General features: G+C 32.3%; 8 protein-coding genes across 8 annotated transcripts in view; 4 read left to right on the top strand and 4 right to left on the bottom strand.

The window, feature by feature from the left end:
• Positions 1 to 1,984, bottom strand: part of LOC134710225 (actin-related protein 2-B) — a 15,646-nt gene extending 13,662 nt beyond the window's left edge. Inside the window, exon 1 of the mRNA XM_063570478.1 lies at positions 1,840 to 1,984. Coding sequence (XP_063426548.1) covers positions 1,840 to 1,887 — 48 coding nt within the window. The 5' untranslated portion in view covers positions 1,888 to 1,984. The remainder of the gene's footprint in view (positions 1 to 1,839) is intronic.
• A 78-nt stretch (positions 1,985 to 2,062) lies between these two features.
• Positions 2,063 to 8,578, top strand: LOC134710224 (neudesin-like). Its single transcript, XM_063570477.1, has 4 exons — positions 2,063 to 2,239; positions 5,617 to 5,677; positions 6,905 to 7,008; positions 8,280 to 8,578. The coding sequence occupies exons 1-4, from the start codon at positions 2,075 to 2,077 to the stop codon at positions 8,424 to 8,426; spliced, it is 477 nt and encodes a 158-aa protein (XP_063426547.1). The 5' UTR covers positions 2,063 to 2,074; the 3' UTR covers positions 8,427 to 8,578.
• A 9,305-nt stretch (positions 8,579 to 17,883) lies between these two features.
• On the bottom strand, positions 17,884 to 58,655 carry LOC134710429 (hapless 2-like). Its single transcript, XM_063570787.1, has 20 exons — positions 58,588 to 58,655; positions 52,201 to 52,358; positions 50,295 to 50,435; positions 46,808 to 46,915; positions 44,920 to 45,035; positions 43,472 to 43,610; positions 42,474 to 42,685; positions 41,705 to 41,747; positions 40,145 to 40,320; positions 39,186 to 39,421; positions 38,467 to 38,603; positions 37,829 to 37,943; positions 36,755 to 36,917; positions 35,508 to 35,652; positions 34,124 to 34,309; positions 33,470 to 33,500; positions 25,241 to 25,282; positions 19,281 to 19,378; positions 18,949 to 19,035; positions 17,884 to 18,057 (listed from the first exon to the last, which is right to left on the bottom strand). The coding sequence occupies exons 2-20, from the start codon at positions 52,333 to 52,335 to the stop codon at positions 17,884 to 17,886; spliced, it is 2,484 nt and encodes an 827-aa protein (XP_063426857.1). The 5' UTR covers positions 52,336 to 52,358; positions 58,588 to 58,655.
• Positions 29,574 to 32,774, top strand: LOC134709360 (uncharacterized). The gene is made up of 2 exons (XM_063569529.1): positions 29,574 to 29,622; positions 31,062 to 32,774. Exon 2 carries the CDS (start codon positions 31,080 to 31,082, stop codon positions 32,772 to 32,774), a length of 1,695 nt encoding a protein of 564 aa, XP_063425599.1. The 5' UTR covers positions 29,574 to 29,622; positions 31,062 to 31,079.
• A 6,396-nt stretch (positions 58,656 to 65,051) lies between the features above and the next one.
• Positions 65,052 to 92,835, top strand: LOC134709253 (uncharacterized). Its single transcript, XM_063569421.1, has 4 exons — positions 65,052 to 66,232; positions 91,172 to 91,240; positions 92,131 to 92,220; positions 92,679 to 92,835. Exons 1-4 carry the CDS (start codon positions 65,177 to 65,179, stop codon positions 92,727 to 92,729), a joined length of 1,266 nt encoding a protein of 421 aa, XP_063425491.1. The 5' UTR covers positions 65,052 to 65,176; the 3' UTR covers positions 92,730 to 92,835.
• Positions 92,836 to 95,307: 2,472 nt separating this feature from the next.
• LOC134710229 (protein amnionless-like) lies at positions 95,308 to 115,200 on the top strand. Its single transcript, XM_063570495.1, has 12 exons — positions 95,308 to 95,376; positions 98,166 to 98,326; positions 98,810 to 98,912; positions 100,479 to 100,696; positions 101,330 to 101,485; positions 101,963 to 102,059; positions 102,415 to 102,633; positions 106,221 to 106,316; positions 112,568 to 112,673; positions 113,846 to 114,029; positions 114,580 to 114,690; positions 114,930 to 115,200. The coding sequence occupies exons 1-12, from the start codon at positions 95,337 to 95,339 to the stop codon at positions 115,005 to 115,007; spliced, it is 1,569 nt and encodes a 522-aa protein (XP_063426565.1). The 5' UTR covers positions 95,308 to 95,336; the 3' UTR covers positions 115,008 to 115,200.
• Positions 115,201 to 115,284: 84 nt separating this feature from the next.
• On the bottom strand, positions 115,285 to 132,857 carry LOC134710230 (uncharacterized). Its single transcript, XM_063570497.1, has 2 exons — positions 132,677 to 132,857; positions 115,285 to 115,842 (listed from the first exon to the last, which is right to left on the bottom strand). Exons 1-2 carry the CDS (start codon positions 132,809 to 132,811, stop codon positions 115,285 to 115,287), a joined length of 693 nt encoding a protein of 230 aa, XP_063426567.1. The 5' UTR covers positions 132,812 to 132,857.
• A 7,543-nt stretch (positions 132,858 to 140,400) lies between these two features.
• LOC134710428 (uncharacterized) lies at positions 140,401 to 143,045 on the bottom strand. The gene is made up of 2 exons (XM_063570786.1): positions 141,972 to 143,045; positions 140,401 to 141,396 (listed from the first exon to the last, which is right to left on the bottom strand). The coding sequence occupies exons 1-2, from the start codon at positions 143,043 to 143,045 to the stop codon at positions 140,401 to 140,403; spliced, it is 2,070 nt and encodes a 689-aa protein (XP_063426856.1).
• Positions 143,046 to 144,179: the final 1,134 nt, after the last annotated feature.

The following is a 144,179-nucleotide window of genomic DNA, read 5'->3' as shown; positions in this document are numbered from 1 at the left end:
GAGTGTAATTATCTAAATTATCAATCCTTCTGCTTTCAAGCACTTTTCAAAAATGGAAACAAATTATTTTAGGGAATATAAATAATTTAATTTTTTTTTGTGGAAAATATTTTTTTTATCAGGGAGCTTATTTTTTACCCAGGTATGAGGAGGGAAAACAAACAAATCTTTTATTTTGGCCTCAGCTGAAATAAGATTCATAGTGTACATTTACATGTAAACATGATTAACTAACACAAAGTTTGGTTTCTTATACATTTTACGCAATCTAAAATGTAGTTTGGCGAGCAGTAAACAGACATGTATGTACATTTTTACTAAAAGACAATGTACAATGTACATGTATTTAAATTTACAGATAGATGTTGATAACTTAGGCATTTGACTGAAAATAGTTGGCCTAAAAGAAATTTTGAAGAACATGGAGAACCCTTTACATAGATGTGGCAACCAGCTTCAGGCACATGTACAACTTGGAAAACACTTCTCAAGTACATTTGTACAACATACATGTAACCTGCTAGAACTAATAAATTTAAGGCATAAAGTATTATCATTAACTGCTTCTGATAATTTGAATTAAAGTCAGAATAAGTTCAAATGAAAAAACCAAGACTTAAAATTGGTATTTAGATTGGGAATAATAACAAGCAGGATATGAAATCAAATCTTCCTGATAACTGACAATCATGACAATGTCAGAGAGAAAACAATTTTCAAAATAACTTTTAGCATGTCGTCTAGAAATTAGTAGAATCTTATTTACATTTTATAACCTAGAAAATACATGCAATCTTTTCTACCACATATCAATGAAACTGAATTCAAAGAAGAGCAATTCATTGTCAAATTTTATTTCAGGCTTTGCTAGTTTTGGACTCCTTGTAATCATGTTTCGACAGTCTGCACCAAAAACTTTTTAACTACTAGTCTAAAGACCCAATATTAAGAGGTTTTTGTTATGTGTCTAAACAAAGTTTTTAATAAAGTTACTAATTAGTCTTGGGCACCAGACTAGTGGCTAAAGCCAGTAGCACTGTTAGTAACAGCGCAGAGGGGCGGAAAAGTAACAGTGCACAGGGGCGGATTAGAAACGGTGCACACAGGGTATGAAATTAACAGAGGCCCACTCGCCAATGGCCCCTAAAATTTGGTGTGGGCTACTGAAATTTCTTCTTCCCTAGTATAAAACTATATATATTGTCTACAAATTTAAAATGTGGGCAACCGTGCCAAAATCTTAACTTCAATTCCTGGCACAGGGGCGGATACAGCCATTTAAAAAAAAGGGGGGTGGTGGTGTTCCGAACCCAGGATAGACAGGGGGAGGGGGAGGAGGTCCAACCATATGTCCCCATTCAAATGCATTGATTGTCCAAAAAAAAGGTAGGGTCCAACCCCCCCTCCCCCTGGATCCGCCATTTGCGCAGACTGGATCCTGTTTTTTAAAAAACAATACCCCGAGCAAATTAACTGGTACTCAAGATGCAAGTAAAGTTTGCAATGCCTTTCCAAGATTAGAAAAGTTCATTGCTCTAAAACTACAAAATTGTCAACACTACAACAGGGGTAGTTGGCAAATAATAGTATTGGGTAATAGACATTTGTGGATCATTTTGATAGAATGCAGATTCATAAAGTAATATGTGCAAAGTTAAAATAAATTACATATGTTTGTGTTCATTTATTGTAGTTTGTGTATTTTTATTCGTATAGTTTTAAGCATTAAAAATATAAAGATAAATAGTAAGGAACTCTATATTGACACTTCCGGGTTTGTTTACATATTTAAAAACATTAGAACGGTAAAGTATGAAATATTTTTTTCAAAGTGCTTACTCCTGTGCCATTATCACAGACAACAACTTTCCTTCCATCTTTATCCATGGCAGATGGTGATGGATTCAGCAGTAATATGCAAACTTTGGTCTTTTCCTTCTAGCAGACAAACCGGAAGTTAACACCCCGGCATTTGACTCACAACGGGAAATACGTTACAAGGGCCGTGATTGGTTATTGTAAAATCTATAGCCAATCAAATGTTCTGTTTTATCAAACCATTTAAACAACAACAATGGCAGCCACCAGCCAAGTTTTGACAGCTGTTTTACTTTTCCTTATTTTCACAAATATAAAAGGGAAATACAAACAGATTGAAATTGAAATAGCAGGAAAGAACGAAAATGAGCCTGCAAAGATTTTCTCAGAATCTGAACTCAGACAATTCGATGGATCTGATGTACGACTAACAAATATGTTATTTTCTGAAAAAGGGGTAGCAGATTGCTTAAGTTTTCCGTGAACAGGACCTACATTTGCTTCAAAAAATTATATTCCTTCCATCAAAACTTATATTAAAAATCTCTTTGTAAAAATGCAGTGTGAGGAAGCAGGATAAATCGCCCCACTGGCAAACCGCCCCACTTTTAGAAAATTCACCCCTAACTAGTTTACCAACTTGCCCCAATTTTTCAAAAATTGACCACTTGTGAAAATGGTTAAATCCCGTTAATTTTTTATCCTGTCAACTGACCCTGATTAATGGAAAAAGGTAAAATGTAGAAGAATATATAATTTTAGGTTTGCCAACTCGCCCCTCTTTAATGAAAACAAATCTACAAAGAATCCAAAAAATTAATAAAAAATATTAAATAAAAAGCTGCTTTTGAAGTGGACAAAACTCTCACAAATAAAGAAAATTCATGGTCTTATAAACTATCTGAATTAATGAAATATATTGGAATATCCTTTAACAAGCATTGTAATATTAATTTCAAACAGAAACTAGAAGATTTCTACAAAAATACAATTATTTTTGAACTTTCTAAGATAAAAGATGGAAACTGTGGTAAACTTTCATTTTTTAGTAAAATTTATACTAAATTTAAACAACAAGAATATTTAAATTTTAATATTCCTAAATACCTTAGAAAAAAACTCACTAAATTAAGAATAAGTGCACACTCATTAGCAATAGAAACTGGGAGGTATGCAAGACCAAAAATACCATCTAATGAGAGATTTTGTAAATTTTGCACAGAAAAAATTGAAAATGAGATTCATTTCTTGATTGAATGTCGGCAATATAAAAACATTAGATCTAAATATAAAATAAATGATATTAATTCAAATAATTTGGATGAAAATTTTACCAAAATGTTAAATCCTATGTCTGAAAAGGAATTAAAATCTATTTGTATGTATATTGAAGAAGCTCTTGATTTGAGAGACCACCATACCGTTTCATCAGATAATAATCTTTTACAGTAGTTTGTGCATATACATATATATATATATATAAATATCTTGTATTGTGTGTTTTAAGTAAATATACGAAAATCTATAATAATACTGAAATATAAGTCTATGGTATCAATATCAGTCTATAATGTATTTGTATACATAGAATTGGCTCATGACTTGTTACATGAATCTTTATTTCATTTATATGTTGTTTTAATATTATAATTGTCTGTATTTGGATCACGCCTCTATTGTGCTCTTTCCAATAAAATATTGAATTGAATTGAATTGAAATAATTTATCTTGAATTTAAATGATGTTTCACTTTCTTAAAATATAATTTAACCATTGTGTAGAAAAATCAATTTAGATTTACAACAAAACAAGTTTTAGTTGGGTTGGCAACTGAAAAATCGGCATATTACTGAATTTCAAGACTAGGTGACATTTTTCTAAATTCTTAGTTACATTTGTAAGTTCAATGTACCTTGTGTTATATTGTGTATATAGGATTTTTATGCCCCACCTACGATAGACGAGGGGCATTATGTTTTCTGGTCTGTGCGTCCCTTCGTCTGTTCGTCCGTCTGTCCCGCTTCAGGTTAAAGTTTTTGGTCAAGGTAGTTTTTGATGAAGTTGAAGTCCAATCGACTTCAAACTTAGTACACATGTTCCCTATGATATGATCTTTCTAATTTTAATGCCAAATTAGAGTTTTTACCCCAATTTCACGGTCCACTAAACATGGAAAATGATAGTGCGAGTGGGGCATTCGTGTACTGAGGACAAATTCTTGTTTGTTTCTGAGACAAGTGCCTGTGTAACATGTGTATATTCATTGTGGTTTAACAATTTTTCATAAGTTGGGGGAGTTTGAGACCTTTATTCAGCTGCATTTTAACTATTTTTCTTAAGTGGGATGAATTTTAAGAATATGGGGAGAGTAAGTGAAATTCTAAAAACTTCATTTACACATGTTACAGGAACATGCATATGTACATGTACATAATGTATACCGGTATACACAAGGTATTCTAGTAAAATTGGCATCTTCAATGCAGTCATATAGGCACCTGATTAAATCTGCACTGATGTACATTTGTACATGTACAAAAACGTAGGTAGTCATTTAGGCACCCATGACCCTGTTGAAATATATCTTTTTTCATTATTTTATTTTTAAGCCAAAAAAATAATAAATAAATGGGGGGGGGGGGGGGTCCAGAAATATTAACCTATGAGTATCTAATATTTGGAGGGAGGGGTACTGAAATACTTCCTAAAATCGATTTTAATTTTCTCATGATAAAACATATACAACAGATTGGGTTACAGGTTCATTGTTTTTTATTTAAGTTTTAGAAAGAAAAACATCAAAGAACAAACATGTATATGGTAACATTGTTAATTATTTAATTGATAAATGTTATTTATAAATTAATTCATTGAAAAGAAAACTAATTAAAGCATCAGTCAGAAAATGTTTTGATTTTTTCTATAGGTGCTGATTTATATTTGACTTGAACCCCCCACAAAATATGATTTCTAGGGCTGGTCAATAGTACCAATACTCCTTGAAATGGGTTAGCTCTGCAATATGATATTTAGCGTATATTTATAAAACCCATGCCATTGAAACACAAGTGAGATGGGGAAAAAATTATCAAACTGACACTACAACGCTTATATATTGTATATATTTTATGTAGTAATGCAAAATTAAGAGGGCCATGACTCAGTTATTTAAAACCTGATAAAAAAGAAATTGTTTAATATTGGTACAATGTTCATGTACATGTATCACAACCATTTGTAGGTGAAATTTATAGATTTTTTGGCAGTTTAGAAAAAAAACCATTAAAATCTTTAAACAAAATTTAACCTTTTGTTTGTGAGCTTCAAACTGAATTAGTACACAATTTTATTTAGGGGCCAGCTGAGGACCACCTCAGGTTGCAGGATTTTCTAACTGTGTTGAAGACCCATTGGTGGCCTTTAGCTGTTATCTGCTCTTTGTTCAAGCTGTTGTCTCTTTGAAATATTCCCCATTTCCATTCTCAATTTTATTCAAACATTTCATAAATGTAACAAGCTGAATTGAACATGTATACGTACATGTATGCTTTTCTTCAATAACATCTATGTTTAAAATATTCAGTAAGCATATACATGTATGGTAAGTGATGTTATTCATTCTTATTTTACTACATTTTGTATATACAATGTATGGTTTCATTTAAATATATGTTTTTTTTTCTATATTTGATATGAGTAATATACACTATGTCAATCAAAACACAACAAAATTTTAATATTATCTGGATACATATTTCTTTATGATATAAATCATAACTGATGTGCTTTCTTTTTCAGCCTGATAAGCCTGTTTATATGGCAGTACGTGGTGTTGTTTTTGATGTAACAGAAGGCAAAGGTAGATAACTCCTATTATTTAATGTTCTTCAAGGTATTTTTTTATTAGGGTAAAAATTGCATTCACTCTTATGTTACTGGCTTGATAGTCAACTTAACTAGACATAATCACTTATTTTGAGAGAAAAAATGTAGTGCATTCATGGAATTGAACACAATATTTTATATAATCCTGTCCACGAAATCATGTGCTCAAATATTTAAGTTACAAAAAATGTATGCTTATGTGTATAACCATACTTTTGAATAAAGTTACATGAACATTAATTGTGTATGTTGTACAGAATAAACCAAGTATCTGTTCTAAAAATATAAATTTCATTGTTTAAGTAATTATTAAAAAATTGGGTTATCTTCCTTTGTCAATACATGTATAATTCAAGCAACCACCATTAATAATATAGGAAGAGTATTGACTAACAATGCTTTACCTTACACAACAGGGAGATAACTCTGTAAAATCATCTAAACGTTTTAATTGCGTTGTGTTGTAAAATGAATATTCAGCTTCTCAATGATAAAAATTGGTGTTTGTCAAACTGCTATATAACCAGTGTAATTTTTCTGATAAATCGGTTGGTTCAAATATTTTGAAATTTTTATATTTTTCTAAAAGGGTCAAAGAAAATTAAACGAGCCAAATTAATTTTAGTGAAAGTGTTGGGTACCACCTTATTACAATGCAATGTTTAATTTTTAGTTTGAAATGCAAACTGAATGCAATCTTCACCCTTCAACCCTTTCACTATATTCTACAAATGATATTGGGATCAGTTTGCTTATCAATGGTTGTACTGTATACTATAGGTGGTAATGTCCTCGCCCTTTAGTCTCTGGGGAAAGTTGTCTCATTGGCAATCAAATTATCATCGATGTGTCTGTACATCTTTAAATTTTAAGATGACCTTAAAAAACATTAAGAAATGACATGTCTTTGGTAGTCTCTTTGGTACAGGATTTTCTCTTTGTGTTGAAGACCAATTGGTAGCCATCAGCTGTTTTCTGTTATTTAGTTGGGTTGTTGTCTCTTTTCCATTTCCTTTCTCAATTTTATCTAAGAACAGTTGTCTATCATTGAAGAAAATGTTGACCTCTATATGAAACCTGCTTTTAAAGGTCTCTTGTTCTTAAATATTTTTGAATGTACAACAAACAATACAGAAAACTGACAATATTCATCTTGTACTTTTGTGACCAAATTTTATTATGTTATTTTCAAAATTTACAGATTTTTATGGAAAGGGATCAGGTTATAACCAGCTAGCAGGAAAAGATGCTTCCTATGCCATAGCTGTGTGGTCATTAGAAGATAAAGATATGCATCATGATATAGTGAGTAATAAGAATGTGTCCACAATACACAGATGGCACACTCACACTATCATTTTCTATGTTCAGTGAACTGTAAAATTTTGGTCAAAACTCTAATTTGACAGTAAATAAGAAAGATCAAATGATAGAGGACATCTATACTAAGTTTTAAAGTTGATTGGACTTCAATTTCATCAAAACTACCTTGACCAAAAACTTTTACCTGAAGTGGATGGATGAACAAAAGTAATGAAGAACAAAAACAGACAAAAACATTATGACAATAAATGGGACATAAAAATGTTTTTTGAACACATGTAAAATTAAAAAAGAACTACATTGTTTACAAGACAGGTTAAAAACATTGTTGAATACAGAATTTATACATTTAAAATTTTAATGTTTTTGTTCGTCCATGGCCTTGCTGTGTGGAACCAATACTTAAAGATTGGTATTGTCTGCAAAGTGTGGGACATTTACGATTCCTGGAATATAAAAAATAGATTGGTGGGCTCTTAGTTGGAAAAATATGTTCATGTCAGATCATATATGGGACTGTTGCATTATGAGCTTACACATTAATTTTTCCAGTTATTACATAGAAAAAAAAAGATGTGGTATGATTGCCAATGAGACAACTCTACAACAGACCAAATCACACAAAAATTAACAGCTGTACTACCTTCAACAATAAGCAAACACCATACCACATAGTCAGTTATTAAAGGCCCCGAAATAAATTGTGTTGCACAATATAACACACCTTGCATAAAATTGAGAATGGAAATGGAGAATGTGTCAAAGAGACAACAACCCGACCATAGAAAAGACAACAGCAGAAGATCACCAACAGGTCTTCAATGTAGTGAGAAATTCCCACACCCGAGGCGTCCTTCAGCTGGCCCCTAAACCAATATACACTTCATTTGTAGTTCAGTGTCTGTGATAATGAATGCCTAACTAAACTCCAAATTGTACACAAGGAACTAAAATTAATACAAGATTAACAAAGGCCAGAGGCTCCTGACTTGAGACAGGCGCAAAAATGCAGCGGGGTTAAACCTGTTTATGAGATCTCAACCCTCCCCCTATACCTCTAGCCAATGTAGAAAAGTAAAGGCATAACAATATGCACATGTATACTATAGAGTACTTAGTATCTTGCAGTCATTTGTTGTCCTTAAAATTTTACAATATGTATGGGATTAATTAGTGTCCTGAAATATCAATGCATACTGAGCATCACATAATGATATACGATAATGCATTTAATTTCTTTTTTTTATTTTCAGAGTTCATTGTCAGATAATGAGTTAAAAGGATTAGATGATGTATTCTTAGGAACATACAAGAAGAAATATCCTATTGTTGGGTATTTACAATATCTGATGGATAAACATGCTGACAAGGTTTCTGAGAGATTGAGTGGTGAATTGTAATGTCGGTTGTGATTGGTTATAAACATGCTTACAAGGTTTCTGAGGGATTAAGTTGTGAATTGTAACATTGATTGTGATTGGTTATAAACATGTGATAAAACTGTTCATAGCTTTATGAAATATCTGGGATTCTTTATTTTCTTTTGAATTTTTGGGCAAGTTTCTGCTGTCACAGAAATTTTGCAATTCTTCACAAGTGGGTATTTCATTAACTATAGAATTTGATCATGTTTTATTTTATAGTATACATTCCATTTTCTGATATTTTAGAATCTCATTCATTATAGTCTGTAACTTGTTTTAAAATCAAACCTGTTGATATTTTAGTTGTATTTATGTATTCTTGGTAGGACAAAAGAAAACAACAAAAATTGTGAAAATATGAAAAAACATGAACACAGCTATTTTTTGAAGTATCTTATTAGCTTTAGTCTTATATATTTTTTACAAAACAATTCGATGTATCAGAATTTAATGCATTCTGGGTAATTTTTCCAAAAACATACACCAAAACGATGTCATTGGTTTTAAATGTGATAAACAATAGAAATTCCACCAATGATATAAATTTTCATTTTGGTGTATAAACAACGAAATTACTCATAGTCCTTAAAAGATTCTGAAAAGGCTAATTGAATAGCATAGTAAAGTTTGGTGAATCCTTGAATCAAGTGTTGTAGATTTGGAGTTTGAAGACAGTAAATATATAAAATTTTTAACATAATCTTATCATCTTCATACCCCTAACCAGGGGGGGGGGGGGGGGGGGTTGGGGGGTTCGGACAAACCCCCCTTGAAAACAAATAAGCACTGTTAAAGTCAGTTGTTTTTTTATTTGGTCGGGTTGTTGTCTCTTTGACGCATTCCCCATTTCCATTCACAATTTTAATGTTCTGTTTTTATTGTGACTGTTAAAGTCGAGTTTGTGAGTCCAACGAACCTCCCTTTGGAAATTCCTGGCTACGGGCCTGATCTTGTCAAGGTCACACATGTTTTTACATTTTTAATTGTTGTATACTTTACATGTAGTTTTTTTTCAGTTGTTTGACTTGACTTATTGTGATGATACATTTATATTATTATATTATTATTAGAATCATGTTTTTGTATGTATTTACAGTTACATTCCATTTTCTAGTCTTTGTGTGTGTAAATTTTTAATCCATTCTACCATACAGTATTCATGAAAAAATAAATTATAACAATTTAGGTGACATCATATATTCATATAGATTCTACCACTGCATCGAATGTGATACCATATTTATCCACTCGAGCCAGTTAAATTTAACTGTTGAGAGTGGATAAATATCGTATTACATGTGATTTGTTGTTGGAATCAATACGCAAGCAAACTTATTCCTTCTTTGCAACTGATCTGCAATAAGATGTGTTCTTTCTATGTGACGTCATCAGACATGGTTGCCTTTTTTCATGCAGTATAATTGGAAATTCAGAGGAAACTTTGTTGTTTATACAATGGGTGCAGAAAAGGATAAATTGACGAAGAATAAGAGAAATAATTTTAACAAAAAAATTAGTACAGTTATATCAGCTCTTTCCACATAAGTCAATTATCAGCTGTTGTTTTTTTTTCATCAGTTTTCAGTCACAAGGTTTTTTTTTAATTTGATTAATTATTCTTTTTATTACATTTACTTTTAAATGGATATGAATTTGAAAAGGGAAAGAACAATATAATCTTTTTTATGCATTTGCAATTTTGTTTAAGGGGTGAACTTGATGTCACCCCCCAATGTCTAGACTTTGTATGACATATCAGAAGAGGGAAATTATTGGGATCCAGGTAATAATGGCATTTAACAGTAACCATTGTTATTTGTAATAATTATTCATGTTCATTAACATGTTCTGTTGATTTGATGTGTTTTATTTGTATACTATGCAATTTATGTAATTTGTGCTCATTCTATAAAGTGGCATACATGTAGTTTTAATTCAATCATTTTTTTTGTGTGTACATAGTTAATATCACTGGTATTTGGGTTTATTGTAAATACTGCTAAAACAGTTAAAACAATTGGGAAACTTTCATAACATTAACATAATCATGCTTTTAAACGATTTTAATGTCAATACAAAAATGAAAAGATAAGGAAGCTGAAGAAGTATTGTAAATTCCATCATTTGGCCTTTGGAATTGCAAAAATATTTCGTTTTTTTTTTAAGCCTTTCTAAATACAGTAAATTTTGTTGATATATTTTAAATAAATTGAATGATTTAATCAAGACATGTTTGTGCAGAGATGTCATTTATTATGCTATAAATATAATGAAATTGACAATCATAAATTGAGCCAAAGCTTAATGTTAGAAAAGTATTTGAATCACATTAAAATCTTAGTAACAGAAATTACAGAATACCTTTTTGGGTAAAGCCTAATCATTACTTCTTCTTTAAATAAACCTTTTGAAAAAAAATAGCATTTGTCATGCAGAGGCAACATTTTATTTTATCAAATTTTAATATCAGTAGAAAGAGATAAATCATTTTCTATTGGTGTAGGCATATAATGAGTTTGTTTTGTGTTTTTTTTGTGTTTCTATTATCAGTTATTAAAGGCCATCTAGAAAGTTTCTGAATTCAAGAATTGAATGCCTCTGGTGCTTTTTTATAAGTTCAGCCTTGTTCATGGCTTTATACATATCAAAAGATATCATGCCATAATTAATTCAAGATATTATACCTCTTCATATTCTTAATTGGGAATGATACATATATTTCTATTTTTTTAGTAACACACTATCTATGTCTTTCCTAATTGTAAGGACTTGGAATTAGTTCTTAATATTTTCAATCATTTTTACTGCAAGAATTATTGGGATATTAGATCTGCTAACCTGTAAACAAGACTCTCTGTTGGTGCTTCCTGTTATTAAAATGGTGCAGATTATATTTCATTGAACAGGTGCTCATTGCTATTTTTTCTAGAAGTATATATACATATCAAAAGAAGGTTGTTTTATTTTTGAATTTTATAGATTATTAAATAAACAGAATAAAAAATATGCTTGTTATTTTCTTGTAACAAATTATGCATGTAACTATAAGTTTTTATGTTCAGATATGAAACCTTTTGTATTGATTGACGGCTGCTTGCTTAAGGTCAAACATGTGTTTTCAAAATACTGTGGATTCATTAATATTCGTGGGATACCAATTTTCGTGGGTACCACGAATTCATATGTTCAACGAATTACCAATTTGCTATAGGCTTTGTACAAAGAAATCAACAACCCTTGAATTCAAATATCTACGAAAATGTAAGTTTTCCTCAATCCACAAAAATTGATACCCACGAACATTAATGAATTTACAGTATCTTAAGACTCAAATTGATTCTATTACCTTATTATTTTGTTAGGATAATCTAGACAACTCTTTTATTGTTCTTCTTCATCTTGTCAATTGTCAGTTTAGTTTTCTATGTTGTGTCATGTGTACTATTGTTTGTCTGTTTGTCTTTTTCATTTTTAGCCATGGTGTTGTCAGTTTGTTTTAGATTTATGAGTTTGACTGTCCCTTTGGTATCTTTCGTCCCTCTTTTTTCCTCTTCTTTGTTAAAAATCTTCAACCATCAGCCAAGAGGCACACACTGATTAGCAAAATCAATGGATCCCTAGGGTTCACCTAAATGGTACTTTTGACACTCTTTGTAGGATAATTATCTCATTGGCAAACATATCACATCTTATTGTAATATACATAGTGAGGCCTTCCCACAAATTGAGTGCAGAAGGTTGTGATTTCAAACCACAGCCTGGTCAAACCAAAGATTTTAACATTGATAGATTATGCTTCTTTATTAAGCATACCACATTTAAGAGTTAGAGCAAAGAATGGTCCCCTTAGAGTATAAATAATGTGTCTCAGTAGAGTAGCATGTTTTTCTGTTGACTGATATATTGTGAAATTCCACATTTTAAATCTGACTAGTACAAAGCAGTTTAAATATTCCATTACCAAACTTATGTGTGGTTTCAGAGGGGTTGTAATGACAATCTAATGCAGCAGTATATTTCGGCCAATATTCTGGCTCCAAAGAGGTAAATGCCCAGAAAAGAAATGAATAATAATTTCCTCCTTTATATTATCTACAAATTTGCAATGACAAGAACAGGACTGATAGGTAGCTAGGTCAAAAACATTTTAAAAACAATGCTTAACTTTGTTACATGGAGTATAATAAGCAAACACATATTTCCAAAATCATTAAACAATCAACACAAGTAACAAAATTTATTATAGCAATAAAAATTTTACAATTATGAACAATAAGGTGCTAAAAACATAGAACTGAAACAAAGAGACTTGTGTCGTGTCTATATGGCACTTTGATATATATGCTTTAAGATCTCACAATTATAACAACAGTTTATCATATCTTATATATACATTACACAGTGCTTAAAAATACTATTGAAGGGTCTATATATAGCATAACACAACTATATTGTCCTCTAGGCTTTTATAAAAATTGAATGATTTGGATGTCCAAAACAGCTCAACATTCTTGATAGAAAATTTTAACATCAATTATGAATAGAATTTAATTAAATCCATAATAAGGACTTCTTGTCATGAGTATTGTTATAATATCCAGAATTTTCAATGGTAATTCAAACTTGATGTATTAGCATAAAATCAGACTTATAACTGACCAAAATCAAATTGTCATGATGTATCTAAAAACCACAACATTTTAATTTAAGTAGAACTTTGAAAAATAAAGATCTAAGTGAGTCTTTGTCTCTTGTATAACACCATGCTTCCATTATTTCAGTTTATAAACAAATCCATTTCCTAACTTGACATGTTTTGAATTAATTTTGGTTATTGTAAATATATTGATACCAAAATTTGATATACTGTTATCATCATAATGTAGTGATTAAATAAGTTTAGCTGAAATACAGTATGCAATTTGAAAAATGTAGATAAGGAAATTTTCCTTACAATTGCATTTTCTTTATAATTGCTCTACTAAGGCAGTCATATCTGAAAATAAAAATGTTGCAGAAGTTAAGAGTAAAAGTGTGTAGAATTTCTTGTTTACAAACTTTAAAATTTTAGTGGAACAGTTTAAATAATTCTGTCAAAATAAGAATGACTGAAAATTTTATTGTATATGTTAGCGGCAATAAGTGAAATTAGGCATTAAGCTTAAATCCTAGGCAATAAGCTAACGCCTAGGCATTACGTTATTGCCTGAAATTTTCAGGCTTTAAGCTTATTTCCTGAAATCTGATGATGATTATTCATCCTATTGCCGAACATAATTTTAGGCAATAAGTAAACTGGAATTTATGCATATTTGGTGATTTATTCTTGATTTAAAGTCGTTTCTTCATCTAATATTACATGTATAAATATACATTCATTTGATAGATCTTCAAATTTAGTAAGTTTAGTAATTTTAGCAGTTAAAATACAGAATTAACTCATTACAAATACATTCATGGTTTCGTGGTATTACAAAATATTAAAAAGATTTAAAAAAGTGATTGTATCCAAAAAAAAGGGGGAGATTCTTTGAAGTAATTATAATATTTATTTGAAAATGTGTACACTTCACGAATCGAGCTGGTTTGAACTGGTCAAAAGATGACAAAATTAAGATAAGATATTTGCTCACATCATTTTTCATTTTTATACGACCGCAAATTTTGAAAAAAAATTCGTCGTATATTGCTATCACGTTGGCGTCGTCGTCTGCGTCGTCGTCGTTGTCCGAATACTTTTAGTTTTCGCATTCTAACTTTAGTAAAAGTGAATAGAACTCTATGAAATTTTAACACAAGGTTTATGACCATAAAAGGAAGGTTGGTATTGATTTTGGGAGTTTTGGTCCCAACATTTTAGGAATTAGGGGCCAAAAAGGGCCCAAATAAGCATTTTCTTGGTTTTCACACTATAACTTTAGTTTAAGTTAATAGAAATCTATGAAATTTTGACACAAGGTTTATGACCACAAAAGAGAGGTTGGGATTGATTTTGGGAGTTTTGGTTTCAACAGTTTAGGAATTAGGGGCCAAAAAAGGGCCCAAATAAGCATTATTCTTGGTTTTCGCACAATTACTTTAGTTTAAGTTAATAGAAATCAATGAAATTTAAACACAATGTTTATGACCACAAAAGGAAGATTGGTATTGATTTTGGGAGTTTAGGTCCCAACAGTTTAGGAATTAGGGGCCAAAAAGGGACCCAAATAAGCATTTTTCTTGGTTTTCGCACCATAATGTTAGTATAAGTAAATAGAAATCAATGAAATTTAAACACAATGTTAATGACCATAAAAGGAAGGTTGGTAGTGATTTTGGGAGTTTTGGTCCCAACAGTTTAGGAAAAAGGGGCCCAAAGAGTCCAAAATTAAACTTTGTTTGATTTCATCAAAATTGAATAATTGGGGTTCTTTGATATGCCGAATCTAACTGTGTATGTAGATTCTTAACTTTTAGTCCCTTTTTCAAATTGGTCTACATTAAGGTCCAAAGGGTCCAAAATTAAACTTAGTTTGATTTTGACAAAAAATGAATCGGTTGGGTTCTTTGATATGTTGAATCTAAAAATGTGCTTAGATTCTTGATTATTGGTCCAGTTTTCAAGTTGGTCCAAATCTGGGTCCAAAATTAAACTTTATTTGATTTCATCAAAAATTGAATAAATGGGGTTCTTTGATATGCCAAATCTAACTGTGTATGTAGATTCTTCCATTTGTGGTCCCGTTTTCAAATTGGCCTACATTAAGGTCCAAAGGGTCCAAAATTAAACTAAGTTTGATTTTAACAAAAATTAAATTCTTGGGCCTCTTTGATATGCTGAATCTAGACATGTACTTAGTTTTTTGATTATGGGCCCAGTTTTCAAGTTGGTCCAAATCAGGATCTAAAATTATTATATTAAGTATTGTGCAATAGCAAGTCTTTTCAATTGCACAGTATTGTGCAATTACAAGAAATATCTAATTTCACAATATTGTGAAATAGCAATTTTTTTTTTAATTAGAGTTATCTTTCTTTGTTCAGAATAGTAAGCAAGAAATATCTTATTGCAATAATTTTTTTTAATTGGAGTTATCTTTCTTTGACCAGAATCAACTTAAATCTTTGTTATATACAATATACAATGTATATTCAATTTTTACTACCACTCTGTGGTTAAAGTTTTTAGAATTTAATAACTTTCTTAAACTATTCTAGGTTTGTACCAAACTTGGACAGAAGCTTGTTTATGATGATAAGATAGTATCCAGAAGTAAATTTTGTAAAAATAAAATTCCATTTTTTCCGTATTTTTCTTATAAATGGACTTAGTTTTTCTGCGGGGAAACATTACATTCACTCTGTGGTTACAGTTTTTAAAATTTTAATAACTTTCTTTTACTATCCTGGGTTTGTACCATACTTGGACAGAAGCTTATTTATGATCATAAGATAGTTTCCAGAAGTAAATTTTGTAAAAAGATAACTCCATTTTTTCTGTATTTTACTTTTAAATGGACTTAGATTTTCTTCCAGTTAACATTACATACAGTCTGCAGTTAAAGTTTTCAAAACATTTATTAGATTCAATAACTATCCTAGATTTTTGCCAAATTTGGACAGAAGCTTCTTACAATCAAAAGATAGTATCAAGAGGAATATTTTTATTGATTTTTTTCCTCATTTTTGTTGAGCCTGCGATTTACAGCAATATTAGGCGAGACACTGGGTTCCGCGGAACCCTTACACATTTTTTATATATAGGATGAAACTGGGTCCTGTAGTTTTGCCTTTGTAAAATTAAGATTTTTTTCTTTGGCTTATATTCAAACGTAGAAATAAAGTAAAATAGTTGAAGTACTCAATATTTATATGAAAGATGAGCAAGATTTGCCTTTGAACTTTTAAGTAAGTCTTCGAATTCAGTTCCCTCAAAGCAAAAAATGATTTTACCGATTATATATTTAATTTCAACTATACTTGCAGTTAGTTTTTTCAATTCTTATATAAAACATTGTTATATTTTTTTACCTATGTTTTGTTTCAAGAGTTTAAATGTACAATTATAATATCAAAATTATTTATTACCCTTTAATTCAAGGATGTTTACCTCTGAGGAGCCAAAAATTTCTAGAATAAAACTGTTTATCTTAACCTGATGACTGTAAAAAAATCATTGGTGTAGAAAAAAATCATATGGTGGTGCCCTTCTATTTTTGCTATGACCTTTTGATAGTACCAAATTTTGATAATTTTCCCATTTTTCTTCCTTTTTTACCTATTTTGGGGCTATTTTGGTGAGAAAAAAATTACAGTTCCACAATTTAACTTTTTCTAACTGAAAGGTCAGAAGAATATATCCTTAAATCTAATTATTATTTTTTAATAATTTATCGGTTTTTTTTTAAATTAAAACTACTGATACAATATTTCATTTTTTTTTCATTTGCTATTTTCTTTACGCCAATATCTTGGACATTCCAGTAAAGATAATCATATAAAGAGGGGCGAAAGATACCAGAGGAACAGTCACACTCATAAATCGAAAATAAACTGACAACAGTATGGCTAAAAAAGTCTAAACAGACAAATAATAGTTCACAAGAAACAACATAGAAAACATTACGAAATCCACCAAAAAAGAATATCTTATAGGACCGTTTCGAGTAACAGGCCCCAGTTCTCAAAATGTTATCATGTAACAAATATATTTTTATTTAAATGAATAAATGTCTTTTATTTACACTCATTTATATTTTAGGCATTAAGCTTAATGCCTGCACACATTTTTCAGGATTTAAGCTTAAATCCTAGGATTTAAGACTAATGCCTAACATCATTTAGGCAATGACTTACTGCCTAGGCGTTAGCTTATTGCCTAGGATTTAAGCTTAATGCCTAAATTCACTTATTGCCGCTAACATATACATGTAATGCATCAAAACATATTAAACATATTAATCCTCCCTAAAGCAACACCTGTCTAGTCTGAATCTTCACATGAATAAAGGTATATATCATTTTGATATCTGATTTACATATAAATGCTGTGGCGTATTTATATGTTGATACAAAAAAAAAGGTACAAATGCAACTCTTGAGGTTTTTCTGAACATGAACATATATAATTTTATCAAATTTCAACAATTCAATACAATAACATACAAATGGTATTACTAAGGATCCATTTATTTTAGTGTGTACTAATTTTAATTGCTTGGGGAAAAATCTGCATACAAGCCTTTAGAAAATTGGTAATTCGTTGAATATTTAGCTCATATGATCAATGAAAATTGGTATCCAATGGAAAACCAATGATCCACAGTATAACAAAGAAATGAAACAGACTGATCACGTGGTAAACAGATCCATACTATAAAATTATGCTAAAACTTTTCATAGTCCCTTATCAATGTAATACATAACTGATTAAGACAAAAGAATGACATTTAAATCAATGTTTGTTATACTTGAATGTAATAAGTGTATTTAGACAAGGATAGAGTGGCCCTGTGGTAATGTATTGGTGTACGGCTGTGGCATTCATTTCGGTTACGAACTGTAACGGATGAACAATTTGTTGAGGATTCACTAGCTTCCTTGCTTTACCTTGTATATTTTCACACATCTGAAATAAAAATCGTAAAATATGTGGTGACTAAACATATAGTTCAATCTATGATTTCATCTAATCAATGTGACAATCTTATAAAATCAAATGCAAGAAAAAAGGATTTTGCAAGGATTTATTGTGAAGCAGTAGAAATATAGATTATTGCTGGTTTTTCAAATGATGGTGTTTTAATGGTATCCAAAGGTGATAATCCCTAAGATAGGTTGTAGAAACATCCTACAGTTTGAAAGACAATCGATAGTCTGGACAGTATACACCTTGACTCATGACAAGTATTGTTATATTTGAAATTAAGAGAAATTCTTTACAAAGTTTTGAAAAATGCTGATATAACAGAGATCAATATTGGTTTTATCATTGCTGAAGTCTCCTATGGTTATTTTTTTCAAAATCATCTGATGGAGAGTTGATTTATTGGCAAGGTTACCATATGATCATATCTATTTAATTTCTTGAAATAATAATGGTGTTATTACACCTGTACATAGCGACTCTTCTGACTCAAATTACCTTTATGGTGGACATTTCGTCCATCCAGTCCATCCAGGGTATCACCAGTGCAGTAGTCAACATTTCGGTGTTGACATAAATATCAATAATGTGGTCATTTTTATAAACATCCTGTCTACAAAACTTTGAATTTTTCGAAAACTAAGGATTTTCTTATCCCAGGCATAAATTAACTTAGCCTTATTTGGCACAAGTTATTGGAATTTTGGATCCTCGATGCTCTTTAAACTTTGTATGTGTTTGGCTTTTATATATTTTGATATGAGCGTCACTGATGAGTCTTATGTGAACGAAATGCGCATCTGGCCTACTAAATTATAATCCTGGTACTTTTTATAATTATTATATTGTAGAGCCTATATTTATCAAACTTACCTGTACATTGTATGGTCCTAACTCAAACTTATATCTTCTACCATTTCTAGACAATAATCCACATAAACTATAACATTGCCCGGAGTTCTGAAAGAAAAGCCAATAATCATTATCAATTACTTTGTCCAAAAAAGCTTGAAATTTGTTTCATCATTCTTTTTTAAAAAAATTTGACAATTGCTATGCCATTAATGACATAATTTCTGCATCCCTATAAATATGGTTGAATACTTCAGACATCTTCAAAGCAATACCTTGATATATGAGGATATAGTTATAAAAAAGTAGAAAAACAGTTTGTTCAAATCTTCTTCAATCATCATCCTTCTTACCTTCAAAATAGTTGATTGTCTTTGGTAGTTAAAGAAAACATGGTCAAGATCTAGAAGTGCCTGTATTGGTATTTTTCTGTTCAAAGTTCTTCGAAGACCTAAAATAAAATGAAAATTCTATGCCATATGCAGTATGATATAATAGTAAAACATAGGGTGTCATGGTATTATAATGTTTGGTGTCGTGTTATTACATGTATAATGTAGGGTGCCATGGTATCATAATGTAGGGTGTCATGGTATTACATGTATAATATAGGGTAATATGGTATTATAATGTTGGGTGTCATGGTATTATAATGTAGGTTGTCATGGTAGTATAATGTAGGGTATTTCAATGTAGTTTAATAATGTAGAATGTTTCCGAACAATCATGACATTCTACATTGAACTTCTGTATAGGGTGTCATGATAGTTCTATGTAAGGTGTCATGATAGTTCTATGTAGATGTCATGGTAGTACAATGTAGATTGTCATGATAGTTCTAGGTAGGGTGTCATGATAGTTCAATGTAGATTGTCATGATAGTTCTAGGTAGGGTGTCATGATAGTTCAATGTAGATTGTCATGATAGTTCTAGGTAGGGTGTCATGACAGTTCTAGGTAGGATGTCATGATAGTTCTAGGTAGGGTGTCATGATAGTTCTAGGTAGGGTGTCATGATAGTTCTAGGTAGGGTGTCATGATAGTTCTATGTAGGTTGTCATGATATTTCTATGTTAGGTGTCATGATAGTTCTATGTAGATGTCATGGTAGTACAATGTTGATTGATATGGTAGTACAATGCAGATTGTCATGGTAGTACAATGTAGGATGGCATGGTAGTACAATGTAGATTGTAATGGTAGTACAATGCAGATTGTCATGGTAGTACAATGTAGATTGTAATGGTAGTACAATGTAGATTGTAATGGTAGTACAATGTAGATTGTAATGGTAGTACAATGTAGATTGTCATGGTAGTACAATGTAGATTGTAATGGTAGTACAGTGTAGATTGTAATGGTAGTACAATGTAGATTGTAATGGTAGTACAATGCAGATTGTCATGGTAGTACAATGTAGATTGTAATGGTAGTACAATGTAGATTGTAATGGTAGTACAATGTAGATTGTAATGGTAGTACAATGTAGATTGTAATGGTAGTACAATGTAGATTGTAATGGTAGTACAATGCAGATTGTCATGGTAGTACAATGTAGGATGGCATGGTAGTACAATGTAGATTGTAATGGTAGTACAATGCAGATTGTCATGGTAGTACAATGTAGATTGTAATGGTAGTACAATGTAGATTGTAATGGTAGTACAATGTAGATTGTAATGGTAGTACAATGCAGATTGTAATGGTAGTACAATGTAGATTGTAATGGTAGTACAATGCAGATTGTCATGGTAGTACAATGTAGGATGGCATGGTAGTACAATGTAGATTGTAATGGTAGTACAATGTAGATTGTAATGGTAGTACAATGTAGATTGTAATGGTAGTACAATGTAGATTGTAATGGTAGTACAATGTAGATTGTCATGGTAGTACAATGTAGATTGTCATGGTAGTACAATGTAGATTGTCATGGTAGTACAATGTAGATTGTCATGGTAGTACAATGTAGATTGTCATGGTAGTACAATGTAGATTGTAATGGTAGTACAGTGTAGATTGTAATGGTAGTACAATGTAGATTGTAATGGTAGTACAATGCAGATTGTCATGGTAGTACAATGTAGATTGTCATGGTAGTACAATGTAGATTGTAATGGTAGTACAGTGTAGATTGTAATGGTAGTACAATGTAGATTGTAATGGTAGTACAATGCAGATTGTCATGGTAGTACAATGTAGGATGGCATGGTAGTACAATGTAGATTGTAATGGTAGTACAATGCAGATTGTCATGGTAGTACAATGTAGATTGTAATGGTAGTACAATGTAGATTGTAATGGTAGTACAATGTAGATTGTAATGGTAGTACAATGTAGATTGTAATGGTAGTACAATGCAGATTGTCATGGTAGTACAATGTAGGATGGCATGGTAGTACAATGTAGATTGTAATGGTAGTACAATGCAGATTGTCATGGTAGTACAATGTAGATTGTAATGGTAGTACAATGTAGATTGTAATGGTAGTACAATGTAGATTGTAATGGTAGTACAGTGTAGATTGTAATGGTAGTACAATGTAGATTGTAATGGTAGTACAATGCAGATTGTCATGGTAGTACAATGTAGATTGTAATGGTAGTACAATGTAGATTGTAATGGTAGTACAATGTAGATTGTCATGGTAGTACAATGTAGATTGTAATGGTAGTACAATGCAGATTGTAATGGTAGTACAATGTAGATTGTCATGGTAGTACAATGTAGATTGTCATGGTAGTACAATGCAGATTGTCATGGTAGTACAATGTAGATTGTAATGGTAGTACAATGTAGATTGTAATGGTAGTACAATGTAGATTGTAATGGTAGTACAATGCAGATTGTCATGGTAGTACAATGTAGATTGTAATGGTAGTACAATGTAGATTGTAATGGTAGTACAATGTAGATTGTAATGGTAGTACAATGTAGATTGTAATGGTAGTACAATGTAGATTGTAATGGTAGTACAATGTAGATTGTAATGGTAGTACAATGTAGATTGTCATGGTAGTACAATGTAGATTGTAATGGTAGTACAATGTAGATTGTCATGGTAGTACAATGTAGATTGTAATGGTAGTACAGTGTAGATTGTAATGGTAGTACAATGTAGATTGTAATGGTAGTACAATGCAGATTGTCATGGTAGTACAATGTAGGATGGCATGGTAGTACAATGTAGATTGTAATGGTAGTACAATGCAGATTGTCATGGTAGTACAATGTAGATTGTAATGGTAGTACAATGTAGATTGTAATGGTAGTACAATGCAGATTGTCATGGTAGTACAATGTAGGATGGCATGGTAGTACAATGTAGATTGTAATGGTAGTACAATGCAGATTGTCATGGTAGTACAATGTAGATTGTAATGGTAGTACAATGTAGATTGTAATGGTAGTACAATGTAGATTGTAATGGTAGTACAATGTAGATTGTCATGGTAGTACAATGTAGATTGTCATGGTAGTACAATGTAGATTGTAATGGTAGTACAGTGTAGATTGTAATGGTAGTACAATGTAGATTGTAATGGTAGTACAATGCAGATTGTCATGGTAGTACAATGTAGATTGTAATGGTAGTACAATGTAGATTGTCATGGTAGTACAATGTAGATTGTCATGGTAGTACAATGTAGATTGTAATGGTAGTACAATGTAGATTGTCATGGTAGTACAATGTAGATTGTCATGGTAGTACAATGCAGATTGTCATGGTAGTACAATGTAGATTGTAATGGTAGTACAATGTAGATTGTAATGGTAGTACAATGTAGATTGTAATGGTAGTACAATGTAGATTGTCATGGTAGTACAATGTAGATTGTAATGGTAGTACAATGTAGATTGTCATGGTAGTACAATGTAGATTGTAATGGTAGTACAGTGTAGATTGTAATGGTAGTACAGTGTAGATTGTAATGGTAGTACAATGTAGATTGTAATGGAAGTACAATGCAGATTGTCATGGTAGTACAATGTAGATTGTAATGGTAGTACAATGTAGATTGTAATGGTAGTACAATGTAGATTGTAATGGTAGTACAATGTAGATTGTAATGGTAGTACAATGTAGATTGTAATGGTAGTACAATGTAGATTGTCATGGTAGTACAATGTAGATTGTAATGGTAGTACAATGCAGATTGTCATGGTAGTACAATGTAGATTGTCATGGTAGTACAATGTAGATTGTCATGGTAGTACAATGCAGATTGTCATGGTAGTACAATGTAGATTGTAATGGTAGTACAATGCAGATTGTCATGGTAGTACAATGTAGATTGTAATGGTAGTACAATGCAGATTGTAATGGTAGTACAATGTAGATTGTAATGGTAGTACAATGCAGATTGTAATGGTAGTACAATGTAGATTGTCATGGTAGTACAATGTAGATTGTAATGGTAGTACAATGTAGATTGTAATGGTACAATGTAGATTGTAATGGTAGTACAATGCAGATTGTAATGGTAGTACAATGTAGATTGTAATGGTAGTACAATGTAGATTGTAATGGTAGTACAATGCAGATTGTAATGGTAGTACAATGTAGATTGTAATGGTAGTACAATGCAGATTGTAATGGTAGTACAATGCAGATTGTCATGGTAGTACAATGTAGATTGTAATGGTAGTACAATGCAGATTGTAATGGTAGTACAATGTAGATTGTAATGGTAGTACAATGCAGATTGTCATGGTAGTACAATGTAGATTGTAATGGTAGTACAATGCAGATTGTAATGGTAGTACAATGTAGATTGTAATGGTAGTACAATGTAGATTGTAATGGTAGTACAATGTAGATTGTAATGGTAGTACAATGCAGATTGTAATGGTAGTACAATGCAGATTGTCATGGTAGTACAATGTAGATTGTAATGGTAGTACAATGCAGATTGTCATGGTAGTACAATGTAGATTGTAATGGTAGTACAATGCAGATTGTAATGGTAGTACAATGTAGATTGTAATGGTAGTACAATGCAGATTGTAATGGTAGTACAATGTAGATTGTAATGGTAGTACAATGCAGATTGTAATGGTAGTACAATGTAGATTGTAATGGTAGTACAATGCAGATTGTAATGGTAGTACAATGTAGATTGTCATGGTAGTACAATGTAGATTGTAATGGTAGTACAATGTAGATTGTAATGGTAGTACAATGTAGATTGTAATGGTAGTACAATGTAGATTGTAATGGTAGTACAATGTAGATTGTCATGGTAGTACAATGTAGATTGTAATGGTAGTACAATGTAGGATGGCATGGTTGTTCAATGTACCATGTCCACAAGAAGCATCTGGAAACTATATACCAATATCAGAGAAAAAACTTAACAAATCAATTTTTAGGACAAACTTATGCAGTGGTTTTGCAGATAATATGGTTTTAAGATTTTTGTAATCAAAATGAGTTGAACAATTAGGCATGCTTTCTATGTACATCATTTATGTGTACATAAATCAGGTCATCAGTTATCTCGTTTAAATTGTTTTACATTTGTTATTTCAGGGCTTTATATAGCTGACTATATGTGGTATAGGTTTTGCTCTTTGTTAAAGGTTTTACAGTGATGTTTAATTGTGTCATTTGGTCTAGTGTGAAGAGTTGTCTCCTTGGGAAGCATAACACCTTCTTATTTTTATACTCCACCTACAATAGAAGAGGGCCATTATATTTTTCGGTTCATTCCTTCATTTGTCCTACTTTAGGTTAAAGTCATTGGTAAAGGTAGTTTTTGATGAAGATGAAGTCTAATCAAGTTGAAAATAAAAACACATCTTACCTATGAAATAATCCATCTAATTTAATGAGTTTTGACCACAAGTTTTGAAAAAGACAAACAAATTAATGAAAGGTGAAAAATACCAAAGGGACATTCAAACACATAAGTCAAAATTAAACCTACAAATTGGCATGGCTAAAAAGGTAAAAGACCAACAATCAAACAACAGTACACAAAAAACCAACATAGATACTCAACACTGAGTAATATACCAATGCTAGCTATATATACAGTGGACAATAATTATGTTTGGACATAAATCTGAGTTTTTCTTGGTCTTATATCAATTTACACATACAAATCATGTAGTTATGTGAAAGAAGAGACTCTAATGAGTGCTCACCTAAGTCAATATGCATCTTCGACAGACTAGCATTCATGTCAATAATCACTTTATTGTAAATCTTTATATAGTTAATTTTTTTCATTCCATTAACTTTACAAAAAAAAGGTTTTTTTCATATACCTAAGGAAGTTAAAAAGAATTTTAAAGAAAAAATCTTACCTTTAACAGCAGATCTTCTGGCTTTTCTTAAATCATCTTTTTCTAAGGAAAAATAATAGAATGAAAATCCTCACAAAACAATTGAATACATTGATACAATAAATAAAACCTTGGATGATCACCTAGGCAAATCAAAACCATTTATTCACTAAATATCATGCATTATAGTTCCTTGCATTTTTCTCCTTTGATTTCATTAAATGCCAGGAGTATATTATGAACATTCTCAATTTTATTGTGGATTGCTTAATTTTTAGTTGGTGATGGATAATAACTGAACATATATATTCATAGAGTTAAAAAGATAATTACCAATGAGACATTATCAATTACAATACTAAACATAAAATCAGCTATAGAAGCCAAGAAAAGCTTGACAATTTTTTTTCTTTTACATTGAGTGTTGTAAAATTTCAAACAATTGCAAACAGGAAGTACAACGTAGCTGCACAGCTGACATTGAAAATATCTCCGATAAGGTGATGAATAACAATTTTGTCCATGTTTGAAATATATCTTTAAAAGCTGATAACATATTCTCTATATGTACCCTAGTTTACACAACAAAATAAAACACAAAAATGGGTGAATTTTGTCATTGAAGGGCAAAACTTCTACAAAAGGTTAATTTAAGCCAAGTTCACATATGTATAATATTTTTGACTTTTGAATTTTCCATTCTAGTACTAGTGCCATCAAAGATAAAAAGATGTGTAATAATTGTAATTAAAGGACAATCATTACAATAATGAGTCGACTTGATTATGCGTCCCTGTTGACCTATTAGTAGAACTTGTGATTTTTACTTTTTAAAGTCACTTTCTTTTTGGGCAGGGGCTGTCCTTGAAAATATTGATGTATTTACATTCATCCTGAGAGAGAGTAGACAGATTCTACTGTACCATTGCAGCTCGAGGGGTGCTCCGAATAAGGGAGGAATGTACCAGTACATATTTTTCACCTGCAGACAGAACCATGCATCTTTCCAACAGGATATATTAAGGTAATAGTCCTTTTTATACGACCGCAATTTTTGGTGTGACCTATAATGCTATCATGTCGTTGTCGTCTGTGTCGTCAAAAGACGCATTTAGTTTTTTCGGACAATAACTTTAGTTTTAGTGAATGGATCTCTGTAAGTTTTTACCAGAAGGTTCAATACCACTAAATAAAGGTTGAGATTGATTTTGGGAGTTGTGGTCCCAACAGTTTAGGAATTAGGGGCCAACAAGGGGGCCCAAAATAAGCATTTTTGTAGTTTTCAAACAATAACTTGTGTTTATCTGTATGAATCGCTCTGAAATTGTACAAGTTTCGATACCATAAAGGGATTGTTAGTATTGACTTTGGGGGGTTATGACTCAAAATGCTTTGGAATTAGGGGCAAAAATAGGGATAAACTAGGTTTTTCTGGTCAATGGGCAATTAAGACAATCTAAAAGCAGTAAGGGAGGTTATTCAGAAACATTTAACATACAATGTTAGGTATGTTCTGATTAACCTTCTTTACACTTCTTATAAATTATGTATAATAAAATGTCAGGTTTTGAACTAATTGCCAAAAAAAGGGGATGATAGTAGTTTTCAAGTTTTTTTCTCTCCAAATTTCTCAATTTTGAAGAAGAAATCTTTAATTGCACAACATTGCGCAACAGATTTGTAAGATCTTGACATTTGTTTTGTGTCAGAAACCCATATTATGTCAAAATTTGATCACAATCCAAATTCAGAGCTGTAAAAATCTTGAATGTTGTGTCCATACTTGCCCCAACTGTTCAGGTTTCGACCTCTGCAGTTGTATAAAGCTGCGCCTTGCAGAGCACCTGGTTCATACTATTAATAAGGATCAATTACAAGTAATTTTTGAGTCAGTTATATATCCCCATGCGTCTTCAGTTTTCTATCAAATTTTCCCAGTTACCTTCAGTTTTTACACTAATAAACACCCACATGCATGAGGATAATTTAGTTTTAAGGTTCATTTGGACCCTTTGCCTAAAATGGCTGTATTTTCACCTCAAAATTTACTCTGAGTACAGACAAACCTGTACATCAGTGTACGTTTTAAGGCATAGCATGCCCTATATAAATAAATTTCAAATATTTTTTATAGTTTAGAAAAATAATAAACTGTTATCACAGAGATATGTCTCGCCTTTTTTGTAATTTTGATTATGCAAATGTTGAAATCAAAATAGCAATACTTTAACATCTTACACAAGTTATGCAAATATTCAAAGTCAATGAACCATGACTGAGTAACATGGCTAAACAATATTCATGTAAACGAGATTTTCCAATGCTTATACAACTGCATACCAAATACCATTGACTTATTATAAGTCGTTCCCACACCTAAATACAAAAATTAATTTGTAAGCTAAGTAAAAGTTTCAAAGTCAATGAAGCATGAAGAGGGGTAGGGTTATATTATCTCTATGGAAACAAATGTAAATAAATTTGCATACCAAATATCATTGATTTGACATTAGCAGTTCATCTTAAACTGATATAATCACAAACTAAGACATGTAAACTAAGATAAGTTTCAAAGTCTGACATTAGACTGTGACTGAGGGGCAGGGCCAAATATTCTCCATGGAAATGAGATGTGCCAATGCTTATACAACTGAATACCAATTATCATTGGCCTACCACTAATGGTTCCCCTTGAACTGACCTAATCACAAACTAATACATGATAACTTACAAAAAAATTCAAAGTCAATAAACCATGACTAAGGGGGCGGAGCCAAATTATCTCCATGGAAATAAGATATGTCAATGCTTATACAACTGCATACCAAATATCATTGACCTACCACTTGTGGTTCCCCATAAACTGACCTAATCACAAACTAATGCATGTAAAATAAGCAAAAGTTTTGAAATCAATAGATCATGACTGAGAGGGCAGGGCCAAATAATCTCCATGGAAATGAGATGTGCCAATGCTTATACAACTGCATACCAAATATGATTGACCTACCACTTGTGGTTCACCATAAACTAGACCTAATCACAAACTAATAAATTGTTGACGCCATCGCCGTCGCCGACGCCTGAAACAGCCTACCTATGTCTCGCTTTTTGACTCTATCAAGGCGAGACAAAAACTTAACAGGATATTGCAGTGCACTTTTTTCAATCCTCCAGAAGGTGTCAAAATCCACTAAGTTGGGAAAGAGGTTTGAGAACTTCCCAACAGGTAATGATTGAAGTGAGATGTTTGATTGACACGGACAATAGATGGACAATAGATATCTAACAATAATTGGTGATTTAAACTGTGTACCCTGAGTGGATTATAATCAAGGGAATCTCAACTGTTTGTTAATTTTACCATCTTCTGCAGGGACGAAAAAAAAGTGCACTGAAAAATCCAGTTAAGTTATGAAATTTCTAAATCGTAACAATGCATTTGAATTCTATTTATCTACTAAGGGAATGCTATGTCTTAAAACATTTCCAGATCACAGGTTTGTCTGTACTCTGAGTAAATTTTGAGGTGAAAATGCAGCCATTAATAGCCGAAGGGTCCACATGAACCTTAACTTTGTCGTACAGATAAAATCAGTTTGTATGCTGACATAATGTACAAGGAATCCTTGTATTTGGAACCTTTGTCAAAATCCAATGTTTTCTCTCCTGACTATATCTAGTACCAACATGTATTCCTTTTAATTAGTAACTGAACTTTAAACAAGGAATTATTTGATTCTGGAAAAATTAAGTATTCTGGAAAACTGAAGAGAAATGTATGTTGAAAACTAACCAAATTTATAGGGTACCATAGCCATGGTTGCATTATAGCTAAGGTTCAAGTTTCTTTTGTTTTTATTTCAGTGTAAACTAACTGACCCCTACCTTACCCCTCCCCTTTTTGACATGCATGCTAACACTCCTTAATTTGATTTATTTAAAGATAAATTTTTTTATCAATTTTCAAGATTTCAAATTCATTCTAGGTTCATATATAAAAAAAAATTAAATTTCTGAGAATGATAATTCCACATATGTCTTGAGCAAATCAAGGAATTACATTGTCATTAAAGTCTCACATAATTATACTAAAACTAATTAAACTTTAATATGTTTTTAAAGATTTTAAATAAATAAGAAAAATGTGAAAGTTGTCTTTATTAAACGTACAATGTCATCTAGTTTATTTTTTACACACTTTTTTTAAAAGATTTAAAAGAATTATTGTTCAGTGCATTTAAATTCAAACATATTTAGTCCTATCAAATTTCTATTTATACACAAACATTTAACTGTTCAGACAAGTATTCAAATTTAAATCAATAATATACGTATAGATTGTCCCAGATATTGGACATTTTACTTCCCTGTGCAAATTCCCTCCTATCAAAACGTTCATGGTAAGAATTTTCAAATAATTCAATTGCTCATTTATTCAATTAGTTAAAATTTTAAAATTTATAAAATTCTGGAACACGGTCCATGTATATAACAGCATAAAATAAGAAATCATTAATTGTTTTATACAGAAGGCAGAGTCATAATAATATACAAACTGGTTGAACAATAGAGGATCCATATAACTGTTTGATCAATTATTCTGAAACAGTCAAAATTTTTGATGTACAAAGCAAGAAAAAAAACTCTCCTTTTTTCTACATGTTTTTTTTATTCTATATATAAATATCTATAATGTAGAGAAAAAACTAAATGAGCCTGCATGTCGGTGCATCTTCATTTATGGACATTCACAAATGTTATAGACTTTTGTTGATTTTTTTCTCTCTGTTAAATTTTTAGTAGAAATGGGTAAATATGCTCATCATAGATACTTGGATTAAATTTTGTATTAAAGCTAGACACCTGTTTCGTCTCATCAGTGATGCTCAAATCCCAAAAAAGTTTAACAGGCCAAATAAAGTACAAAGTTAAAATATCATCATTTTTAAAGGACAATAACACCTAGATATTTTACTATCTATGTTTGTAAATCTTTTAAAATTGATCCTTTTGCCCAACCTACGATAGAAGAGGGGAATTATGTTCTCTGATCTTTGCAACCGTTCCTTTGTCAGTTGGTCCATCTATCCGTTTGTTTATCTGTCTGTCCTGTTTCAGGTTTAAGATTTTGGTCAAGGTAGTTTTAATTAAGTTGAGCCTGTAATTCAGTGGTTGTCATTTGTTTAAGTGTTACATATTTGCTTTTCGTTCATTTTTTTAGATAAATAAGGCCGTTAGTTTTCTTGCTTGAATTGTTTTACATTGTCTTATCGGGGCCTTTAATAGCTGACTATATGCAGTATGGGCTTTGCTAATTGTTGAATGCCGTACGGTGACCTATAATTGTAAGTGTTTGTGTCATTTTGGTCTTTTGTGGATAGTTGTCTCATTGGCAATCATACCACATCTTCTTTTTTATATTAAAATGGTGTACACATATTCTCTATGATATGATTGTTCTAATGTTTTGAAAAATTCGAGTTTTGACCAAATTTCACGCTCCAGTGAAGAGAGAAAATGATAGTGCAAGTGGGACATCCTTGTACTATATGGACACATTCTTGTTTTTCTCTAATTAAATTCTCTCTAATGTGTCCCAAATACTATCTTATTTTTAGTAAATATCTATATCTAGCTGTAGTATACTATATATTTTATGAGATATCAAGACATGAAGCATATATTTATAATATATTCAATGGAAGTATAAATATGATACTTCCATAATGAAACTTATTAAATATACTTAATTCAGTACCGGTAATATTTTGAGGCAAATCATTTTTTATATAACTTATTCATTCCCAACAAATTCATATTTTCCCCATATATATTTCAGATGTAAAAAAAACCCATAATGGCCTCATCAGTCCAAAAACTTTGTACAATTTGCCATGATGATGGAATCTCCAACTCAGCAATCACGTGGTGTACAGATTGCGAGTTTTTCTTTTGTGGAGAGTGTGACAAAACTCACAGCAAGTCTCATCTATCAAAACACCATAAAACAATGTCATCTGAAGATTACCTAAAGTTACCTACATTCATGCAAGAAATAAGTAGTCAATGCAGAGACCACAAGAAGAAGTTTGAACTGTATTGTTCTTTTCATGCCTGTCCATGTTGTGTCCAGTGCATCACTGATAAACACAAGAAATGTCAAGACATGAAACCCTTGTCAGATATCCTTCAACAAGTCAAATCATCTGCCTCAGTGCAACTTTTTGAAAAAGATTTGAAGAATGTTAAGGAAAACTTAGATACAGCCATAAAGTATATGAAAACCAGAACCAGTACCATCAATACTCAGAAAACAAGAGCCGTTAAGGAAATTAAACATTTGAAAAATTCAATAAATGATTACTTAAACAAATTAGAGCAAGACATACTTAATGATTTAGAGTCTAAACATTCAAAGCTACAATCAAACATGGCCACTCTCGTGCAACAAATGGAACAGCGAGCCAGTCAAATAGACCGAATGCAGAGCCAGTTCACCAAAATGACCCAATATGCAACAGAGCTACAGATGTATATTGGTCTAAGAGAAATTGAGAAAACTACATCAGAAACCGCAAAATACATAGACGATTTAGAAAGTGGGGACCACTTTATTGAAAAGCATCTAAAGGTTGAAATTTCATCTGCTCTTCAATCAATTTTACAGGATGTCAAATCATTTGGAGATATTCATGTTAATACCGCCCCTTCTTCTCTAAAAATAAAGGCTGGAAGAAAAGATCAAGCTCAGCATTTGGTTCCAAATGTTCCTGGGATTGAACAAATAAAGCCATCCTTGTTGACAAAACTGACAATTCCAAAAGATGTGAAGTCTGTACGTATAACTGCCTGTTTCATATTACCTGATAGTAAATTTATAATACTGGATCAGAGGGAAAATCAACTTCTGCTGTTCAGTAATGATGGCATCTTCATCAGAAAAGTTGTTACATTCACAGATACTCCATATGATGCATGCATTGTCAGAAATAATACAGTGGTCGTCACATTAGGATCAGCAATGCAAACAACACTAGTGGATATAGAAAAGAATGAAATTATTCAAACAATTCAACTATCTCATGTTTGTCATGGAGTAGCAAGTGATGGTAAAACTTTGGTAATCAGTGATGGAGACGGCCAATGTACTACAGTGAATCTGAATGACATGTCTCATACAATCTTAAAAGGAATGGAAGGAGTGTTTCGTATTTCATTATACAAAGGAAATATCTGTGGTATCAATAACTATGACAATAAAGTCTGCTGCTATAAAAGTACTGGAGAACCTGTCTGGACATTTCAGTACCAAGACGTTAACAATCCAAAAGGAATTGCACTTGACAAGAATGGCTTTGTTTATATAGCTTCTTTTGTAAACGACAGTATCGTGGTAGTATCACCAGATGGTAAAACCTGTAAGACAATACTATCAGAGGCTGATGGAATCAAACATCCTTGGGCAATAGACATAAACAGAGAAACCCAAACGATGATAGTGTCAAGTGAAATAAGTGCTGACAATGATACAGCTTTTGTATATAAAATTTAAGATTGTTTTGTTTCATTTTATTTTTTAATCTGTGCATTGTGATGATTGCTATCAAGGGCATTAAATCTTCCTCATTAAGGCATCTACATCAATTTGAGGCTGGGTGGCAGAGTGGTCTAAGTAGTAAGACTACTGTAACACTAGCCTGTCAACTCTGAGGACATGAGTACCAATCCAATATATGGCAAGTGCATTCAACTACAATCTTAATTGACTAAGATTATCAGTTTTCCAAAGAAGGTCAATGGTGCTAAAACTGACTGTGGTGAAATAGCACAAAAATATACAAAAATTGCTTAAAGTGGAGTTTATCACCAATTAATCAATCTATTGTAGTTTTAAAGATAATAGTAACTAAACATTTTGGCAAAAATCAGCAGAGCCAAAATAAACTTACACTTTATCTGTAACTCATCACTGTTAGCTCACATATCAAATATCAGCCAAATCAGTAGGGGTTTAGAAAAACATTTGTGTGTAATGGTTTGATGTGGAATGGCGGAATGAAAAAATGATAGGGCTGTAAAAATCAAGCTTTAAATTTTTCCTGCATCATGGTACTTAAAATCATGTCATGCAAACTGCATAAAAAAATATCACACCACTAATAACACATGGTGTGGACATTTCTGCATTGGAAGCGTATACATAACTAAATACAAGAATGATATAAATAGCAGTTTTAAAAGACAAACCTTTCTCATCAACAGAATTCTTCAAAAATTTCTACAAAAAAAATAAATCAAACATTAGACATTACACAGATGGCCTAGTTTTGACACATGCATATGATTCTGAATCTAAAATATAAATTAAATTCCTTTCAATTTTTTTTTCCAGCAATAGTCCTAGACCTTGTAAAAATTCATTTTTTTTGTCTTCTCTGCATACTTTAAATTGATATAATAATCAAAGGCTACTGTGGATTCCATATTATTCATGCTATACCAATTTTATAGATTTTGTAAGTAAAAATAATTATTTTTTAAATGTGACTGCTATTTTGTTAACTGTTGATTCAAAACCCATCCCAGCCTGTTGTTTTAGTACAAAGCAGGATTCATATAAAATTATATTAACATGTTCTTGTTCTGATATATGCATGTATTATTTGCCACTGGACGTTAAAATCAGACACCAATCTATCTATCTACCTATCAAAATATTGTGAAACAATATAATTAACAAGAATGTGTCTATATTACAAAGATGCCCCACATGCACAATCATTTTTCATGTTCAGTGGACTGTGAGGGACAGACAGATGGACAAACAAACAAACAGACAAACAGATGCATTGACAGAAAAATATAGTACCCCTAGGTGGGGCATAAAATTCAGCGTCCTACCTGTAATTCTTTCTTCTGTTTTTTATACTGTTCATAAACAAGTTGTTTGTCAGTGGAGCAAAACAATTTCCTCTTAACGTCGTCTGCTCTTCCACTCAGGTCTACATTGTAATGTATTCCCATATCAGCAGGAGAATCGTCTATAGGGGAGGTCACAGGAGTGATCAGCTTCTGATGCCAAGATTTCTATCAAATAGTTAGACATTTGAATAAAATAAACTTTTCTCAATTTCTAAATATCAAAGCTTATATACGAAATTGTTAACTAGATGTGTCAAAGCAACACGAATGGCCCTGTCCGATAAAAAGTTGAAAAATTTGCAATTTTAAAAACACATGTGGATACATATCAAAAATCAGCTAAAAATTTGGAGGCGTCTAGGAAAGAAATCAGTATAACTGTGATTTTCAACAATTTATCCTGTAATTTCTGCAAAAATTAGTGGAGCAAAACAAAACTTTTAAATTGATCTGTAATTCATAAGGGTTAACTCACATACCAAAAATTAGCCCAATATCTGAAGGTGTTACGAAAAAAACTCTGTTTAATGGTTTGTTGCGGAATGACATAAAGACGGAATTACAGAATTTTGGAATTTTCGGAATTACTGAATTATGGAATTATGGAATTACAGAACTTTCGACCAGGGTAAAACTATATGGCACTGACAACTTCATTGTGGGGCCATAAAAAACATTTTTTTATTTCACGAAATATTGTTAAAATTGGATCTTTTTTCATGGTACTAAAGATTTTTTTGCCATAGCACATAAGATATAAAGATATTCCATGGAACTTTGCACTTTTGACTATCCCAAAAAATTAAGTCTGGGAACTCTTCAATCCCTTTCATGAATGTGACCTACCGAATTAGACTATTTACCAGATTTGTTATCACATAAGCAACACGACAGGTGCCACATGTGGAGCAGGATCTGCTTACCCTTCCGGAGTACCTGAGATCACCCCTAGTTTTTGGTGGGGTTCGTTTTGTTTATTCTTTAGTTTTCTATGTTGTGTCATGTGTACTATTGTTTTTCTGTTTGTCTTTTTCATTTTTAGCCATGGCGTTGTCAGTTTGTTTTAGATGTATGAGTCAAATCAAATTAAATTTTTCCAAAAAGTATGGGGTTCAAGTTTTTGAATTTTTCATATTTTTTTGTCAAAGGGTCAAAGCAAATATTCTGTCAAATATGTATGAAAATTTATTATAGTCATGGTGTTTGGCTCTACTTAAATTGTGATTTTGTATTCCTAGCTATCATCAATATACAAGTATGGTACTCACTGCCTCTCTCTTGTACTGGTATCTAGTATCCAGCCCTAAAATCCTCAACATCAACCAATGTAAACCAATCACCTATATACTACACACATACTTACAGCCTCTCTCTTGTACTGGTATCTAGTATCCAGCCCTAAAATCCTCAACATCAACCAATGTAAACCAATCACCAAGAGGTAGTAACCAAAACACAGGTTCAACAAAAATATTTCAGAGGTAGGGAGAATCTGCACAGGGTTCTTCCTGTTAATTAGAAAGTAAAAAAGAGTCAATAAAATACTACAATAGTACCATGTTTTTGGATAATCTGAACCTTTCTGTGTGAGCCAAGGTCCCATATTGAAGGTCGTACTTTACCTATAAGGGTTTACTTTTACACAAATTGTGACTTAGATGGAGAATTGTCTCATTGGCACGCAAAATAAAATGGAAAATGGAGATTGCTTATAAACCTTTCTTATTAACATTAACTTTTAACAAATGTGTGGTTCATTGACTGGTACTGTTTCAAACAGAAATGAAAACTGTCGTGCTTTTTCTGTCTATTGAACATTCATTTTAATTTGTGTGGTACCAATTTTTTGTTGATTTTGTGATTATCAGAGAACACTAATTGAATTGTTCAACAAAGCAAAAACTTCCTAAAATCTTCTTTGCTTCAAAAACCACAAAATAATGTATTTATAAATAACTTGTTTTAATCAATCCCAAACATTGGTACATTTAGAGTGGGTGGCGCATATTCACCTTGGACACATTTTTCGCCGTTTTGCTATTTTTTCTGTAAAATTTGTGTGCCTTTACCCAATACTTTCCAAAATAGATAGTAAAGACTGCTTAATTGTAATGTTCTAGCTGATGATATTCCTCTTTACCCAATTTTCAAAGTTATTTTCACATATAAAGAATACGCAGTTGTTTTTCAATGATTTTGGCAATAATGCAAGATTTATATGGCAATCATGAGCAGTCTTAAAGTAAATATTTGTGAGAAATAATTGTACTGGAATGATCTCTCAAGCTAATTCATGTAATTGCAAATATTCATTTTTATAATAAAGCAGGGTAATGAGGATGGTCATTTCATACATTGTGGCAAAAATGTGTCCCCCATGGTACACTTCCTCTGGAGTTTGTGTTCGTTTTTAGAACAATTAACCAATGTTTTGAAGATAATTCCTTATCAAACATTTTTTTCATATAGTTAAATTTCTGAAACCTACAAAAAAAGTTCCAAATTTTTGAATGTAGGTCGGATGTAAGTGAAAATGAATGAGTTATGCAGCGAATATGGGTCCCTCACTCTACTCAGGAAAAAATAAATCTACAGTAAGAGAAAACTTACGTGAGAGGATCGACTGGTATGCCTCTCTCATTGTATATAACCTCATACTTCATCAGTGATGGCTCATGGTAAGTTGTCAGTACCCTGGTCTTGGTAAAAAGACAAAGTCCAGACTCTCCAATAGATATTGGTGACCACAAAGACAGCACTGCTTTAACCAAACCTATCATTATAAAGACAGCAAAGTTTTATGACAATAATCATTGATTGATTGGTGTTTGAGGTCATTCAACACTATTGTGCTTGTCAGTTTTCTTTGTTGTTGGAGGACGCTAGAGAAGCCAAAGAAAATCACTGACATTTCGGTTGGAAAACTTACAATAAGGATTGGAGTCTACTCTGTGTGGAAATCAAACTCCTTACCTCAGTGTTGACATGCTAGATTTATAGAAGTAAGACTACTTAGACCACTCGGACACCTTAGCCCCATAATGAAGAACTACTCACTCACAGTACAATTAAAGAATATTTATTGAATAAAGTTTCACTTGTGGGATCTGTAGCTCCATGATATAACTGAATTATACAAATGTTTTAATACAAAACAATGCAATAAATTCTGAGTGTGTTTCCAAATAATTTAATTTTGGATGGAACACGTCTTCTGATTGGCTGACTTTATTTTGTTATGAGCCCATAGACATAATTTAGTCATGTGACGTCATCAACGTTTTTTAATGGTTTTCTACGGTCTAAAATGGAATTTAGAATTAAATTATAAGAAATGACTGTAATTTTTTGTCTGTCTATTCAAAATAACATAAAAAATGTGGTGCACACTATCAAATAACCTGCGTTATTCAGTGTGCACCAAATTTTTTATGTTATTTCTTAATAGACAGAAAAAATATTACAGTCATTCCTTAAGTAATTTGTAATGTCAGCTTCCTGTTTCAATGAGGATAATAATGATAGTGTATAACAACCTTCACTGGCTATACAGGCCTTTTCGTATCATTGATGTGTTTTCTCATCTTAGTTATTCTAGATGAATGTGGCATAAGCAAAACCAAAAACCCATCAACCAATAAAATTTCTAATCATTTGACCAATCAAATTTGAACTTCAAATTACCTATGATGAACAGCAATATAATCAACACACATAACAGGAACAATGGGTCAAATGGTCCCGGGAAGATTCCTAGACTGGCCATTACTGTATGTCTGTAGTAACCATGGACACCACACTGAAATATAAAAAAACATTTAACATTTTATAAAAAACAAGAATATGTCCATAGTACACAGATGCCCCATCCACACTAATTTTTTATATTCAGCAGACCTTGAAATGGGGAAAAAACTATAATTTGGCATTAAAATTAGAAAGATCATATCATAGGGAACACGTTTCAAGTTGATTGGACTTCAACTGCATCAAAAATGACCAAAATCTTTAATCTAAAGCGGAACAGATGGACGAACAAACAAACGAACAAATGGAAACGCAGACCAGAAAACATAATGCCCGTATATGGGGCATAAAAACCAGAAATGTTTTATGAAAAACAATAGAGCATAATTCCACAGTTAACACACAAAAACAAAGTTATTTAATTGAAAGATTTTTTTTTTTTTTTAAAATGACTAGATTTTTGTTTTTAAGTTATCTCCTCTATACTTATATTACACTTAAAGTAGTGATAACAAATGCACTGGCAATGGTTCTGTGGAGTTATCTCCTCTATACTTAAATTACACTCCCCATACATTTTTTTTGAAACCGCCTAACATTGATGATGTTTTTATACTCACATTACACTTTCTGTAGGGATAACAAATACATTGCCGATACTTATGAAGAGTTATCTCCCATTTGTCTACATCGTTTTCACCAGCAACTTGTACTGTAAATAAAACATTAACATTGATTTGCATATTGTCTTAACCTTGCCTGATAGGTAATTTATTTTTCCTATATTCTATACTTGAATTATTTTTATGAGAGTAAAAATAAGTACATTTTGAACAAGTATTCCTTGAACTCTAAAATTCATGTTATAACTGGCAAAAACTCGTCAATTATGCACGCCTTTATGACGTCATTTACCAGATAGAGGGGCTCGCCTGTATCCCTGCACTATTTACGTTCATCAAGCGTCTTAGTGATCATCTTTGTGCAGGATAAACTAGAAAAAATGGTTGCTCTGTAGGTACTTACTGACAATTCCCTAATGACAGCAGTGTTGATTGTCTATTTTCAGAATTCAATTTGCCGAATAATTCGTACAAAATAGAATTATAATTTTCCAACCACTCGCTCAACATTGTAGGGAAGTGACGACGCCCCTAAACGCACAGATGACGGTGATAAAGGCGCGTATAATTGACGAGTTTTTTCCGGTGACGGATGAACTCGAAAGTGGTCTATTAAGTAATCATGATCAACAAAGAATCCACAGTATCTCCTTGTGAGATGATAACCTTACATGTACAAGAAAATACTCCATCTGTAATCCCAGTCTTGAAGGGTAGTTCTGCGTGTTGTGTCTTGTGTGGTGGTAACTGTATTGATTTAGAGACCTCACCCATAATAGTGACATTACAATTCTGTAGCTGTACAGAAACATCCTTCATTACATAGCCCTGGTTATATAACATGATATATAATGTCTCTGTCTGACTGTTGTCTGTGTATTCTATCTCTCGTATTACCTGTGTGAACCTAGAAAATAGGAGATGTACATTATAAGAAGCCAATTATCTAAGAGTAAATATATATATTGATATGTCAATTTGTTTTATAGACATGTTTTTTATCATGATAAAACCAACGATTGAGCAACAGTCACAAGTGAGTGAGTTCCCTTTTTATAACAACTAAGATGCAAAGTTGATGTGCAAGTGAAGGACATTGAAAATTGTGCTGAATGGAAGTCTTGTTTCACAATATTAGTAAATGCATGTTTTGCTTTGATTTTATTGTGTTTGAAAATTTAACACCTTTGTTGAAGGCTTATAAAATTCACCATAGACTGGTGAAAATTGCTGCATGGTGACAGTTACCAATCTCATAGATTTTTATCGGACCACAGATGAATTATCACGTTGTGATTGGTTAAATGATGTCAGGTGGTGACCCCCTATCAGACTGTATGGTGTTAGTAAGTTTCATATGGGGTTCATGTCTCCTTAATGGCGACGTCATCTATTAATGTTGTTGTGTTTCATTGTTTATTTTTCAGCAAAACGCCACAGAAAAAGTCAAGGGTCAGATAAATTCGTTGTACGGTTAACTACTGACCCCCTACGGATCCATAGAGGGTGAATAAAATACATAGGGGATTCGGACTCCGGCTTCCCCCCTATGGATTTTACTAACCCTCTATGGATTTGTAGGGGGTCAGTAGCGAACTGCATAATGTATGCAGTCAAAACCTTGACTTACTGTTTGAGTACTATAAGAAGGTCATCAGCTGGTATTGAAATTGACAGTATAGACTGGACATTAGATATTGGTACAACCAAAGACCATTGAAATCTATCTGACTTTATTATCTTTGGAACACCTCTGATCCTATCCTGTAAAAAGTACTCTCTGGGTGTCTTTTTCATCTTTCTTTCCTGGAAAATATTATTAATAAGTATATCATAAATGTAATTGCAATTCATATATCATGCAATGGTTCATTTTTCAATGTACAATTATAGGAACATTTGGTTTTATATTTGCCATTATATATTGAAACTATTTCTCTGTAATCATGGCAACATGATGAATAATCATGATATGAACAATCTAGTGGCTCTGCTTAAATGAGTCTTGCATGTTTAACTGGTGATTTGTGAGCCAAGGCTCTGTGTTGAAGGCTGTACATTGAATTATAATGGTTTACTTTTATGAAATTGTTATTTGGATGTAGAGATGTCTCATTGGCACTCATACCACATCTTCCTATATCTATATTTGACCATATTTTTCTTTACGCTGAAAAACTACAGAATGAAATAATCTCATTAAAATCACAGAACAGGTAACTTAATACTGAACATTAAAAAAAAAGAGTGAATATATTTTGACTAATATAAGTCAAGAACAATTTAATATGAAACAATTCAATAAAAAAAGGACAATATTGCAATGTTAGAAAAACAATCAAAATGTACAGATAACCGGCCTATTTCTGACATTTTTAAAAGTCTACTAATTAAATGCCTTTCAAAATTCAATGATTTAAGAAAAAAATTAAGGTGTGTATAGTTTTGTGTGATGTTTGTAAATGTCGCCCTCCATCACCCCAAAATTTCTATTAATTCAGATTATGGTATAAATTAAATCATCATTAAAATTCAGATAAGAAATGACAAAATCATTGAGATAAGAAAATGATCCCTTATGTCTTTTTAGATAGATGATCATTTCAAAAATCATTATAAAGAAATCAACCATATATATATGCAATTACATGTACATGTATAAGACTTTGATTAATTTCAGGAAACATACAAACACGAAAAGAAAAATGAATTTGAGTCTGCTATGTAAGGCTCTTATACCAACTCAATTTTCAAACAGTAACAGAATACTGTAAATTCAGAAACTATTGCGTGCATTTATTATTGTGATTTTGTCATTTTACACTTGAAAGCGATTTTAATTTTTTACGATTTGAGAAAAGTCATGCTTAACTCAGTTAAAATATTACAAAATGTGAGTTTTAATTATTGCGTTTACAACTCAGTTGCATTATTCGCAATAACAAAAACCTCACAATAATTTCTGAATTTACAGTACAGAAAAACTTTTTTCAACCCCCAAAAAAATAATATATATATTGTTTATCATTTCCATAAGGTTGGTTTCTATTCGACGCATGTGATATTATATCCATCGCAACTTTGTTCAGGTATTATCAAACAAAAGAATAAGATATGATCAACTGCAAAAAGAACCACAAGAACAAAACATGTATAACTGCAAAAGAATAACATAAAACTTGAATCCTACCATATCCTCTAACCAGAACTGCATTGGTTGGTTTTCTAAACAGCTACAACATTTTGAGGTAAAAGTTATAGAAACTGTGCGAGTTGTCCAATAAAGACATGTGTCTAGTGGCAAATCCGAATTATATATGGGTAAGGGGGAATTGAAATATCAGGATTTGGAACCGTCGACCCAAAAAGGGATCTGATTAATTATTAAGAGTGGCCCAGTCACAGCTTCAAATTCTGTAGAATCTGTCCAGTTGTTCAAAAAATGAGGATGGAGTAAAGTGTCAGTAGAACATTTTCTTTGTGTGTTGCTATAGCTTGACTGTCAGGTAACACAATAATATTGATTGACTGATTGATGTTTAACATTGCTTTACACACTAATATGCTATTTTGAGGCAATACAATAATATTGAAGTATCATGGTCAACTTCAACAGACTTTAAAAAAGGATTTTTTATCTTCCTAAAAAAAAATTGTGGAAAAGATTACGTTATTTTTGTCTATGAATATCTTGTTAATTATTTGTTTTTTTCCTCACAGGTAAGCAAATTATGCTACTAGCTTTAGATGCCTTGTTTTATTGTTTTGTATGAAATTTTACTCTTTAAGGAAATAATGTGATTCAAAAGCAATTCATATTAAAATAGGGAAAAAGACTTGCAGAAAACTTTTTCACCAAAACATGTAAATTCTGTAAATTTATGTTTTTTAGTGTTGCTGGGTTGTTGCCATTATAATGTATAACCAAATCTTCTTTTATTCATTCCAGAAGTACTTACCTTTGTGCTGATTTATGACATTTATCTGATTGGTTATTGAATGCTTCTAGTGATACACCAATCTCATTACACTCCTCCCCTATCCATGTTTTATTTATCAACATGAACTGAGACTTTTCTTCACTAGCTGTTTGTGGAATCAGTAGAACATTCCTTTTGTATTTCAGTAAATCACTGTCAGTATAATTGACTAATGAGTAGGTGACTGAAATCTGAAACAAACAGAGTGTTGCATTACATACATATTCTCTAATTCTTCGTCAATTTATCCCTTTCTGCACCCATTGTATAAAAAAAATTTAATCAACCTGTGGTTCGTTTGATCTCAGTACTTCATTGGTTAAAATCCAATTATGACATCAATTTTCTTGCTTTCCTCTGAAATTCCTATTGTGATGGCATGAAAAAAGACGACCATGCCTGATGACGTCACATAGAAAGAACACATCTTTTTGCAGATAATTCGAAAAGGAATAAGCTTGCCTGCATTATGTTAGAAAATCATTAGAGAAACAGATTCCACCTCCAAATCTCGTGTAATACGATATGTATCCTCTCTCGACAGTTAAATTTCAAATACACTAGATGCAGTGGTAGAATCTATATTTGTGCAGAGTATATACATAGACATATTTGGCATCTCAAATTATGAGATAGAACACATATATTTGTATAACGTATGTTATTTGTGTCATTACCCTGACAACAATGGGGTTTTGAGTTGGAACTCTGTACATGTCAGAAGTGCTCCATTCTAATCTCATGCTGGTTAATTTATGTTATAATTAAAAATCATTCCGAGTTTCCTTCATTTTGGTCCCATGGTTTTAGAGAATTATTTCATTTTAATAAATGGACGCTGGAATCATCAGAAACTTATTTCCTACACAAGGTTTTAAGAAGCGACAGTCCCCAGTTTCTTGATGCTCTGTCCTTTTGTTAACATGGATTGGCACCATGATCCTTTTCCACAAATTCTCATATCAACGTTAATTTACCTTTGACTCTTTGATAGCATGGCCACTTGGATTAGTACTTCCTACTTGTGTACTCGCTACCTGATGGTTCCCTGTTTCAGTCATACTTATAACAACATCATGGTATAGGGTTGGTTTCTCTAATTCATTCAAACTGTACCTAAAAATTATTATTTTCCCCATGAGTGTTATGCAAAAAAATCTTTAACGTAATTACAACTAAATGAAGAATATGTCCATGGGACACAGATGATGCCGACTGATTGCATATAATATTATAAAAGGACATAACTCAAGAATGGTAAATATGATACCACCTAAACTTAAACTTTATCTAAGTTTTGATATAAGCGTTATGTTTTAATTTCAGAACATTTGAGGCAAACTGAATTTAGAGAGAACAGAAACAAAATATTTTCAATCTGTAAAGGGGCATATCTTAAAATCTAGCACAATGCATTCCAATATCAAATTACATTTCGCAATTCAAATAATCCTGGCAGTACGACAATGTTTCTTATAACAACATGACAACAAAGCATAGGTAAACAAACAAAAAGTTGCTGTAACTCGTAATTTCATGGTTGCAGCATAAAAATGTAACTATACGAATTGAATGCTTTGTTTTCGTAAATTTATCTGGTTGTGAATGCTTTAACACCTCAATAAAATTACAAAAAAGAAGCATTCAATCTTTATTTTTTTTTTTCTATTTTGGAACTTTTATAGAGCTTAATGTAAATCACAATGTTTGTTTCATTCAATCTACCTTTGTCGTAAAAAGTATTATGCCATTTATTGTACATGTATTCTGCTTGCCTCTGTCAGTGTCTATAACGTTGGTGGAGATTAAAACTATATGTTATCAAATGGTTGATTTGAACGGCTGTATTACTATAAATTTCTATTGCCACTACAATCTTTTATATGTACTAGTATAGCCTATAGGTGTAATACCACCAAATCATGATACGCCACATCCGGTTGCATACGAAAGTAGGTCTAAAAAAATATTCCCTTGAATTTGACAGTTGTAGAAAATTTACCCTGCATTTCAATGCACTTAATTTTTTCTGAGTCATAAACATGTATGTTGGGTGTCTGAAAGCATCATTCTTTTTTTATTTGATGGTCTAATGAAATATTTTGGAAAGTTAAGGTTACATAGTTGCCAAAGCAGGTAACCAGTAAATAACCTGGTAAAAATGTGATTGTTTACTTCCGGTGCAGGTTACTTTCTTATATGCAATGAAATGTAGTGTGAAATTTTCACTGTAGCACTGGAAAGGATTAAACTTTATTCATGCAAAGTATTTCTTTGGTTGAAATAAAGGTAAATTCTGTACATTTTTTTTTAAAAGTACCAATTTAACAAAGACTAATAGGGAAAAATCAATGGTGGTATTACACCTATATGTGTTACATGTACTAAAATCTACTAATGCTCCAAACACCTAATTAATACTGACCATAATGGATCATACTGAATACAATGTGTACTAGAAACATTTGTACTACACTCCTGCCCTCCTCTCATGTGATAAGGGTTATTCTCCTTTCTGTTGTCACAATTGCAGCAAAATCCCTAAAATATATGTCAAAATAATCAAGTTGTTGGTATATTTTTTGGCATTAGTCGAAATTTCCTTGTTTTGTGGAATTTCAAAAAGCATCCTAAAGATTACCCTTATAACAAATTGATACTTAAGTGAAGGCCATCCTATTTTTATGGATACCTTATTTCATGTAAAGCAGATTTCAGTGCAATTATTCTTTTTTTACTGTTTTCAAACTTTGTTAAGTGGATTCACCTAAGAGAGCATACAAAAAAAAACCATCTATTTTGCAGTATTTTTCAAGTTACATATGTCACGTATGTATATCAAGTAAATTAATCACATTTCGGCAGAAAACTGTCAGAAAATAAAAATCTATATAGGTTTAACATCACGGAGAAAGAAGAGCAGGAATTAGAAAAAAATACTTGAAATGGATTGGCCCCATTTTCCTGAAAACCAAAAAATGAGTTAGTAAAAACAGCTCTTAGATTGGACACCAGATGGAACGAGACTGTGTCCATTATGTACACTATCTTTTTCTGTGTTCAGTGGATCATGAAATTGGGGTCAAAATACTAATTTGGCATTAAAATTAAAAAGATCATATCATAGGGGATATTAATTCTAAGTTTCAAATTGATTGGACTTCAACTCAATCAAAAGGACAGATGAATGGATGGACAAATGAACAAACAGATGGACACACAGAGAAAACAAAATCCCCCTAGATGGGGCATAAAAGAAAGAGAAGAAAACCAATTCTAATATGACCTGCTTCTTTTGCTTTGTAAACAACACTGTGATTAAATTCTCGATATATCTATAGCGCAGACTAAGAGATATACATAAAAATCGCTGTTAATATACTTCCCACGTAAATCTACATGTATTGGAACCTATTTGCAGACTGTTTACCGATTTTATTGATTAAAAAATAAAATTTAAAATAGACAAAATAACTGTTATTCTTATTCAGATGAATAATAAAAAGCAGTACAAGAGCTCTGAGAAATCAACAAAATAAAAATAAAATAAAATTCCACGAAAGTGTAATAATTTTTTTTGCACTTTTAAGTCATTTCAAAACATGACGTCATACAAATGAAACCGCTAAAGTTGAAAGTATTCTTTTACGTGAACCATCAAAATTCGAATAATATTGTATTAAAACTGATTTCTGAGGTAGGTTTTGTTTTATTTTCTATTCTATTGCATTATTTGCATATTTACTAATTTCAGCAAGTCAACAAAATGCTGTAACAAAATGTCAACTTCGGATTTGACGGAAGCTTACGAGAAAATCATGTAAATTAAAAATGGCAAATGTTGGGTTTGAGAATAAGAAGAATTTAACAAGTTTTTTTCTAGCGGTTATTCACAAAATAACCAATGCAAGCTACGGGTTTATTAAGATATTTGATATCTAACAAGGAGTGAAAAAGATCAGCCACACATACCAAATTGACCCTAGTATTTTAATGACCATGTTTGTCCTATTAGAATCGAAATAATTCATGGAAGCCATAGATTGTTGCAGTAAGAAAGGAACAAGACAGAGATTGCCTTATGTGCAAGTATACAGGAAGAGGACTAAGTAAGGGCTGTTCCATTAAAATGTATTTGGGAGGGTAGGGAGGGTTTTTCAAAATATCCCTACAACCAAGAACCATTTTTAGACAATTTAGCATGATGGTAACAGATGCATTTAAAAAAGCCAATGACCCAAATTCAATAATTAAACTCCCCTCCAACATACATTTTGATGGATTAGCCCGAATCAGATATGAACTAAAAATACCTTGAATCCTTGTCCACACTGTTGATCCAATAAATTAGCATTGCATCCTGGGTAATAATCTGTATTGTCTTTGTGGTAAAATACTTCATAGGGTTTACTGTTAACTATCTGCAATTAGATAAACTTGATAAATACATAAAATTGACAAGAGAGTCAAATGAACTGAGCTGTGAGCTATTGCCCACTGAAAAATATCAAAGTTAAAATTATACAGATAACAAGAATTAAGTTGATGAGTGATGAAAAGTGTACATTGGAATTAAATGCTGAAATTGGTCTTTTCTCTAATATACCAAGAGAACACATTTAATGTATATGTTGAAAATCGAATTCATTTTGTTTTAGTACTGTGGATTCATTATCATGCACTGGATACCATTTTTTGCGGGTGCAGGTGAACCAGGAAATTAAGTGTTCAACAAATTACACAATTTTTTATAAGGTAATTTGCACACTTTGGCAAAACCAAGAAATCTCATATCCACGACAATCCATGTTTTTTACAATCCACTGTGTGTACAAATGTATTGGCAATACATAGTCCCCATCCAGATCAAAAATTTGTTGTATTTGAACAAAATTTTAACTTGATCCAAACTTGTCATGGTATAAACTATTTACCAATAATCAAATCTTCAAGAATGACAAAAAAAGTGTGAAAAACTGATTATTTCAGTGAATTTTCTAAATCTAAGGACCATAACTGGTCCGAGACCACAATTGTCGTCCCTTGATTTTCGTTGTTCACGAATATAGTCCCTATTGTTAACAGTGGGTTACTTGCCAATAATTTTTAAACCCCTTCCAAATTTATTTCTCCATGTTTAATGCCTCAAATTGTAAGTAGTGGGGTGAAATTACACTGTAAAAAAATTTGGGTCCAGAATTTTACAGGAAAGTAGTGATTTGGTCCAGCTGAAAAAGGTTAAAAATTAGCACTTCGGAAGCTGTCAAAAGATTTCAAGACACCCTAAACACAAAATTGTCCATATTTTGAGTTAGAGGCGATGAAGTTTTCTATAATTTTGATATAACTTGTCCCAAAAGTAGTACAACACACTGTAAAAATTTCATTGAGAAAGCGCAGGTGGGATTTTTTTAATTTTCATTTATGTTCTAAAAGAAATGCACTACGAATTAATTGTGTTCTCGGACCTAAGAGGTGAAGTCTGTAAATATAGAATCTGTACTTTGGCAACTTCCCTAAATGATTTGGTGGTGTCAATTTGTCAAATAGCATGAAACTAAAGGATTTAAACTTTTATTTTATAGAATTTCTGCAAAAATGACCAATTTTAGCATTTTATGGTCAAAATAGGCATTTTAAGGCTTTTTCAATATTGATGCAAACATGGCATCCTGACTTTCTATCTGAAAGGTTTTCATATGTCAATACTTGTGTTTCTATGCCTTTATCTAGTTCTTTTACTTGTTTATGAACTCAGAATCTACAGAAAAGAAGATTATCTCAGACAATATGTACAAAATGTGTTGTATAAATGACCCTTGTCTAACGCCCTGTTTGGATGAAGTCAAAAGTGGGGTTCTTGGTACATAAAATTTGAAGTCCACAATCAAGATCTCACTAAATTTGTATCAAAAGCACTTTACAATGTCTATTGTACCTGTTCCATCTCACATAATATCTTTCTTTTCTTCTGTAGGATAGCAAGTGGTTTAAATATAAGCCTGTTGAGACTAAAATTGCATTCAAGTTTTTCATTAAAAAGGCAAAATTCTTTGTATCAGACCATACTGTCTGTAAGAAAAGTTAATTGCAAGAGTCTTTCTGTGCTCAGATTTGTTGTATCATGTCACATGAGTATAGAAATGATAAAAAAGACACAATTTTTTATTTCTTATAGCCTCAATATGCATTTTTTAATGTAAATATGTGGCACGGCCTAAATTGACCCTTATTTTTTTCCAGTCTTACTTGGCTTAAGACCCTTTTAAACTAATATGATGTGTTATTTGTGACTTTTCTTTCCATTTAAAGTACATTCAATACATATGTAAGGATTATTTATAACCAAAAAGCTTCACAAATTTAAAATTGCTGGAAAAAATTACATCTTCATGTAAGGCCCCCTTTCATTGAAAAACCTCAATTTTTAGGCCCAGGCTAATATAAATTTGACTTTTGTATAATTATGCTAAGTCTGATAAATCAAATGAGTACTCTATTGCTTTAAGTACATAATAAATGATATATTAGAGCATTTAAAAAGTATTTTTTGGCAATATTTTAATTTTCAAAGCCCAAAATGTTGATAGTTGAAATTATTCAATTTTAACGTCAAAATTTAACACGCAAAGATGAGTATAGAATTTAACATATTGTCTATAATATATATCCTATTGTTATGAAACTTTGCAAGCAGTGTTATAATTTATTAAGCTTTGGTCATACCAAGTTTTTTTAAGATTTGTCAACTCTTTCTATCCTATTAGGTCCGAGACCACAATTGTCGTCCCTTGATTTTCGTTGTTCACGAATATAGTTCCTATTGTTAACAGTGGGTTACTTGCCAATAATTTTAAAACCCCTTCCAAATTTATTTCTCCATGTTTAATGCCTCAAATTGTAAGTAGTGGGGTGAAATTACACTGTAAAAAAATTTGGGTCCAGAATTTTAAAGGAAAGTAGTGATTTGGTCCAGCTGAAAAAGGTTAAAAATTAGCACTTCGGAAGCTGTCAAAAGATTTCAAGACACCCTAAACACAAAATTGTCCATATTTTGAGTTAGAGGCGATGAAGTTTTCTATAATTTTGATATAACTTGTCCCAAAAGTAGTACAACACACTGTAAAAATTTCATTGAGAAAGCGCAGGTGGGATTTTTTTAATTTTCATTTATGTTCTAAAAGAAATGCACTACGAATTAATTGTGTTCTCGGACCAACTATGCACACAATCATCACTTTGTCGGTAGGGGACTAATAAAATCCACAGTATATCCACTTTACAGAACAAGCAGAAATTATTTTTTCTTGGCTGACTACTTTTTTTAATTATTATGTTTGACAAAAGCTACATCTAGATCTGGTTCTATTTGAAAAATGCTAGATTTTTAAAATTGGTTAGTTATAATCTTGTTGTGTTGTTCTCTGATATAAGTCTTCTTATTTTCAAGACATTTTTTTGTTGTTACCGTAGACATGATATATACATGTCCTATTTAAACACACTGGATTAAAAAAAAATAAAAAAGAAATAACTAAATAAATGTGCAACGATCAAATCATTTACAGACACCAAGATTTTAGACTATGGTCAGTACATTGCATATGATTTTGTCGGATCTGTTTAACTGGTGCTGTATCTACCGTTTCAGAATCTAATGCATTTTGCATAATATTGTTGAAAGTGTACATCAAAACATAAAAATTAGTTTAAAACCAACATTACTAATGAAAATTTCATTTTTGTGTCCCAACAATGAAATTACCCATAGTCCATTAGGTTCTGAAAAGGCACGTGTACCTGTACTAGTTTGAGTGGATATATTAGTTTTGGTGGATAGCTCTTGATCTTGAGTATAACTGGGTTTATTAGGGTGAAATTTTTTCCATTTCCTTTTTCTGTTATCCTAAGTATCTTTAAATAGTCTGGTTTCATCTTAAGCTGAAAAAGAAAAAAAAACAAGTAAATCTTCAAAGAAAAAGTTATTCAAGTTACAAAACTTTAACCTCAGACTGTATCTTAATGTTAACTGCAAAACAATTAAGTCAACTCATCAATTAATAACAAACAAATGTTTCAATTTTTTTTTCTCTTTATAGTTAAATCAGCAAAAAGATCTGTTAATCAAATTCTGTGAGTTTATGACAAAGTATGGTGCAGTCCGGTCACTCCTGTGTATTCATTATGAATTCACTTTATTTAACTGACAAAACTATTAATCGGATAATATTGTGGGAACAAATTCATTACATACTTTTTTTTTTATATAAAATCTTCTGTATGAACATGATGTATGGTTTCACCCTAAAGATTTTGTGTAACATGTGTCAAAAATTAGGAAAATCCTTAAAATGTTTTGAGAGTTCTTCAAATGTTAGATGACTTCGCCCCGCCTTCTAAAAATAGATTATTTTGAATAAATGAAATTTTTTTTATTTTTATAGAACAAAATATAGTTGAATTTGAACCAAATAAAGACCGATTTTGGCCTTAAATTTCAGTTTCATCTAACGAAAGATTTTGACCACTTTTTAAACACTCAAGTGTCTATTTCATATGATTCAATTAATTTATGTGAAAGATTTTAACTTAATATTTAGTCATTAAAAATGATCTGATTCAAGCTCAAATATGACAAATCTACCAAATATGTGAAAAAATGTCACTTTTCAGATGGTTTTTGTTAAAAAAAAAAGTGGCCACATCCGTGTTCATCCTCAATCTTTATATATGTTATGTATTATAATCAAATACAACTTCCATTTCAATATTTTGGATGAACACAAATGCGGCCACTTTCGTTTTACCCGGAAACCATCTAAAATTTAACTAAAATGCTGGAATTGTGAAGATTTCAGTAATTTAGCATGACTTCATAGTGCTTGTACCCAATATATGTGAATTGTATTGTCAAAAACAGCCCATATTTATGTAGCAGAACCATTCTTCTATCCAATGAATAACTAAAAGTTTACATTTTAACAATTTTATAAAACTGCTATATTTTGGGGCCAAAAAGGGTACTGAACCTACTCCTTTTCTGATGTTATATTTTAATGGAAGTGGGCTAAGCATGGTTAATCATTGGATTTTAGTTACAAATTTACTCTTAAACTTGTTAATTTTATTTTCTACCCCTCGAAATACTAAAACAATTACAAGAACAGTTCTATTTGTGTAACATTGAGGATATGAGGAAATCAGGTATTACACAATATCACCTGCCACACAGAAACCTGAGAGACTACACTGTAATTGATGACTTTGAAAAACTTAAAACACAAACTGCACCAAAATGTTGAAGTAAATGATTGAATGTATGTTCACTATGTTTTTTGGCTCGAAGACCATGACCTTGGTTGTAGGCAAGACAATAACACTAAAACAATAAAATGTCTTCAGTAATAAAAAAAAATTACAGGTTCATATGAAGGGGGGGTCCGATCTTTATCTGACAGGACTCTGAGATCAGGTTTTTTTTAAATTTTTGGGAATGATCCTTTTATGATCTGGGAATTCTTTTTTTCGAATTTCACATAAATAAAATATGTATTGCTGAAATTTCTTTCTAATCAACTAAAACAGTTCTGTAAGTTTTCTTTTTTATTTATTAAAGATACATGTATGTCCTTTGACAACAACCTAATCAAATTTGTTGATAAAAGCATTGTAAGTTTTTGTTTATAATCTGATAATCGAAACAAACCTGTGTATTAACAGTAACATTAAAGATAATTTTCTCCTTGCATTTCTTGTTGCCATGACACCGGTTAACAAACACATCTTGCCCCAAACAAATGTTACACCATATCAACAGTACAAAAATCTGTTTCAAGGTCATTGCAAATATGGCAAAGTCAGCATCTAAAAATATAAATTTCAAAATAATATTTACTAGATATTTGTGACTAGATTATACAATCAGGTAATTCATATTATTGTTATACTTCACAATAAAATGCTGGTTTTTGATTGGAAAATAAGATGGTGACCTAAATTAAGTAAATTGTAACATGACCCTATTTTTTTCTACATTTAAATAATCCAATGCTTAAGCATGGCTAGTGATTAATCATACTAAAATCAAAATCAAGTTTGCAATAACTGGATTTGTAAAACTGAATTTACAGGCTCCTGACTTGGGACAGACACATACATGTATACATAATGTGGCGGGGTAAAACATGTTACTGGGATCCCAACACTCCCCTTACCTGGGACAGTGGTAAATGTATAACAGTACAACATAAGAACGAACTGTAAAAATCAGTTGAAAAAGGCTTAGCTCATCAGATGGAAAAAATTAGCTTTCAAAGTCGGGTAATTGCGCAAATCATATGAGATAACAACACTATAAAATTTCTGTGGGAATTCTGGTCCCATTATCCAAAGTGCTAGTCCACTTACCTATTTTACTGATAAACAAATCAACAATATTGGTTTTAAAACATAACAAATTACATTGTATAACTTCAAATTTTTTCAATTATTTCAAATGCGTTGAAATTATAACTGTTGATTTTATAATTTAGGATGTTGATTTAGAAAATACTGTAAACCTCTGACTTTATATATAATTGCCAGTTTTGTTGTTTAAATTTCATGACATTAAAACTAATGTTCAGGTAAATGTTAATTTTGTATTTGATCAAATAAATATGGTCTAATGTCATGTTTGTCTATTTACTTTGATTTAAAATACGGGCCTTTAAATAATGAAATACTTCAAAACAAAAGCAACATTTTTAAAAAATTGTTAGAGCTATTAGAATAAATTGTAGTTAAACAAAGAATAATGATTTTAGCAGGCATTTATAGCTCACGGATTTGACTCAAATTTACATAAAATTGAGAATGGAAATGGGGAATGACAACCCGATCATAGAGCAGACAACAGCTGAAGGCCACCAATGGGTCTTCAATGCAGCGAGAATCTCCTGCACCCAGAGGAGTCCTTCAGCTGGCCCCTAAACAAATATGTATACTAGTTCAGTGATAATGAACGTCATACTATGATACTAAACTCCAAATTATACACAAGAAACTAAAATTAAAAATCATACAAGACTAACAAAGGCCAAAGGCTCCTGACTTGGGACAGGTGGAAAAATGCAGCAAGGTTAAACATGTAAGTGATTTTTCTGACTTTATTTTGGGTCTGAATATAGGCCCATTTCCCAATTAGAAAAACCCTATTCTTTTCCCAAATGAACACTGAAAATTCTGAATTTAATCAAGTTTGATCATTTAAAATGAACCAAGAAAAAAATTATATGTTAAAAATTGGTCATACTAGAAAATTGGATTTTTTAAAATTAATAACCTCATTAAAAATAGCTAAATTTGGTGCAGGAATGCAGATAACTTATGTGAATTTTCATTTAAAAGAACAAATGAGATGATTTTTTTACATGATTTTTTTATTTTTTGAAATTGGCATTTTAAGGGGAGGTAACTGTGAAATAGTGCATATTCTGAAGGAACCAACATGGAATTTTGCTATTTGCATGCTAGCCAGAAAAAAAAGTATGGTGACCCTATCTTTTCTTTTGATATTTTCACAGCATTATATTCAAATAACTATCTGCTCGTATTTTAATTTACAATTCTATCATTCAGTTTAAGCGAACTACATAAGGTATCATTTTTATTATATTTTTGAACATATATATATATAAAACAAAAAAAACAAAAAAACATTTTGGCAAAGTATGATTGAACAAATTATTCTATCATTTTGAATTTAGACACCCATCATGCCCCTACCACTTTAAACTATGATGAAAAATATACATGATATATTTTTTCCCCAATTCACACTTTATTCAACACATTGTCAATTGCCCAAGGCCGCACTTTAAAAAAATTTGGTTTGCCCAAACCCTACCCATGGGTAGGTAGGTAGGCATTTTTTTTTTTTTTTTTTTTTTTAAACGAAATTGAAGTATCAGATGTTTATAAGTCTTCATGCCTATTTGATTAAAAAAAACTTCTTCAAATCAGGACAATAAAAGAATTTGAGTAGGCAGCTTTTTTCTGTGTAGTGTAATAGATGTGCCTTGATTTGCCTAGGTTAATTCCCCTTAATTTGGACAGATTAATTATTTAGTATTTAAATGTTTATTTTAAGTTTAATTTGATTTAAACATAGTAAGATAAAAGTAAGGATTGTTAATTTAACTGTTTTAGTATTTAACTTTCTATGTTTTTATAATGTTTTATGAATATTTATTTATTCAACTTTTCTTCAGTACCGTTTCAGTTAAAGTTACCCTGTTTAATGACAAGTTTAGAATATCATTTGATATTCAGTCGGAGTCGGCCTTGCACAGGCCTCCTAATACTCGCCGGACTGTATCAGTTCACTTGAGTTTAGAGTTAGCCACCACTTCGGTGCAGTTCGCCAGAGTTAGTCACCCCTTTATGGTGCAAATTTCACTACTTTAAAACACAACGCGAAGCAAACTTACTTTACTTTTAGGACTAACTCTGGGAACAATTCATTTTTCATTTTACCTTTGAAATTACTCTATTTTTGAACTTCAGTTTAGAAAGTTTTCTGACTCCTGTTTATTTCCGACTTTGTTTAATATTCATGCAATTATTGTACATTTGTGAATAAAATTATAGTTTCATTTGATTCATTGTCTGTTGTTCAGCCATAATCTGATATCAGGTATCCCAATGGTCGAATAGGGGCGAAGTACTGGCCACTACACGTCCCGGAAGGTGTCGTCACTGACCCCCTCCGTTACAAATGGTGCCGTGACCAGGATACCTGATCTCTCAGTTTTGATTTGAATATTTTTATTACATTTATTTTCGATTTTGTTCATTTTTTGATTTTAAAAATGATAAAGTTTGAACAGAAACCTTGTTCTTTTGACGGTGTTAGTGCCGATGTACAAGATTATTTTATTCAATTTGAAGCAGTTAGTTTTTGGAATAACTGGAATTTTTCTGAAATGGCTCTTCAGTTAGTAATAAATTTAAGAGAAGAAGCACGAACTATTTTACGTCTTCTTACTCCTGTTCAGTTGCAAAGCTACAGTTTTTTGAAAAGGTTGTTAATGCAACGTTTTAATCCTAAGGAAAGGATACTTTTTAATAAATTTCAACTGAAAAATTGTACAATTTTGCCAGATGAATCTGTGTTTGATTTTGGACATAGATTAAAACTTTTATGCCATCGTGCATATCCAGATAATTTCCATAGTATGGAACCTTTTGGTATGGACATTTTCATTGACAAATTAGAGAAGGAAATGGGAGAGTTTGTTCGTTTTAAGCATCCTGCAACTTTTGATGATGCTATATTTTTGGCTACAGAGTTTGAGTCTTTTAAGTTGACAGTTGAACCTGTTGAATGTGAAATTAAGGAAAGTGAAGAAAGTTTAGATTTAAGTTGTTTGAAGTCTGGTTTTGATCAAATTGTCAAAGTTCTTAAGAAGCTTGTTTGTAGGAAGTTTAAAGTTAGAAAATGTTTTAATTGTTCGGTAGTTGGACATATCAGAGCTAAGTGTCCAAATAAAGTTTGTAAAAGTGTCCATTCTGTTCATGTTGTTGAACCAGAAAAACCAGTTTCTACTTCAGTTAATACATGTAATAAGAATGTGAAAAAATCATGTAGAGTTGTCAAAAGAGTTCAAAGTTTATTTCCAACTGATTTGCATAGTTCTTTATCTGATTATTTGATTTCTAGCATGGATGATTTTTCTTGTTGGAAGGATAAGCCAGTTAAAGTTTTCATATAATATGTTTTATTTGTTTTAATTTGTATATATTTAGTCTTTTACTTATTTTGTCAGTTTATATAATGGTTTAGTAGGTATGGTTTCAAAGTTTTTGGATTTGTTGTTTTTCTTGGTCACGTTAATGAGCCGGTTTTGTTATCGAAACCACCCTCAAAAACGTTGTTTGATTAGATTGTGTTTTCTTTAGATGTTGGTTTGTTTAGATTGTAGAGTAGTTTCTTGTTGGAATAGTTTTATTTATGAGTTTGCTCATTTATTTGGATTTTTAACCTCTCTGAACAAGTTTTATTGTTTTGAATTTGTTTCATTGGGTTATGGTATTCCTTTTGTGACTTTTTAAAGTCATGGCAGAAATCTATTGAGTGGCAGTTAGTTTATGTGTGAAGACAACCAGCTGATATAGTAAGCCGTTCTTGTATCGAGAACACCTTTCTTACTTTTGGTACAACGTTTGATCATCTTGAACCTGGAATCACATGTTTAACGTGATTCTGTGAGATCTACAATGGTGGACTAAACCTGGTACAACGATGGACTTAAAGAACCCGAAAACACATGTTAAGAGTGTTTTTTGTGAGATCAACAATTGGTGGACTATACCTGGTACAACTTGAACCATGCAGATTAGCCATATTTACATTCCGTTTCCATTTGAAGGACTATTTGTGGAATGCTGTACATATGCTGTGTTTATTTACCGTTGGATATATATGCTATGGATTATTGTACTTTATAAACTGTGTTTACCGCCTATTCCTGGACGTTTATACCGTGTGGAACTTTCCAGATGGTTGGGCCGTGTGTTAATTTGACATTTTTGTGACATTAATTGACATTTTGTTTGCATTGTTTTATATTGTTTATTGTTTTAACACATCTATTTTAAATATTTTTTTCCCAAATATTAATTTCTTTAATATTTGTCCTAAGGGGGGAGGAATGTAATAGATGTGCCTTGATTTGCCTAGGTTAATTCCCCTTAATTTGGACAGATTAATTATTTAGTATTTAAATGTTTATTTTAAGTTTAATTTGATTTAAACATAGTAAGATAAAAGTAAGGATTGTTAATTTAACTGTTTTAGTATTTAACTTTCTATGTTTTTATAATGTTTTATGAATATTTATTTATTCAACTTTTCTTCAGTACCGTTTCAGTTAAAGTTACCCTGTTTAATGACAAGTTTAGAATATCATTTGATATTCAGTCGGAGTCGGCCTTGCACAGGCCTCCTAATACTCGCCGGACTGTATCAGTTCACTTGAGTTTAGAGTTAGCCACCACTTCGGTGCAGTTTGCCAGAGTTAGTCACCCCTTTATGGTGCAAATTTCACTACTTTAAAACACAACGCGAAGCAAACTTACTTTACTTTTAGGACTAACTCTGGGAACAATTCATTTTTCATTTTACCTTTGAAATTACTCTATTTTTGAACTTCAGTTTAGAAAGTTTTCTGACTCCTGTTTATTTCCGACTTTGTTTAATATTCATGCAATTATTGTACATTTGTGAATAAAATTATAGTTTCATTTGATTCATTGTCTGTTGTTCAGCCATAATCTGATATCAGGTATCCCAATGGTCGAATAGGGGCGAAGTACTGGCCGCTACACGTCCCGGAAGGTGTCGTCACTGACCCCCTCCGTTACAGTAGGTAGCGTTTGGACAAACAAACCTATTATGTATTATGGCCTAAAGCATAGGGCCCAGGCCCCATTCGAAAAAAAGGTAGGAAAATCACTGCATGTTTTTTTAGATCTCAACCCTCCACCATACCTCTGCCTCTGGCAAATGTAGAAAAAACAAAACCACAATAGCACAGTGACACTCAGTTCAAGAGTCTGATGTCAGAATACAGGAAAAAAATGTAGGTCAATAAGAGAGGGGGGATAGGACCTGTATCAGGACTACGGGATCATGTATTTTTAAGCTCAGGATTTTGGGATCAGGTGTTTTTTAGCCCGTGATTTCGGGATCAGGACCCCTAGCTCCTACCCCCTCTCATAAAAGAAACCAGAGACATATATACATATGTGTATATATGTCTCTGAAGAAACTAAATAAAATGACAATATGAATACACTAACAAAGGACTACTTTGGTTTTTAACATCTATATCAGATTATCCTAATTACAGTTAGCAATGCATTGACAATATAATAAACATGCATTATTATTTAATGCAAATTTCCCCTCACAAATTTGTCGTTGGACTGTGACAGAATCCAAAATGGCACTAAATTGAACTTAATCATGTTAATATGGAAGCGAGACCCGCGTGATATTTAAGGACTTCCTTCATGACAATAAAACTCAAACCAACTGGCATCGTCTTACATTAAACTTTTAAAAACTTTTCATGAGTTTACACATCGATTGTTGGCGGTTTTCTAACTTTGAATTTCGGTACGGTAAGGGGAAAGAAACTTGTTGTCGTCTTCAAATATCTCTGAATCAAATTCAAGCATTAGCTTTCAAAAAAGCTAATTCTAGACCCCCTTCACTGCTCGACACTCATAAATTGATAAGGATCGCAGACTATGTGACACAAGTGGGTGGATCAGATAAAGATCTCCAAGAGAACGAATATTTGATATTCTGAAAAAATATGGGTGGTATGAAAGAAAATTAATTTAACTTTGCACATTTATAGATAATTAATGATACCTTATCGTTAATCCCGGCTGACCCGGCCGCTTGAACTTTTGACGCATACAACAATCACTTTTCCATTGTGGCGTCAGATATTTTGTTTTATGACGTCAAAATTTTACGGGAACTTTTGTGATATACAGTAATGGCGGGCAAATAGCGATAAGGTGTACCCCACGCATAGATGTTCTTATATATAATTAGTTGTCACATTTCAAAAACTTTCGGAATTTATAATTTGATCATCAAGTAAACTGACTTATTTCCGTGAATCAATCTTTCCAATTGCCATAGGGTGTAGTGTTAAGAGCAAGACATTGCCTACAAGTGTAAAAAGCTGAATTTATATCGAATGAAAATATATTCGTAATTCCATACTGCAATCGTGGTTTTACCTTCAAATAATGTGGCCATACTTATACTTGTATAAATGTAAAAAAAAAAAAAAAAGAAGATAAAAAGCATTTTTAAAGTAAACAATCTACAATTTCAGACCAGTAATCATTTGTAATTTTTGTTTATTTTGGTATCTATACTATTAAACGAGAAGACCTCATTTTTGGTGTCGCTTCTCCTCCTTCCACAATAAATTGATCATTGTAACTGTATGTCCTATAGGTACCATGCATAGTCGCATTTGTCATCCATTCTTATGATTATTCAGTTTCGGTTATTTTGGGAGAAAAACGGAAAAAAAGAAGTCCGGATATGTGTCCGTCATCACCCCGGCTTTTATTCATAGACAACTTCCTCTTCCGTTTATTTTTCCAGAAGTTTTGTAACTTTACATTACATACCCTATATTATCATGTTTTATTTAAGATTCATTGACTGAATCGTTATATAAGAATATTGTCCCAAGTGTAAACAACAACACAGGCCGTGTGAAAATAAACACAATCATTTTTTTCATTCACTTACGTTTATTTTTCCAGAAGTTTTGTAAATTTACATTACATACCCTATATTAGTCCAAATAATTATGACGTCTGGCAAGGCTATTGTGGGATAAAAAAAAGTCAAAATAGAAAAATACCCACAGCAGACTGCATGATTATCTGGACTAACCCTATATTATCATGTTTTATTTAATATTTATTGACTGAATCGTTATATAAGAATATTGTATCAAGTGTAAACAACAACACAGGCCGCGTGAAAATAAACACAATCATTTGTGTAATTCACTTATCGTCACGTAAATAACGACACATGCATAGCCTATATTATCATGTTTTATTTAAGATTCATGCAAGCCATTTTCACATTGCCTGAATGGTTATATGTTGTCCCAAGTGTAAGCAACGACCCAGGCCGTGTGAAAATAAACTCAATCATTTTTGCCATTCACTTATCGTCACGTAAATAACGAAACAGGCATAGCCTATATTATCATGTTTTGTTTAAGATTTAAGGACACAGGCCCATGAAAAACAAGAATGTGTCCATAGTAAACAGATGCCACATCCGATCGGCACTATCATTTGCTTTGTTTTGACCGTGAAATGGGGTAAAATCTAATTTAGCATCAAAATTAGAAAGATCTTATCATAGAGAACATATTTACTAAGTTTCGAGTTGGTTGAACTTCAACTTCATCAAAAACTACCTCGACAAAAACTTTAACCTGAAGCGGGACAGACGGACGGAAGAACAAACTAGAAAATATAATTCCAATAAATGGGGCATGAAAATTTATTGTTGAAAGTAAAACTTTAACCTGAAGCCGGACAGAAGGACGGACTAACAAACGAACGGAGGAATGGGGCATACAAATTTATTGTTGAAAGTGAAAGTAGTGATTTGGTCAAAATGAAAGTAGGGTAGAGATTAGCGGGAGGCAAGACTTATTAGGAACGTCGGGATCTGGTGCTATTAAGCTCGGAATTCGGAACTGATTTTTACGGGATGCAGGAATATTTTTTTTTTATTTCGGGATGTCGGGATATGAATTTCGTTAAAATACGCATCTCGGGATTTCACCCATGTTTTTTTAAAGCCCGGGATTTCATAATCAGGGCCCCTCAAACCACCCCTCAAATGAGCGTTAGTCATTTATACGAGATTCAAATCCTACCATTGGCATGTTAATAGGGCTTTCAAATGGAAAATCACTGATGGAATGTTCTACAAGCACATTTTATTATCTAATAATAATGGTATATAAGCAGTTTCATTTGTTTCATGATTGAAGCGGTGCAAATTTTTAATTTAATTTGACTTTTATCAAAAATGCATTGTACCAAAGAGGAAGAAAAATTGTGGCATAAGGCCAGAAACACAAAAAAAAATCGAATTTAACAGAAAGGAAACACATAACGGAGGGCATTTTTATAACTTATATGAAATTCCCCAGTCAAAATATATTTTACCAAAAATCATCCTACAACAGTTTACAAGCTGTATATGCCCGCGATTTCGCGGGTGTGTTCTAGTCAAATAATAAAAAGAATATCAATGCAGACTGGGTTCTACTAAAACCAGATGATTAAGATACCAGGATGACCATTAACTTTAATGATTTGATCCATGAGTTCTTTTAAAGTTGTCACGTTATAAGTGTCAGTTAGTGTGACTTTTAAAACTTCTTATAAAGCTGAAGCCTGTGAACTTATTACAACTCACAGTAACTGTATTTGAAATCTTTTAAACAGTCTTGCTACATAGGAAGATTTTTAACTGACGAAGCCATGATAACATTGACAAAAAAGAAAGAAATATCCGAAAAGTCGTCTGCTAAAATTGTATGGACAAACTAAGACATTCGGAACACACACGACACTGTGCATAAGTTGCACTGGTATATTATGGTAATGTCATGGCTATGCGTTTTTTATCCGATTCACATTTTTAAAGAAACAAAACCAACATTTAAGAAGACGCTGATACGGTTTGGCTGCTGCTTAACTCTTGCTTTTCTACTGACTAAGAACGAACTGTGTCCGAATAACGATTGCTCTTTTTGTTGGGGACTTCCTATATATATATAGCTAGAGGAAACTAGAAACTTTAAACTTTCAGCTATTCCGTGGATGATTCTCTGTTTTGTCAACATGACATATCTTTTAAATGTTTCTTATAAACCAGACGGAATAAGAGTTTTCTTTGATCAGTGGGACAAAAGCCAAGAATTATGCCCGCGTCACACTGTCCCGATTTTTACGCCCATGGCAACGCGATTATGGAAATTTTCAAAATCGGGACTGATCGTATCCAGATCGGGCTATTCCTAGTCCCGTCTTTGACCATCGTAGAACCAGCGACCACTTTTTCTAGCCTTCGGTGACAACTTCGGGAAGGGTTCTAAATTGTTTAACATGTTAAAAAATCCCCGAATGTGCGTCCGATGTTGAGGGATCGTATTGAGTTCGTATCACCATTCTCACCATCGTAATGTCACCGGGAATGCATCTTTGAACAACGTATTGCATTCGTGTTTCCATCGTTTCCATCTGGCAGTTTTGACATTACGATGTCTCCGCGATTGAATCACGAAGCTACCCGAAGGTCTTACGATGGCAACACGACTTCGGAAGACCTCGTAATCCAGTCGTGTTGCCATCGAATAAAAGTACGAAGACGACAAGATGGAACTACGATGGCAATGAATCCAGCTAAATGTAAGTTAATTTTCGCCCTTAAATACATTTAAAGTGCCATGCGCGATATGCACTGGTCAGTCTAATACGACAGTTAAGAAAGACGTTCACAAAAAATGGAGCTCATATCATATGATTCTATGTGAACAAGAAAGGCGACAGCATTGTTTCTATTAATTCAAATGGAACAGGAAGAGCAGCCATTACAGGCTCAGAATTTACTTTTACAAGTAAAATATTATTTTTTGTCAATTTTTCATATCAAGTAACATAATGAAAATCATAGATGCGCCTCGTACACCAACACTGCAGGTACACGTATATAGGGAAACCATTATATTATTCTGATTGTTTATGTATCGCCATTTTGTTTTTATATGTCATATTTTGCCGCATTTGTTGCTTTCCCCACATCCTTCCTTTTGTCTATATTATTATGATATTCTCCTAGGAAAAGCTCTTTTTGAATAAAACGGACCAACGAACCCATTACCTTACAATACCTTTAAGATAGATCAGTAAACATGGGCATAATTATGGGTGATTATTCAGACTAGTGCACACATTTTAATATTGTCTTTAGAACCAGCAGGTAAAAAAATGAGCAACCAATTTCCTGTGTATCATGCTTTTTCAAGGAGAAAAAAACAAGTCCATCTGCATGACCTTTACCTTTGTCCTTGATGCATCGTAAGCTATACACGACGTCTTTTAAACATCGTATGACCATCGCGCCATCATCGTAATCCATCGTGTAGCCTTCGTATTCCGTCGTGAAGCCTTCGTGATCCATCGTGTAAGCTTCGACTGAAATATGAAGCTTAAATACCCGTCTTCGGTTAACCTTCGTACGTCCATCTTTTGCTATCTTATATAATTTCGGCACCACCGTATAGACTTCGTTATTCATCGTACTTGCTTCGGTCACTTTTTGGTATTTTAACGAGATCGGGACAAACTTCGTACGAACTTACAATTTTTGCATTTGGGTATCCATCTTTAAAAAATCGGGACAGTGTGATGCGGGCATTAGCATTTACTTATTTCAAAATAAAAACTTTGAGACATACAATAGCTTTCTCACCAAGCAAATTATTGAAAGTAATAGTAAGATTGGAAAAGACATAACTCAGCTTCGCTTAATGCACTTAGAACTGTGTAAGACTATCAGCAGTATGGATAGCTCATTCAGTTGGCTTTTGTTTTCTTGGTTTATAATTGTACTGAACATTGGAAATGGGTATTTTACAGCCTTTGTACTTTTCAACAGTTCGTATGACGTATTTTGTAACATATTACTGCTGTTTTGGATGATTGCCAGTTGTGTTTACATAGGTGCAACCTCAATCACAGCAGCTATCCTCCATGAAAAGTCAATGGAACTGAGGACAGGGGACCCTTTAATATTTACCTGAATTTTTATATATATATATATTGAGTTACTTAGTCATTATCTTTATTTGTTTTTGTTGTTGTTATATATCACAAACTGTAAAGTTTATATGGCAATAAAACTGTGCATTGAATTGAATTGATATAATTAAAACTTCTTTTTAAAATCCGATTCGTTTGCAGGAACTCATAAAAACGAACAATATAACCCAGTTTTTGATCCGTCAAAAGACGGTTATTAATGTTTGAAATGAAATTGGGGACATTGCAGCAATTGTGGTCGTTAATTTCCACACCCTAGATAGAAAAAGTGATGAGACAAAACGTGTTTAATATGTTGACACTACATGGAACTCCACCAACAGTAGCAAAAGGACTTACAGATGTAGGATAGACGTACGTCTATGACACATCAACCAAACGACACAAAAATAGCAAGCAGAAAAAACTCCTTTTATTAAAATTGTGTCCCTTCTTCTAATGTCAATTTGTTTATAAGTTACGCGTGTGGTTATATATATATACATCAATCAGTCTTATCACTGCCTTCGAATTTGAATGTTAAACTTTAGGCTTCTATATGATTCACACCTGATTGATCATTCATGGTACTAGTATTTGATTTCCTATAAATAGTTTATTAGATCTACAACAAAGATGGGATAAAACGTGCTTGTTTCACACACACACACATCAAGTTTCTTATAACGTTTATTAGTTTATATATTGGATTGATTGCATGTCACTGCAATCCAAAAATAACTGTTTAACTAAACAGTAATATTTTAGTTTTTTTCTATCTTTTTGTTTTTAATCTGTGCCATGGTATTCCATCCTAAATCACATAACGTTATTTTAATTTTGGTGTACGAACAAAGGAATTACCCATAGTTCTTTAGATTATGAAAAGGCGAATTTACTATACGCAAATAATATAAAATTGTAAATTGTATAAAGTAAACATTCATCAATTTGAGATAAGTAGAAATGATGAAGTCATTTATCTCAGTAAATTAAAGTAACTATAGGTAAATATCTATCCCATTTACTAATGACACAATGCTCCATTAATGGAAGTTACAACAATTAACTTTGACGTTAGGCTATTGACGTATAAATCCATTAATGCTTTTATCTAATTCTTTAACTGTCAATTTTCAAGCATTAGCGTATACATAAGCATTTGAAATTCTTTTCAACAAACTGAAACCATTTAGTGAAACCAAATGCTCTGACGCCAGTGCTTCTATTCCGTACAAACTAAAAGTGAACCTGAAGTAACAATGTCTTCATTGACAAAAAGAAAAGCTTCAACCGATCATTCCTCGGCTAAGATCGCCTGGACCAACGAAAACAATCGGAGCACAGATGATATTACAACGACAATGTACTGGTACATCATAACAATGTCATGGTTTGGCTTGCTTTATCCCTTCGAAATATTCAAAGATGGTCCAAAGGAACAACTATTATCGAAAACAAAATTACCACGATGTAGAAAGACAGTGATGCATTTCGGATTTTGCTTTAGCCTTGCGTTTTTACTAGGAATGAATTGTGTCAGAGCTACAGTTGGTATTTTTGTAGGAGACTTTCTAGATCTTACTCGTAACTTTAAACTTGTTCATGCTACATGGGTGATTCTTTGCTTTGTCAATAGTGCATCCCTTTTATACGTTTCTTACAAACCAGAAGGATTACGTGCTTTCTTTGATCAATGGAACAAAAGTCGAAAATATGCATTTTTACATTTTGGATTTAAAACAAACGGAAGGAAAATAAATATGAAAGTCATTGTATATCTTACAATAGCATTTATTTTAGTAGTTTTTAACATTGTATCGGTCGGCACAATCATGTTTGGTGGTTTCGGATTCGCATCTGACTCATTCTCGCTTGTCTTTTCAGCTCCATTTAAACCTACGACGACCGTTAAAGTGTTTGTTCATTTGTTAAATGTTATTAACGGAATAGCATGGATATTTCCTGTCATATTCTTTGTTCTTCTATGTTCTACTCTTAAAGATGACTTGGAGACATACAACACATTTCTAAATAAGCAAACTAAGGATAACAAAGGTAAAATAGGACAAAATCTGACTCAGTTTCGGATAATGCACTTAGAACTGTGTAAAACTATCAACAGTCTGGATAGCTCATTCAGTTGGCTTCTGTTTACTTGGTTTGTGCTTAACATTGGAAATGGCTGTTTCATAGCCTTTTTACTTCTTAACACTTCATATGACATATTTGGTACCAGTGTGCTGGTGTTTTGGCTCATTGCCAGCTGTGTTTATATAGGTGCAACATCTATTTCAGCGGCCATCCTCCAGGAAAAGGTAATTTGATCTTTAATTATGAAATATTATTCTGATGAGAAAACGAATAAAGTGAAACTCATACTGGCCCTTGGTTTTGAACATCAACATAGACAAAGGAGTGGGCAATTTTTTTAATTTTTAGTTATATAATGATTTTGGCTTAAGCCACCCAGAGCAATGATTATTTCCCGATTTTGCATCAAAATTAATTTCATCTACATAGCATTACTAATTTTGTGGTCTGACATCGAAATTTGCTAAAAATACACAGCATTACTAATTTTAAGATTAAAATACCATTGGTTGACATGTATGCACGTATGTGTATTGAAATTTGGCGTTTATGTGTTGTAGTGACAGTAGAGTCATCTATGTTTAAAGCAATTTCAATATTAGTCAGAGCTAGTAAGAAATTGTTTACTTTCCATACAAGCTACTGGAATACCTCCAGCTTTTATATTTTGAGCCTTTGACTTAAAATGGTAGAAATCAAATTAGTTAAGATAATCCGACATTCATTTACTTGAAGAGACATATGACCTTCAGCCCTTTAGTGAATTATTGCTATACCCTAAATAAGCCCCTACTTATTTTAAACCTTAAACCCAAACAAAACCAAACATTTATCAAAGTACAGGGCCGCGTCAATTGTATGAAGGTTATAACTATATGACTATTTTCAAAATATGACATAATATCATATTAAATCAGACATTTATTTCACATATCAACAACGCATCAGTTACCAACTTCATCTTGATACTGAATACTAGCATGTACGATAACTTTAAAAAATGTCATTCCAGGTGTTTATTTTCAATATTGCAAACAAATAATTGTTACGAATAAAGAACGCGTAAAATATTTCCCCTTTCTTTAATTGACCTGGGGTGGTGTTCTCGAAGCTATCTTAGGATTAGGACGTGTCCTAAGTCTATCTTTTGACAAGTCTTTGTCCTAAGTCGTGTTCTCGAAGCTCTCGTAATATATTATAGTTCTCATTTTTCGTCCTAACTTTAGGACACCCAATAAGGTGTCTTGAGAGCATCCTATCTTCATCCTAGTGTAATAAAGTTAGGATTTCGCCTTTTCCTCATTATTTTACGTCAAAATGAACATGAAATGAAACGCTACATCGGTTATTAACTCGTACATACAGAAATTGCATGATTTTAAACTTTGAACTTCGTGTTTCACGGTACGATTACACTAGGAATTTAATTCTCATTTCAAAACAAATTGTTTTCCAGTTTAAATAACAATTATTTTTTTTTATATAATTTCATTGGTAATTATGCATTTAATTCCGTACATGTTATTTAAAAAAATCGCAAACAAGTTTATTAAATAATTTCGTCATTAATAAATCTTTTATCAAAAATATCTTTAACTATTTAAAAGGAGAAGGTCCGGTAAAACACCTTTTTGGCCCCAAAATATAGCAGTTTTACAAAAATCTTAAAATGTAAACTTTTAGTTATATTATGAATTGTAGAATGCTTCTACTTCATAAATGTGGGCTGGTTTTTTTACAATACTTGGCACATATATAGGGTACTAGCACCATAAAGTTATTCTAAATCAATGAAATCTTCACAATTCTAGCATTTTAGTATAATTTTAGACGGTTTTCGTGTAAAACGAAGGTGGCCGCATTCGTGTTTATCCTTAATATTAAAATATGAGTTGTATTTGATGATAATACATAACATATATAAAGGTTGAGGATGAACACGGATGCGGCCACTTTCATTTTTGACAAAAACTATCTGAAAAGTGACATTTTTCGAAATATTTGGTAGATTTTTCATATTTGAGCTTAAATCGGATCGTTTTTAATGACAAAATCTGTGAAAATATTTCACCTAAACTAATAGAATCAAATAAAATAGACAATTTTAAAGTGTTTAAAAAAAAGGTCAAAATCTTTCGTCAGATGAACCTGAAATTTGAGGCCAAAATCGGTCTTGCCAGACATACTCCTTTCGACTTAGGATATGTTTAGGACGTCCTAACATAAGATTCGTCTGAGATAGTTTCGAGACACAACTTAAACGTGTCTTAAGTTGATCCTAAGTCCATCCTGAAATTGGTGTAAGATGTGTCTCAGGACGAATCTCAGGATACTTTCGAGAACACCACCCCTGGATTTCGTTTTTTTATAGTATTCTGATAGATTATTTCAAGGTACATTTATAACATATGATCTCGGACTGATTGTGTATAATTCGTTTATGTTGTTGAAGGTCGAAATGCATGTAAAACATTAGCGATCAAATTCACTATCAAAACACATTGTATCAAATGAGTCTTTGTCAAATGTTTGATTCTATTGTTTAATTGAAAACCGTTTTTTGTTGTCTATTATACAACAACATATTTTCTTGGACTGGTCGATGGCAATATTCAATATTACTTCCTTTGATCTGAAAACTGCTTATCAAACAAATTTGATGGAAATTGAAATATTCAAAGAAGGTGGTGTTGTTGACTAATACGGACGCATGCTACAAATGAAAATTCAAACCCCGGTAAAGGGTCACTATGGAGATTTGTGGAAAATCTAAAATTAGTCCTGTTAAAGACAGAAGGAATTTTGTCGGAGGGATTAATATATTGAGGTTAGAGTAAATAAACAAAACTATCTGTTGTCTAAGCTTTTCACTCTGTATCAAATGGGATGTGGAGTCCTTATATAGCGTACAAGCTTTTTCAAAAGCTAATGACGTTTTATCGAAACATTGTTTGCCTATAACAATGGGTGATAATGGTGACAGTCATTTCCTAATTGGCGAATCGTGAAAAATAAACTAGTGCAAATTGTTCAAATCAAATAGTCAACAATTTCTGATGATTTGAAACTGAAGCAATTAATATTTCAGTTATTGAAAGAAAAGAAGGTAAATATCAATCACATCTACTGGTGCCAGTATGAATAGGTAAATGAAGTTACAACGTTAAATCGCTAAATCAATGCTTCCATTTTTTCCATTTTATTAATTTATTAACTATCATTAAAAAAATCTAGTTTGCGACGTTATTATTTTTACCATTAACGAGGACTTGTTTTTTTAGTGTTTGTGAGATTAATTGGTATGCTTGTTTGATTCTTTTAACCGGCTGTGTTGTTACATCTGTGGTGGATGTTAACAAAGAATTACTAGTAGCTGGCTTGATCCCAATAATTGTCAGTCACATTAACCTATTTAGTCTTTTGGGATTGCTTCATCAGTCAATATATAAAGGATTTGTAAATATCGGTAATTCAAATGGGAGTTAAAGCTTCCAAAAATGCAAAAAAAAACGATTAAGGACTATGCTTTTGGTTTTCTGCTCAGTGCGTTGAATTGAAGCTTTTGGTTATGTTTTTTCCATCGTTCCTGACAAAGGTAAATTCAGAATGCGCTTTGGACGCATTCTGTGTGATGTTGGTTTTTTTTTTTTACATCTTATAGATTTGTTTCAGGTACTAGGTACTTTGATTTTGATGCTTAGATGCTTAGCATACACCTGATTAGTTTAATTAATTAAAACATATGTTTTCCGTTTGTTCTGATGTTTTGTTGAGTACACAATTGACCTAGGTTTTAGAGAGATCCCGTTATCTTATGATTGTCGCTGTTTTCGTTTATTGTGATGCATTTCCTCGTCGGTTTTATCTAGGGTGATATACCGTTCAAGGTCAACTTCTGTGTCTGTCGTATAAAAATCTCAAATCTGTTCGTTTTGTACAAGAAAAATATTCATAAATGGTGATAAAGTTATTTAACTGAATTGATGTGAGATGTTGGATGTTTCATATCAAGACTGTGTATATAGGTTGGTTAGAGCGAAGTTTTCGTTTTGAAGATAGTACTTTGGCCTATAATGGTTTACTTTTACAAATTGTGAGCTCGCTTAAGAGTTGTCCTATTATTGCTCGTACCACATCTTCGTATGTCTATGAAAGCTTTTTAAAAGTCATTGGCGTGTGGTACTTATAACAGTAATCGTTATTTGCCACTGTCAACTTTTAATTTACCAAATGCAAATAAATTAAATTATGAAAAAGAAAGATATCTGTTTTAGTAAATTAAAGTAACTTAAGTGTGTGATACCATTCTTTGAGGGAATTCGATGTTTATTCATTCAAACACAATGTATAACAATACCACTATATCAATCAGAATGATTTCTTTGCAGTGTTTTAAGAAATGATTTTACTTTGTAGTAGTGTAATATTTGTGAAACATTCAATAATTAAATAAGGCGAATTTTCTGCTGTATAAAATCTACAAGTATGTACACTTTTGAAGCCAATACTTTTTAAAGCCACACTAAACGATACAAAAACTATACTGAACGACATGTTTATGAAATTACAGCAATTTGTTTGCTTGAAAACTTTTATTCGTTATTGCAAAAAAAATGACTTAAAATATCTGATATTTTCTCCCTACCCAGTTTACCCCTAATGTTGTGTATAATGTGGACTAGTCATTGTTATTGAGTCTTAGGCAATTTGATTGGATAAAGCAATTGGTTGACCTGCTTTTCATACATGACTTTTAATTATCAAGAATGTGTCTGACTGTGTATGGCTATCAAAATGACCTTTAAACTGAACAATGTACAAGTCAATATAATAATTTATCAATGAAAGTAAAGGTATGATTTTCACAAAATGTTCAGAGTAAATATAAGATAGACATATTTTTTAAAGCTTAATGCGAAGAAAAAAGAGAAAGTTTACAAATGAGACGTTTATTCTATTAAACAATATATAAAAAAAGAAGATGTGGTATGATTGCCAATGAGACAACTATCCACAAAAGACCAAAATGACACAAACATTAACAATTATAGGTCACCGTACGGCCTTCAACGATGAGCAAAGCCTATACCGCATATAGTCAGCTATAAAGGGCCCCGATAAGACAATGTAAAACAATTCAGGCGAGAAAAACTAACGGCCTTATTTATGTAAAAAAATGAACGAAAAACAAATATGTAACACATAAACAAACGACAACCACTGAATTACAAGGGCAGGCACATACATAAATAATGTGGCGGGGTTAAACATGTTAGCGGGATCCCAACCCCCCCCCCCCCCCCTAACCTGGGACAGTGGTATAACAGTACAACATAAGAACGAACCATACAAATCAGTTGAAAAAGGCTTAATAAAATTAACGGTACCAATTTTCTTGCATTTAACTCATCAGATAGACAAAAAATAAAAAATAATAAGTATTTCTAAAAGAGAAAAGCCGAAATTTATTTTACGTACGGCTATCCCTGTTAAATTACTATTTATCATAACAGGAAAGGCATTTTAAGTCTCATTGGAATATATTAATCACAATTAATCCCAAACTTATTAAGTCAGTCAAAAATGTCAAATTATGTTCAAACTGCTTATTTTTGGACGACCATTTTAATGTCAATTTCGTATATCTCACAAAATCTTGTTAGGCATTATAACGGTTACTATAAATTCCATTTACTAAAGACACAATGATTCAGTAATGGGAGTTACAACGATTAACTTTAACGTTAATTTAGCTATTGACAATGAAATCCAATAATCCTCCCATTTTTCTGAATTCCTTAATTGCAATTAACAGTATAGATATAAAAGCATTGCAAAGTCTATCAAACTAACTGAAATCATTTAGTTAAACCAAATGCTCTGACGCTAGTGCTTCTTCTCTGACGCTAGTGCTTCTTTTCGGGATAAACTAAGAGTGAACCTGAACTAACGATGTCTTCATTGACAAAAAGAAAAGTTTCATTCAAACATTCGTCTGAAAAAATCACTCGGACCAACGAGAATATCCTGAGCACAGATGATATTTCCACTACAATGTACTGGTACATTATAATAATATCATGGTTGGGCTTGTTTTATCCCTTCGAAATTTTAAAAGATGGTCAAAATGAAAAACAATTTACGAAAACAAAATTACCACGATGTAGAAAGCTTAAAACAATGATGCATTTCGGATTTTGCTTTAGCCTTGCTCTTTTACTGGGAATGAATTGTGTCAGAGCTACAGTTGGTATTTTTGTTGGAGACTTTCTAGATGAAACTAGAATCTTTAAACTTGTTCATGTTACATGGACAACTCTTTGTTTTGTCAATTGTGCATCTCTTTTATACGTTTCATACAAACCAGAAGGAGTACGTTCTTTCTTTGATCAGTGGAATAAAAGTCGAGAATTTGCATTTTTAAATTTTGGATTTAAAACAAACGGAGAAAAAATCAAAATAAAAGTAATTGTTTATCTTACAATAGCTTTTATCTTTGTTCTTTTTAACATTGTATCGGTCGGTATAATCATGTTTGGTGGTTTTGGATCTGCATCTGACTCGTTCTCGCTCGTCTTTTCAGCTCCATTTAAACCTACGACGACCGTAAAAGTGTTTTGTTATGTATTGCTTGTAATTGACAACATAGCATGGATATATCCGGTCATATTCTTTGTTCTTATCTGTTCTACTCTCAAAGTTGACTTAGAGACATACAACACATTTCTTAGTAATCAAACAAAGGAAAGCAACGGCAAAATAGGGAAATATCTCACTCAGCTTCGGATAATGCACTTAGAACTGTGTAAAACTATCAATAGTCTGGATAGCTCATTCAAATGGCTTTTATTAACCTGGTTTGTGCTTAACATCGGAAATGGCTGTTTTATAGCGTTTGTTCTTCTTAACAGTTCATATGACATATTTGGTACAAGTGTGCTCGTGTTTTGGCTTATTGTCAGCTGTGTTTATATAGGTGCAACATCTATATCAGCGGCCATCCTCCAAGAAAAGGTAATTTGATTCTAAATTATGAAATATTGTTTACATGAAAACGAGCAGAATGAAACTCATCATAGCCTTTGTTTATGTAAATCAACATAGACAAAGGGGTGGGCAAATGTTTAAAAAAAATGATATATGTATAATGAAATTAGACGTTTTTTTGTTGTTGTAGTGACAGTAGAGTCATTTCTGTTTAAAGCAATTTCAAAATTATTCAGAACTACTAAGAAATTGTCAACTCTCTATACAATCTACTGGAAATGCCTTTGATTTTGAAATACATTGTAGTCGGTATATATGATATTCTTATAACATTTATATCACCTACAGCCTATCTGTTTTTACTTTCCGGTATATAGAGGATGTTATCTCACTAAATTATAGAACATTTGGTGACTGCGCATTACGAGGTTGTCGGCGGTTATTGAATAAGCGTTTCACAGATGATATCGAATACGTTCTTTATCATTATCTTTCCCTTTTCACGAATGTGACCTACCGAATTAGACTATTTACCGGGTTTGAAATTTCATTAGAAACACGACGGGTGCCACATGTGAAGCAGGGTCTGCTTACTCTTCCGGGGGCACCTAAGATCTCCGCCATATTTTGGCGGGGTTCGTGTTGCTTAGTCTTTATTTTTCTATGTTGGGGCTTCTGTACTATAATTTGTCTGTTTGTCGTCTTATTTTTAGACATTGTGTTGTCAGCTTATCTCACTCTATGAGTTTGACTGTCCCTCTAGTATCTTTTGTTCCTCTTCTATCGGAAATATCTTTGATTTTGAAATAGTTGGTATATATGATATTCATATACTAGTACTAGAACCATGGATATCACTTCCAGCTTTTATTTTTGGAGTCTATGATTTAAAGTAGTAAAAATCAAATAAGTTAAAAACAAATCAGACATGCGTTAACATTTAGGGCCCATTACCTTTAGCCCTTTGGTGAATTAATGGTATTATCAAAGCAAGCTCAAATGTATTTCTAAACCTGAAATCCAAAACAAATCCTTAATAAACGACACATGAGGCTACTTCGTGAGAACAGGACCTCGTAAATTGCATGAAGAACATTCATCCAGTTTGTTTATTTTCAGAATATAACACCATATCATAATGAATTTACCAAATATTCCACATGCCAAGAACGTATCGGTTTCTCTATTTCCTTCTGGACACTGAATACTAGCATTGTACAATAACTTTGAACATTGTCATTTTGGTTTTCATAATTTCAATATCGCAAAAAAATAAATGTTACGAATCGAATGTTGAACACATTAAAGTCAAACGGTTGATTTCGTCAGATTTTGTAGACTCCCCCCTTCTTTGAATCGTCTTTGATTTCGGTAGATTTTTGTATACTATTCAGATAGATTGTTTCAATGAACTTTTAAAACAGGTGATCTCTGACTAATTGTGCATGGTTTATTTTTTTCTTTGAAAGTCGAAAACATTTGCGATCACGTTTCATAATCAAAACAAATCTTATCAAACGAGTCTTTGGCAAAATTCTATCATTTAACTATAACAACTGTTTGTTTGTCTGTGATGCAATAACACATGTTCTTGGACTGCTTGATGGCAAAAGTCAGTTATACTTCATATGATCCGAAAACTGCCGTTCTTAAAAGTTTAACCAAAGAAAGAGAATTTGTTCGGACATCTATGTGTAATTGTAGTCTGAACAAAACGGAAATATTTATAAAGTGGTGGTGCTGTTTACCAAAAGGGATCACTATGAAAATTGTTGCCCATACAAATTAATCTAATATGTGTTCTGTTATAGAAACAAGGATTTTTTTGGAATGGTAATAGTAATGCGGTATTAAAGGTAAATAAACAAAACTAAACGAATTATTGATGAAGCTTTTCACTCTGCTTTATTTGGATGTGTAGTCCTTATAAATAATAATACAAGCTTTTTCTAAAGCTAATGAAGTTTAAATGAAACATTGTTTGCTTATAGTATGGGTGTTAATGGTGATAGTCATTTCTTAATTGACAAATCGTGAAAAATATAATAGAGCAAATGTTCAAAGCAAATATTCATCTATTTCTGATGATTAAAAACTGATGAAATGAATATGTTAGAAAAGAGGGTCAATACCAATTACAGTTACTGATTCTCGAACGACCAATTCAAGCTATTGAAGTTACAACGTTAAATTAATGAATCAATGCGTCCATTTCTTTAATTGTCAGTTTTAAAAGTATTATCTCAAAACCTTAAACTAAAACCAGTTTTTCTGTAACAAATACGCATTAAAACTACTAATCCAACTTCAGCATTTGAATCACATAAAACATGCAGATAAACTCATCATATATGCCAAGATTACAATTTTATTTTTACACCAGACGCGTGTTTCGTCTACAAATATTGACCAGTGACGCTCAAATATAAAAATGCCCAAAAGGCCAAATATAATACGAATTTGAAGAGCATTAGGACCAAAAAATCCTAAAAGTGTTGCCAAATACAGCTAAGGTAACCTGAGGTAGAAAAGCCTTAGTTTTTATTCAAACTAAAATCAAAGTTTTGTTAACAGTTAATTCATGATTATGAACATATCATTGATAACTCAAGTCAACACAGAATTGCTGACTACTTGGTTGGTGATACCCTCGGGAAAATAAATCCCCATTAGCAGATGTTTCTTATAAAAAAGGACAAAGAATATTACTGGAAATATCCAAGCTATTAAGTCAATAATACATAATAAGAAAGAACACATTTTAACGGCTACAGTTAGTTGAAATGGAGTTGAGTAGACAAACAATCTGGTCTCTGATGCTGATCCAAGATCTACAAACAAGATCAAACCGACCATTACGACGTTAGATGCCAGTGTAATGAGTGTTGTAATCAAAATGTGTGCTTTCTTATTATGTATTATTGACCTAATATTCTTTGTTCCACTCTAAAAGATGACGTAGAGACATACTGTGATGATTTTGTATCTAAAGTTAGATTGTATACATTGGTTACAGTTCGGCAGAAGCCTTGTTTTATATATTTGTAAAATACTTTAATAAACATAGAAAAGAGTAAGATGTTTCGCGGGTAAACTTTGTGTCAGGTTCAATATAAAGGGGTGTTCCTTAGGAAACTCAGATACAAGTAACAAGACACTTTGGTAGAACACCCCTCCTTCAATAATGGTACGGCTACAATTGGGGTATATAAGCTGGAGAGAATCCTAGCTCAGGGTCGATTGTCATATGTTTGAAGACGAAGACCTGAAGTACGGTACGTAGATATTTGAGATCGCTGTCTCTTATATATTAAATATTGTGTTATTATTACTAAGAGTAATAAAGAACAGGTCGGTGCCTGTTATAAATACGGACTTGTACATTTACAAGCGGAACCGTATTGTACCGTATAGGACAAGTGTGAGTCTGTGTGACCACCTTGTAAAGTACATAATTGTACAAGAGGAACAAAGACAAGTGTGTAAACTTGTAGCTATATATAGGATGCATTATTGTACCAGGAGTACAAGTTTGTTCCTGACCCAGGACAAATGTGTAAGAGTACAAATTTGTACCGGTGTATATAATTTGAGTAGAATAGTTTATAGATAGTTTATTAAAGATTGCAAAGAGCAGTTGTATATATTTTGGTTCATTGGCGTATATATTTGAATATAGATTATTTGTTATACATTTTGTAAATAGAGCAATTTTGGATCCAGTATCAAACTGGTAACGGACACATTCTAAATTGAAATAGACACGCTTACCCTGTGTACACGTTACAATACCATAGCTTTCTCACAAAACAAATGAATGATAGCAATGGTAAGGTAGGAAAATACCTTACTCAGATCCGGTTAGTGCACTTAGAACTGTGTAAAACTATAAGCAGTCTGGATAGCTCATTCCGTTGGCTTTTGTTTTCTTGGTTTGTACTGAACATTGGAAATGGGTGTTTTAAAGCTTTTGTACTTTTGAACAGTTCGTATGACGTATGTAGTACCATAATAATGCTGTTTTGGCTAGTTTCCAGTTGTATTTACATAGGTGGAACATCAATCGCAGCAGCAACCCTCCATGAAAAGGTAAATTCGATAAATAATAATTCAATATCGAAAAATAGTAGTTCAATATCGATTTATAACAATTCGATATCGATGAATATCAATTTCATACCAATAAGTTGACACTTACAGGGTCATCAGCTACTAGATATATAAGTAATATAAAATATGATTTGTTTTGTTCAATCAATAATAAAAATGAAATCTTGAATCAATGTATCGCTTTATGCAGTCAATATGGTTCAATTTTGTCAAAATAAGGTTAAGAAGCATTGATGATGAATTATTCACTTGTAATAATTCGACCTTATTATCGAATCCCTATTCATATAAACTCAATTGAACCCCTTGGATAGAAATTGATACCGCATGCATTGTGCGTGTTTAATTATTTAAATGAAACGAATGTCAACATTGAAAGTGAAACAAAGGTAAAGCAATTGATTGACTAATTTGATCCACCAAAAAGAACATTCTTATACGAGTAAAAACGATGATTAACATTTATTTTTTATCTTTTATATGAAATTAAACCGACCAAGAAAAGTCCAAATGCACGAGTGTGGTATCTTTGCATATCTATATTTATGTTTATATCGCTTATTTGGCAACAAGGGGTGATTGGAGGTCAACTCGACAGTAAATTAGATGGTGTCTCGACTAAAATACATAAGATAAGAAGCTAAATTTTATCGGAATCATGTCCGGTATATTGTTTATTTTATAGAATTCAAGCCAATCTAACTCCTTAACTTTTAGTAGTAATAATACTCTAATAGTTTGTATGTATTTATACTTATTTGATAATTTGGATATATGTAAGACTCAAATCTATGGTGGGTTCCAAATCTATGGCTGATTCCTAATCTATGGCAAATGTGACGTCATGCCATCCCAAATCTATGGCAGATTTTTTACAATCCTAATCTATGGCAAGTTTGGTAATTTCCTAATATTTGGCGTATTTTTATTGTGTCCAATGCAAGTCTATGGAAAATGAATTACAAACTGAAAATAATGCAGTACACATACGACCATTAACTTGCATTATTTAAACAAGTGAACATGTACGACAACAGGAAGCATGTCTTTAAACATTTATGAAATAAACAGTAAATACTGGTCAACAAAATCATGGCGGCAAAACAAAACGTAAATGATGAATTCATAACATAATAGATATAGGAAGATGTGGTGTGAGTGCCAATGAGACAACTCTCCATCCAAATAACAATTTAAAAGTAAACCATTATAGGTTAAAGTACGGCCTTCAACACGGAGCCTTTGCTCACACCGAACAACAAGCTATAAAGGGCCCCAAAATTACTAGTGTAAAACCACTTTAAGATTGAAATGATGTGCCTTGTAAAAATAAGCATTTTCTTATATGTGCATTTATTTAACCAACTAGTAATTAACGTTAAGTCCCTTAACAAGCAAGAAGGTGTTTTTTTAATAAATAAAAAAGGGGATAAATAAAAATGAACAGTTTGAATGTTCAAATAATATGTTCTTCATCGTTATAGCATCTTTTTTATTTTATGACGATCTAAATAAAATTGGTATCCTTTAATTTCATGTTTCACTTTATAAGCTTTGACAACCGAAGACAGTAAAATGTTTACTATAATAACTCCTTTTCTGAAATATCCGTTACTGAAAGAAGCGGTGACTTTGTTCATCGACCGGTACAGCACATTGTGTCCCTTTTCTGGATAACGGGTCACATCTTTATGTAAACCATCGTCAAATTGTTGTCATCTAGAATGATGTTCAAATCTATGGGTTCCGCCATCGCTTGCGACGGCGACGATGTAATATGGCGTTATTGAATTGTGACGTTATATGTTAGATCTGCCATAGATTTGGAGAAAACACAAATCTGCCATAGATTTGAGTTGTTTGGCGTGTGTAACGTCACATTTGCCATAGATTAGGAATCTGCCATAGATTTGGAACCCGCCATAGATTTGAGTCCTACATATATGTTTAACATTTAAATGGTGAACATCAATTTGACAGCTAGTGTCCCTTTATTTATCATTCAATATGTTCAACATCAATAAATAGCAATTCTATATCGATAAGAAGTTAATGCAGGAAAACAAACTTTTTCCCAAAACCAAATGTGTTTGTATGTCCTTAGAAAAACGAACAATAAATAAAAGTTGGTGGTCTGTTAGAAGACGGTTATTCTTGTTGTTGATGCTTGAAGTGAAACCGGGGTAAATGCATCGAATTGTGACCGTTAATTACTGCACCAAAAGATGAAAAAAAGATGTTAGGAAAAAAACTTCTTATCATTTTGACACTCAATCATCATAAAGATTTAAAAAAATAATTATATACTTGTACTTCATTGAAGTGAATATGTTAACCACCTCAAAAAGCTCCAATGATGGTTGATAATAAACATATCTTCCCAAGAATAACTTGAATTTACTTACACTTCAAGTTGACCCTACTTCGGTAGGGATTTCGTCCGTCACGCAGGGATCTCCATGGCCTGTTTAATGATGGCGCACCGCCATCGTTCAATTATCATGCACCATCGTAAAAATTATCAGCGTCATCGTTGAATTGCCCGCCGCCATCGTTCAAAAATGTTATCGTTTTTATAGCCCAACTCCATTTTTTTAGCTTTTATAATCAAATGCATGTAATTGCATAACCCTTAAGCTTTTTAGATTATGATCCAATACGGTTATAACGCCTAAGGGCTATCCGGATTAAGAGCGCTAATCACTTGTACCTGAGCTTGTACAACAAATCAGACAGGAGAATATAATCTGAAAATAGACGATTCGTTATCCAATTATTCAACTAAGTTTCAGCAAATGCTTATGATAATTTAGATTAAATGAATAAACTAAAATCCAAAAAGTTCACAAGTCGAACACGTGCTATTCTGACTTACGCAATCATCATTCCCCGTTTTTAAGAAGTTCAAAATAGACGTAAAACATTAATATTAATTCATCGCAAATAACTCCAGTACTGCTGTAACGATAATATAGAATTACTTTAAAAGTTAAAATGTAAAAACTTAGATATTTACTGTGCAACATTATTGTATCGTAATTCCGAATTCATTTCGTAGTTTACAATTAAATTGATACATCCGCGTTTCCGGTTTATATTCAGACTCGAAAGATACATGTTGCATAGCATTAATTTGCTAGATAAAGTCATTTAAAACCATTTTATTTGTCAACGTTTGCTTAACGAATCTCTTCGACCTTTTACATAACCCGTACGTTTTGTTGTCGCTGCAAATCAGTAATACCGGTAATGCCTAATTGTTTCATGAGTTCTGAATTTGACATTGTCAATCTCCACTTGATTTTAACCACAAAAAAAAATAGAAAGAAAACTTCATGGGGACCTTCATGACAGATTTTGGTCATTTTCGACTAACGGAGGACCATGAAGGCTTGGCATTAAAACTGTTACAAACGGCAATTAATAAATAAACTCACCATAGATACCAGGACTAAATTTTGTAAATACGCCAGACGCACGTGTCGTCTTCAAAAGACTTATCAGTGACGCTCGAATCAAAAAAGTAAAAAGGGTCAAATAAAGTACGAAGTTGAAGAGCATTCCTAAAAGTTTGGCCAAATACAGCTAAGGTAATCTATGCCTGAGGTAGAAAAGCCAAGATACTTCTATAATGGAAATTCAAATAAATATAATTTAAATAAGCAATGAATAGTATGTTCACCATTCCTTACATGGAAGGATGAAATACTTTCGATCACGCTACACTGTACATTGTAGACACGGTTTGTGATGGTGAAAGTTCCTCCACCGTTCAATTTTCATCCATCGAGATCCCTGGTCACATAATCGATGCCTCTGAATGTATTTTGAGCGAATGTTTGATTTATTGAAGAGTGATTTGTTTGATTGAGTGTTTGTTTGCTCAATGTCTATGGTCAAGTATTAATGGACTAAAAGATCTCAGAGATGTGTGAAATACGTCAATATCACAGCAAACAAACAAACTCAATAACCAATAGGAATTCATTTGCAGGAAGATATGATAAATTAATCTAGAAGGTAGTGGGTTGCTCGACATGAAGGATGGTTAATTTAACTTTCAAATGTGTTTTGATAACTAATCTTTGATGGATCAATTATGTTTTACACAACTACGAAACTAACTCCATTTATTAAAATTTTGTCTCTTCTTTAAGTCAATTTTTTTATAAGTAACTCACGTTATAAAATATCGCTGAATCTTATCGCTGAATCTTATCGCTGCCTTCAACTTGATATTTATAGGAATAAGCTTAGATGTTTCCTACCGGCTGGATTGTTCATGGAATTTTTGAATAATAATGCCTTCAAGGGTTTCGGTATTTATTCAACCTTACCTTTATTATGGTAATTGTTTTGAGTGTTTCTAATTAGGGTTACTTCCGAAAAGCGCTTTAGATCCATACATTCATAGTTTGTTTTTTTATATTCTATGTCTATGTTTCAGATCGATACTTTTTTTTTCTTTTTTGTGTTCAGTATCGATTTAATTCGTATAGTCCTTTCAAACTGATTTTTACAGTTTATTCTGATGTTCTGTTTAAAGTTTGGCAGAGAGCCTATAATACTATGATTATCTTTGTTTGCTGTCTGTTATAATTTTTTTCGTGTGTATATCATTGTGTCCCATTTGGTGAAAAAGTTATGTTTGCCTATAGACCGCTAATTATAAATCTGTCAATTTCTATTCCTATGTCGATAAACCGCTATTTTGATCGGTGTATCAGGTCAGAGAGATTCATCAGTCATAATAGATTTTATAATGTTTTATTTTGACATGAGGTTGAATTACAGCAGAATAATCTCACTTCTTGTACAACAACATCAATTATGTATTGTTTTATAATCGACACCTGAAACGATATTACGGAAGCTTAGTTTTAATCTTCGTTCGAACACACTATACCGCCAATATGAAAATGTCGTTGCATGCATCAAAGAAGAAACATTTGGATTCTAAGAACAAATTTCCTTCTTATGGAAAATACACATTATTACTGAATAAATGTTTCTTTGTAAAATTGTATTAAAATCGTATTGTCGGCACTTTTATACTCATACAGTTATATCATAAAAGTTAACTGATCCATATACATCAAATTAAGTTTTCGTAACAGTATAAAATGGCTTTTAATTTTAACAAAAAACAAAGGGATTGGAATCGATCAGCAGTTGTTAGTTATAACCGCATCTTTAGATAAATATTACGTTCCAAAAAATGATAACATGAAAATTTTCCTACTACAATATTATCAACATACTACGAAATAGTAGGAAGTGTATCATTACAGCAAACGCAGTACTGTAATGTAATGCAACAGTATTTTATCATATGACAGGCAATACACATGTTGATGTAACGCCACAGCCGTCGTATGTGACCCTCTGACAATACGTTATTTTGTTATATTTTTCCTCGGAGATCGTTTTGTCTTTAAATAATGTGAATTTGACATAACATTATGATGTTTCGATATAAATCAATATAGCCATTACTCAATGATTATTCGATATTACATGACATGATTCTGCCATTACTCAATATGGTTTTAACATTATTGATGTGTATGTGGCTTATGCCTAATATAGTTGTTTCATTACATGATTTGATTTTGTTATTTCTTTATAATGATTTACCAATTATTTTTATGGATTTAGCTTTACATAATAAGGCTTCAAAATTGCACAATAGTGTTGTAAATGGCGTTAAACACTTATCAATCAATCAGATGAACACACACTTACAAAATTAGTATTTCAGTAATTAGAATGAAAAGAAAGTCAATACTGACTCCATCTACTAAGGCTTTTGTGATTTAATCATTGACGTTACAACATTAAACTGCTGACATAAAATCAATCCTTGATTCCATTTCTTCTATTTCTTTAATAGTAGTTTTTAAGTATTAACTTTAATATAAGTATTTTTTCCTCTCGTTAACCTATAGCCTTTAAGTCACATAAAATATTCAGAAGTCAGTGTTATATGATTAAAAAAAAAATCGTCGAAAGTTCCTTATTGTGGATTTTGTATATATCTTAAATTATAATTTCGTACAACACATTCTAATTGGTAAAATTGCGCATGGCATTTACACTTTGAATTTGTATTTTTTATTTGATTTCTTAAACTTTATACTCAGTAATGATATTGATCATTGGGAAAAAGGGATATGATTAAGTATGTAAATGTTCCAGCGACTTAACGGGAATTATCGTTGATACCGCACGCTATCCCCCAAAATTCGTCTATATCAACGAGGCGATAAACAACCTGATCTTATTTACATCAGTTTATTTTTTTACAACTAATAGTTGAGTCTGTGACAACTATGTCTTCATTGGCAAAAAGGAAAACTCTACCTGAACATTCGTCTGTTAAAATTGCCTGGGCCAAAGAGAACATTCAGAGCACAGATGATATGTCCTCTACAATGTACTGGTACATCATAACAATGGCATGGTTTGGATTTTTTTATCCATTTAAAATCTTAAAAGATGGTAATAATGAAATACCATTGACGAAAACAAAATCGCCACAATGTAGAAAAACAGTGATGCATTTCGGATTTTGCTTAAGTCTTGTTTGTTTACTAGGAATACATTCTTTTCGAACAATTGTTGGTATATTTGTTGGAGACTTGCTTGATGAAACTCGAAACTTCAAACTAGTTTACAGTACATGGGTAACTCTTTGCTTCATCACAAGTGCATCAATTTTACACATTTCTTACAAACCTGAGGGATTATGTGTTTTCTTTGAGCAATGGAATAAAAGTCGCGAATTTGCATTTACACACTTTTGAATAGTAACAAATACCAGAACAATCAAGTTAAAAGTAACAGCATATCTAGTAATAGCATTGATATTCCTAGCTGTTAACATCGCAGCGACCGGTTTACTTATGTTTGCCGGGCTTGGATCTGCATCCGAATCGTTCATCTTTGTCTTTTCAGCTCCATTTAAACCAACGATAACTGTTAAATTGTTTGTTTACATATCAAATGGTATTAGCGGAGTACCATGGATATTTCCAGTAATGTTCTTTGTTCTTATATGTTCTATATTAAAAGATGACTTGGAAACATACAACATTTTCTTTAATGAGCAAACTAAGGATAACAATGGCAAAATAGGAAAAGATCTTACTCATTTTCGGTTAGTGCACTTAGAACTATGTAAAACTATCACAAGCCTTGATAGATCATTCAGTTGGCTTTTGTTTACTTGGTTTGTACTCAACATTGCAAATGGCTGTTTTATAGCCTTTTTACTCCTCAACAGTTCGTATGATACGTTTGGTACAACAGTGCTCTTGTCTTGGCTTATTACTAGTTGGGTTTATATATGTGCCACATGTATATCAGCAGCTATTCTACATGAAAAGGTAATTCAAAATAGGTAGTTGTTACGGGGCGCCGAATGGGACTCTTGTGGTTTTGTACTCAAAATTCAATTTTGTACGGACAAAAGTGACTTTTGTTCAACAAAAATGAGTTCAGTTTAACAAAATTTGTATCATACTACAAATTTGAAATTTTGTCATACAAAATTATCTATCAGCGGACAAAAGTCACTTTTGTCATGACAAAATTCATTTTTGTTACACAGACTTGACTTTTGTTAACTAATTTGAAAATTGAGCGACAAAAGTCAATTTTGTATTTAAATTAGTTTAGTTTGGTTTCTGTGAACTAATTTGCATACAAAATCGACTTTTGTTACACAAAATTGAATTTTGTTACACAAAATTGAATTTTGTTACACAAAAATTACTTTTGTTACACAAAATTGACTTTTGTTACACAAAATTGACTTTTGTTACACAAAATTGACTTTTGTTACACAAAATTGACTTTTGTTACACAAAATTGACTTTTGTTACACAAAATTGACTTTTGTAAAACAAAATTGACTTTTGTGAGACAAAATTGACAAAATTGACTTTTGTCTCAACAAAATTGACAAAATTGAATTTTGATTCAACAAAATTGACAAAATTGAATTTTGTCTCAACAAAATTAACAAAATTGAATTTTGTCTCAACAAAATTGACAAAATTGAATTTTGTCTCAACAAAATTTTGTCTCAACAAAATTGATTTTTGTCTCACGAAAGTCAATTTTGTCTCACGAAAGTCAATTTTGTCTCATAAAAGTCAATTTTGTTGTTACAAAATTGAATTTTGTCATCACAAAAATGAATTTTGTCGTCACAAAATTGACTTTTGTCTCAACAAAATTGACTTTTGTCTCAACAAAATTGACAAAATTGACTTTTGTCTCAACAAAATTGACAAAATTGACTTTTGTCTCAACAAAATTTACAAAATTGACTTTTGTCTCAACAAAATTGACAAAATTGACTTTTGTCTCAACAAAATTAACAAAATTGACTTTTGTCTCAACAAAAATGACAAAATTGAATTTTGTCTCAACAAAAATGACAAAAGTCAATTTTGTCTCACAAAAGTCAATGTTGTCTCACAAAAGTCAATGTTGTCTCACAAAAGTCAATTTTGTCTCACAAAAGTCAATTTTGTCTCACAAAAGTCAATTTTGTCTCACAAAAGTCAATTTTGTCTCACAAAAGTTAATTTTGTCTACACAAATGAATTTTGTCATCACAAAATTGAAGTTCTCACAAAACAAGTCTGTATCACATAGTTTTGTAAGACAAAAATGATTTTGTTATGACAGAATTGAATTTTGTACAAAACCACAAGAGTCCCATTCGGCGCCCCGTAGTTGTAGACGTAGAATGAAATTCATGCACAAAACCTTCACACGTTTTCGATATCTGACATAGGACCATAATGCACATTGATTTCTCTAAAAGGACACCTACTGTGGGTGTGTTTATAAAATAGCAATTACTAAGTACATTTGTTGTTTTGAAATTATACAGCAGTATGAAAATTCCATAATTGACAAACGAGCAGGATGATCATAAACCTCAATTGATATCAGTCAAATTATTAATTTAAAAGTGTACCAATTTATCGATACTAGTGTTATAACTCCTAGAAATTGAGTATGAATGGATAAATTTGCACCGCTAATTCTTTTCTGGTGCATATATGAATATGATATGAAATAAGTAAGCCTTAATTTCGCACAAATCTTTTCCTAAACAAGTCTGTTGTATATCCCTGTATTCACGTTTATGTATCAATAAAGAACGACTAAATTTGCCAAGCCTGCCAGGACAAGAATTTGTTAATTCAACAAAAGAATAAGATTTTAAATTAATTAATTTTATTATTGAAATGTTGACTCCACATACCGTGACAGTGCAAAGTTATTCGTAATTCTTGAGATAATCTTGCGTTATTTTTCTTTTGAATACAATACCATTTTAAGCGTTAATTTTTTATATAACAAAGCGTTATAAATTTATAGTATATTAAGATAAAGAAAGAGTTTTTTTTCTTTAAGTTTTTTTTTCTCTAATGAATTTCATATTTTGTCTTCCCATGACCAATTGAAAATTTCTCATGAATCATCTATCCTAGTAGTGAGGTAGGTTGGATAAAATCAAAATTACATACGTTTAAGGATCATCTCGAAATCATTGAACTCACTAGCGCAATTTGCTATCAAAGTTTCTTATCCATCGGTACAAAAGTCTCGATTTATCTGATTTGCCAATGGTTTCTCTTTCTGGGTTGTGACATATAGACATAGTATGCATTCGAATGGCAGGTGGTGTATGCATATCAGGATATACTACACATATCAAGCCACCTGCCCTCAATATTTTTGGAGTTCCTGCTGTTCTTCAGTGTTTGTCATAATTTGTCTTCTTAATCGATTTATGCGATTTGAACAATAGTAAACTACTTTTAACTTTCTATACTAAACAGTAGGGGGTTGTTCATTATTGAAGGACCTGCGGACACCATCAATTGTTCATCTCTGAGACTGTCTATTTGTCTTCGTCCTCATTATTGTAGGACGTACGGCGACCGTTCGTTGTTCATATATGTTTCCTTTGTCGATTTGATTTCATCCTCATTATTTGAGGCCGTAATGCGACCTTTAATTGTTCATCTTTGGTGCCTTTGTGTATTTTACTTCATCTTCATTATTGTAGGACGTACGGCGACCGTTCGTTGTTCATCGTTGTTTCCTTTGTCGATTTGTCTTCATCCTCGTTATTTTCATGTTGTACGTTGCTGTTTTATGGGATAATCTGTTGTATACACTGTATGATAATACGAAACAATATCTTTAATTGTAATAATTGATAGGAGTCTAACTTTGATTGTATGCTTTGTGTAGAAGTAAAACGGGTAAATCGAAAATGTATAGCTTAGGGGGGTTCGCGGGTCTAAATCATTTATATAGGACTTCTCTATATTTTTCTATAAATGAATTTTATCTTAAAATTAAAAGAAAAAAAAAGAAAAGAGTGGGGTCATCGTTCATTTGCGCTTACAATCTGCCTTCGAAAGAAGCATACATTTTTGTAAAAGTGCGTTTTTCTGTTGAAGTCATAGGAGAAAAAAAGTTAATATCGAAATAAAAAAAGAAATTTATTACAGAAATCGCTCAAATTTTACAATAATTTAGTTTAAGTACAGTTTATATGGAAATTATATTTTTAAAAATAGGTCACAGATAAGTTGTAAAAGATATTTCAATTTTAAAGCAAAAAATGGCATTTTTCTCACCAAAGGGAGATAATTTGGAACTTTTTCAATGATGTATACATTTTAAAAGTCATCTGGGGCCAACACGAATTGATTGTTTTGAATGATTTTGTACCATATGATAAAGTAACAACTACAAATGGTAACAAATAAAATTTGTAAAGAAAAACAAATGTTTAATTTTTTTCTGAAATTTTGATACCCTCGAGCCTCCTTAAAAACGTAATAACTATAGGTTTAAGTTTTAAAATAGGTTTATTTTCATCAATGAATAAAAAGGTTAAAACCTTCAGTTTAACCGTGAAAAACGAAAGTTCAAGCCTAAGATTTCAAACAAACAAAACAGTCATTGCTATTTTCAAACTCATTGTATTTCAATGGGAAACCTGAATCCATTGAAAAAGAAATATGCTTTTGAGTGCATGTTGTTTTTTTGATTGGAAAGAGGAAGTAAAATTTGAAAATCATTTGCCATTTTCTACTGTCTTGTTCGGCTTAGTTTACAATATGTTCGAAACAGCACTGTGTAAAACTTGTATTATGTGTTTTACTTATGGTTTAAATAGTCAACGAGGAAACATTTAAACCACAGCCTTTTTCCTTCAAACTTGTTTAATTATAGTAATTTTAAAAAGCTGTTTGTTGTCAAGTAACATCAGAAGAAAAAAGAAAACTTAAAAAAAACAAGAACCGTTTCTTGGTTCTTGCTGCCTTAAGGTTTAGAAGACGGGGCGAGTACTTTGCATTCTAGCTTTAAACTGGTTAAAAATAAACTTTCCCCTAATAAAAACAATATAAAAATGCAAGTAAATATTCATCACTTCCAGAGTAAAAATAAATAAAAGTATATTTATTTTAGTTATTTAAACATGTAAAGAAAATCAATACCAATTATGATTACTAATTACATGATACAATAATTGAAGTTACAACGATTAACGATTGCGTTAGACTGTTGGCATATAATTTATACAATGCATCTATTTCTCTAATTTCATTTACTGTCATTTTGAAGTTTTAAGTAAAATGCATTTCAAGTTTTCCTCATACGCCTTTGAGTCCCATTGGATATTCGGAAGCTAGTGTTATAACAGTTCCTTTGCTACAAGTGGTTTTGAAGACAACATGGCATCGTCGACAAAGAGGAGAACAATATCCGAAAATTCCTCTTCAAAAATTGCTTGGACCTTTGAAAACACTCGGATCACAGATGATATTGTGTATACTTTGTACTGGAACATCACAGCAATGTCATGGCTTGGCATGTTTCATTCCTTCAACATTTTAAATGACGGTCGAAATGAAAAAACTTTGACTAAACAAAAATTACCACCATGTAGAAAGATACATTTCGGATTTTGCTGTATCCTTGCTATTTTACTTGGAATGAATTGTGTCAGAGCTATAGTTGGTATTTTCGTAGGAGAATTTTTAAATGAAACTCGAAACTTTTAACTGGTCAATATTACATGGGTGATTCTATGTTTTGTTAACATGGCTTCCCTTTTATACATTTCGTACAAACCAGAAAGATTACGTGCTTTCTTTTATCACTGAAATAAAAGCCGAGAGTTAGCATTTTCACATTTTAGAATAATATCAAAGAAAACAACAACTCGATTAAAAGTAACAGCTTATTTGATAGCAGCATTCATATTACTATTCTTTAACGTCATATCGGTTGGCATAATAATGTTTGCAGAGCTTGGAACAGCATCTGATTCGTTCTCGCTCGGATTTTTTTTAACTCCATTTGAAATAACAATAATCGTTAAAGTGTTTGCTTATGCAATAAATATTATTGACACAATAGCGTGGATATTTCCAGTTATATTCTTTTTGCTTCTCAGTTAAACTCTAAAAGATGACTTAGAGACATTCAACAGCTTTCTCTACAAGCAAACTAAGGATAACTGTGGTAAAATTGGAAAATAACTTACTAGTACTAAGCTTCGGATTGTACACTTAGAACTATGTAAAACTATCGGCATATTGGATAGCTGTTTCAGTTGGCTTTTGTTTACTTGGTTTGTGCTTAACATTGCAAATGGCTGTTTTATAGCATTTGTACTTCTAAACGAGTCATATGATAAGTTTGCTACAGCAATGTTGGTGTTTTGGCTCATTTCCAGTTGTGTTTATATAGGCGGCAGCTCTTTCTCAGCCTCCATTCTTCACGAGAAGGTAATTGTATATCTATGAAAATAAACGAATGGATTAAAAAAATGTCATAAGCGGATTTAATAAAAACAAAATGTCATTAGACAAATGATATGGAATCAAACTACACAATAGATCACGTAATGATAAAGAAAATAAGAATTACCAAGATACAAATTCTAAAAACATTGAATCAAAATGTTTCCCCGTTTCTTGGGTTTTTTTTTAAAGATAACATCATATTCGCTATACAAAAACAGGTTCAGATAGGTTTATAATATTAAATACGGGTGAAATGTGTTAACAAAACTATCATAAAGACACTTCCAATCAATTAAACAAGTATCTTCGCTAGCCAAGGATTACGATTCGATTCCCTCCTTTCCTCGGTTCTTTATATTAATTCGCAATTTGTGATTTATTTTTAAAAAAAAATGCGAATTAGATGAAACATCAGTCCGACATATCCCATCCAATCCCATCATAATGTTTACGGTGATGAAATTGATAGAGCTAGCTGATAAAGAAACGATATATACCACCTCATTATTTCTTTGCATACCTCACATCATTAAGGTTATCACTAAATTTAGCATTTTAATGAGATCGTTGAATATTGTATTTATCGGTGCTAACATTGATTTATTTAATACTAGAAAACAAAACATGCATTGCAATTATATCGAGTAGTATAGCTAGCTTTCAGTAACTGTGAATACTATGACATAGCTCTGTATTTTTGTGTTGTTTTTTCAATTTTTTATTTGTTTTTATGCAATGTGATTTTACAGACCGTTTTTGTATTCCGTTGATTCACCAGTCTCAGGATCGGTGATGGATTTACTGCTCACATAAATATAATGAACCCTATCACATTCTGTATCTGGCTGTCCTAAATCAGGAACATGTAATTCAGTCGCGATTGCAGTAATTTGTTGATCGCCGTCTGACATTTTTTTTTTTTTATTCATTGTGTTATGATTCAAGCTGGGTTTTTTCTCCTTTTAAAGGTCCATTTGCCTATTACCTGCAAAGCATAATTAATTGAAAGTGATGTATAGGCGGTTAAACTTATTTTTCATGAAAAATAATTTCTGAATACAAAAGTTTTAAGCTTAACCGCAAATCAAAATAATTAAAAGATTTGAAAACCTTACAGATTTTTTTAAAGTGAGGATACAAAACCCTATTTTCAAGTGTTGACCAGTTTGTTGAAACAACACTCTATTTGTGTGCTTTTCTTTCTTGCAGGCTCATGCACCATTAGAGTACCTTTACGACATAGACGTTAATGACATCAAACCGGAAGATCAACCTCAGGTATTATATACTTTTAGAATACATTAGTTGTTATAAAAATACAGTGATATATTAAATGACCATGACATGAAAAATATAAACGAGGGAGTGGGTAGGCCAACTCTTAGCGACAGTATTACATACTAGCCATGAAGTAAGTTCTTTTGTGCTTTTTCCGATTTTCCGTTTTAAGAGACAAAATTATCTGCTTTTTCATGTATCAGACTGGCATACTCACTGTAATTCTGTATAGATCTGTATAGTAGTTCTGTGTACACATTTAATCTGCTTAACATATGAAAATACCCTTTTCGCCATTGATCACGAAGATGCTGTAGGAACTCGAATCGGAAATTAAACGTTCGATATCAGAATGTGTAAAGATTAAGTTCTTTAAGCTTGCTTTCAGTAAACGCTTGCATTCATTGATACGATATCTTTGTGTATTTTTACCAATATATTGGGTTTGTGGTTTATAATACAAGTATTGTAGAGATTCAAGGTGAGTCCAATATGTCGCCTCGTGGTAAAGTGACGAGTTCACTCTACTAGTAAACAGGTCAAACCAAAAACTTCAAAATGAATCATGACTTGTATGTGCTGACTTGGGGTAGGCAAAAAAATAAGGTCGGGTTAAACATATTTTTGAGATCTCAACCCCTATACCTCTAGCTAATGTACAAAAAAAACCACACAGCAATACTCACAGTAAAAACAAGTTAAAAGAGTAAATCAGGAAAAATCGTTGATGACGTCACGGTCACATGACAAAATCATGTCTATGGGCTGATAACAAAATAACGTCAGCCAATCAGAAAACGCGTTACATCCAAAATTAAATTATTAAATTATTTGTTGTTATTTTATATCTCAAACATTTTCATTTTATGTTATTTGTTGTTGTTTTTCAGCTGTATCTATTCCTGTCAAAATTGACAAGTTCATCCGTAGGATTAACAGCGTTTGGTTTGGTCACCATCACAAAAGAACTCCTTCTAACTGTAAGTAACATTTAGTTCCGTCCAACACATTCATCTTAACTCAAATGTTGATTACAAATTCTTGTCTTGGCTTTGGTTTCCTAAGAAATTGTATACAAACAATATATACATATGAAACAGAATTGGTATGGCCTAAAGGTCATGAATTTTCTTATTCTTTGGTATCAGAAAACGTGTTAAAAGGAGGATTTGGGGGACAGTTGTCACAACTGTCGCTGAAACTGTATTCTAAAAACTAAGTAAACGTTAAAAGTAACACAATCACAAGGAACGTATACCATTTAGCGTTTCATTGGCTTAAACGTTTTTATACATATATTTTTTAAGATTACTGAATGCATATTTTGGGACTTTTTGTCCTCTTCTCGCAATACCCTGATATTTTGACGGTTATCATGAAATCCAATCTATAATAACTGTTTTTATCTACAATGCTTAATGTTTTTTTTGTCTTTCAGTTAGCTGGTTTGTATTTGACCTACTTCTTCTTGCTGTTGCAGTTCAGATAGCTGTTAGAGATAAGAACTCTTACAGCAGCATCTTCTTCATATACAACAGTTCTAGTTTGTAATTTATATACAATGTTAAATCCTTTGAAATAGATATCAAAATGTATTTTGTTTATATTCGCCCTTGAATAGACAATGCCTGACAAAAAGAATAATAATAATTCAAATCAATTCAATTCAAATATTTATTGTCATATAAACCCTGAACAATAAGCTTGTGACAAATAATAAGCGCAGCACCAAATGTCGGAAGCAACAGTACCAAAGCATATGCAATAATATGCGTACATTTCGGAGCATTTGAGATTGTGTTCGCATTGCCCAGAAATTTAGACATCTTTTTCTTCATTTCTAATATCCGTTTTGATTTTCCGACCCTCATTCCGATCTACCTTGAAAGACATAACATTTACAAGTATTTATAATTTATCCTGAATGGGCATGAAATATGTGGCATTGGACGTTAAGCAAATAATATGCGATCAATCAATTTTTCAATTGGCTTCTTCAAAAACCGACTATATGTTTGGTCTATCTATAATAGAAGTAAGTTACAATAACCGGCCGTAATTATCAAATATAAAAAAGAAGAGATGGTATGATTGCCAATGAGACAACTATCCACAAAAGACCAAAATGACACAGACCATAACAACTAAAGGTCACTGTACGGCCTTCAACAATGAGCAAAGCCCATACCGCATAGTCAGCTATAAAAGGCTCCGATAAGACAAGTAACGGTCAGCCATTTCATACGACGTTCAACAGATTCAGTCGTCCAGTGGGAACCAGAAAAGATCTATACTCGAAAGCGTCGAGAAAGGAATCAGCTGTTGCGGGAAGTTCACTATGACTCGATTTGATTGGGATACAAGATTGTCTATACGCTTTGCATGTAAGGATGTTCTAAAACCCTTTCAGGCTCCTTTTGGGTTGTCGTAATGATGCACATCTTCAAAATTTTGAAGACCAAGAATTTCATTTGCTGTTTTTACAGAAAGTAGAAAGTGCTTACCAATCCTTGTAATCGAAGCTAAGACTAAACATATATGGTAGATCAAAATACAGCAGATTTTTATAAAAATGTGAGTTGATGACACCCAATATATATTAATCAGATTGAATTGACTCTATCATCTCTTCATTGACATTGATTAAAATGTCGTTTATGCAGGATTTCTAACACAATAATACTGGTTATCCTAAAAAATGGAGACAATTACAACTACAAAAAACCCAACATCAAACATAAAGCGATAAATGCAAACAACCTAGGGTCATTTTGAGACAATAATAAGTGTGAAAACTTGTTTTACGTAAGCACAAACCTTCCTTTTTCAGCAATATCACTTATTATTTTAGTTATGACTTTACAGACTGGTTTAGGTTGCCGATTTCACATGTTTTTAGTGCCGAAGATGTGAACGATTGGTTGATAACTTTAAGTCTGTTTAAATCACACACACAAACAAACAAACTGAAAGGAGTAGGTCCGGTAAGGACGGATTTTGGCCTCAAATTTCAGTTTCATCTGACGGAAGATTTTGACCACTTGTCAAACACTTAAGTGTCTATTTCATATGATTCAATTAATTTATGTGAAAGATTTTAACTTATTTAGGCATTAAAAACGACCCGATTCAAGCTCAAATATGAAAAATCTACCAAATATGCCAAAAAACGTCCCTTTTCATATGTTTTTTGTTAAAAACGAAAGTGGCCGCATTCGTGTTCATCCTCAATCTTTATATATGTTATGTATTATCATCAAATACAACTTCTATTTCAATATTTTGGATGAACACGAATGCGGCCACTTTCGTTTTACACGGAAACCGTCTAAAATTTAACTAAAATACTGGAATTGTGAAGATTTCAGTAATTTAGCATGACTTAATGGTGCTAGTACTCAATATATATGCATTGTATTGTCAAAAAACAACCCATATGTATGTAGCAGAAGCATTCTGCTGCCCAATAAATAACTAAAAGTTTACATTTTAACAATTTTGTAAAACTGCTATATTTTGGGGCCAAAAAGGGGTCTTACCGGACCTACTCCTTTGTTCAATAAAATTGTAGTTCTTCATTGAAAAGCACTTTGCGTCCATATAGACTTACAATTGATACATATAAATATTAAACTAAAAGTGAAAATAAACAATATTTAATACACGTCAATCTTAAAATACTCATGTGTTTTTTCTTAAAATATATATATAGAAAGAGACTTTCATATACTTTCAAGGACTTCCTGCTCTTTTTTAGAGGTGCCTTATTTGTTGGAATCATGTTTTGTTTCAGCATTTATAATTTGTTTTAATTTATCTATATGGTTTATAATGTAATGATATTTATATAATTGCATTTATAAGTACATCAAGTTCACATAAAAAAAATCTTAATTTTATGTATTCAAATCTTTTTTTTTTTCGCAACAGTAACGATAAAATTAATGTATTTATACAAATTAATTAATAGGAAATTGACCTTCTCCCAACACGTACCATTTTGAATTATGATATACTATGCCTATCTTATCCATGCTGGATCATAAATGCATCTCATTATAGAATTCAATACACAAAGATAAATACGCCCTCCAATATGGATTCTTTCAGTCTGTTGATATTTCTCGTCATTTTGAGTAAGTACCTGCTAAATGATGTGTATGTTTGTTTAAAAAATAATCATTGTTTTCTCTTAATTCGAATTTTGAATGCTTATTGCAGATTTTTTTTATTAGTTGTTAGTGGCTTTGAACTAGCTGTCAGATAACTACGAGTACTCTTAGATCTGTTCATTGTGTCTTTTTGTGTCGGGATGTATAAGTACCCTGCCACGTCCACTTGTATTTTTGTCTATCTGATGAGTTAAGCCTTTTTCAACTGATTTTTATAGTTCGTTCTTATGGTGTACTGTTATACCACTGTCCCAGGTTATGGGGAGGGTTGAGATCCTGCTAACATGTTTAACCCCGCCACATTATTTATGTATGTGCCTGTCCCAAGTCAGGAGCCTGTAATTCAGTGGTAGTCGTTTGTCTATGTGTTGCATGTTTGTTTTTCATTCATTTTTTACATAAATGAGGCCGTTAGTTTTCTCGTTTGAATTGTTTCACATTGTCTTATCGGGGCCTTTTATAGCTGACTATGCGATATGGGCTTTGTTCATTGTTGAAGGCCGTACGGTGACCTACAGTTGTTAATGTTTGTGTCATTTTGGTCTTTTGTGGATAGATGTTTCATTGGCAATCATATCTTATCTTCTTTTTTAAATATCAAAGAGTATTCCATATTGGTATTATTTTAGTAGGTTTCTCTATATGAATTGGATTTTAAATAAAAAAGCATATTCACCTGAGAAAGTGTTATTCACCGCACTAAACGTCACACGCTTTTACATGCAACGTTATGGTATATTTTTGTCATCAAATACATTTTCTTTTCTCGGAATATGGAATAAAACAATTACTGTCTTTTGTTTCGGTAAATATGGGGTTTAATTGACTTGAAAAACTGATATTCACTTCGGCCGTCGGCCTCAGTGAATATCAGTTTTTCAAAAGTCAATAAAACCGCATATTTACCTCATCAAAAGAAAGAAATTGTATAATATTAATTTTAATAAAATATTTAGAAAAAAAGGGGGGTCAGATCATTCAACAAGATGCTGTGATTTTGATTTAAATTTTCCGTATCCATAACTGTCAATGCTATAGCTATAAGAGACGAAATAAAAAAAAATAACATGTAAATAGTAGCCGTTCCTGTCATAGTAACATAAACAAACAATACAGTGTACAAGTAAAAAAAAATTCGATCATTCCGTATTTTCTTACCTTTAAAATTGCATTGCATCTAACTAGCTAATACAATTATATACTAAAATTGTGTTTTCTTGCCATTTTTTCATCTATGGGTTTGGGTCAGTTTTCTCTATTTCATAATCTAAAGCATTCTAGGAAGTATTCTTCAAGCGTACACCAAAAAAGTTAATATTTGTTAACAACACCTTAAACAATTATAAGTCATTCAAGATAACAGAACAATATAAAATTTCCATAAACTTTTAAATCCTAAAACGGATTGTCTTGAACTTCATTTACCAGGAACACTGTTTTCAAAAAAATGTGATAGCCAGGAATAAAATAAAAACATAGAAACGTGAGAATCTGTGTTCCAAAAAGGACATGTAAACAGAAAGAAAAGCCACATTTTTCTTAGGTCACCTAAGCCTGCTAGGATTTGAAAAGAGAGACAAAAGATACGAAACGGACATTAAAACTCATTTATTGAAAATAAACCGACAAAACAACAGAACACAAAACACAAGCCCCAGAACTAAGGTTCACCGGAAGGGTTAGCAGTGCCAGATCATTGCTCCACATGAGGCACCTATTTTTTCTTTCTTAATCTATCAAAGGATAATTCTAAGCTTGCATATTGGTATATCTCTCTCAGTTGATAAAACATATTCGAAAACTGGCGTTAGCCAAATATTTATAATACGTCAGCATGGCTAAGATGACCGATATTGAATATTTGTGTCAAATATAGGACCATTAATATGAGACCCAACCTCGTCCTCTTTTCATAGATTGCAACATTATTGAATACGAATTATCATCGATTGTTTAATTTCCACGAGCATCACGGTGGATGATAGTAGAATATGACCACATAGCCTCCTGGGTCACTTGATATTGTACCATTTTCTAGTTGGTTCTTGTTACTTATTCAAGGCTTTCGTTTTTTGTTCAGTATTTTGTAGATCATTCAATGTCTTTTCGTAGGCCTTTTTTTGTAATTGTATTGCATGTTTTTCTTCGAGATAAGATTTCTGATTGGTTGTCCATCTTTTCTGCACCATAATCTCAATAATATGTTACCACTTGTTAAACTTTGTTTCAATTACACAAAGACGTGAATAAACAAACAAACAAAAACAAAGACACAGAATACAAACAACAACTTCAACGACTATGATAAATAACACAGGAGAATTGGAAAAAAGTAAAATCACAAAAATACTGAACTTAGAGGAAATTCGGACAGTCCATAATCACATGGCAAAATCAAATAACAAAACGCTTCAAATATCAAAACGCATCGAAAACGAATGGAGATGGAAATGAAGGAGAAAATAAGATAGATATAAATGGTGAACACAACATCAGACAAATAAAACGAACTAATGGATAACAATGGAAAGACAACAAAAAGTTCACAAAACAATAAACAGAACTAAAGATTCTGTAACAAAGAACAAAGTTATCTTAAGTGCTTCAGAACAACAAGTCGTTCCTGAAAAGTGCCATAAAGTCGAGTATACTTAAGATCATATAAAACAAGGAACCAATTTTATATTAAGCCAATGCAAGTCAAGAAATAAAAGTATGAGACAGACTATATAGTAATATGTTTATTTCAATAGTACAAGCAGATGGGAGTTATAAACGATGGATCCCAAATACTAATTTTGATTATGCGTTCAATTGGGATTCCGGGAAATCACCATGTGGCGACACCATAGCTGTGTTTAGTGATGACAGCCCTTCTGTGTATATGCAGATGAATACAACTCTAAAAGAACTGGTAAGACTTAATTGAAAAGAATGGATATAGGTTATCCATGAGTTAAAGTCAGAACATACAAAGCTAAAACACATAAAGCAAAAAAAAAAAACAGTGCTTTAATTGCATTTCTTCTTCTTCTCAAAGACACAGTGAGGCCTTGAACACGGAGCAAACACACGCATCTCACTGCAAATGTTTAGACAGTCGCGGGCAACTGTTTTGAGCGGAATGCTTTGCAAACTAAAAACCACGCCACAGCTGTAAATTACAGAACAAAGCCAATTTAAGGCTACAAAAATGTATTTAAAATTTTCCTCAAAATGACGACAACATAAGCAAATAAAGAAAACAAACCATCTTAGGCAATGCTTTAAATATTATTATTTGTTTCTCTCGTTACTTTATGGAACAAACCGTAAACAATAGTGTTTGACCAAACTAAATAGATATTAAGATAGATATTCTATATGACTTTTCACGTCACAAGCCTGTTTTTCACAGAGATTACCATCAACGGACATAACTCTGATACTGGACAGCGACTTCGTTCTTGGATTTACAGATGTCCCGGACAACAATCCAAGCTGTCTTAGTAACGGACAAGGTAAGCGGCATTCATATTTAGTCCAAATAGTGAATTCATACTTTCATGCAAAACGTTTACTTTGCTTTAGACAACGGAAAACGTATGAATACTTAAGAAATAATTCGTGGGGGCTTAAATATATCGTGATTTTACCACGGGCTGGCCCTTTATGACAAATATTTTACCCTGAGCGTGTTAGCCGTGGTAAAATCTAGATATATTCAAGCCCCCATGAATTATTTCGATTCTAAAATAGGACAAATACGGCAATTCTTTTGGTTCAAAGCGCTCGAGGCGGAGGCAAATATTTGCCATTCTCATAAATAAACGCACTATTAAAATGACGTAAAAGAACGCAGCAAGTAAATTAGTGACTTGTTTTAACTATTTTAAATAACGTATTTAGATAGTTTTGGATGAATTTAAATGAATCATAGATAATTTACTTATATGTCTAGCATGTATAAAAATAAATGGCTTAAACCACATTTCAGCATCGTTTGTTTACGTTCCCTTGTTGTGATGATTTTCGGATTCACAAGCGTGAATTTTCTCGTAAAATGCTTATATTCTTACGTCATCATTCTATGACGTCGGGTTCCTCATTCATTAAAACATATGACGTGGGGGTACAATGGGAACAGCCCATGAAATATATTCATATTTTACCACGGGTGTGTACTCAAAGCGTTTGAAGGACGTCATGTTAGAATTGCGAGGGGTAAAATATCGGCATAAAGGGACAACCCGTGGTAAAATCTAGATATTATCAAGCCCCCATGAATTATTTCGATTCTAATAGGACAAATACGCCAATTGTTTTGGATCGAAGCGCTCTAGGTGGAGGCCATTATTTGCCGTTCCCATAAATTTACGCACTTTTAGATTGGCGTAAAAGAACGGAACAAACAGAATTAGTGACAAGCTAAAACTATTCACAAAACTTATTTAGATAGATTTGGATGAATTTTAATGATAATTTTCTTATATGTCTTCTATGTATATAAAAAATTGGCTTATACCACATTTTAGCATCATTTGTTTACGTTTCCTTGTTGTGATGATTTTCGGTATTAAAAGCGTGTATTTTCATTCTATGACGTCGGGTACTTCATTCAGAAAAAAACCATATGACGTGGGACTACGATCGGAACAGCCAATGCAATATATTCATATTTTACCACGGGTGTGTACTCAAAGCGTTTGAAGGACGTCATGTTAGAATTGACAATATATATACGAACATTCATTCATTATCATAAACACAGTTTTATAAGCTTTCTTGGTGCAATACAAACAAGAAGATGAAGTTTCATTGCATATGAAACAACTATCTACAAGAGATAAAATTACACAGAGATTTACAACTAAAGATTTACTTCAATAAATTTGACTATATAAGAAAATGTTAAAGAATATATATAAAAATATGGCTTATTAGGAAAAATGTGAAATAACCTCTGGTTGTCGATCAGTTATCTGTGTTGCTCTCTCATTCGGACGTTCAACCATTTATTCTTGCTATTCAATACTGTTTTTTCACAGCTTGAAAAATAAAACTTGAAACAAATACTTTTTTTACAGAAGTCCATTTTAACAAGACTTATCCATCGGACTGGTTTGATCCCAAGAACTGGTGTTCATCTACTACAGAGACAGGAAACTGTACGGACATGGTCCTGGAATCGGAAATGGTTCCTTGTTCGTATGATAATGTTGTCTTCCCTAAAGACAGTTCTTTTTTTGTAAATGTAGAAGCTGAGATAGAGATAGTGGTTAACACTCTGAAAATATCCGGAAAGGTAACAGCTACGAATATATCTAGCTAACTTGAATAATTATGCGCCCTCTAGTGGCTTATAACGTATGAACATGTTATTGTAGCAATTGGAGCTTGCTAAAATCACTACGAGAGGGTCCGCAACCCGAGGACTGATAGTGTTATAGAGGGGTGTTATATACATCATGCGCTACTGTAGGTTTTGATATATAATTCTTTTCACTTTATTACATATGCAATCAAAATCAATAATAAACTAAATTCAGTTGGTTCGGAACACAGAATGTGATATATAATTAGTTTTAGATCAGACTATGATACTATCAGACATTAAATATATTATGCAGATACAGATGAAAAACATTGAAGGTGCGTTCGACTCGGGTCTTTTGTATTAAGATTGCCAATATTTCTGCCGAAGAAATGTACTTCTCTCTATGTACCCATGCACTATTTAACAAAGAGTGCTGACAGTAGCGTTATATATAACTAACTAATCAATAAAATCACTCGGATGAAGTTCAGAAACAAAATTGCTACTCTTTTCCTGAATATTTTGGAAGACAGGATAGTGTAGATAATAGGGAAAATCTAACCATGCTTAGTATTTGCTTATTGTATTATTCATCTAGCTTATCATTTTTCTTTCTTTCAGGCCTTCAGTACGAACACTTTCTCTTCGTTCGTAAAGACTGCTATGGGTACCCGAATGTTTCCGAAGCCACATACTGGAGCAATGTCAAAGATTAAAATTTCTAGACGACCGTGTAATAACCCACTCGGGTGTATTTGTGGAAACGACATACCTGAGGTAAGAAATGGATCATTTTCGCAAATAAATTAATCCCTAAACTTCTTAAAATAAAACATTTCGTTTTAAAATGTTACTCGCAGAAAGGTGTTAAGGGACGACCGGGGTTGGGGTATAGGTTTTTGTTTATAAAAAAAAACAGATTCCCTGATCAGCTCGGGAAGAAAAAATACATTTCTAATTTGTGTCGTACTGTATTGTCTACACCGCATTTCAATTAAAGGAAGCTTTATATTTTGTTAAATTGTACATAGCGTCATACTTTGTTTGCTCACCGAGCACAAAATCCCATGTGAGTCTTTGCAATAATTTGATGTCCGTTGTATTAAAGGTGTTAGTATTCTTGTGTCTGATGTCGGGTGGTCATTGGTTCGTTCGTCGTAAAATTCTTTAAGGAACTTCTCTGAAACTACTGAACTAACTTCAACCAAGCTCGAACGAGTTAATGACTCTAATTTTTTTTTTTTTTTTCAACAGATTTTACAAAGAATCTGCAGTATCCAGAAACCGTATTGTGCAAAGCAAGCTTGTAAACATCCAATTCTCCTTACTGGGGGCTGCTGTGAAATATGTGGTGAGTTATCGACCTTGTTTTTTTATTGAGTAATGTTTCGGTATTACCAAGTATCTTCATACGTCTTGTAACAATTTGTAATCTATGAAAACAAAATGTTTTTGATTATACGGCAATGTGTAACCATTAAACAAACACACACGCACCAACAAAATGACTAGATACATGCTGACCAATATGTGATAGGAACCACATTTTTTGTCAAGAAATTCCAATATCTTCTCAATGAAAAGGGAAAAGACATTAGGGGGGGGGAGGTGGATTGTCCGATCATGAGGCAGCAAACTGACAACCACTTGACAATGAACGTTTAATTTACGTTATCATTTGTAATACACATTTAACATTTCCGCAGGCGCTAAACTGACAGCTGAATACGGTACTGGTTTCAAGTTTGACACGTTAAGAAACGGTCTACAGAGGAATCAACTCGATGGAAAAGATGACTTCAAAGATGTTAAATTTGTCGTTTCAAGGACATCAAATGATAAAATACAGATATCTCTGACAGACAAAAATGGCGGTCTACAAAGCATACATGTAGCAATACTGATGAAGGCAGATATTGATCAAGGTTTGTTGCTGAATATTTCGTATCTTTTTTTATTATTTTTCAGAACTGTTTTTAAATACAAATTCCTTTATCTTTGAGGAACTAGACGTAAGATCTAATTAAATTTGGTTATACCATGAAACACGTTTTCCTAATGAACAGTTATTTTTTTCTTGAAGTGTTGTATGGTCAATTAAATTTCCGAATAATCTTCCTGAACTTGTTTACTCACACATTTTGCGACTTATGAGTTGAATGCTTCTTTCAATAAATGTAATGCCAATTTGAGTTAGAAAGGCGTTGACTGAACCACATTCTGTATAATGCTCTTTTCATACTAAAAATTCTTAAGGGTTCCATGGAACCCAGTGTCTCGCCTATTTTGGCTGTTAATTGCCATGATTGCAGGCTCAATGAAAAAGAGGAAAAAAATCAATGAAAATATTCCTCTTGATACTATCTTTTGATTATAAGAAACTTCCATCCAAGTTTGGTAAAGTCCAGGATAGTTTATGAATCTAATAAATTTAAATGTTTTGAAAACTTTAACTGCAGATTGTATGTAATGTTAACTGGGAAAAACTAAGTCTATTTATAAGTAAAATACAGATACACAGGTACAAAGTTTTAACAAAATTTCCTTCTAGGTACTAGCTTTTGATCATAAACAAGCTTCTGTCTAAGTTTGGTACAAATCCAAAATAGAATAAGAAAGTTCATAATATTTTAAAAACTTTAACAAAAGTGTGAATGTGTAGTTTCCTGTTAGAAAATCTAAGTCCATTTAAAAGTAGAATACAGAAAAAATGGATTTATTTTTTTTCAAGATTTACTTCTGGATACTATCTTATGATCATAAACAAGCTTCTGTCCAAGTTTGGTACAAATCCAGTATAGTTTAAGAAAATTATTTAAATTTGAAAAACTTTAACCATAAAGTGAATGTAATCTTTCCCGGCAGAAAAAAAACTAAGTCCATTTATAAGTAAAATACGGAAAAAATGGAATTTTATTTTTACAAAATTTAATTCTAGATACTATCTAATGATCATAAACAAGCTTCTGTCCAAATTTGGTAGAAATCCAGTATAGTTTAAGAAAGTTATTTAAATTTGAAAAACTTTAACCCTGGAGTGAATGTAATTTTTTCCGGCAGAAAAACTAAGTCCATTTATAAGTAAAATACGGAAAAATGGAATTTTATTTTTACAAAATTTAATTCTAGATACAGTACTATCTAATCATCATAAACAAGCTTCTGTCCAAGTTTGGTAGAAATCCAGTATAGTTTGAGAAAGTTATTAAAATTTCAAAAACTTTAACCACAGAGTGAATATTTGTGGACGCCGCCGACGACGACGCCGACGCCGACGGAATGTAGCAAAGACGTTAAGCACGTTATTGCGTCAATGCCATGAAATGCGACAGAGCAATTTGATAAATAGCTCTTCTATGAAAACTAACTAGTTCAGCTTTATGAAATTTATATCCATAGACGAGGCAGGTACTACTGTTTCCAAAAATATTAAAAATATTCTTTAACTTTTCATAATAGTTTCAAATAATGATACAAATATTACAAAAACGTCAAAAATATGCGTGTCAGACGTAACAAATTATTCGCAAAATAACTTTTGAGGGAATTTTTGTGGTCTAATAGAAAGTTTGAAATCCGCGAAAATTCGCATGAATGATAAACGTCTAATATAATTCATAACGCAATTGCTGTTTTTTGTGTTGATCGAACGGTAAAAATTTATTTTTTCAAAAATGAATAATCCTCGCCATGGTCAGGTTTCTGAAAATGGTAAGTTATCAAAATTTATCGCTTTTTAAAATATCAGATGATATAAAATTCTGTTTTTATAAATTATTCCTATAAATGTGCTTAGATAGACCATTTCAAATCCGGAATTTTACAGCACTCGTACCACAAATAAAAAAGCATTGGCCTCGGGAAAATGTCTTGCAAGATTGTCCAATGTCGAATTTCGCCGCTTTTTACAAAAACACTGTCAGTTTCAACGTCATTTTATTAAATGTTCAACTTGTAGCATATAAATCAGCGCTTTTTCGTAATTGTGCTTTCACCCAACAATACGATAACATACTTTTTGATAAGCTGTAAAGTCGAAATGACTTCGTTTTTTAACAAATCAAATGTCTTGCAAGTTTGTCCACTGAGCAATTTTCTTACGTTTTGAACGTTTTCAATTCGGGACGCTATACATATATGTGTTTTCAAATTATTTCTAAAAGTTGTTAAACACCACATCAAGTATAAGCGATATTTGTTGTATTTTATTGACCTGTCATCAAAGGTAGGAGAAGCCGGACATCAGGCGACCTTAAGTTAAAATAGTTGAAATAACTGTCGATTAGGATCGGAGTCGAACAAATCTCGCCACGAGCGTATCTTAAAATGGGTTAAAATTACCATGTTTTGTATCACTTTATATGAACTCATTAGGCCAATCATCCCCCTAGGCCATCGAATTCGAAAGCAGTTCGTTTTATCATATGATATATGAACGATATTTCATTGATTTTAAATAACAAGTTCGATTTTATGTTTTAAGATCAGAGGACACAACAAAATAACCAAATTATAAATTTCGAAAATAGATTGAATCATAGAAACCACGATAAGAACTGCAATATATAAAATAAGTAATAATCAAACAGAAAATGAATAATTATCTAAAATGAAAAAAACATATGGTAATTTGTCAATAAATAGGTAAAATATTAATTACAGAACTGAAGAATTTCATATCCGAGACAGAGAGGATTAAATATTGTAAAGAGATAAAGAAACTAAAAAGAAAAGAGCAAAAAAATAAAAGTTACAATAAATTTAAAGAACAAGCCGAATCAGAAGTCCGAAAAGTCCATTTGCTTTCGTATCTGCCAGTAGCAAATATTTCATACATATTTAGGACTTTGAAGTATCCATATCGATCAAAAATGATTACAATCAAAACGAACAAAGTATACTCGATTACCGACGTAAAACGTCAAATTTTGACGTTACCAATTAGGACGCAATATCGTGCGTAACGTCATCGCTATGTCTCGCTTTTTCGACAAAAGTCGAACGCTCGACAAAAATGCGCTCTTGATCAACGATTTCACAACCGTGTAAAGTTATAAGAAGCAAAATTCTTATAATTGCATTTTCATGCTGTAACAATGAAGTAAAGAATTGTATCAAGTTTTCATTTGTTTTTCTATGCAATATAAAAAAAAATTGTCATGGATAGCACTGCACGTGCAGTTATAGCTTTTGTATTTTATACGGGATAAAGTATGAAATCTGAGTGCCTCGCGAATGTTGTCAACCAATAAAAATCACGGATTCTAATGAAACACACATGTAACGTAATCATTTGTATATTCAAAACGATCCAAAAAACCAACATACTAACACGCTCGAGGCAAGCACACTTCAACAATCCCGTCGAGGCAGTATCGCTTGATGTAAAAAAAAAATCAAACCATAGGTGTACCCTTGACCATAAGCTTTCGGCTGAAATCAATATATAACTCTGTGATACTATAATCATTTCTAAATATATGTTTTACGATAATATTTTCTTGTTTTGTAGATATTTTGTCCGGTGGATTTAAGTACAGTCTGCGCAAAATAGCCATGGAGCAATCAGGACCTGCAATTCATACTCCTAGTGCAGGTGCACGAACAGGTACACGCATATTAATAAATTTGAAGATCGGAATAAGGAGCTGTATTTTATGTACAGATCCAGACGCCCAGTCCCATTTAACTTAAGTGCACAATATTATTATTTCATAGTAAGAGATGTTTTGATCATAGCATCCTCTTATTATTCAGAAACTTTCATATATGTTTTTACGCTGTTAACGCTAAAAGTTATTTAAAATAAAAATGCAGAGTGCTGGATTATGTTGTTTTTATGTGGTATTCCATAGATCTGATCGTTTTGGTATCTATCTAACTCTGCTTGAGACTCAGCTACGGAAGTTATCTCTTTGGTTCTTTATAGGCTTCCAATATTTATGTACGGACCATAGATATATCAGAAAACATCATACATATCAAATTAAATTCTACCTGTAGCGTGATGAAACACGAGACTCAATACGTGTACTGTAGTCCGGCGGCTTTGTGAAAAATTGTGCACAACCTGTTACAAGCATGAAATTTGGCATAGAACTTCCTCAACTATTATTCTTTTATTTCAGATAGGGAGGCATTTGAAAAAAATGTCTCACTTCCGGTAAAATCCAAAATGGCGGACGTCATACTTAAATAAGCCCAATATCGAAGGCTAGCATGTAAAAATGTCCTATTATCATGCTACTATCATAATATTTGGTACAGACCTTTGTGTTTTACTACTTTTGGATAAATTGAATAGATTAGATGTCTTCAGAAACCCCACTCCCGGTTAAAATCCAATATGGCGGACATTGTACTTAAATAAGCTTATTTTTTAGGGAGGGTAATTAAAATGTGTTTCAACTAATTGCTACTATAATTACATTGTGTATGAACCTTTCTTTGGTGCTTCTGATGGAGACAAGTATAAGACTTATGTCGTTAAAACCCTTACTTCCGGAAGTATCCAAAATGGCGGATAGAGAAATATCATTTTTTTATTCAAATTTTCAACTTTTTCCAAAATGTAAAGAAAATGAATTTATTTTGTGCTGGTCATTAAACTTTTGGCTTGAAGTTATACCAGAAACCACTTATTCTAGCATGTTGTAAATGCTAAGATATAAAGTTGACACTTCCGGTAAAAATATGACGTAAATTTCAAAGATGAGTCCTCAATCTATTTCTTCGATGTAGAGTTTTGGATAGATCGATTTAAACAAAATAAAATCACTATAGTATGGTGGCCGGTTAAGGCCATTTCGCGTTTTCGCGTTTTCGCGTTTTCGCCCATCATATTATATAGGGCGAAAACGCGAAAACGCGAAAACGCGAAGTCGAAAACGCGAAAACGCGAAATATTTTTTCTTTCCGATTTCGCGTTTTCGACTTCGCGTTTTCGCGTTTTCGCGTTTTCGACTTCGCGATTTCGCGTTTTCGCCTTTTCGCGATTTCGCGTTTTCGCCTTTTCGCGATTTCGCGTTTTCGCGATTTCGCCTTTTCGCCTTTTCGCGATTTCGCCTTTTCGCGTTTTCGCGATTTCGCCTTTTCGCGTTTTCGCGATTTCGCGTTTTTGTAAAGTTTAAATTTTTTAAAGATTAAATGGGTACCCCACGAATAAAAGTACTTTCACAGTATCAGTGATATTGACAAAACTTTAGTAGATGAAAATAAAAACTTTACTTTTCGTACTAACATTGAATAGTATTACTATTACAAGTGTCAAAGGCTGCAAATGCTGTCAACGTTTCAATATTTAAAGCAACAAAGCATCAACTTTGGTAAAACTGAACTTCATTTTTACACCAAGTGCTTATTCTCCAACTGTATATAGTGAGTGTCAATTGCAACACTTCAAATTAAGGTCTGTCCTCATCCTTTTGCAGAAAAGTGAAATTGTAATTTTATGGTAACAATTTATTATTCTGCTTGAGAGTTTGCCAGAAATGTGATAGATGTGGAGAGGTTTTCTTTCTTTGGCATTTTAGACCAAATGGGTCAAAATCAAAAAAGAACTCCCACTGTAAAATCTAACAAATATCAATGAAATGTGAATTTAGTTTTAAAGTTTTGATTTTGACCCATTTGGTCTAAAATGCCAAAGAAAGAAAACCTCTCCACATCTATCACATTTCTGGCAAACTTTTTTTTATTTTTATTTTCATCTACTACAGTTTTGTCAATATCACTGATACTGTGAAAGTACTTTTATTCGTGGGGTACCCATTTAATCTTTAAAAAATTTTAACTTTACAAAAACGCGAAATCGCGAAAACGCGAAAACGCGAAAAGGCGAAATCGCGAAAAGGCGAAAAGGCGAAATCGCGAAAACACGAAATCGCGAAAAGGCGAAAACGCGAAATCGCGAAAACGCGAAAACGCGAAAACGCGAAAACGCGAAAAGGCGAAAAGGCGAAAACGCGAAATCGCGAAGTCGAAAACGCGAAAACGCGAAAACGCGAAGTCGAAAACGCGAAAACGCGAAGTCGAAAACGCGAAATCGGAAAGAAAAAATATTTCGCGTTTTCGCGTTTTCGACTTCGCGTTTTCGCGTTTTCGACTTCGCGTTTTCGCGTTTTCGACTTCGCGATTTCGCGTTTTCGCGTTTTCGCCCTATATAATATGATGGGCGAAAACGCGAAAACGCGAAAACGCGAAATGGCCTTAACCGGCCACCATACTATAGTACTAAAAAATATTTAAAATTACTACTATTTGGCCAAGAATACATGCTTATTCACAGTCACCACCACATGCACACAAGGCAGTGCACGGGAGACCCGATTTCACACATTAAAAATAACCGCGGCATCCTTTCTTACATCCATAATGTACAAGCTTCTGAAAAAATGATGAGGTCTCAGAAAGAGTTTTTTTAAAAAGGGACCCTCTTTGTCCCTTCGCAATCCATTAGTGACAAGACTAGGTAGTATAAGAGTCAATCTAAAGCTCGTCTCACTAAACACCTGCATTAGTATATTTTACATGCTTGAAAAGACTAGAATAAGTCGTGGGAAAAGCCTCACTTAAAATGAGTTTTCCCTTTTGTGCAAAAATTGACTTTCTTGCTTCGTTAATCATGTTAGATCTGATAAGTCTGTGCGATCTTACAGTACAACCACGTTGATTTAGGCTGATCAATCATCATTCTTTATGTTAAAATCACATCTTCAAATACCATCAATGTCTCCAACGCAGTCTTTTTTTTCCTTTTTCAAGCAAAGAGAGAACAGTATCACAACCCGTCATAAGGTATGAGTCAGAAATAAAAGTGTGTGATCACTCATTGCCTAGTGCATTTGAAAGGCCATTGATAGATATTAATCCAATGATTTTTGCCTCCCCAAATACAATCCATAGTTCGTCTGCCCCTATGTCACGGAATAGCGAAATAGTATTGACAGCATCATCAGTGACTGCTAATCATGACTCGTTTAAGTGCGTGTTTCGCTGCATCAGACACATGCACCATGATTTAAGTGTCAGTCTCTTTATGTGAACATGGTGCTACACCTAACATACATCACGTGGTGAATAAGATAGAATATCCTGAGCATTTGTTGCTACAACTACCATACTCATTAAAGACTTCATCCACTCTTGTTACAGTCTCAATGTATTTTATTAAGGTAAGGACATAATATTCAATCATCATACTCGTTAGGAAACACCTTGAAACTGTTACAACAGTGGATGTAGTGTTTGATGTGAACATAGACAATACTGGTAGTTTTGAAAGCTGCTAAAAGAAGCAAGGGCAACATTTAGGAGAGAGGGAATACACAGACGAACCCAGGATTAAAAACATCCTCAAAATTGGAAGGTTTCCTGAGAGATGACGACAGTAAGAAAGAACTTTTAAGTTTTCATTCATAGGAGCTTGCTCAAAACAATTTTGAGTACAAGGTAGTTGAAGCAACAAATGGTCGGGATGTTCAGTGTTATCCACCACTTGATGATGTTTCAAGTTTAGCCCCATGTTTACACGGAGAGACTAACACTAGAATCAAGATAGATGTGTCTGATGCAGTGAAACATAGACTTAACTGAGTCATGACTCAAACAGTCGATATTGATGTCATTGCTGTTTCGCTATTCCGTGACATAGGGGCAGACAAACTTTGGTTTGCATTTGGAAGGGGAAAAGTATAAGATATATATCAACCAATGACCTTTCAAATGCACTAAGCATTAAAAGATAACACGTTTGCTGGAGAAGGAACTGCGTTGGTGACATTAATGGAGTTTGAAGATGTGACTATAGCATTTAGAATGATGATTGACCAGCCAACATCACCATATGGATTTGATGTTAAATGTCATTGAAAACGATACGTGGTTTTGTTGGAAGATCGAAAAAAAAAAAGAAACAGATTAGGTTAACAAGGCAAGAAAATATGTGTTTTTCCAGAATTTATGGATGTGAGAAACAATACCACAGTCTTTGTAAATGTTGGAAATCAGCTCTCCGATTGTGAATTGCGGCCTACTGAGTATGCTGATTTGGGTATTATGTCCTTACCTAAATAAAATACCTTGAAACTGAAATACGAGTGGATGAGGTCTTGGATGCGTATGGTAGTTATAGCAACAAATGGTCAGGATATTCTATCTTATCCACCACGTAATGTATTTCAAGTTCAGCACCAAGTTCACATTTAGAGGCAGACACTAAAATCATGGCGAGTGTGTCTGATGCAGTGAAACACACACTTAAACGAGTCATGATTCGAACAGTCGTTAATGATGACGCTGTCACTACTGTTTCGCTATTCCGTGACATAGCGGTAGACGAACTATGGATTGTGTTTGGGAGGGCAACAGACTTTGGATTATTATCTATCAATGGCCTTTCAAATGCACTAGGCAGTGAGTGATCTGAGTGATCTGAAACACTTATTGTTATCCATGTCTTTACCTGTTGTGATATGATTCTCATTTTGCTTGAAAGGGGGAAAAAGACTATGTGGGAGACATTGATTGCATTTGAAGATGTGACTTTAACAAAAAGAATGATGATTAATCAGACTAAATCACCGGGTTTTTACTTTTAGATCGCACAAACTTAACAGATGGGTATAACATGGTTAACGAAGCAAGAAAATAACTATTTGCGCAACAGGGACGGCTTTTTGAGGCTATTCCCTCAACTTGGTCTAGTCTTTTCTAGCATGTAAATCATGCAATATACTTAGGTAGGTGTTTATGGAGACCAGCATGGGATTGGCTCTTATGCTACCCACTCCAGGCGGGGACAAAGAGGATAACTTTTGAAAAACTCTTTTTGAGGCCTCATCATTTTGTCAAAAGCTTATACATTGTGGATGTAAGAAATGATACCGCGGTCATTTTTAAAGTGGAAAATCGGGTACCCCGTGTATTGCGATGTGTGCATGTCATGGTGACTGTGAATAAATAGGTATTCTTGGCCAAATAGTAATAATTTTAAATAATTTTTAGTACTATAGTGATTTTATTTTGCTTTAATCAATCTATCCAAAACTCTACATCGAAGAAATAGATTGAGGACTCATCTTTGAAATTTACGTCATATTTTTAACCGGAAGTGTCAACTTTATATCTAAATATTTACAACATGCTAGAATAAGTGGTTTTGAGGATAACTTCAAGCCAAAAGTTTAATGACCAGCTCAAAATAAAATCATCTTTATATTTTGAAAAAATGAAAATTTGAATAAAAATTGATATTTCTCTGTCCGCCATTTTGGATATTACCGGAAGAAAGGGTTTTTAAGACATATGTCTTATGCATTGTATCCATCAGAAACACCAAAGAAAGGTTCATACACAATGTAATGATAGTAGCAATACGTTAAAACACATTTCAGTTACCCTCCCTAAAAAATAAGCTTATTTAAGTACAATGTCAGCCATATTGGATTTTAACCAGAAGTGGGGTTTCTGAAGACATCTTATCTATTTAATTTATCCAAAAGTAGTAAAAAACAAAGGTCTGTACCAAATATTATGATAGTAGCATGATAATAACACTTTTTTACACGCAAGCCTTCGATATTGGGCTGATTTAAGTATGACGTCCGCCATTTTGGATTTTACCGGAAGTGAGACATTTTTTTCAAATGCCTCCCTATCTGAAATAAAAGAGTAATAGTTGAGGAAGGTCTATACCAAATTTCATGCTTGTAACAGGATGTGCATAATTCGTCTGAAATATGATTGTAGCCGCCGGACTACTGTTGAAGGATGCTTATAAACATTTAGAATACTTATTTCAAAATCTTATACGTTGGTGTCTCTGCAGTTTTTGAGATCAATCGTGTTTATGCGTTTTAGGTGGCAGCGGAGGAAATGGAGGAGAAACTGCTGGTATAGTGGTTGGTGTATTGGTTGTTATTGGTATTGTACTTGCAGGACTTTTCTTCCTGTACAGAAGGAGAAGGTACTACGTGGTCACGAAGGCCCTCTATAAAAAAGGGGGTCAATTATTTTTTATGTATAGTAAAATTGAGAATTGATATGGGGAATCTGTCAAAGAGACAACAACCCGACCACAGAGCCGGAATCAGTCCAAGGCCAACAATAAAAACATAGAGAAAATCACAATCTTACTTTTGCGATTTTGAGCTAGAAATGATGAACGGTTATAAAAAAATATATAGAATAAAACAAAGGTTATCGTGCTTTCTTTCAAGAAACAAAGGACTCAAATTTGATATTGTAGTAATTTTGTGTTTTTCTCACAACATTTAAAAAAATTATGAAACTATGATTAATATGCTTCAGGAATAAGATATGTATCTTTAAATTCGTATCATTACTTGTATCTTCAAATTTCAGACCTTTTGATGTATTTGTTCAGTTTAGATACCTTCATATCTCTTGGCAAACAAAAACACATACAGAAACAGACACGCACAATATGTATCACACGTACGTGATATATTATCATATAATACTAGTGTTATTACTGTCTCCTCCATGCCTGTCTTGAACATAAAAAAAAATATTAAATAAATAACAGTTATAATGCTCAGGTTGGTTGTCACTGTGCAACACAGTTAATAATATAAAAAAAGAAGATGTGGTATGATTGCCAATGAGACAACTATCCACAAAAGACCAAAATGACACAAACATTAACACCGTATGGCCTTCAACAATGAGCAAAGCCCATACCGCATATATAGTCAGCTATAAAAGGCCCCGATAAGACAATGTAAAACAATTCAAGCGAGAAAACTAATGGCCTCATATATGTAAAAAAATGAACGAAAAACAAATATGTAACACATAAACAAACGACAACCACTGAATTACAGGCTCCTGGCTTGGGACAGGCACATACAAAAATAATGTGGTGGGGTTAAACATGTAAGTGGGATCCCAAGCCTCCCCCTAACCTGGGACAGTGGTATAACAGTACAACATAAGAACGAACTATAAAAATCAGTTAAAAAAGGCTTAACTCATCAGATAGACAAAAAAATAACACCAGAAAGGAAAAACATAGAACTCCTTTTTTATAAGACACTGTCAAACATCCAAACATACTATCCACACTCATCTGTGTCCACACTTGTATCATATAATAATATTTATGTTATGTTGTAGTATTCCAGAAATTTCTAGATTCAAGGTATTTGACAGAATTTCTTTCCGGCGACCGAAAGTAAAGAGACCACATGTTGAAGTACCCCCATTCTTACGATTTTCGTTTAGATCTGAGCAGGCTGAAAATGTTGGACCATCTCATCAAGGTTTTGAAAATCCAATATTCGGAAATTCTCCTATCGGCGTAAGTTTTTCAATTTGTTTTTTTAATAATTTAAATCGAATGTGATGTTTTGTGTAAATGTTTTAGACATATGTTTGTATGTATAAAAATAAGATGATATATGATTGTCAATGAGACAACTCTCCACAAGAGACCATATAACACGAAATTTAACAGCTACAGGTCACCGTACGGCCTTCAACAATGATCAAAGCCCATACCTCATAGTCACCTATAAATGGACACCTCAGCAGATGCATAGGGATCACTTCTTTAGTATAGTGTTGTTGTCGTAAGTTCACACTTAGTCCGCAACTCGCATGAAAAAGCTTGACAAAATTCGTTCTAACTGTAGGAAATGAAATTGTGTATCTATTATTTCGATTTTTTTTAGATACTAGTAAGTGATTTTCGAAAACCCTGTTTATTTCATACTTCGTATACATTTGCCTATCTTGGAAGTCACTTTTTTTTTTTTAAATAAATATACATTCGGAAACCGGTATTGTGTCTGTTTTATGATAAATGCATAATGATGTGACTTTAATATTTTATTTTATATGCATTTCAGGTAGACAAGCCAATGGATTTGGAACTGATGCCACCACCATTGGAAAGTGAAGAGCAACCGACATTTGACACATCCGGGTTCGATAATCCTCTTTATGATACATACATTCAGGTACCAGTCTTTGTATATATCCGGAGTTTATTATGAGCTTGTCGGCCGTTTTTAAGTCTGTCCCTTTTGTAAATTGAAAATTGATTTCAAGAATTATTGGATTATGTCATCAAGATTTACATTAACTTGATTTCTGTGTATTTTAATTCAAAATGCACGTTTATATAATTTTTTCTGTTTTGTTGGATTACTGTCTTATTTACAGTTATCGATATTAAACAGTATAATAATTATTTCAGGAATCACCCTTCAGTGATGCTGCAACTGTTGAAATCGAAGAACCAAGCAAAGAAAAATCGGGATTACCGGAAGACTGAAAATAAATTGAACAATCACAATTGTGCTATATATTTTTTAAAGGAGACAATTTAATGAAATTGTGGACATCGATTTATAGAAAATTTCTGACATGTTTAGTGATACACGCACACAATTGAAAGGGTATTTGTTTTATCGACACACGACATATATGACCGTGGTTGTCATTGTAAATATAAAGTAAATTCTCTTAGGGGAACATTTCATTGAGTACAAATTTTATGTGATAACAATTGTATTACATGATTGTCAAAGTTTTCAGACATACTTCTATTTTTACATAATATATTGAACAGTAGATGGGCTATTTGGTTTAATTATTGTCTTATATTGGTCCATATTCCGCTGCATCGTCTTTAGCGAGTCCGAATATTCAGAGACAGGATTAGCTATGGCCTTCCTTTCCATATCTTGACAATCTGTGTTAAACGATGAGGACGAGAACCCAGTTCGAGCATGGGGAACTATAACAGGCGAGTTAAGTTGAGCTTCAAATGTCTGTGGTGTTAAATCGTTTGAGTAGGTATCATCTTCAAGTTCTACCCCACATATTGTTCTTTTACTGCAGTAGCCTGTGTCTATTGTAGATGATGTTGATTCTGTCAGCGATATCTCTGACGCGAAAGTTTCAATAGAGCTGGTTGAACTGGAAAGGATTGATGAGGCCGAAAGGTAATGGTCCGATTCTGTTGATTCTGTTTCTTCCTTCCTGGTAAATTGAAATTCAGGGACGACAGTAGAAATGTCTTCATCGTCACATACACTCTCTGTTATCGATGAAATGTCATCTACCGTTTCATCTACACTTCGATCACTGATGCTGCAACTGTCAACCTATTAAACATAATTCATATTAAACGATATATACTGTATACATGTTTAAATCACTTACGATAAGTGATATGTGCTTCGAAACTGAATCTTTTCAAGTTTGAATCATACTTGTTTATAATATATTATACAAATAGTTAAGGTGGTACCTTACACTACAGGGAGATAACTCTGTAAAATCAGCAGAACGTTTTAGTGACGTTGTGTTCATAACAGAATACCAAGCTTCTCAATGATCAAAATAAATATTTGACAAACTGCTATATGGCCCAAGACCACAATTAATGACCCCACTTTTCGTTGTTCACGAATATAGTTCCCTTTAATTATAGTGTATTTTTTCTTTATTTTTTTTCTTTCCCTTTCTCATTCATTTCTTAGCTTTTCTGGGGTGGGAATGAAAGAAGAGAGCTGAAATAAACTTTTGGATGTTTTATTTTAACTGATTTTAATAAGGAAAGAGTGATTAGGCCAGGTGCAAAAAGGTTATATTTACACTTTTCGGAACATCTCTTGACTTACCTATAGGGGTATGGATGTGTATTGGCCAAATTTGTATGATGTAAACATGCAATTTTTCTGAAAATTGCATATGTTTTGGGACTTGAACTGTACATTACTCACACAAAAAATCAGACAAAAAGAACAGTTCAATTTTTTTTAATGCGACAAAACGTTATAAAGAAATGATAGTAGAATTAATTGTGGTCTCGGGCCTAAGAGGTGCATTTCAGCAAATTTTGAATTTATACTTTGACAACTTCTCTGAATGATCTATTGGTATTTATTTGTCAAACTATATGAGAAGAAATGTTTTCCACTTTTATTTGATAGAAATTTGTAAAAAAAGTCACTTTTCAGCTAATATGCCCAAAAAGTAGCTTTTTCACTTTTTTCAATATTTTTGCAAAAGCAGCATTCTTAATTTTTCTCTGACATTTTTTTTCTGATATCTATTTGTGTTTATGGTATTTATTTCATGTGTTTTACTCATTTGTGAACTCTGAACACAAAGAAAGGTGGATAAAAGCATAAAAAGAGTGCAAAATGTGCTGTTTTAATAGTCTAGGTCTAGCGGTCCGTACGAAGCAAGTGAAATATGAAGTTCTATGCACTTAAAAATTGTATTTCTTTAAACAGATTGCACTGAATCTATATCAAAAGCACTTATTACTGGTTGTTTAAACTTGTCTGTTTCACAGAATACCTTTATTTTCTTCTTTTGGATGGCTGGTGGTTAAAATATTGGCATTTTAAGACTGAAATTTCATGCAGGTTTTAAACAGTAAATTGAAAAAACTTTGCATCAGACCATACTGTCTACATATATAGTTAAAAGCAACAGTCTTGTTACATCCAGGCTTCATATTTGATCATATCTTAGCAAGGATTTGGGCAAAAAGAAGCATATTTCCATCTCCAATATCATTTATATGCAATTAAATATGGAAATACAGGGAACGGCCTAAATTGACAACTTGTTATTTTAAGCTTGACATTGCTTAAGACCAAGTAAAACTCATGTGTTATACTATTGGAAACTTATATTTACATGAAAAGAATATTTATGATATGTTAAATGTTTTGTTTTAACTTAACAACTTCAGAAAATTGTTGTAAGTGGAAAATATTACATTTCATATAAGGCCTCGCTTTATTTGAAAACCTCTATTTTTTGGCATAGGCACATATAAAATTAACTTTTGTCAAATTTTGATAAGTCTCATACATTAAGTATGCTATACTTTACTTTGAATAGATAATATCTTATACATTGAGACCTAAAAAAGTGCAATTTGGTGTTTTGGGGGGATTTTGGAAGCCAAAATTTGAAAGTTGAAATTTTTCTATCTATACGTCACAATTCAGCAACCAAAGTTGAGATATAAAAAATGCCACATTTTCTAAAATATAAATCATATGGCTATGAAACTTTGGAAACTGACTCATAAAACACTAAGCTTAAATCATGCCAAGTTTTATTGGAATTGGTCAAGTTTTTGGCCCCTAAGAGGTGCATTTCAGCAAATTTTGAATTTATACTTTGACAACTTCTCTGAATGATCTATTGGTATTTATTTGTCAAACTATATGAGAAGAAATGTTTTCCACTTTTATTTGATAGAAATTTGTAAAAAAAGTCACTTTTCAGCTAATATGCCCAAAAAGTAGCTTTTTCACTTTTTTCAATATTTTTGCAAAAGCAGCATTCTTAATTTTTCTCTGACATTTTTTTTCTGATATCTATTTGTGTTTATGGTATTTATTTCATGTGTTTTACTCATTTGTGAACTCTGAACACAAAGAAAGGTGGATAAAAGCATAAAAAGAGTGCAAAATGTGCTGTTTTAATAGTCTAGGTCTAGCGGTCCGTACGAAGCAAGTGAAATATGAAGTTCTATGCACTTAAAAATTGTATTTCTTTAAACAGATTGCACTGAATCTATATCAAAAGCACTTATTACTGGTTGTTTAAACTTGTCTGTTTCACAGAATACCTTTATTTTCTTCTTTTGGATGGCTGGTGGTTAAAATATTGGCATTTTAAGACTGAAATTTCATGCAGGTTTTAAACAGTAAATTGAAAAAACTTTGCATCAGACCATACTGTCTACATATATAGTTAAAAGCAACAGTCTTGTTACATCCAGGCTTCATATTTGATCATATCTTAGCAAGGATTTGGGCAAAAAGAAGCATATTTCCATCTCCAATATCATTTATATGCAATTAAATATGGAAATACAGGGAACGGCCTAAATTGACAACTTGTTATTTTAAGCTTGACATTGCTTAAGACCAAGTAAAACTCATGTGTTATACTATTGGAAACTTATATTTACATGAAAAGAATATTTATGATATGTTAAATGTTTTGTTTTAACTTAACAACTTCAGAAAATTGTTGTAAGTGGAAAATATTACATTTCATATAAGGCCTCGCTTTATTTGAAAACCTCTATTTTTTGGCATAGGCACATATAAAATTAACTTTTGTCAAATTTTGATAAGTCTCATACATTAAGTATGCTATACTTTACTTTGAATAGATAATATCTTATACATTGAGACCTAAAAAAGTGCAATTTGGTGTTTTGGGGGGATTTTGGAAGCCAAAATTTGAAAGTTGAAATTTTTCTATCTATACGTCACAATTCAGCAACCAAAGTTGAGATATAAAAAATGCCACATTTTCTAAAATATAAATCATATGGCTATGAAACTTTGGAAACTGACTCATAAAACACTAAGCTTAAATCATGCCAAGTTTTATTGGAATTGGTCAAGTTTTTGGCCCCTAAGAGGTGCATTTCAGCAAATTTTGAATTTATACTTTGACAACTTCTCTGAATGATCTATTGGTATTTATTTGTCAAACTATATGAGAAGAAATGTTTTCCACTTTTATTTGATAGAAATTTGTAAAAAAAGTCACTTTTCAGCTAATATGCCCAAAAAGTAGCTTTTTCACTTTTTTCAATATTTTTGCAAAAGCAGCATTCTTAATTTTTCTCTGACATTTTTTTTCTGATATCTATTTGTGTTTATGGTATTTATTTCATGTGTTTTACTCATTTGTGAACTCTGAACACAAAGAAAGGTGGATAAAAGCATAAAAAGAGTGCAAAATGTGCTGTTTTAATAGTCTAGGTCTAGCGGTCCGTACGAAGCAAGTGAAATATGAAGTTCTATGCACTTAAAAATTGTATTTCTTTAAACAGATTGCACTGAATCTATATCAAAAGCACTTATTACTGGTTGTTTAAACTTGTCTGTTTCACAGAATACCTTTATTTTCTTCTTTTGGATGGCTGGTGGTTAAAATATTGGCATTTTAAGACTGAAATTTCATGCAGGTTTTAAACAGTAAATTGAAAAAACTTTGCATCAGACCATACTGTCTACATATATAGTTAAAAGCAACAGTCTTGTTACATCCAGGCTTCATATTTGATCATATCTTAGCAAGGATTTGGGCAAAAAGAAGCATATTTCCATCTCCAATATCATTTATATGCAATTAAATATGGAAATACAGGGAACGGCCTAAATTGACAACTTGTTATTTTAAGCTTGACATTGCTTAAGACCAAGTAAAACTCATGTGTTATACTATTGGAAACTTATATTTACATGAAAAGAATATTTATGATATGTTAAATGTTTTGTTTTAACTTAACAACTTCAGAAAATTGTTGTAAGTGGAAAATATTACATTTCATATAAGGCCTCGCTTTATTTGAAAACCTCTATTTTTTGGCATAGGCACATATAAAATTAACTTTTGTCAAATTTTGATAAGTCTCATACATTAAGTATGCTATACTTTACTTTGAATAGATAATATCTTATACATTGAGACCTAAAAAAGTGCAATTTGGTGTTTTGGGGGGATTTTGGAAGCCAAAATTTGAAAGTTGAAATTTTTCTATCTATACGTCACAATTCAGCAACCAAAGTTGAGATATAAAAAATGCCACATTTTCTAAAATATAAATCATATGGCTATGAAACTTTGGAAACTGACTCATAAAACACTAAGCTTAAATCATGCCAAGTTTTATTGGAATTGGTCAAGTTTTTGGCCCCTAATAGGCCCAAGACCACAATTAATGACCCCACTTTTCGTTGTTCACGAATATAGTTCCCTTTAATTATAGTGTATTTTTTCTTTATTTTTTTTCTTTCCCTTTCTCATTCATTTCTTAGCTTTTCTGGGGTGGGAATGAAAGAAGAGAGCTGAAATAAACTTTTGGATGTTTTATTTTAACTGATTTTAATAAGGAAAGAGTGATTAGGCCAGGTGCAAAAAGGTTATATTTACACTTTTCGGAACATCTCTTGACTTACCTATAGGGGTATGGATGTGTATTGGCCAAATTTGTATGATGTAAACATGCAATTTTTCTGAAAATTGCATATGTTTTGGGACTTGAACTGTACATTACTCACACAAAAAATCAGACAAAAAGAACAGTTCAATTTTTTTTAATGCGACAAAACGTTATAAAGAAATGATAGTAGAATTAATTGTGGTCTCGGGCCTAAGAGGTGCATTTCAGCAAATTTTGAATTTATACTTTGACAACTTCTCTGAATGATCTATTGGTATTTATTTGTCAAACTATATGAGAAGAAATGTTTTCCACTTTTATTTGATAGAAATTTGTAAAAAAAGTCACTTTTCAGCTAATATGCCCAAAAAGTAGCTTTTTCACTTTTTTCAATATTTTTGCAAAAGCAGCATTCTTAATTTTTCTCTGACATTTTTTTTCTGATATCTATTTGTGTTTATGGTATTTATTTCATGTGTTTTACTCATTTGTGAACTCTGAACACAAAGAAAGGTGGATAAAAGCATAAAAAGAGTGCAAAATGTGCTGTTTTAATAGTCTAGGTCTAGCGGTCCGTACGAAGCAAGTGAAATATGAAGTTCTATGCACTTAAAAATTGTATTTCTTTAAACAGATTGCACTGAATCTATATCAAAAGCACTTATTACTGGTTGTTTAAACTTGTCTGTTTCACAGAATACCTTTATTTTCTTCTTTTGGATGGCTGGTGGTTAAAATATTGGCATTTTAAGACTGAAATTTCATGCAGGTTTTAAACAGTAAATTGAAAAAACTTTGCATCAGACCATACTGTCTACATATATAGTTAAAAGCAACAGTCTTGTTACATCCAGGCTTCATATTTGATCATATCTTAGCAAGGATTTGGGCAAAAAGAAGCATATTTCCATCTCCAATATCATTTATATGCAATTAAATATGGAAATACAGGGAACGGCCTAAATTGACAACTTGTTATTTTAAGCTTGACATTGCTTAAGACCAAGTAAAACTCATGTGTTATACTATTGGAAACTTATATTTACATGAAAAGAATATTTATGATATGTTAAATGTTTTGTTTTAACTTAACAACTTCAGAAAATTGTTGTAAGTGGAAAATATTACATTTCATATAAGGCCTCGCTTTATTTGAAAACCTCTATTTTTTGGCATAGGCACATATAAAATTAACTTTTGTCAAATTTTGATAAGTCTCATACATTAAGTATGCTATACTTTACTTTGAATAGATAATATCTTATACATTGAGACCTAAAAAAGTGCAATTTGGTGTTTTGGGGGGATTTTGGAAGCCAAAATTTGAAAGTTGAAATTTTTCTATCTATACGTCACAATTCAGCAACCAAAGTTGAGATATAAAAAATGCCACATTTTCTAAAATATAAATCATATGGCTATGAAACTTTGGAAACTGACTCATAAAACACTAAGCTTAAATCATGCCAAGTTTTATTGGAATTGGTCAAGTTTTTGGCCCCTAAGAGGTGCATTTCAGCAAATTTTGAATTTATACTTTGACAACTTCTCTGAATGATCTATTGGTATTTATTTGTCAAACTATATGAGAAGAAATGTTTTCCACTTTTATTTGATAGAAATTTGTAAAAAAAGTCACTTTTCAGCTAATATGCCCAAAAAGTAGCTTTTTCACTTTTTTCAATATTTTTGCAAAAGCAGCATTCTTAATTTTTCTCTGACATTTTTTTTCTGATATCTATTTGTGTTTATGGTATTTATTTCATGTGTTTTACTCATTTGTGAACTCTGAACACAAAGAAAGGTGGATAAAAGCATAAAAAGAGTGCAAAATGTGCTGTTTTAATAGTCTAGGTCTAGCGGTCCGTACGAAGCAAGTGAAATATGAAGTTCTATGCACTTAAAAATTGTATTTCTTTAAACAGATTGCACTGAATCTATATCAAAAGCACTTATTACTGGTTGTTTAAACTTGTCTGTTTCACAGAATACCTTTATTTTCTTCTTTTGGATGGCTGGTGGTTAAAATATTGGCATTTTAAGACTGAAATTTCATGCAGGTTTTAAACAGTAAATTGAAAAAACTTTGCATCAGACCATACTGTCTACATATATAGTTAAAAGCAACAGTCTTGTTACATCCAGGCTTCATATTTGATCATATCTTAGCAAGGATTTGGGCAAAAAGAAGCATATTTCCATCTCCAATATCATTTATATGCAATTAAATATGGAAATACAGGGAACGGCCTAAATTGACAACTTGTTATTTTAAGCTTGACATTGCTTAAGACCAAGTAAAACTCATGTGTTATACTATTGGAAACTTATATTTACATGAAAAGAATATTTATGATATGTTAAATGTTTTGTTTTAACTTAACAACTTCAGAAAATTGTTGTAAGTGGAAAATATTACATTTCATATAAGGCCTCGCTTTATTTGAAAACCTCTATTTTTTGGCATAGGCACATATAAAATTAACTTTTGTCAAATTTTGATAAGTCTCATACATTAAGTATGCTATACTTTACTTTGAATAGATAATATCTTATACATTGAGACCTAAAAAAGTGCAATTTGGTGTTTTGGGGGGATTTTGGAAGCCAAAATTTGAAAGTTGAAATTTTTCTATCTATACGTCACAATTCAGCAACCAAAGTTGAGATATAAAAAATGCCACATTTTCTAAAATATAAATCATATGGCTATGAAACTTTGGAAACTGACTCATAAAACACTAAGCTTAAATCATGCCAAGTTTTATTGGAATTGGTCAAGTTTTTGGCCCCTAAGAGGTGCATTTCAGCAAATTTTGAATTTATACTTTGACAACTTCTCTGAATGATCTATTGGTATTTATTTGTCAAACTATATGAGAAGAAATGTTTTCCACTTTTATTTGATAGAAATTTGTAAAAAAAGTCACTTTTCAGCTAATATGCCCAAAAAGTAGCTTTTTCACTTTTTTCAATATTTTTGCAAAAGCAGCATTCTTAATTTTTCTCTGACATTTTTTTTCTGATATCTATTTGTGTTTATGGTATTTATTTCATGTGTTTTACTCATTTGTGAACTCTGAACACAAAGAAAGGTGGATAAAAGCATAAAAAGAGTGCAAAATGTGCTGTTTTAATAGTCTAGGTCTAGCGGTCCGTACGAAGCAAGTGAAATATGAAGTTCTATGCACTTAAAAATTGTATTTCTTTAAACAGATTGCACTGAATCTATATCAAAAGCACTTATTACTGGTTGTTTAAACTTGTCTGTTTCACAGAATACCTTTATTTTCTTCTTTTGGATGGCTGGTGGTTAAAATATTGGCATTTTAAGACTGAAATTTCATGCAGGTTTTAAACAGTAAATTGAAAAAACTTTGCATCAGACCATACTGTCTACATATATAGTTAAAAGCAACAGTCTTGTTACATCCAGGCTTCATATTTGATCATATCTTAGCAAGGATTTGGGCAAAAAGAAGCATATTTCCATCTCCAATATCATTTATATGCAATTAAATATGGAAATACAGGGAACGGCCTAAATTGACAACTTGTTATTTTAAGCTTGACATTGCTTAAGACCAAGTAAAACTCATGTGTTATACTATTGGAAACTTATATTTACATGAAAAGAATATTTATGATATGTTAAATGTTTTGTTTTAACTTAACAACTTCAGAAAATTGTTGTAAGTGGAAAATATTACATTTCATATAAGGCCTCGCTTTATTTGAAAACCTCTATTTTTTGGCATAGGCACATATAAAATTAACTTTTGTCAAATTTTGATAAGTCTCATACATTAAGTATGCTATACTTTACTTTGAATAGATAATATCTTATACATTGAGACCTAAAAAAGTGCAATTTGGTGTTTTGGGGGGATTTTGGAAGCCAAAATTTGAAAGTTGAAATTTTTCTATCTATACGTCACAATTCAGCAACCAAAGTTGAGATATAAAAAATGCCACATTTTCTAAAATATAAATCATATGGCTATGAAACTTTGGAAACTGACTCATAAAACACTAAGCTTAAATCATGCCAAGTTTTATTGGAATTGGTCAAGTTTTTGGCCCCTAAGAGGTGCATTTCAGCAAATTTTGAATTTATACTTTGACAACTTCTCTGAATGATCTATTGGTATTTATTTGTCAAACTATATGAGAAGAAATGTTTTCCACTTTTATTTGATAGAAATTTGTAAAAAAAGTCACTTTTCAGCTAATATGCCCAAAAAGTAGCTTTTTCACTTTTTTCAATATTTTTGCAAAAGCAGCATTCTTAATTTTTCTCTGACATTTTTTTTCTGATATCTATTTGTGTTTATGGTATTTATTTCATGTGTTTTACTCATTTGTGAACTCTGAACACAAAGAAAGGTGGATAAAAGCATAAAAAGAGTGCAAAATGTGCTGTTTTAATAGTCTAGGTCTAGCGGTCCGTACGAAGCAAGTGAAATATGAAGTTCTATGCACTTAAAAATTGTATTTCTTTAAACAGATTGCACTGAATCTATATCAAAAGCACTTATTACTGGTTGTTTAAACTTGTCTGTTTCACAGAATACCTTTATTTTCTTCTTTTGGATGGCTGGTGGTTAAAATATTGGCATTTTAAGACTGAAATTTCATGCAGGTTTTAAACAGTAAATTGAAAAAACTTTGCATCAGACCATACTGTCTACATATATAGTTAAAAGCAACAGTCTTGTTACATCCAGGCTTCATATTTGATCATATCTTAGCAAGGATTTGGGCAAAAAGAAGCATATTTCCATCTCCAATATCATTTATATGCAATTAAATATGGAAATACAGGGAACGGCCTAAATTGACAACTTGTTATTTTAAGCTTGACATTGCTTAAGACCAAGTAAAACTCATGTGTTATACTATTGGAAACTTATATTTACATGAAAAGAATATTTATGATATGTTAAATGTTTTGTTTTAACTTAACAACTTCAGAAAATTGTTGTAAGTGGAAAATATTACATTTCATATAAGGCCTCGCTTTATTTGAAAACCTCTATTTTTTGGCATAGGCACATATAAAATTAACTTTTGTCAAATTTTGATAAGTCTCATACATTAAGTATGCTATACTTTACTTTGAATAGATAATATCTTATACATTGAGACCTAAAAAAGTGCAATTTGGTGTTTTGGGGGGATTTTGGAAGCCAAAATTTGAAAGTTGAAATTTTTCTATCTATACGTCACAATTCAGCAACCAAAGTTGAGATATAAAAAATGCCACATTTTCTAAAATATAAATCATATGGCTATGAAACTTTGGAAACTGACTCATAAAACACTAAGCTTAAATCATGCCAAGTTTTATTGGAATTGGTCAAGTTTTTGGCCCCTAAGAGGTGCATTTCAGCAAATTTTGAATTTATACTTTGACAACTTCTCTGAATGATCTATTGGTATTTATTTGTCAAACTATATGAGAAGAAATGTTTTCCACTTTTATTTGATAGAAATTTGTAAAAAAAGTCACTTTTCAGCTAATATGCCCAAAAAGTAGCTTTTTCACTTTTTTCAATATTTTTGCAAAAGCAGCATTCTTAATTTTTCTCTGACATTTTTTTTCTGATATCTATTTGTGTTTATGGTATTTATTTCATGTGTTTTACTCATTTGTGAACTCTGAACACAAAGAAAGGTGGATAAAAGCATAAAAAGAGTGCAAAATGTGCTGTTTTAATAGTCTAGGTCTAGCGGTCCGTACGAAGCAAGTGAAATATGAAGTTCTATGCACTTAAAAATTGTATTTCTTTAAACAGATTGCACTGAATCTATATCAAAAGCACTTATTACTGGTTGTTTAAACTTGTCTGTTTCACAGAATACCTTTATTTTCTTCTTTTGGATGGCTGGTGGTTAAAATATTGGCATTTTAAGACTGAAATTTCATGCAGGTTTTAAACAGTAAATTGAAAAAACTTTGCATCAGACCATACTGTCTACATATATAGTTAAAAGCAACAGTCTTGTTACATCCAGGCTTCATATTTGATCATATCTTAGCAAGGATTTGGGCAAAAAGAAGCATATTTCCATCTCCAATATCATTTATATGCAATTAAATATGGAAATACAGGGAACGGCCTAAATTGACAACTTGTTATTTTAAGCTTGACATTGCTTAAGACCAAGTAAAACTCATGTGTTATACTATTGGAAACTTATATTTACATGAAAAGAATATTTATGATATGTTAAATGTTTTGTTTTAACTTAACAACTTCAGAAAATTGTTGTAAGTGGAAAATATTACATTTCATATAAGGCCTCGCTTTATTTGAAAACCTCTATTTTTTGGCATAGGCACATATAAAATTAACTTTTGTCAAATTTTGATAAGTCTCATACATTAAGTATGCTATACTTTACTTTGAATAGATAATATCTTATACATTGAGACCTAAAAAAGTGCAATTTGGTGTTTTGGGGGGATTTTGGAAGCCAAAATTTGAAAGTTGAAATTTTTCTATCTATACGTCACAATTCAGCAACCAAAGTTGAGATATAAAAAATGCCACATTTTCTAAAATATAAATCATATGGCTATGAAACTTTGGAAACTGACTCATAAAACACTAAGCTTAAATCATGCCAAGTTTTATTGGAATTGGTCAAGTTTTTGGCCCCTAAGAGGTGCATTTCAGCAAATTTTGAATTTATACTTTGACAACTTCTCTGAATGATCTATTGGTATTTATTTGTCAAACTATATGAGAAGAAATGTTTTCCACTTTTATTTGATAGAAATTTGTAAAAAAAGTCACTTTTCAGCTAATATGCCCAAAAAGTAGCTTTTTCACTTTTTTCAATATTTTTGCAAAAGCAGCATTCTTAATTTTTCTCTGACATTTTTTTTCTGATATCTATTTGTGTTTATGGTATTTATTTCATGTGTTTTACTCATTTGTGAACTCTGAACACAAAGAAAGGTGGATAAAAGCATAAAAAGAGTGCAAAATGTGCTGTTTTAATAGTCTAGGTCTAGCGGTCCGTACGAAGCAAGTGAAATATGAAGTTCTATGCACTTAAAAATTGTATTTCTTTAAACAGATTGCACTGAATCTATATCAAAAGCACTTATTACTGGTTGTTTAAACTTGTCTGTTTCACAGAATACCTTTATTTTCTTCTTTTGGATGGCTGGTGGTTAAAATATTGGCATTTTAAGACTGAAATTTCATGCAGGTTTTAAACAGTAAATTGAAAAAACTTTGCATCAGACCATACTGTCTACATATATAGTTAAAAGCAACAGTCTTGTTACATCCAGGCTTCATATTTGATCATATCTTAGCAAGGATTTGGGCAAAAAGAAGCATATTTCCATCTCCAATATCATTTATATGCAATTAAATATGGAAATACAGGGAACGGCCTAAATTGACAACTTGTTATTTTAAGCTTGACATTGCTTAAGACCAAGTAAAACTCATGTGTTATACTATTGGAAACTTATATTTACATGAAAAGAATATTTATGATATGTTAAATGTTTTGTTTTAACTTAACAACTTCAGAAAATTGTTGTAAGTGGAAAATATTACATTTCATATAAGGCCTCGCTTTATTTGAAAACCTCTATTTTTTGGCATAGGCACATATAAAATTAACTTTTGTCAAATTTTGATAAGTCTCATACATTAAGTATGCTATACTTTACTTTGAATAGATAATATCTTATACATTGAGACCTAAAAAAGTGCAATTTGGTGTTTTGGGGGGATTTTGGAAGCCAAAATTTGAAAGTTGAAATTTTTCTATCTATACGTCACAATTCAGCAACCAAAGTTGAGATATAAAAAATGCCACATTTTCTAAAATATAAATCATATGGCTATGAAACTTTGGAAACTGACTCATAAAACACTAAGCTTAAATCATGCCAAGTTTTATTGGAATTGGTCAAGTTTTTGGCCCCTAATAGGCCCAAGACCACAATTAATGACCCCACTTTTCGTTGTTCACGAATATAGTTCCCTTTAATTATAGTGTATTTTTTCTTTATTTTTTTTCTTTCCCTTTCTCATTCATTTCTTAGCTTTTCTGGGGTGGGAATGAAAGAAGAGAGCTGAAATAAACTTTTGGATGTTTTATTTTAACTGATTTTAATAAGGAAAGAGTGATTAGGCCAGGTGCAAAAAGGTTATATTTACACTTTTCGGAACATCTCTTGACTTACCTATAGGGGTATGGATGTGTATTGGCCAAATTTGTATGATGTAAACATGCAATTTTTCTGAAAATTGCATATGTTTTGGGACTTGAACTGTACATTACTCACACAAAAAATCAGACAAAAAGAACAGTTCAATTTTTTTTAATGCGACAAAACGTTATAAAGAAATGATAGTAGAATTAATTGTGGTCTCGGGCCTAAGAGGTGCATTTCAGCAAATTTTGAATTTATACTTTGACAACTTCTCTGAATGATCTATTGGTATTTATTTGTCAAACTATATGAGAAGAAATGTTTTCCACTTTTATTTGATAGAAATTTGTAAAAAAAGTCACTTTTCAGCTAATATGCCCAAAAAGTAGCTTTTTCACTTTTTTCAATATTTTTGCAAAAGCAGCATTCTTAATTTTTCTCTGACATTTTTTTTCTGATATCTATTTGTGTTTATGGTATTTATTTCATGTGTTTTACTCATTTGTGAACTCTGAACACAAAGAAAGGTGGATAAAAGCATAAAAAGAGTGCAAAATGTGCTGTTTTAATAGTCTAGGTCTAGCGGTCCGTACGAAGCAAGTGAAATATGAAGTTCTATGCACTTAAAAATTGTATTTCTTTAAACAGATTGCACTGAATCTATATCAAAAGCACTTATTACTGGTTGTTTAAACTTGTCTGTTTCACAGAATACCTTTATTTTCTTCTTTTGGATGGCTGGTGGTTAAAATATTGGCATTTTAAGACTGAAATTTCATGCAGGTTTTAAACAGTAAATTGAAAAAACTTTGCATCAGACCATACTGTCTACATATATAGTTAAAAGCAACAGTCTTGTTACATCCAGGCTTCATATTTGATCATATCTTAGCAAGGATTTGGGCAAAAAGAAGCATATTTCCATCTCCAATATCATTTATATGCAATTAAATATGGAAATACAGGGAACGGCCTAAATTGACAACTTGTTATTTTAAGCTTGACATTGCTTAAGACCAAGTAAAACTCATGTGTTATACTATTGGAAACTTATATTTACATGAAAAGAATATTTATGATATGTTAAATGTTTTGTTTTAACTTAACAACTTCAGAAAATTGTTGTAAGTGGAAAATATTACATTTCATATAAGGCCTCGCTTTATTTGAAAACCTCTATTTTTTGGCATAGGCACATATAAAATTAACTTTTGTCAAATTTTGATAAGTCTCATACATTAAGTATGCTATACTTTACTTTGAATAGATAATATCTTATACATTGAGACCTAAAAAAGTGCAATTTGGTGTTTTGGGGGGATTTTGGAAGCCAAAATTTGAAAGTTGAAATTTTTCTATCTATACGTCACAATTCAGCAACCAAAGTTGAGATATAAAAAATGCCACATTTTCTAAAATATAAATCATATGGCTATGAAACTTTGGAAACTGACTCATAAAACACTAAGCTTAAATCATGCCAAGTTTTATTGGAATTGGTCAAGTTTTTGGCCCCTAATAGGCCCAAGACCACAATTAATGACCCCACTTTTCGTTGTTCACGAATATAGTTCCCTTTAATTATAGTGTATTTTTTCTTTATTTTTTTTCTTTCCCTTTCTCATTCATTTCTTAGCTTTTCTGGGGTGGGAATGAAAGAAGAGAGCTGAAATAAACTTTTGGATGTTTTATTTTAACTGATTTTAATAAGGAAAGAGTGATTAGGCCAGGTGCAAAAAGGTTATATTTACACTTTTCGGAACATCTCTTGACTTACCTATAGGGGTATGGATGTGTATTGGCCAAATTTGTATGATGTAAACATGCAATTTTTCTGAAAATTGCATATGTTTTGGGACTTGAACTGTACATTACTCACACAAAAAATCAGACAAAAAGAACAGTTCAATTTTTTTTAATGCGACAAAACGTTATAAAGAAATGATAGTAGAATTAATTGTGGTCTCGGGCCATATAACCAGTGTATTTTTTCTGATAAAACGGCTGGTTCAAATTTTTTGAAATTAGTATATTTTTGTCAAAGGGTCAAAGTAAATAGTTTGACAAAATTTTATGAAAATTAAACGAGCCATATTAATTTTAGTGAAAGTGTTTGGTACCACCTTAATTTACCAATTATGTAGTTTGCCCCCCCCCTAATTTTAGATTAGTTTGAAAAGGGATACATCCAACCGGTACTTTGAGAGCCTTTTTAAGCAAGCGCCATGATGTATAGTTTGAGATCTGACTTTGATAACATAGAATTTCAAACAGTCGACTTCAGAACAGTTTATGTAGATCTAAACATGCTCTTTTGATAAGGTTTGTAAATAAACGCATATTAAAAATGTTTACACTCTTTTGAGATTAGGAAACCTACTCTTCGACTTTCGTTGGTATGCAATAGAATAAGAAATCGAAAATATCAAAAATACCAATTTCATCTCTTTATCTCTTAAATTCATTTAAAACTCTTTTCTTCTCGTGACTATTGTAATTAATGAGCTTCATTGTCGACGTTCTATCATGGTAGGCTGTCCTGAGGATGTTTTTTTGTAATGTGTTTTTGTCTTTTTCACTAAACATAAAAACTCTATTTGTCCATAGTTATTGCAGCAGTGAACATGTATACAAATAACATAGACACGAATCTCGTTGAAAACCGTGAGAGAAAATGCGACGATTTTTCTAAAAATACACATATAAGTTGCATTTCTGTAAATATTGACAATGCTATTTCCCATAGGAACTCATTTTACGGCTTAAACTGTACTACTTTTACTATGAAGTTTTGAAAAATCTTATCGTAGAATTGAAAGTTCATATGCACCACATTTTTTTTTCAAAGATCAAAATATAGGGCTGTGCGGCATATTTTCAACGTTTACATTCCATGAACTTCTCAGAGTTTTAAATAACACTTATTTTCGTAACTACCCCTACCTCGAATGAAAGGTTATCGTAAACAATATGCACATTTACTGGTATCATTCTCAAGTTATGTCTCTGTGAGATGGAACACAGAGAGCATAACTGGGAACCAGTATGTAAACAAAATTAATTTTCTATGAATATTCAAGATCTCCCCAAAAGAGGTGTGTTTTGAGAAACAGTTGTATTTACATTACAAAGAGAAACCTAGTTATAAAACTGTTATTTTGAATATTAGGAAAGGTTCTTGGTTTTTTTTGGTAAGGGAGCTACCATTTGATTTTTATGGGGGGGGGGGGGGGGGGGGGGGGGGGCTAGGATGAAATTTGAAAGAAATAGGCAGGACAGGAGTTTTTGAGTAAAAAAAAAAGGCAGGATGAGACACTTGCAAAAAAAAAAAAGTCAGGACGACGATTTAGGTAAAAAAAGTCAGGATAAACCTTAAAGAAAAGGCAGGAACGGACAGAGTGAAAAACAAAAAGGCAGGACAGAGATAACAGCTAAAAAAAAATCATCCTAGCCCCCCCCCCCCCCCCCCCATAAAAATCAAATGATAGCTCCCTAATGTCAATTAAAACCTAAATTTGAATTGGCATACTCTAAATTCTCTCTTATAAATATTAGATGCAATTTTAAACCAAAACGCAGGATGTAATTATATGTTACACAAGGCTTTGCAAGGCTCATCCATGCAGTATTTTCGGAATGGGTCATATGCCAGTTTTTAAGGAATCGAAAACCAAAACTGAACTAATAGAAACAATGATTATACAGTGTTTAATCTCATCATGTTACAACGGATAAACTGAACACATAGAGATAGAGAAGTTGTCATTATTTAGAAGGTAGAAATAGCGAAAAAAAATCTCGGAATGACAATTACCTTATTGTCTGTTTCGTCGGACTTCCGTTTTCGACCCCAGTTATAAATATAGACCGTCACTCCTACAACTGCTGCTGATAAAAGACATATAGTAAGGTATTTAATGATCCGTCCATTTTTCACATCAGACTCCATTTGTTGATCGCGTCTGGAAATAATTTCGCGGAATGACGTGACGTCATTATAGAAGTGAAATTCGCGGCTTACGCAGGACAGCAGTTTGGCAAACTAAATACATCTTTCTTTCTTATTTCGAAATTAGCCTGGCTTGAAATGGATTATAACCAATTTAGTTTAAAAGGTTGACTACTGTGCAAGTTTTCCGTCAGATCAAGATAATTGAGTACTTAAGCTGGTTTTTCCATTCCTTTGTCGCTTTTGAGAGCGCACGAAATAAAAAAAATATTTGAACCTTAAAGTGGAGTCAAACACCAACGAAAAAATAGGCACTTAGTAGACGAATTATCTTAAGCTGTAAGTGAGATGTATCGAGAGAAATGAAAGAGATAGAGAGCTAAGAGAGCTTCGTTGGTTAAGATATAGCGGAAAGAGCAACAGTATTGTGATCCAGTTGAGCTACAGCGCTAGTGAGTCTGTTGAGCTAGGAGCTACAGAGCTAGTGAGCAAGTAGATCTTGCTATATAATTGAGTCAGTGATCTATACATTGAGTCAGTTGCTATATAATTTAGACATATAGAGTCAGTAAGCCAGTTGGGCTGAAAATTAATTGAGCTGGAGGAGCTTAATGAGAGAGAGAGAGTTAGACAGGGATTATAAATAAGAAGAATATATATAAATACAAGTCTCGGATCTCGAGAATCAACTCGGGTACGGACCCCAGACACGTTACAATTTTTTGTTTCATCAAAAAGAATGGCCAACGTAGATACAAGTATCTTGTCTTAAGGAGGGGTAAGTCCTACTTTGTAAATGATAACTCTAAGTCAAACAAAAAATTCTCTGAAACTGACATTATAAAGATGCTTGATTTGTTGAATGATAACATATTTGTTACGTTCAGAAAAACGTGTGTTTTACAAAAGACTGTCAGCATTCCAATGGGAACCAATTGTGCCCCTCTTCTTGCCGGCTTGTGTTTTTATTATCATGTGGCTTACTTTATACAGTAACTTCTTAGGAAGAAAGATAAGAAGTTAGCAATATCTTTTAACTCTACATTCCGCTATAAAGAGGATGTTTTTTCACTAAATAATTCAAAATTTGGTGACCATGTTGAACGCATCTATCCCATCGAACTAGAGATTAAGTATACAACAGATATAATTAAGTCGGCCTCATATCTTGACTTCCATCTAGAAATTTATAATGAGAGTCGATTGAAAACAAAACTTTAGGACAAAAGAGACGATTTCAGCTCTCCAATTGTGTACTTTCCATTTTTAAGTAGCAACATTCTAGCAGCACCTGCATACGGGTATATATATCCCAATTGATACGATATTCCCGTGCTTGCATTTCCTATCATGATTTGCTTGATAGAGGGTTGCTACTCACAAGGAAAGTATTTAACCAAGAGTTCTAAATGGTGAAGTTGAAATAATCCCTTCGTAAATTTACGGACGCCATCACGAGTCGGTTGACCGTTATGGAATGACCGTTTCACAAAAGATATTTGATATGTTCCTCACGTCGTAACTACAATCCCTTCCCTTTCATGAATGTGACCTACCGAATTAGACTATTTACCAGACTTATTATGACATGAGCAACACGACGGGTGCAATATGTGGAGCAGGATCTGCTTACCCTTTTGGAGCACCTGAGATCTTCCCTGGTTTTGGTGGGGTTCGTGTTGCTTATTATTAAGTTTTCTATGTTGTGTCATGTGTACTTTTATTTGTCTTTTATATACAGTCCGCCAAAAGTTAAGCATCAGCGAAATATAACTGGCAATATTTTTTTAACTATTGCAAAAAAAATATTAATGTTTGGTGTTATGAATTACCTTTAACACACACTTAGAAAATTCATTATAACTAAAAAGATTGAACTCCAATAAACCAGTCAAGCAACCTTTTATCAAAGATCATCTGTGCGTTTACAAAAACACTGTTTCTACAGGTGGTCGTGTTAGTGTTCGTACATAGGTCCGTCGACTTCATAGAGGCAAACGAAGAGCAAGTCGTGGTGTATAGAGACCTGTACCTTCAAGCAGGCACTCTACCGTCAGGTTTAAATGGGATAATGACCATCTATGCTTGAACATAAGAACCTGACAAAACACTCATTGGTCAGATGGGAGTCAGTTTCTTTTACTGCCAGTAGAAGCCATAATACGAGTTTCGCAGGGGAAAAAATGGGCTATGACCAAAAACAATGTTTGCACAAGGACTGCATTCATTGCTGGTTGTGTTCCAGTACAGGGTTGCTTCTTATACCGTTATAAGCTGTGTATGCATATTCTGCAGGGTAACATAAACGGACAGACATACAGAGATTTGGTGCCTTAATACATTGTAGTCCGTCATTTTAATAATCCCCCACTTGTGTCAAAATGGTAAGACCCTTGTACCTGAATAACAACGCTATAACACACAGAGCAAGAACTTTAACAAAGTCCAAAGAGCAACCAGCCATTTACACTAATTTTTGGCCTTCCGTGACTCCATCCATAAACCCTATCAAACATGTCTTAGATGCCATTGTCGGAAATCTCAATCGCAGACATTCACCTTTACAAAAGTTTGTCGATTTAAAAGTGGCATTTGTTGTTTAATGCAACAGATTTCCCCAACTAAAGTTTTGAAGGCTTGTACCGAGAAAGATACGTCGTGTTATGAAACTGTACCGGAAATGAGGTTGTTTTGTAACGGTTTATTTCTTCCTCTGTGATATTTTATCCTGAGGATAATTTGTCACGGTAATTTTTTTCCAGGCATGGTATTTCACAGGTAGATTTTTTCCAGAGGGGTGAAAATCTATCTGTGTTATGCGGATAGTATATACCGGTATATATTGTCGTACACTATTTCACAGAACCTTGTGAAATATAGTCCCATTAACTAGTAAGTAAGTTACTCACAATCAATATATACCTGACTGTAATTATAAAATGTTTCACAAAGGTAGAACAAATTTGCATAATTTATCAAAGGAAGGTAATTATGAGCAATTTATATTTTAAAGATATTAATATAATAATATTCCTGAATCTATTTCATAGTGAAATTTTTCCATGAATCTTATTTTTTATATTTTCATTTTAATAAAAAGATGACTTATAACATGATGTTTTTAATAAGACAGATAAAATTTCACAAGTAAATACTATCCAGCTATTAAAATTGCTTTTGTTCTAATAAATTGTTATGCTATAATTTATCTGATTTCCATATGCAACTACATCTTTGACCCCAGACAAAACTATTTATATATTTAAAAATATTATCATAATCAAATTCTTCAATTACTGTTAACAGTAGTAATGCAACTATATTTCTACCTTTACTTTTTAATTTATAATTGTACTGAGATCTGAAAACAACTCACTTTTACATGTATTTCACCTACCTTCTTTAATCATGATATTATTTCACAATAACGATATTTGAAATTATTTCTTGTTTTCTTTCTTATGTTAATCATAAATGTAATACCCATCTATGGTTTAATGGTAATTTTCTTTTTAAAAGAATGATTTTAAATTTAATATTTCAGGATTTTTTTTCAATGATAATTTGTAAATGAATCCCATTATAATACATTTTTTTTTACAATATAGATTTAATTCAAATACACTATTATTATTTCATAGTATTTGAAAAGGATAAGCTTTTACTAAGAACTATTCAATAAGTTAACTACCCAGATAGAATTTCACGGCAATGGAAAAAATATCCCAGGGAAATATTCTCCTCCGGATAAGAAAATAACAACAACTACTGTGACATTTTTTCCTCCGGATCAAATTTCACCCGGATATAATTTTGCTTTACAGTTACACATGCTATTGACTTAAATATTGACATTAAATTTGCCGAACATATCAAAGATTTTGTGTAGAAAATTTTAATGATATTGGGTGATTAATTGTTGTAAAAAATAAAATCACAGTGAAACTTTAATTCCATTTCTAAATTGTGTAATTTACACTATTTCTATGAACGAAAAACCTACATGCATAGAACCTTCATAAGTGACCAAAATTATATTTGTGGTTTGTTTATGGTATACATTAGCAAAATTGCTATATGATTGTTTTCTATTTTTCGAGGAATAATTAATTTTTTAAATTTGAAAAAAAATCGATGCAATAAAAGTAGGTGGTGCTTAACTTTTGGCGGACTGTATATTTTTATCCATGGTATTGTCAGTTTATTTTCGATTTATGACTTTGTCGGTCTCTCTGTTATCTTTCGTCCCTCTTTTGATAGATAATTTCAACTATACCTGAAGATAATCAGACGATATTTTCTCTCTGTATTATCTTTCTAAATCAAATTAATGGAAATCTTATCTAGCACTTACAAGTCCAACGTTGATAACAGGCTTTTAAAAATTAGGAGATGTGGTATGATTGCTAATGAGACAACTATATCCACCAGAGACAAAAGGAAGAGGATGTAAATAACTTTTGGGAAATATCTGGCCCTCAACAATGCACAATATTATAGGCGAGCGCCGATTTGAGAAAAAAGCCTCTCGTTAAGGTTTTTAATGCACCTATCGAACACACAGCTAATTTTGGTATCAATAGAAAGAAAAACTTCTAGAGCATTCGATTTGGGTGGTCGTCAAAGTTCCCTATGGTCACGTTTCATGCAAATCTCACGAGAACACAGATATGTCGAATTACTTTGGATTATACGGTGATACTTAACATTGCATATATCGGCATTGTTGTAAATATATTATTCGTTTTTATCTAAGATAGCTTGGACTACATTCTAAAAAGACATGGAATCCAATAAAAAGAAGATTTTATGAAAAATTAGTTGATTCTGAGGCATCTGTAAGACCAACCCTAAAATGTAAAAAAAATACTATATTTTTTTAGATTGTCAGTGTCAATGACTTATTAAAACTCTTATATGTTTTGTTTTTATAAATTCCATATACCCTGAAAAGATTGCGACACACATCGAAGCTCAATGATGGATAATAAACGTTTGACGACTTTTCTAAAATCTGCATTATTAAACGGTATTCCGGATCTGTATCGTGTTTATCCCAGACGCTAAACATTTATATAAATCTAGTATCTAATATGCATAGGTAACACTTGAGTTTCCAAAACACAAGTCGTGTTTCAACATATTACTAGATAAATATTCGTACATGTGTTACCAAAAGACCACTTTAACCATTACTAATGATATTAGCATGTGCTATGTAAGCAGCAGACTGCATTTGGTATAATAGTATATTCTTGGATATTATCATATTTACTCATCATTGATGAGTGTCCAAGTTCTGTGAAATGTGTGCCACTTCCAATGAAGCGCTGCCGCATATCCATAATTAGCAATGCTGTATAATATGTCAAAATATCACACAAGAGACTCTTAGTATGACAACTAATAGAGGTTTCACAACCTTAATGAATGCTGTTAGCTTAAGGCAAAAACATGATGATGTTTTAAGGTTGTTAGAGACATTGTTGGTTTAACAAGGAGGAAGGCTTCATTGATAAGATGGAATCTTACAAGGCATGTGCTTAGTCAGATAACATCGGCAATGAGAGCACGAGCGTGTCTTGTCCAGGTTGGTGACCAATGTCACGATGAAGCAAAACCAGCTGCAATGAAAATGGATAAAACATTTGTAGACGATCTAACTGTTTATAAAACAGAAAATATGACAAATCCATTTGACGTTGATAATCTCTCCCGTCAGCATATGAACATTTCAACTGGTCTCCATGCAAGTCACGACATTGAAGATTCACTGTTAAAATCAGTTGAAACTTGAAAAACAAAAACGTCAAAAAGGAAGATATTTGTTGAGTCATCACTATCAAAAGACAAAGATCAGGACTGAAGACATTTGAGGATATGAACCCAAAAGTACAACTAAAATGCAAATCTGGGCAAGTTGTAAAAGGTCATTTGATTCCCGAGCTTGTGTTTACACGTGCACTATCTCTAACTAAATGTAGAGATGACGTATCTGTTGAAATTGTGTCGTCCTATCTAATTTGTCCCATTCTCACTGCATATATTATGACGATGGAATTATGAGGAAGACAAATAAGTCTGATCTTCCCATGAATTTGAAAATTAAGGTAGGATCAGTCCCTAACATTCCTCCAATCGATCACAGTGCTACCGTACCAATAAGAAATGGCATGATTTCAGTCATTTGATGTTAAAAGGATGTCCACAATTGGAGACTTGGCCAAATCTTACATTATGCAGGCACTCATTTTTAGCCATGGCGTTGTCAGTTTATTTTTGATTTATGAGTTTGACTGTCCCTTTTGGTATCTTTCGTCCATCTTTTACCATCATGCTTCCGATTCACAGACAAGGTTGTTGATGTCTTCGATCGCTATGACACTAGTACTGAACATTCCATAAAATCTGCAGAGCGACATAGACGATCGGCAACAACTACGAAAAAGTTTCATATCGCTGAAGGCCGAACTGTTCCAGACTGGAAAAAATGACTATCAAGCAACAAAAACAAGCAAGCTCTGATAAATTTCCTTTGAGATTATCTGAGCAGCAATTTGTCTGATATGTTCCAGGATGAAAACAAATGTTTAGTTCTTGACGGCGCATTTTCCAATCCAGAATAGAGCGACAACACTCAATGAGAGCATGTAATCGATCTTCAGATCAGTCCTGTTCGTATGAAGACACAGACACCATAATCTTGCTTCATGTTATACTCTCATAAAATCATTTAGCAGTTGAATATAAGGCGACCAATCATAGTCAAGTGTTCCGATACAGATGTTCTTGTGCTCTGTGTTCATTATTTCAAGATTCTTGTGTCGACTGAACAAATGTGGTTTTTGACGGGGTCAACTAATTGTTTTAGGGACTGTAGAAGGTACATACCAATCCATGAGTTAAGTAAATCTTTTTCACCTTTACTAGCTAACATTCTCCCTGTAGTTCATGCTTGAACTGGTTGTGATACCACTTCTGCTATAATTGGGATTGGCAAAAAGACTGTTCTTCTACAATTACTACACCCATAGACTACCCAACTCTAAGCACATAATACTAATAAAAAACCAAACTAAAGTTCAAATTGAATATCCACACGACAGTGCCATGTGCTGATTTTAATTGTACATTATGATACATAATATCATGTCGACAAAATGTAGTCAAGTAATACATAATTACTACTGAAATCAAAACATTTCATATAACATCAAATAAATTCACATAAGCAAGATAAAAAAATTCAACTGAGAAACACGTCTATTCGAGCCGGCCCTGTCGTGCTGAATGGCTATATCCCATGAAGCGCGGGAAAACAACTAACGGTCTATGGGAGACAACTAGAAGAAATTAATTTCAATCTAATTCAGTTCCTTCAAACGGTTGAAATTACATTTCTTCTACAATTACTACACACATAGACTACCCAACTCTAAGCACATAATACTAATAAAAAACCAAACTAAAGTTCAAATTGAATATCCACACGACAGTGCCATGTGCTGAAACTACAAAGAACGGGAAATAAATTTGTTATCTTGCTTATAGAACTTAATTCACTTTGTAAATAAAAAGTCAATACCAGGTTATAAACCTAAATTTTCAGAAACAATTAATCTGTCTTTTAAAGAATCTTTAATATAACCGTCCTTGGCCGTCTCTGAACGCCATCTGCCATGTCTTTTGAACAATCGATCGGAAATACCTAAATTAGCGCAAGTTGTAGCTCCGCCAGAACGTAAACTGTGCAATCCATATTTCTTAATATCTGACACAAATGGTTGAAAAGCTTCAATAAATAATTCTCTCATATGTGTGTAAGACAATGATTTATTTTCCTTTCGAAGCACATATCTATCCTTGAATTTTGTTAGATTTCTAAATATAAATTCTTCTGATTCCGGCGAAATATCAGCCCACAACAAATATAACTTTAAATTCTTAACTGGACACAAATCGGAATCCATAAAGGCTATTACTACAGAATTGCAATCACGATATATATCAGTTTTACTTTTCGGAATAAAAATAGATATATAACCTAATTCAAAATTGATATCACATCTCCGTATATTTAATAGCTCGGACACTCTCAAAAAACCTGAATAAGCGAGTAAACACGCACATATAATACGCTGTGACATAACATTATATTCCTTAAATGACGAACTATACATTTTAGATAGAAGCTCAGGAGTAACTGGTTCCTTTTTCTCAATTCGAGTCGCTAATCGTCGTTTTGCACCTTCTAAATCATTTTTCACAACTAGATTAACAGTAGGAGACGTTTGACCAATCATATGATGTGCCCATTGTATACTATAAAAAGCTGAAATAACCGGACTAGCAGTGCGACTGTTCTGAACTAATGAAGATAAATAAAGTGCAACGTACAAAGATTTTGCCGGTAAAATATCACAACGACTTATGCCGTTATGAACAGCCCACTTTTTCCAACGGATAAATCCTGCATGATAAGTTTTAACGGTACTGTCAGCTTTAGATTCGCAAAGTAAATCCACAAGAACATCAACATTGGTATGCAGAGCTGGTGGCAAAAAATTAATCTCAGATTCAAAGGCCTGCAAAAATACATGTATAAACAATAATTAACCAATAACAGAATCTTAAATGTAAGAAACTATCAACAGAAAAAGACTTGTTAGTACATCTCAGAAGACTATGTACAATAGTCTTAATGCTGACATAAGCATTTGTATTTATTAGTATATTAGTTCTCAACAAGGCCATTTAAAGCCTTAATGCCAAAATCTGAAACCAATTCAGATATGCATTGTAACGTTAGTACACAATCAAGGCACTACTACAGCCTTTAACATATCATCTGTAAAAACAGATAAGCATACACAGCTTCATAAACAAAATAGGTTTACAACCTACATACATATCAGTATTTTATTCTGAAATCTAGCCTCAAAGCTAACATCTTAAATGTAAGATCAGTATTACCAAAAATGGCCTTCTTGCATTTACCAGGAATATAAAACTCCTTATCGCTTGGTAATTCTACATATCCAATAACGTGATCTGTGAAATCGCCCCCATTTGGGCATAACATAGGCCAATAACTTGCGGATGGCCAGCAAGGAACAATCAATGTTCCTACAGCGTTGCATTGCCTCATGTAATTAATTACACGTGGTATAAGAAATACAGGTGGTACAAAAAGACCGTTGACCCCATACCAATCTACTGTAAACGCATCAATACCAGAAGAATTTTCATTCCAAAATCTAGAATAAAATACTAGTAACTTGAAATTGTGATCAGAAGCAAACCAATCTACTTCATGCGGGCCCCACAAAGATTCTATCAATTGAAAAATGTAATATGATATTCCCCAATCGTCATGATCAACGATACGACTTAGAAAATCAGCTTTTTCGTTTAGTGTTCTAGGTATCCAAACTATATCAATGTTGACATTGTACTTCAAACATGCGCTAAATATGTCCAACGCTAAATTCTGTAAAACAGTTTTTGTACTTCCTTTGCTAACAATGCTCACAACATTTTGGTTATCTGTGAACCATTTAACCCTTTTTCCGGATATAATGTTAACTAAGGACAGCAAAACTTTCTTTACCGCTGAAAGTTCCTTCCAAGTAGAACTATTACTACGTTCTGATTCAACCCACATACCATGTGCAATGTTTTGTGGTGCTTCTACAATATAACCACCAAAACCTGTATCACTAGCGTCACTGTAGATAATACTATGACATGATTCATCAACACTGAAATGTTTTACATTAACTTCACTTACATACAGTTTCCAGAATTGTAACTGTTCAATACTAGATTCTGAAAGTTTAATATAAGAATACCAAGACGCAGATGTATTCACGTCTATAGTTAAATGTTTAGTCATTAAATAAACTAAATTTCCAATAACTAAGTATGTAGATATAATCTGACCTACAACAGATGCAACTTTTTTCACAAACACGCTTTTACGCCCAGTCAAACAAGATATAATGTCATCAATAGAATAAATCATCTTATTTATTCTGTTTTCTGGTATTTTGTAAAAACCATTTTCTGTATCAATAAATGTACCTAACCAAACCAAACGTTTAGTAGGTTCCCGCAATGACTTTTCAGCCTTGGGTACAAAGCCACTTCTAACTAAATCTAGCTTAACTTGCTCTGACACAATCTTGCACATTTCTTGATCTTGTTCTATACCCAAACCATCATCAAGATACATTATAACTTGCTTACCTTCAGATCGCCATTTCTTTACAAGTGGCCTAGTCAGTTTAGTAAAAATAAAACAAGCTGTACTCAAACCAAAAGGTAAAACAAGAAATTTGAAAAATGTAGGACAGCCATTAATGATCCATGAAAAACCTAAATACTCTGTGTGTGGTTCAAAAATGTCAATATGGTGATAAGCTGAGTGAACATCGTACTTAAACATGGAATAATTTAATTAAATATGCGGTTGAGCAGTCCTCATGTCCTCAAATTTAACGCTCTGTTTCCATAAATGTTTATTTACCGCTCTCAAATCAAGAATCAATCTTTTCTTTAAATTAGACTGAACCGCTACAGTAAGAGGATTAACAACAAAAGGTCGTTGGTCACACTGAACTATTAACCCTCTATGTAATAAATCTTGAATAGCTGTATGTAAAAATCGGAATTTTTCAAAGCTGATGAATTGTTGAATAAATACGTAGACGGAGGAGTAGAATAAAATGGTATCTTATAGCCATCTCTTATAGTGTCAATTATATAGTCATATGCACCAATATCTATCCAAAATTGTATATTATCCTTCAGCCTACCCTTAACAATAATATCAGTACAATCTTGCTCATACTCGTAATAATCATGTGTAAAATTTTGAGCATACTCATAATCTAAAGAACTAATGTCAAAATTATACTCATCTTTTACAAAGCTTTTGTGCCATGGATTTCGTCGCGCAAACTATTAATCTTCTCACTTATCTTTGTGTCAACAAGAACTTCGATATCCTGCTTTTTACGGTTCACTGCGTCTAAAACTGTCCGCAAAGATATTTCTTCTTGAGGTGTATCGGAATCCATATTTAGTACAACTGAGAAACACGTCTATTCGAGTCGGCCCTGTCGTGCTGAATGGCTATATCCCATGAAGCGCGGGAAAACAACTAACGGTCTATGGGAGACAACTAGAAGAAATTAATTTCAATCTAATTCAGTTCCTTCAAACGGTTGAAATTACATTTTTCAAGTTGATAAGAAAATCTCTGAGTAAGTTTACAAATCTCCAAAACTTTGACAAGATTGCTTTTTCCACATCGTTGTCAGCTGTCATAGAGCTTATTTAAAGCTTGTATGACTTAAAAGAAAAA

This window comes from Mytilus trossulus, chromosome 3 (genome assembly GCF_036588685.1).
Source record: "Mytilus trossulus isolate FHL-02 chromosome 3, PNRI_Mtr1.1.1.hap1, whole genome shotgun sequence".
Lineage (NCBI taxonomy): Eukaryota > Metazoa > Mollusca > Bivalvia > Mytilida > Mytilidae > Mytilus > Mytilus trossulus.
The sequence above is the reverse complement of the archived record's forward strand: the minus strand, read 5'-3'. Positions and strand labels throughout refer to the sequence as shown.

Bases quoted from the DNA above. Each gene is read 5' to 3' on its own strand.
- LOC134710429 (XM_063570787.1), bottom strand. From the start codon at position 52,335: ATGACCTTGAAACAGATTTTTGTACTGTTGATATGGTGTAACATTTGT. The intron at 41,748-42,473 runs GTAAGTACTTCT...AAAATGTTGTAG, and splicing joins TGTCATAAATCAGCACAAAG to CTGTTTAGAAAACCAACCAA. The intron at 36,918-37,828 runs GTAATTTGAAGT...TTATAATGATAG, and splicing joins TATATTGCTGTTCATCATAG to GTTTGGTTAAAGCAGTGCTG.
- LOC134710428 (XM_063570786.1), bottom strand. From the start codon at position 143,045: ATGTATCTTGATGATGGTTTGGGTATAGAACAAGATCAAGAAATGTGC. The intron at 141,397-141,971 runs GTAATTAATTAC...GTATTTTTGCAG, and splicing joins CTGTATTTCTTATACCACGT to GCCTTTGAATCTGAGATTAA.
- LOC134710224 (XM_063570477.1), top strand. From the start codon at position 2,075: ATGGCAGCCACCAGCCAAGTTTTGACAGCTGTTTTACTTTTCCTTATT. The intron at 2,240-5,616 runs GTACGACTAACA...TTTCTTTTTCAG, and splicing joins GACAATTCGATGGATCTGAT to CCTGATAAGCCTGTTTATAT. The intron at 7,009-8,279 runs GTGAGTAATAAG...TTTTATTTTCAG, and splicing joins AAGATATGCATCATGATATA to AGTTCATTGTCAGATAATGA.
- LOC134709253 (XM_063569421.1), top strand. From the start codon at position 65,177: ATGTCTTCATTGACAAAAAGAAAAGCTTCAACCGATCATTCCTCGGCT. The intron at 66,233-91,171 runs GTAATTTGATCT...TCTTTCTTGCAG, and splicing joins CGGCCATCCTCCAGGAAAAG to GCTCATGCACCATTAGAGTA. The intron at 92,221-92,678 runs GTAAGTAACATT...TTTGTCTTTCAG, and splicing joins CAAAAGAACTCCTTCTAACT to TTAGCTGGTTTGTATTTGAC.
- LOC134710230 (XM_063570497.1), bottom strand. From the start codon at position 132,811: ATGGAGTCTGATGTGAAAAATGGACGGATCATTAAATACCTTACTATA. The intron at 115,843-132,676 runs GTAATTGTCATT...TATGTTTAATAG, and splicing joins CCGACGAAACAGACAATAAG to GTTGACAGTTGCAGCATCAG.
- LOC134709360 (XM_063569529.1), top strand. From the start codon at position 31,080: ATGGCCTCATCAGTCCAAAAACTTTGTACAATTTGCCATGATGATGGA.
- LOC134710229 (XM_063570495.1), top strand. From the start codon at position 95,337: ATGGATTCTTTCAGTCTGTTGATATTTCTCGTCATTTTGA. The intron at 100,697-101,329 runs GTAACAGCTACG...TCTTTCTTTCAG, and splicing joins CTCTGAAAATATCCGGAAAG to GCCTTCAGTACGAACACTTT. The intron at 112,674-113,845 runs GTACTACGTGGT...GTTATGTTGTAG, and splicing joins TTCCTGTACAGAAGGAGAAG to TATTCCAGAAATTTCTAGAT.